This window comes from Procambarus clarkii, chromosome 32 (genome assembly GCF_040958095.1).
Source record: "Procambarus clarkii isolate CNS0578487 chromosome 32, FALCON_Pclarkii_2.0, whole genome shotgun sequence".
NCBI lineage: Eukaryota > Metazoa > Arthropoda > Malacostraca > Decapoda > Cambaridae > Procambarus > Procambarus clarkii.
This window is the reverse complement of record NC_091181.1, coordinates 9948840-10093018: the sequence shown is the minus strand read 5'-3', so window position 1 is coordinate 10093018 and position 144179 is coordinate 9948840. Positions and strand designations below refer to the sequence as shown.

The 144179-nt window shown below is 42.9% G+C and overlaps 1 protein-coding gene across 1 annotated transcript; it reads left to right on the top strand.

The window, feature by feature from the left end:
* The first annotated feature begins 77076 nt into the window (after window positions 1–77076).
* Window positions 77077–139792, top strand: LOC138349629 (uncharacterized). The gene is made up of 6 exons (XM_069334777.1): window positions 77077–77107; window positions 125875–126162; window positions 126470–126748; window positions 136649–136851; window positions 138009–138174; window positions 139678–139792. Exons 2-6 carry the CDS (start codon window positions 125876–125878, stop codon window positions 139790–139792), a joined length of 1050 nt encoding a protein of 349 aa, XP_069190878.1. The 5' UTR covers window positions 77077–77107; window position 125875.
* Window positions 139793–144179: the final 4387 nt, after the last annotated feature.

Sequence of the window (144179 nt, the reverse complement as noted above, 5' to 3'; positions counted from 1 at the left end):
AGTGGATAGGGAGTGCCAAGGATTTGGACTCCTGCAGTTGCTCTATGTGTCCCTGTGCAGTCTTAAAGTAATCAGCTGTCATTACGGCATTTGTTTTGATGCTAGTGTTGTCCTTTCTGACTGGTGTCACTTATATTAATATTGGGATAACATCACATCTGGTGCCTTACGTGGTGATCGGAAATTATCAATGATAGTACCACGAAGTGTCCATCTGGCCAATAAATACTTGTAACCTATTCACCTCATTGGGGATAATCTCACATACCCATTCCACACTATTTGGGGGGTTTAATTTTGAAATTATACCACCTGTGGTAGATAGCAAAACTACTAGGTTAGTTATCTACAAATTAGTAGGAGAACAACAGAAGCTTAGCTCTAAAGTCGTAATGGCCTGATGAGAAGCCCTGGATGTCCATTAATCATGATCAGAAGATCTTACAGGTAGACTCTGTTATGGCGACTTTAGAATCCTCATGGTGCTACAGGTCAATAGGGCATCCTCTCTTCTTCTCTTGAACTGCACCTGCCGGGGAATTTACTATGAATAAACTGATTCCATGAGATGTGGTATATTGAAGGAGAGTAATTTGGAATTGAAATTGAGCTTACTCGTTCTGGGTTGTTCGCTCGTGTCATAACCGAAACAACAAACTAGTTATATTTTATTGGAGGGGTGGACGTCGTGGACTGCAATTCCCAGGCATTGTTTGTTATGCCGGCGCCATAATTACCTCCCTTCTCCCTGTTTGCCACTCTGAGACCGTGGGTCTGGTATTTTCTGGACGTGCATCTTACCTTGCCGTTGAGGTTGTCCTGTTGGATATGCTACGTGTTCGGGTGGCTGATGTGTATGGGCCTCCAACTGTTAACTACCCATGGAGAACTTGTGAAGTTTCACTCTGCAGCAGTGTATCGGGACTTCGTGCACCGGTATGATGGACGCGCTTTTACACTCCCAGGGGACGGTGGTACTCTCACTGTATCTGACTGCTGCTGCTCTATGACATATGTGGCACTGCATAGTATGCCCATCAAGTTCTCTGAGGCCCTGCTTTTGAGGTACTTTGGCCAGTATGGGACAGTTGTTTCTCTCTGTATGAACTCCATCTCTTCCGGCAGGTGGTGTAGAGTCTCCTGTGTTACCCGGATTCTCGCCTTGAGGATCAAATCCCCTGCTCTATCTACAGTTATCTTGATTGGGTACACTATGTGGGCATTTTCTGCAGGGCAGCCAAGAAAATGTTTTCGTTATGGCCTTGAAGGGCATCAGGCAGGTGTTGTCCATGTTGTGGGGTTTTCGGGAGCGGACTCACAGATGGCGTTGTCGTCACTGCTCCGTGCTCCAACGATGGACTCTGGTCTGTAACAACAGAGCTTACACAAAATACACAATTTGCACACAAAAATACAGTTGCACCAGTTCCACTTCAACAAATTAAAAACACAACTTGCATAAATGCACCATTAGCACAAAAATTATTATAAAACATGGACAATTATTACACAATTTGTGTAATTATTATACATCTTTGCACAATTAATACAAGAAAACTTGCTATATAATTATTCAACTTGCACAATGACAATCAATACACAAAGGTATAAATAAACAATTCGTCCATATGCAATTACACAACATGCGCAAATAAAACACAACTTTCACAAATATTACACATCTTTCTTAATTATTACACAACTTGCACAAATACATATCTAGCACAAAAACGTACAATACATAACTGCCCCAAATATAAAAATACACAACTAGCATAAATACACGATTTACACAAATACAATTGCGACATTTACACAACTTGCTCAAAAATATAATCAATACACAACTTACCAAAATATGAGCAATACATAACTAGCACATATTCATTAAATACACAACTACACAATTTCCACAAATACACATACAAAAACATATACAATTAATATATTCAACTTGCACAAAACATTACACAATTTATAGAAATATAATCAATACATAATTGCAATAATGATACAACTTATGCAAAATACATAATCTGCACAATGTGCACAATTAATATACAAGTATTATAATTGTGCTATATATGTACAAATACAAATACAACCAACTAGGTCAAACAATACACAATTTGCATGATATTTTTCTAGATATATTTAGGACATTAATTATAATATGCTGAGTTTAACCAACTCCCCAAAGTCAGAATTTCACATATAAAAATGGTACATATGACTTCCGATGAGCTCAATATAAAACACATTAATTTTTTACCATTAATATTTCAACATTATTAGTGCTAAACATATGTGCATTTAACATATGTCCATTGTTTTTAATGTCTTATTAATACCTTCCTTGTTACATCCTCTCCAATCAGGCCACCCATATTTATTTATGCAAACCATCTAACAGAATTATTTGTTCAAGCCTTAGTTATGTTAGGGCAGGTGGGGTTAGGTGAAGTCTGTATTTTCTATGATAATTTTAAGAAAATTTGCTATATTTTATCAAAATGCATCCTATTAAAACCTAAATTCATCTAAATCTATCAAAAAAATATACTTATAATACACAAATTTGACTAAATTCAACCTAGCAAAAGCTAAACAAACTAAATATGAGCATCCCATATCCCCACACACACGCCTATCTCGTCTCTGTCCATACACTACATGAGTTGGCCATATAGCTCGAATCCCAAATAGGAAAATTTACACTATTTCATATATATGCTAGTTTATTACTCCTAAGATATTATATATATCCTTCCCAACACGACCTCACCTAACCTGACCTAGCATATCCAAACCTAGATTTAGTTAAAGTTGGTGAAATTTAAGCTATACCATTTAAATTCGACATTATTTAAGGCAATTTCTACCAAATATACCCAAATGTTGTGTATCATAGCTCTGCCAAAGCCCATTTTTACCCACATTTTTCCTATTCCATACTACCCTACACAACCTTAACTAATTTAACCTAGCATATCCAAACCTGGATTTGGTTAAAGTCTGCGAAATTTCAGCTATGCCACCTAAATTCGACCTAATTTAAGACAATTTCCACCAAATATATCCAAATGTTGTGTATCATTGCATCGCCAAAGCCAATTTTTGCCAACATTTTCTCTTATTCCATCCTACCCTTACACCACCTCACCTAGCATATCCAAACCTGGATTTGGTTAAAGTTGGCGAAATTTGAGCTATGCCTCCTAAATTCGACCTAATTTAAAACAATTCCCACCAAATATATCCAAATGTTGCGTATCATATCATCGCCAAAGCCCATTTTTACCTTCATTTTCTTCTACTCCATCCTACCCTACGTAACCTTACCTAACCTAACCTAGCATATCCAAACCTAGATTTGGTTAAAGTCGGTGAAATTTAAGTTATCCCACATAAATTTTACCTAATTTAAGACAATTTCCACCAAATATACCCAAAAATGTTTTGTAACATAGCACAGCCAAAGCTCATTTTAGCCAAGTTTTCACCCATTCCAACCTGCCCTAGACAACCCTACCCAACCTCACCTGTCATATCCAAAGTTGGATTTGATTAAAGTTGGCAAAATTTAAGCCTTTCCCACCTAAACTCAACCTAATTTAAGCCAATTTCCACCGAATATACCCAAATGTTTTGTAACTTAGCATAGCTAAAGTTCATTTTACCCAAGTTTTCACCTATTTTATCTTACCCTACACAACCTTACCTAACCTGACCTAGCATATACCAAGCTAGATTTGATTAAAGTTCGTGAAATTTATGCTTACTCACCTAAATTTAACCTAATTTAAGACAATTTCTACCAAATATACGGAAAATGTTTTGTTACATAGCACAGCTAAAGACCATTTAAGCCAAGTTTTCTCTTATTCCAACCTACCCTACACAGCCTTACCTAAACCTGACCTAGCAGATTTGATTAAAGTTGGGGAAATTTAAGCTATCGCCACCAAATTGGAGACAATTTCCACCAAATATGCCTAAATGTTGTGTATCATAGCACAGCCAAAGCCCATTTTACCCACATTTTCACCCATTCCATCTAAAGCTAGGCCTAACCTCTGATATGACATATACTCAGAGAAGGGATGTTTTTGGATATGAACCTATATGCCCGTGCCTAATCTGCAAGAGTCTTGGAGCTTTGTTGAATATTTTATCTATATTCTTCGAAAAGTGAAGTTTTGGATATGAACCTATCCGCACTGTGCCTAACCTACTAGGTTCTTTGTTGAACATTGTAACCATTTTCATAGAAAAGTGATGTTTTGGATATGGACCTAACAGTCCCTCTCCTTTAAAACTTGGAATTGTGTTCATTATTGTAGCTATATTGTTGGGTAGGTGTTTTGTTTTTATACATGAACCCAACCGTCCAGGACCTAACCTCCCTTTATCCAACTTCAAATTTATCGTAAATATGGGAGGAACGTGTTGTTTGTGTATCAACCCAACCGTCCTGGACCTAACCTCCCTTTACCCAACTTCAAATTTATCGTAAATATGGGAGGAACATGTTGTTTGTGCATCAACCCAACCGTCCTGGACCTAACCTCCCTTTATCTAACTTCAATTTTATCGTATATATGGGAGGAACGTGTTGTTTCTGCATCAACCCATCCGCCCTGGACCTAACCTCCCTTTATCTAACTTAAAATTTATTGTATTTATGGGAAGAAAGTGTTGTTTATGGTTCAACCCACCCACCCTGGGACCTAACCTCTGATACACGGATCTTGGTTCAATATTGCCTCATATTTGTAGCATTTTTTTTCACATCAATACAACCATCCTCAACCTAACCTCTATTACCTGGCGAAGTGGGGGGGGGTTAATGGAAAATATGATAATAATGGGAATTTTCTCTACATCAGTTCAACTTAACCATCCTTAACCTAACCTAAGTTAGAAAGGGATATAACTCACTAAAATTATTCAATTACCATTAACCCAATATTCCTTATCCTAACCCATAACCAGAGGGTTTAGATCCCCCCCTTACCTCGGAGTTATACTATATATTTAAGGTAGGAATATATTTTCCACATATAAACCTAACATTCCCTAATTCGAGGTAATGGGCTTTGGCTGTGCTATGATACACAACATTTAGGCATATTTGGTGGAAATTGTCTCCAATTTGGTGGCGATAGCTTAAATTTCCCCAACTTTAATCAAATCTGCTAGGTCAGGGTTAGGTAAGGCTGTGTAGAGTAGGTTGGAATATGAGAAAACTTGGCTAAAATGGTCTTTAGCTATGCTATGTAACAAAACATTTTGGGTATATTTGGTAGAAATTGTCTTAAATTAGGTTAAATTTAGGTAAGCATAAATTTCACAAACTTTAATCAAATCTAGCTTGGGATATGCTAGGTCAGGTTAGGTAAGGTTGTGTAGCGTAAGATGGAATAGGTGAAAACTTGGCTAAAATGAGCTTTGGCTGTGATATGTTACAAAACATTTTTGGGTATATTTGGTGGAAATTGTCTTAAATTAGGTAAAATTTATGTAGGATAACTTAAATTTCACGGACTTTAACCAAATTTAAGTTTGGATATACTAGGTTAGGTTAGGTAAGGTTACGTAGGGTAGGATGGAGTAGGTAAAAATGGGCTCTGGCGATGATATGATACACAACATTTGGATATATTTGGTGGAATTGTTTTAAATTAGGTCGAATTTAGGAGGCATAGCTCAAATTTCGCCAACTTTAACCAAATCCAGGTTTGGGTATGCTAGGTCAGGTTAGGTGAGGTTGTGTAGGGTAGGATGGAAATAGGAGAAAATGTTGGTAAAAACAAATGGGCTTTCACAGTGCTTTGATACACAACATTTGAGCACATTTGGTGGAAATTGTCTTAAATTAGGTCAAATTTGTGTGGGAATAGCTTAAATTTCGTCAACTTTAACCAAATCTAGGTTTGAACATGCTAGGTAAGGTTGCGTAGGGTAGGATGGAATAGGAGAAAATATAGGTAAAAATGGGCTTTGGCGATGCTATGATACACAACATTTGGGTATATTTGGTTGGAATTGTCTTAAATTAGGTCGAATTTTTGTGGGATAGCTTAAACTTCGCCGACTTTAACCAAATTCAGGTTTGGATATGCTAGGTTAGATTAGGTAAGGTTGTGTAGGGTAGTATGGAATAGGAGAAAATGTGGGTTAAATGGGCTTTGGCAGTGCTATGATACTCAACATTTGGGTATATTTGGTAGAAATTGCCTTAAATAAGGTCGAATATAAGTGGCTTAGCTTAAATTTCATCAACTTTAACTAAATCTAGGTTTGGATATGCTAGGTCAGGTTAGGTGAGGTCGTGTTGGGAAGGATATATATAATATCTTAGGAGTAATAAACTAGCATATATATGAAATAGTGTAAATTTTATTATTTGGGATTCGAGCTATTTGGCCAACTCATGTAGTGTATGGACAGAGACGACATAGGCGTGTGTGTGGGGATATGGGATGCTCATATTTAGTCAGTTTAGCTTTTGCTAGGTTGAATTTAGTCAAATTTGTGTATTATAAGTATATTTTTTGGATAGATTTAGATGAATTTAGGTTTTAATAGGATGCATTTTGATAAAATATAGCAAATTTTCTTAAAATTATCATAGAAAATACAGACTTCACCTAACCCCACCTGCCCTAACATAACTAAGGCTTGAACAAATAATTCTGTTAGATGGTTTGCATAAATAAATATGGGTGGCCTGATTGGAGAGGATGTAACAAGGAAGGTATTAATAAGACATTAAAAACAATAGACATATGTTAAATGCACATATGTTTAGCACTAATAATGTTGAAATATTAATGGAAAATGAATGTGTTTTATATTGAGCTCATCGGAAGTCATATGTACCATTTTTATATGTGAAATTCTGACTTTGGGGAGTTGGTTAAACTCAGCATATTATAATTACTGTCCTAAATATACCTAGAAAAATATCATGCAAATTGTGTATTGTTTGACCTAGTTGGTTGTATTTTTATTTGTACATATATAGCACAATTATAATACTTGTATATTAATTGTGCACATTGTGCAGATTATGTATTTTGCATAAGTTGTATGATTATTGCAATTATGTATTGATTATATTTCTATAAATTGTGTATTGTTTTGTGCAAGTTGTATATATATTAATTGTATATGTTTTTGTATGTGTATTTGTGGAAATTGTGTAGTTGTGTATTTAATGAATATGTGCTAGTTATGTATTGCTCATATTTTGGTAAGTTGTGTATTGATTATATTTTTGAGCAAGTTGTGTAAATGTTGCAATTTTATTTGTGTAAATCGTGTATTTTTATATTTGGGGCAGTTATGTATTGTACGTATTTGTGCTAGATATGTATTTGTGCAAGTTGTGTAATAATTATGAAAGATGTGTAATATTTGTGAAAGTTGTGTTTTATTTGCGCATGTTGTGTAATTGCATATGGACGAATTGTTTATTTCTACCTTTGTGTATTGATTGTCATTGTGCAAGTTGAGTAATTATTTAACAAGTTTTCTTGTATTAATTGTGCAAAGATTTATAATAATTACACAAATTGTGTAATAATTGTCCATGTTTTATAATAATTTTTGTGCTAATAGTGCATTTATGCAAGTTGTGTTTCCACTACTTGTAGATTATAGTACGATATCTAGCTATTGGGTATCATAATTGCTATTGTGTATAAAACTAGAATGAGAGCTATTTGTTAAAACTATTATTGTAAACTAATACTTTAAGTGCGAACCCTTGGTTGTTTTAAGCATAGGGGGGACATGAATATGAATGAGATTGGGTGGAAATATATAGGAGCTGCCTCGTATGGGCCAATAGGTCTTCTGCAGTTACCTTTATTTTTATGTTCAGCTCACCTGCTATGCTGCCAGATGTATGATTCTGCAAAAATAGCGGTAGGACATTTGGGTTGCCGTTATACTTTTGCACTTATCACCGAATAATAATTACAGTTGTGGATAATTAAAATGTATATATTTATACCTCTGATTAGGTTAGGTGGGAGATGCTTAGTCTAGCCATTTTTGTATAATAACATCAAATACAGTACATATGCTAGTAGGACGTTAAAGGCCGCATTGGTCATCTGGTGATGTTGTAAATAGCTGAACAGTCAGGTGCTGTGATACCTTGACACTTATATGCTAATGACCAACAATACCCTATCCAAATACTGAGGTCGCTTTTTTCCACGTCGTTAAACAACAACAACTAGTCTGTAGAATGTATTTGTTTGTTATATAATAACTTAGGTTAGGATGGTTTGATAGGGTTTATGAAATGAATAACAGAAAATATGAGCAATGAGCGAAAATACGAGCCAATGTAGCTGAATATCGACTCTGATGAAGCACAGAGTACAGTTGAGGTATTAAGCCTGATTAAGAGTTCACACTAATGTGTGAACCTCCTGGGATCCGCATTTAGCACGTTGGCGCTGTGCGCCGCATTAGGGATGATGACGTCAGAAAAGAAGGCAACTGCAGAAGGCCTTATTTCAAAAACATGAGAGGCTTGCTTTTACTCAATGTAGTCCATATATATGTACACTGAATGAGCATTTTGATTTGTTATATACTACAGCAAGGTGTGGGGAGGCATGTTTTTGAGTGAATGTGAGATGTGCATATATATTTATGTACGTGCATATATATTTATGCGTTATGCAGCAATAATTGATTACTACTGAACTTGCATTGAAGTCACCACGCCTGGGAGGGGTCTGTTTTCATACAAATGGATGATAGTGGGTTTTCATTTTTATTTGCCCTATGCTCAATAAACGATCCTTGAAGAGAAAGATTGACAAAGCTTAAATTACATTATCTAGAAAGGCGAAGAAATAGGGGCGACATGATAGAGGTGTGACTGAATGGACATGTCAAAGGGGGATATTAATGGGATATTAATACAATAAACACGAAACAAATTGTATAAATTGGATAAGTTTTAAATTTATGAAATAGAACTGGGTAAATAATGGTTCGGTAACAGGGCTGAACACCACGCTACATGATAATTCCCGCTCTGTGTTGCACTGGTTTTCATTCATTCATTCCTATGCTCTATAAACGATCCTTGACCGGACACAATAAATATAAAGCTTCCAGACAAATAAGAAGAATAAATAGAACCTTCTGAATATTAATGGAGTTACATTATTGATGTGTATAAATGGAGAAGTAATGGGGTATTAATAGGGAAATAATAGACCTACTGAAGTTCATCATCTAATAGCATTAGTTGATGTTCTGGTTAACATAGATTGGAAGTAAATGGGAGATTTAAAGGACAGGGTACTATGTTCGACTTGGTGTAAAAATTCGAGAAAACCTCGGGGACTATGACCGGCTATTTAATCCCCTTTAACGTGCTTGTGCAGGGTCACTGAGCTCACAAAATTTTGGGATGACTGGAGGTGGCCCTTTAATCTCCTTGAGCGAAAATGGCAGGGGCCTACGACCGGCCATGAAAAAAAAAATCGAGAAAACCCTGGGGCCTACGGCCGGCCATGAAAAAAAAATCGAGAAAACCCTGGGGCCTACGGCCGGCCATGAAAAAAAAATCGAGAAAACCCTGGGGCCTATGGCCGGCTTGGTGAGAAAGTTCGAGAAAACCCTGGGACCTACGACCGGCCATGAAAAAATATTCGAGAAAACCCAGGGGCTTACGACCGGCCATGAAAAAAATATCCGAGAAAACCCAGGGGCCTACGGCCGGCTTGGTGAAAAAGTTTGAGAAAACCCTGGGGCCTACGACCGGCTTGGTGAAAAAGTTTGAGAAAACCCTGGGACCTACGACCGGCTTGGTGAAAAAGTTTGAGAAAACCCTGGGGCCTACAACCGGCCATGAAAAAAATTTCGAGAAATCCCTGGGGCCTATTACCGGCCATGAAAAAAAAATCGAGAAAACCCAGGGGCCTACGACCGGCTTGGGAAAAAGTTCATAAAACCCAGGGGCCTACAACCGGCTTGGGAAAAAAGTTCGTAAAACCCAGGGGCCTACAACCGGCTTGGGAAAAAATCAAAATAGCCGGTACTAGTCCCGGTTTCCACTACTGTGATGATGGTGGTGGTGCTCAGCGATAGTGGTGATTGGAGATGGTGTTGCTGTTGGTGGTGGTGGTAGGTTACGGTGCTGCTTCTGGTGGTGGTGGACGATAATGTTACTGCTGGTGGTGGTGGTGGTGGTGGTGGTGGTCGGCGATAGTGCTGCTGCTGCTGGTGTTGGTGAACGGTGGTGATGCTGGTAGTGGTGGTGCTCGGTGATGGTGCTGCTGCTGGTGGTGGTGGTGGTCACCGATGGTGGTGGTGGTCACCGATGGTAGTGGTGGTCACCGATGGTGGTGGTGGTCACCGATGGTGGTGGTGGTCGGTGATGATGTTATTCCTGGTGGTGCTGGAGGTCGTAGATGGTGCAGGTTGCTTGAGGGAGGAGCAAGGACGTCACGTGTCGTGTGCAAAGGCTCTGTGCTTGGTGAAGACGACCCCACACTTGCACGTGTGGAGTCGGAGAGGTTACATGCAATTCGTGGCCGGGTACAGTTCTAGTGTCTTGGTGAAGAAAGTTCCAGGAAATGTGACAGAGACAGGTTCTGTCAGTTCCTGGATAGAGACAGGTGAGGGTGCTTGCCGTGTGAACCTCAAGTCATTAAAGCCATGAGCGACAATTAAAAGGCAGGGAGCGCAAATGGGCCTGGTACCCACTGTGAAAAACCTAGAAGAGGTTTGTTCGACTTGTGTGAGGACCCGGCAACAAGTGAGCAAGATTGGTGCCTGTGTCTCACCCCCACACGCAAGTCGAGGACAGAAAATTCCACAGTGGAGGTCGAGAGAAAATTTGAGGACGACCTGGAGGAAGGTAGATCCCAGGCGCCATCTTGTTTTGTGGAGACAAGCGTCGTCGCATCGTAAATGTTGTGGTAAGAGCGTTTGTTCTGTCACAGTGTGCCATGTACAGTGAGAAGGAGTGCTCAGTGAAGTATAGTGATGCTAGGTGACCTTAATTAATCATAATTGTGAATATGAAATAATATTCTTCCAACAATTGTATGGGGAGATAACATTTGTTCACCTGGAGAGAACATTTGTTCACCTGGATAATGGAGCGACTCTGGTATTCTTTAACATCCCGGCCACCAGTGGAAATACTGTCGGCGAAAACAAATGTACTTGCGTTCAATACCAGATTTTCTAGTGACGGTAACTGGCAGCTCAGCAAGGTGCAAGAGAGCGGCCAGATGGCCACAGTTCCTGAGACGTGACATGTTGCGTGTCATTGACTTGACTGACTATCTGGATTAGAAGGTAACATTACACCTAATGGGGTGAATACTAGGAAAAATTAATGCATGTTCATAATTAAAATTAAGATTCAAATACTTGGAATAAGTAAGTTGACCAAATATAATCGACGCCGATGTTACCCTGGAGTAATGATGTTGAATGTTAGTATAAACGCTATGCATGTTAGTTGTTTCTTCTTGAGGTTATCTTGAGATGATTTCGGGGCTTTTAGTGTCCCCGCGGCCCGGTCCTCGACCAGGCCTCCACCCCCAGGAAGCAGCCCGTGACAGCTGACTAACACCCAGGTACCTATTTTACTGCTAGGTAACAGGAGCATAGGGTGAAAGAAACTCTGCCCATTGTTTCTCGCCGGCGCCGGCGATCGAACCCAGGACCACAGGATCACAAGTCCCGCGTGCTGTCCGCTCGGCCGACCGGCCCCCCTAAAAGCATAAAAAAGCTTTTGCTTTGCAAAAGTGTAAAAATACCAATGCTATTTACTCTCATAAACCCAATGTACCTTCTTGTATATATACAAATAAATAAATACTACACCGACATAACAATCACCGAAGAACCCATCAGCACGTACGAGCTCATTACTCCTGGTGAGGTGGTGATCAGGTCAGGAATCAGGTCATCACGGCATGTGGGACGGACAGACGTGGGGAGTCTGGGGAGAGGGAAGTAATAGGGTTAACAAGTATCCGAGGCTTTCTCCTGGGAGAGGTGAGGAGAGACCAGGGACCAGATTCACGAAAGCACTTACGCAAGCAGTTACGAATGTGTACATCTTTCCTCAATCTTTGGCGGCTTTGTTTACAATTATTAAACAGTTAATGAGCTCCGAAGCACCAGGAGACTGTTTATAACAATAACAACAGTTGATTGGCAAGTTTTCATGCTTGTAAACTGTTTAATAAATGTAACCAAAGCCGTCAAAGATTGAGGAAAGATGTACACATTCGTAACTGCTCGCGTAAGTGCTTTCGTGAATCTGGCCCCAGGTCTTCCTCCTGGGAGAGGTGAGGAGAGACCAGGTCTTCCTCCTGGGAGAGGTGAGGAGAGACCAGGTCTTCCTCCTGGGAGAGGTGAGGAGAGACCAGGTCTTCCTCCTGGGAGAGGTGAGGAGAGACCAGGTCTTCCTCCTGGGAGAGGTGAGGAGAGACCAGGTCTTCCTCCTGGGAGAGGTGAGGAGAGACCAGGTCTTCCTCCTGGGAGAGGTGAGGAGAGACCAGGTCTTCCTCCTGGGAGAGGTGAGGAGAGACCAGGTCTTCCTCCTGGGAGAGGTGAGGAGAGACCAGGTCTTCCTCCTGGGAGAGGTGAGGAGAGACCAGGTCTTCCTCCTGGGAGAGGTGAGGAGAGACCAGGTCTTCCTCCTGGGAGAGGTGAGGAGAGACCAGGTCTTCCTCCTGGGAGAGGTGAGGAGAGACCAGGTCTTCCTCCTGGGAGAGATGAGAGACCAGGTCTTCCTCCTGGGAGAGGTGAGGAGAGACCAGGTCTTCCTCCTGGGAGAGGTGAGGAGAGACCAGGTCTTCCTCCTGGGAGAGGTGAGAGACCAGGTTTTCCTCCTGGGAGAGGTGAGGAGAGACCAGGTCTTCCTCCTGGGAGAGGTGAGGAGAGACCAGGTCTTCCTCCTGGGAGAGGAGAAACCAGGACCTAGATTCACGAAGCTCCATGTATTTCTTCGTAAGTACGTTTACTACGAAGGTTCCTAAATGCCGGTTCCTAAGTGCTAAGAACGAGCCAAAGGACGATTCAGAGAAGTAAACTTACGAAGATTTCTAAGTAGTTCACTTAGGTCTCGCTAGATGTCACCTGGCTTTTAGTTTGACCAATCAAAGAGAAGGTAACATTATTCATCTTACAGCATTAGTCAATCACGACGCAGCCATATCGGAGCTTATCCGTGACCACTTGAAACATATTTATGTCGAATTTTCTTATGAAATTAGTATATTTCGAAGTAAAACATTTTTTTTTTCAACTTGTACAGTCAGCACCGACATTGTAGTATACAAATATTTTACATTTTTGTTTACCTACGTAATTATAAGAGATAGTGTATAGCTCCCCTTGTCGCTCCCAAGACTTGAGAAGCGATGGTATCTATTTAGATATATATTTACCTAAATTTACCCAAGGGCCACTAACTATTTAGTGGCCTCGACGAGGACAAAAAGCCGGGGGCTTGTTAAGTCCTGCCAATTATCATAATGATATTTTCTAGCTGGATTTTGGCAGGTATAGCTTCAGCGGGTAGGCGGTTCCATGGGTTTTAACCATCTGGTTAAAAAAACATCTGTTTTCAGTCTTACTTGAGAGGACATACTCTCCAACACTATATCTGTGATTGCCCTGTTATCAGCGACGTCATACCAAATGGTATGAGGCACTTTGAGCTCTGTAACTACTTCATACACTCAGGAATATTGAAAGATATTCTTGTGCTGCACCCGGATTTTGCCAGTGGAGGCTAATAGATCAGCCTTAAGTATTTTGTTTTCTCCTGATTCCATGTATGACTAGCCATTCTGTGAGTTGGGGATGTTGGATGAGCTTGTAGCTGGTTTTTTATCTAGACTATTTATGTATTATTATTATTTATTATTTATTAATATATATACAAGAAGGTACATTGGGATTGTGAGGATACATAACATAGTGATTACATTCTTGTAAAGCCACTAGTACGCCCAGTATTTCGGGCAGGTTCTTAATCTAACAGGAAATTTTAAGTAGTAAATACTAGCAAAATTTATAAAAATGATAACAGGTAAGGTACATGGTAAGAAAACAAAGAAAAAAAGATGAGAGATATTAGAAGGTATATTAAAGCACATAGGTATCTCAAATTGATTGAACTGATAGCTTGAATGATAGTTTAACAAAAATTACAAGGCACAATACAGCATATTGCTAGCACTGAAAAGAAGACAGCATTGATCACAATGGTAAAGTTGTTTGGATTAAGTACATAAAGATTGGGAGATTGGGTAACACTAGACACAGACCAAATTTAAAGCACAGTGTAGGAAACTATGAAGATGAAATTAGGTACTTTTTGGTTTTGTTTTTGAATGAGGCAAAAGTTTGACAGCTTTTCAATTCATTAGGGAGTGAGTTCCATAGACTAGGTCCCTTTATTTGCATAGAGTGTTTACACAGATTAAGTTTGACTCTGGGGATATCAAAGAGATATTTTTTTCTGGTGTGGTGATAATGGGTCCTATTACATCTGTCCAGGGAGAGTTTCAGAGCATGGACTATATTGTCCTTCATACAGAATAGGGAAGCAGCACATTGCTGTGTATACCTAAGCATGTTAAAAAAATACATAGTTTGAGAGGAGTCTTGTAGAAACTAGTAAGACTAGTTATAATATAATGTTTCCATGATTCAGTTCTTACCTCTTGTGAAAATCGTGAAGTTATTTTTTTTGAGATATATACAAGAATTGTTACATTCTTGTACAGCCACCAGTACGCATAGAGTTTCGGGCAGGACCCTGGAATACGATCCCCACCGCGAAGAATCGTTGTTACAACCAAGTATCCATTTTACTGATGAGTTAAACAGAGGCTACAGTTAATGATTTGCGCCCAGTAAATCATCCCCGCCATGATACGAACCCATGACAAAGCGCTCGCGGAACGCCAGGTGAGTGTCTTACCACTACACCACGGAGACTGGTGATAGAGTTGGTGACTGGTTTAGTCAGAGTTGATTTGTTTTTTGTATTGAGGCAGGTATTTTCTCCCCTGATTCCATGTATGACTTACTATTCTGTGAGATGGTAGTAGTAGATGAACTTATAGCTAGCTTTTTATCTACACTGTGTAATCTTCCATAGTGAATAGGGTAGCAGCACATTGTTATGTATACCTAAGCTTCTTAATACAAAAATATCAGTAATAAAGATTTTAAATTATAGTTTGTGTTATTACCAATATTATCCTTATTAAATCATGTTAAGCATGGATCATTAAGATTTCATGTAGATATGTAATACAGTAGTCATATTTCTTTTGATTCATTCATTAAATTGTGTATTATGTCTCAATTTTTCACTTCTTTGATATACTGTACTGTATAGTACAAAAAGATAGGATAAAAATAAACCAGTAATATTTCTTTCATTATATTTTTTATTTAAATAAATGCATCAATATTTTTAAACCTGACAGGATTTGTTTCTCACAGGTGCTTTATTTGTTAAAAAAATTACGTTTATTGTTACACACAATGGTGCTACATAGCCTTCCTGGCATGGTACCTTCTTTTGATAGTTACTTGTTCCACACACCTAAACTATGTAACAGGAAGAGGTCTTTAACCCCTACTTCCCTCTCTTTTTTTTAATAGTCCATATAGTCATCATTATAGGTTTAAGTATTCAATGAGAAAAGTTTTTGAAGTTTTTACCTAATATCATTTGTGCAAGATATTTTTCTTTTATGTCTCACCCAGATTTAATTTCAAAATAAAACCAAACAAAATAAATTAAAACTGTTTGTATAGCTAAGGTACATCCTTACTGATTAATAGGTGAACAAGGGCATTGGTGATTGTAAATGCTCCCATCAGGCAGGGCTCATAACCTTCTCTCATATTTCATGTTCACCAGTGTTTATTTACTGGTATAATATCTTGCTATTATAAAACTAATTCTACTATCATAAAAGACATATTTACTTCAAGTTTCAAGCAGAGAATGCATATATAACTAACACGAAGGACTCCTCTTCACGAGATTCACCAACTAATAAACTTTTGTTTACATTAAAATCGATCCCAGTGTTATGTAGTAGAGAAAAATTGAGTTATATTCAGTTTACGTAAAGCTATGAATGGTCGACAGGACAATTAGATGACGGACCAACCTTACGAAGGTTTTTTCTTCTTAGTGTAGCTACCTGAATACCGAGGTAGCCTCCACGAAGGTGCTAAGACGAAAAACATTCGTAGCTAAGAAGAAAAACATTCGTAAGTACCTTCGTGAATCTGGCCCTAGGTCTTCCTCCCGGGAGAGGAGAGACCAGGTCTTCCTTCCGGGAGAGGTGAGACCAGGTCTTCCTCCCGGGAGAAGAGAGACCAGGTCTTCCTCCCGGGAGAGGTGAGACCAGGTCTTCCTCCTGGGAGAGGTGAGACCAGGTCTTCCTCCTGGGAGAGGTGAGACCATGTCTTCCTCCCGGGTGAGGTGAGACCAGGTCTTCCTCCTGGGAGAGGTGAGACCAGGTCTTCCTCCCGGGTGAGGTGAGACCAGGTCTTCCTCCTGGGAGAGGTGAGACCAGGTCTTCCTCCCGGGTGAGGTGAGACCAGGTCTTCCTCCCGGGAGAGGAGAGACCAGGTCTTCCTCTTGGGAGAAGAGAGACCAGGTCTTCCTCCCGGGTGAGGTGAGACCAGGTCTTCCTCCCGGGTGAGGTGAGCCCAGGTCTTCCTCCCGGGAGAGGTGAGACCAGGTCGTCCTTCCGGGAGAGGTGAGACCAGGTCTTCCTCCCGGGTGAGGTGAGACCAGGTCTTCCTCCCGGGAGAGGTGAGACCAGGTCCTCCTTCCGGGACAGGTGAGACCAGGTCTTCCTCCCGGGTGAGGTGAGACCAGGTCTTCCTCCCGGGAGAGGTGAGACCAGGTCGTCCTTCCGGGAGAGGTGAGACCAGGTCTTCCTCCCGGGAGAGGTGAGACCAGGTCTTCCTCTTGGGAGAAGAGAGACCAGGTCTTCCTCCCGGGTGAGGTGAGACCAGGTCTTCCTCCCGGGTGAGGTGAGCCCAGGTCTTCCTCCCGGGAGAGGTGAGACCAGGTCGTCCTTCCGGGAGAGGTGAGACCAGGTCTTCCTCCCGGGTGAGGTGAGACCAGGTCGTCCTCCCGGGAGAGGTGAGACCAGGTCTTCCTCCCGGGTGAGGTGAGACCAGGTCTTCCTCCCGGGTGAGGTGAGACCAGGTCGTCCTTCCGGGAGAGGTGAGACCAGGTCTTCCTCCCGGGTGAGGTGAGACCAGGTCTTCCTCCCGGGTGAGGTGAGACCAGATCTTCCTCCCGGGAGAGGTAAGACCAGGTCTTCCTCCCGGGAGAGGTGAGACCAGGTCGTCCTTCCGGGAGAGGTGAGACCAGGTCTTCCTCCCGGGTGAAGGTGAGATCAGGTCTTCCTCCCGGGAGAGGTGAGACCAGGTCGTCCTCCCGGGAGAGGTGAGACCAGGTCTTCCTCCTGGGAGAGGTGAGACCAGGTCTTCCTCCTGGGAGAGGTGAGACCAGGTCTTCCTCCCGGGTGAGGTGAGACCAGGTCTTCCTCCTGGGAGAGGTGAGACCAGGTCTTCCTCCCGGGTGAGGTGAGACCAGGTCTTCCTCCCGGGAGAGGAGAGACCAGGTCTTCCTCTTGGGAGAAGAGAGACCAGGTCTTCCTCCCGGGTGAGGTGAGACCAGGTCTTCCTCCCGGGTGAGGTGAGCCCAGGTCTTCCTCCCGGGAGAGGTGAGACCAGGTCGTCCTTCCGGGAGAGGTGAGACCAGGTCTTCCTCCCGGGTGAGGTGAGACCAGGTCTTCCTCCCGGGAGAGGTGAGACCAGGTCGTCCTTCCGGGACAGGTGAGACCAGGTCTTCCTCCCGGGTGAGGTGAGACCAGGTCTTCCTCCCGGGAGAGGTGAGACCAGGTCGTCCTTCCGGGAGAGGTGAGACCAGGTCTTCCTCCCGGGAGAGGTGAGACCAGGTCTTCCTCTTGGGAGAAGAGAGACCAGGTCTTCCTCCCGGGTGAGGTGAGACCAGGTCTTCCTCCCGGGTGAGGTGAGCCCAGGTCTTCCTCCCGGGAGAGGTGAGACCAGGTCGTCCTTCCGGGAGAGGTGAGACCAGGTCTTCCTCCCGGGTGAGGTGAGACCAGGTCGTCCTCCCGGGAGAGGTGAGACCAGGTCTTCCTCCCGGGTGAGGTGAGACCAGGTCTTCCTCCCGGGTGAGGTGAGACCAGGTCGTCCTTCCGGGAGAGGTGAGACCAGGTCTTCCTCCCGGGTGAGGTGAGACCAGGTCTTCCTCCCGGGTGAGGTGAGACCAGATCTTCCTCCCGGGAGAGGTAAGACCAGGTCTTCCTCCCGGGAGAGGTGAGACCAGGTCGTCCTTCCGGGAGAGGTGAGACCAGGTCTTCCTCCCGGGTGAGGTGAGATCAGGTCTTCCTCCCGGGAGAGGTGAGACCAGGTCGTCCTCCCGGGAGAGGTGAGACCAGGTCTTCCTCCTGGGAGAGGTGAGACCAGGTCTTCCTCCCGGGTGAGGTGAGACCAGGTCTTCCTCCTGGGAGAGGTGAGACCAGGTCTTCCTCCCGGGTGAGGTGAGACCAGGTCTTCCTCCCGGGAGAGGAGAGACCAGGTCTTCCTCTTGGGAGAAGAGAGACCAGGTCTTCCTCCCGGGTGAGGTGAGACCAGGTCTTCCTCCCGGGTGAGGTGAGCCCAGGTCTTCCTCCCGGGAGAGGTGAGACCAGGTCGTCCTTCCGGGAGAGGTGAGACCAGGTCTTCCTCCCGGGTGAGGTGAGACCAGGTCTTCCTCCCGGGAGAGGTGAGACCAGGTCGTCCTTCCGGGACAGGTGAGACCAGGTCTTCCTCCCGGGTGAGGTGAGACCAGGTCTTCCTCCCGGGAGAGGTGAGACCAGGTCGTCCTTCCGGGAGAGGTGAGACCAGGTCTTCCTCCCGGGAGAGGTGAGACCAGGTCTTCCTCTTGGGAGAAGAGAGACCAGGTCTTCCTCCCGGGTGAGGTGAGACCAGGTCTTCCTCCCGGGTGAGGTGAGCCCAGGTCTTCCTCCCGGGAGAGGTGAGACCAGGTCGTCCTTCCCGGAGAGGTGAGACCAGGTCTTCCTCCCGGGTGAGGTGAGACCAGGTCGTCCTCCCGGGAGAGGTGAGACCAGGTCTTCCTCCCGGGTGAGGTGAGACCAGGTCTTCCTCCCGGGTGAGGTGAGACCAGGTCGTCCTTCCGGGAGAGGTGAGACCAGGTCTTCCTCCCGGGTGAGGTGAGACCAGGTCTTCCTCCCGGGTGAGGTGAGACCAGATCTTCCTCCCGGGAGAGGTAAGACCAGGTCTTCCTCCCGGGAGAGGTGAGACCAGGTCGTCCTTCCGGGAGAGGTGAGACCAGGTCTTCCTCCCGGGTGAGGTGAGATCAGGTCTTCCTCCCGGGAGAGGTGAGACCAGGTCGTCCTCCCGGGAGAGGTGAGACCAGGTCTTCCTCCCGGGTGAGGTGAGACCAGGTCGTCCTTCCGGGAGAGGTGAGACCAGGTCTTCCTCCCGGGTGAGGTGAGACCAGGTCTTCCTCCCGGGAGAGGTGAGACCAGGTCGTCCTCCCGGGAGAGGTGAGACCAGGTCGTCCTCCCGGGAGAGGTGAGACCATGCCTTCCAAAAATGCGCGACTCGACGGCCTAGTCGCCCACCACACAAATTTGACGAAAGCATATGCTTAAAAAATATAAGGTTGACTTCACTTTCCTTTGCCGCCATCTATCATGAAGCCCAATACGTGAACCACGAGAACCCAATACATACTCCATCGGTAACAGGAGAGTATATACAGATAACCAATGAAGTCTGAATGACAGGGGCCGAAAGAGATAACGATCCTTCAATGTACACCTGATTCAAGTCTAATTAGGTATCTTAGCCCCACTCACCTATTGATTAATTAATATGGGTTTTGCTGAACATCCAGTAAAACCACTGTCTCTCTAACAGTGTAGATTGTGGAGAAATTGACTACAATGCCGTAGTACTTAAATATAAATTTCTGTCCTTCACCTTCATTTAAGTATATTAAAAACATATTTTGGAATGTAACGTAAATCCTTTCACAAGGTATTATATACAATGTTTAGAATGTTGTATATAACCCAATGAGAGAGGATGTGGGTTACATTCAAAAATTTTGTTTTAATATATTTAAACAAATTGGATATTTCACTCACCTTCAAAAAATTATCGTTTTCCTCAGCAAACACAACCACTGGATAGGTTCAACTACCAAATGAAGTAAAAGAGGGAATATATGAGTCTCCATTGTTGCATATTCCGAGTGTGTCATTGTTATGAATCCATCTTGAGGTTAGCTTGAGATGATTTCGGGGCTTTTAGTGTCCCCGCGGCCCGGTCCTCGACCAGGCCTCCACCCCCAGGAAGCACCCCGTGACAGCTGACTAACACCCAGGTACCTATTTTACTGCTAGGTAACAGGGGCATAGGGTGAAAGAAACTTTACCCATTGTTTCTCGCCGGAGCCTGGGATCGAACCCAGGACCACAGGATATAGTCCATATCCATATAGTTGGTTCTAACATTTATCACGATAAACATTTATGTTCATTATTCTTTCCTCAGTTATTTGAAATTAACCATTATATCCATTTGTTTTCTAGTATATATGTTTGAGTTAAATGTAGCATGCTGTAGTGTGCCTATATGAGATATTTTGCAAGTTTATTCATGTTGGGGAGACTGTGGCGTCTCACGGGGGGACGACCATATTTGGGATGTTCCAGTAATGCGTGCAGTGTATCAATTCAGCGTAACCGGGACTGATTCACCCCCTGTAAATATTCCAGCTTCTTGTATATACATATTTCTTTTATTACACCTTAGCAGTGTTATATGCATATTACTATAGCTATAATTATATTCATAACTATTACTGTCAGATAGCAGAGTATCTAGAGATTTCATGTGATTCTTAGTTGGTAACCTGTAGACACCCTGACGTGCATACTCCAGCACGCCAGTCGCTTGGGTGAAGCTGGCTGGCGTGGACATGTTATTAAGTATGTCTGTGGTACCTGTTGATTGTTTAGTAACATAGCTAATTGCCTGGTTAGACCATTATTTGCATACCCACCTATTCATTTAAGTTTTAACATAGTGATCAGTGCTTATATATAATTATATTGTGTTATTTCATTCTGGTGCAATAATATTTCTGGCTGTCTGTATTTCATTGATATGTTTGTATGTTTCTTTGTTACCCTTACTTAAAGTATATTGCTTTGCTGGTTAAGCAGTTGATTTATTTACCCTAAACGTTTGTAGTAGGCAATGCCACATTATTATATATTTTACTACTGCAAGAGCAGAGAAACCATAACCAGAGGTCAAGGGTCATAACGAAATGAGGGCCCATGTCCGGGAGAATTATTTCCCATAATTCAATGTACTAAATTGTGTAACATGTCATTAATTGGTAATGCCTTCCTAGGTATTGTGTGTTTATATTTTTTTTTTATTTTTTTTTTACATGCGAACATGCGAATAAATACAATAAAATAATAAACCAATAACAAACAATCAGACAACAAAAAAATACAAAAGCACAAAGCAAATTAATACAAAGTAACACAAATACACTAAATACCGGCCTGAAGGGCCGACAACAAAAACACAACAATGAGCATAAACACAATGAAACACAACAACACCGGACAGAAGGGTAACAGAAATATAATAAATACAACAAAAAAACAACACCGGCCTGAAGGGCGCACAATAGGTACACCACATTGCAACAAACCACAGGTCACAGCAAGCACACAGACTACTCAAAGTGTTCATACTTATCCGGCCACTCCGCCGCTGGGAACCGAACACAATACGCCTCCCACAGTAACATGACGTCATCCGGAACAGGTGCAGTATTAACAGTACGAGGATCAGGCATTAACTCCGGCACACCCACAACAAAACACCGAGCCCGCTGTACCCAGATGGAAGAAGGGCACCACGGAACAGGATGCACGCGGTCAATAATGTCAAACTGCAAAGGATGCTGCGCATCATGCGCCACTCCGGAGGCCAAAACGAGAGGGAGAGGCTCCTTCCCACGGGCAATGGGCAGCACACTGGGAGCCTCCTAGGCTGCCTCACAGGGCCCCGCGTCAACCACCGGACGTTGCATCTGCAGGGACCCCCCCCCCCCCCCCCGCTTGGCATCCTTCTTCAGTACCAGCTTGAGGCCTCGGCGCGCACCAGAATCCTCACCATCCACGTCTGTAGGAGCGACCACCCCCCACTGCGGAGAACCTTCTGCAGGAGAAAGAACAGGAGATAAATCATAGGTACAAACATTGTCAACAGCAGACACATGGATGTAAGCCACCACCAGCGACGTAGAGCGCGAAGCACCCGGAACCGCGACATCATCGCCCAAAGCTCCAACTGTGCCGATGTCCCCCACATCAGCCCAAGCAGTTGAACGCCTGGAACGCTTGGGCACCGGCCGCACATCCTCACCGCCGGAGGCGGACCCAGAACCACGGGCCTCACAAACCGTGTGAACCGACCCCCGTCGCAGTACGGCAGCAGCCTCGACCACAGGGGGAACTGGGCAGCACACTACAGGATGCTCTGCAGCCTCCCCAACACCCAGCACAGCCGTAACACCTGGCGAGGGCTCAGGGCCAGGCACAGCAGCAGGAGACGAGGAAGATGTAGACAACTCGCAGATACCATCCGGAAGACCCTCGGGAGCAACTGGCACAGCGAATTGACCCGCGACAGGAGCCACCGGAGCACCCGGAGGAGGGACAACAACCACCGGGGGCACGTCGGGTGACGCAGGGAGGGCCGCATCAGTAGCGAACGGGACCCGCCCCTCTTCATCTCCAGAATCAACACCCTGAGGGAGCGGCGGGAAATCCTCTTCTCGGAACTAGTTAACAGGTGCAGCAGGGGCCTCAGAGCACCCGGCAGCCTGATGCCCTAACTGGCCACAACGGAAACAGGTACGGGGCTGCCGGGCATAATACACCCAAACGTAGTAACCCAGCAGCCGGATAGAAGATGGGATATCCGACTGCAGGCACATACCTAAGGTACGGACGTTCGTCCGTTTCCCAGCATACTTCCCCGATGAAAGAGAGTTCACCCGCACACTGATGACAGCACCATACCTCCCAAAGAAGCGCCGGAGAAGGTCTTCAGGGAACTCCACGGGCGCACCGTGCACACTGACATAAGTCAGGGCACCACTGCGGTCCGAGACCACAACAGAGCCGGCGCCATTCGGCAACTGCAACGAACGCCCTTCATACCTACCGAGTAAGTCCCGATACTACTCCTCCCTCACGAACTTGACAATCACCCGGTGGGCCGTAACAAGCTTAAGTCCGTAGACAGCCTCCACTGGGACACGAAGCATGTCGCACATCACCAACTCAACGGCTGGATAACCAGCCTTACACGAGAACTCCAGTCCCACGGAATTCACACGTAGAACAGGAGGAATTGGAAGGCCCCCCCATGTCAGAACTGCCACGTCAGCACACAGCCAGGCAGGCAACAACACTGGGAGGGCAGAAACGCCCCCACCACCTGGTGACCAAATTGGCAAACAACCCCAGCAGTCACAGTGGACTGGACACATCCGCACGCCACGGCTGCTCAGGGCGAACTCCTGTGTGTTTATATGGTGTTACCTAATCAAGCCTGTGTTCATTCTGAGCTGCTTGTGAAAGTTTTCTCAACACTTCAGGATTGAGGTAAGTGTACAGCTTGTGCCAGGGGCCAAGCAAACCTTCAGTGTTGTTGCAATTGCTAGTTCTGCTAATTAAGCTGACAATGGAGGAACAAGTTGCTATGTTGGTGGAGCAGCCAAATTTTGGTGAAATTAAAGACTTGAAGAAGTCTGGGTTGTTGTGCATGGCTGAAAAATTAAATCTGACAGTTCCGAAGAGAATGTTAAAGGCTCAGTTTTTTTTTTTTTTTTTTTTTTTTTTTTTTTTAGATATATACAAGAGTTGTTACATTCTTGTACAGCCACTAGTACGCATAGCGTTTCGGGCAGGTCCTTAATCCTATGGTCCCTGGAATACGATCCCCTGCCGCGAAGAATCGGTTTTTCATCCAAGTACACATTTTACTGTTGCGTTAAACAGAGGCTACAGTTAAGGAATTGCGCCCAGTAAATCCTCCCCGGCCAGGATACGAACCCATGACATAGCGCTCGCGGAACGCCAGGCGAGTGTCTTACCACTACACCACGGAGACTGCTAAAGTTAGTAAGAATCATTGTCACCCACTTGGTGGAGGAGGAGAAACTTGACGAGGAGTGGTTAGAGGACTTAGAAGACGTCAAGTGACCTGGTGGCAATTCTAAAGTTAGAGATGGAATCTAAGCTAGAGATGGCTAAGTTAGAAGCAGAGAAACAGAGGTTGGAGATGTACAACCACTAAAAACAGCTAGAGTTGGAGAATCAGCAGCAGATGCTGGAGACTCAATGCCAACAAAAACAATTGTAGCTTGAAGCTCATAGTAAACAACAACAAGTCAACAAGTGGAATTAGAAGCACAGAACAGAAGGATTGAGGCTCAGTTGTAACTAAAGGAAGTTAGGAAGCAACAAGCAGAGCAGCAAACAATTAGGAGCAGCAATTAGAAATTCAACAGAGTATAGCAATAAATAATAACAGACTAGAGGAACAGAGAATTGCAGCAGGGCATGGTGACACTAGTAATCATACAGATAGTACTGATAACTCTTTAAAGTTTAGGAAAAATGTAGATTTACCTCAATTCAATGAGAAGAATCTAGAAATATTCTTTTTCTAATTCCAGAAGTTAGCAGTAAGTATGAATTGGCCTGTGGATCAATGGGTTGCCATCATGCAAGGACAATTTAAGGGGAAAGCCCAGGACGTTTTTGCATCTCTTCCTGCTGATAATTCTTTTGACTTTAACTTTGTTCAACAGAGCATCTTAAATGCATACCAGCATATCCCAGAGGCCCATAGGTAGAAATTTAGAGGTATAAAGAGAGCACATGATCAGACCATTTCTGATTTTGCGGGAATTAAAATGAATCATTTTGACAGTTGGGTAAAAGCACTTTCAATTACAGATTTTGAGACTTTGAGAAACCTCACAGTGACAGAGGAGATTTTAGGTTGTCTACCAGAGAAATTAGCATTGTTTATAGCTGAACATAAGCAGACCAATGACATTATGGAACTAGCCAAGCTAGCAGACGAACACGAATTACTCACTAAGGGTCCTTTTCGACCCCAATCTAATACTAATAACTCTAAGAGTAATTATCATGTTCCTAAATCTCATGTTTTCTAAACCAGACCAGCTAACCCACCTACTCCCCTGAACTCTTCTCCTGTAAAGCCAAAGTTTGAGACAAATCAGACGGGACTGTCACCCTCAAATAATGTAGTGTTTAAGCCTGCAGTTGGTTTGGTTGTTTTGTAACACGGGGGTGGGGTTCTGAAATGATCTCTTCCCCCATTTTACTCCCTTCTGCCCGTATTCTTACTTTTGTTCACTACCAAGGAACCCCAAAACTTTCACTTGAGCCGACCCCACGCCACGTGGTCTCAAGACGATTTACCGACTTGAGATTCTACAACCCGTATGACATGGACTAGGCTTCTAGCAAAACCCTAGGGTCGTCTCTCCGCCGCCACCACCAGACCTACAACACTGAGCAATGATCGAGGTCTGGATCGATCATGCTAATCAATAACCTTGGGGCTTGATTCCCACTAGTAACATATACCCTTGGATCTTAAGTGTGGAATTAATTACAAATCCGGGAATGATAATCCTGATTCGATGTTAGAATCGGCGCCCAATTCAACTCAGCCTCGTGGGGACCACGTGACAAGGACAAATTCACATAAATATAACACACACATGGAAAATAAGGAAAATGCAAATTAATAACTAATTAATTTATTCAAAACTAAAAACAAAATCTAAGAAATGGTAATCCCTGACTTGAACACTCCCTGACTGGCAATGAATGGACTATCCCTATAATTACTCGTAAAGCAACTCTACCTTGGGCGACCAGCCAGATGTTCGTGCTGTCTGGAGGCCGATGATGGGAAGGCCACCTGCCCAAGCTGCTACTCAAACCACACAGTTCCCTGCTCGGCTAGTCCTACCCAGACCAGAGCAGTGTATCCTTCTGCATAGACTAAGTTTTACCAAGTTACTAGCCAGGCTTAAGTTTAACAATTAACCTCTGTTTGCACTGAATGATCCAGATTGGTTGAATTATTTTAACTGAAGTTAAATTACACAAGCATCTTAAGGAAGAGCTATTCCCGATCCCAAAATGGTTATTTGACCTTTGAGAATTACTGAATGTGAAAACTGTTGATCTATGACCGCCAGGTCACTCCGCGCTGCATACTAGTCCTGGCTCGTGACGTCACTGATGGTGACTTAACTCAAAATCCTAATAATTAGAATACTCTTGATATTATAAACAGTAATACTATAAAGTACAATTTGAATGCAAAATGAATGAAGGCTAATTTCTCTAAATAAGTGAATACTATAGGATGATTCATTATACGAAACTTGTGAACAAAGGCGTCAATTATTTTCACCGCGAATTCCCTGGGGTCAGGTCCCGGGTCAACCCACGTGTGGGTCCAGCTTCCCATTCTCCCTTGTGTAGATAACCATTCTGGATAATTCTTACAACAAACCTAGTTTGTTACAACTTCCCCCCCCCCTACACAAGCACTTAGTAAACCTTGTTAATTTGTTAAAAATAACGAGGTTTAGTATCCAAATCCACAATTCAACTCATGCCACAAACAAAAGCTAACCTAAGTAAGAAAATTTGACAATTATTAGAGTGTCCAACATCATCATAATAAACATGTTCAAATTCATAAATTTCCCAGCTGTCAACTGACAGCAAACCTCCGACATCAGGAAACATACACCCTATCCTTACTGACATAGCTAAATAACATGTCCCTACTCTAACATCAAAGACTAGCTATTAAAATCTCTTGGCTCTTCACTAGCCAAGTTCATGTGTCCTCTAGAGCCGGCCACACCGTGCTCCGCCATAAAACATGAAAGTTACATCTTCAGACTGAACTTTCAGTCATCCGGGAGCGTACTACTGAACTATCAAGTTCACATCCGTGTACTATCTACTCCCCCATCAATGTCATCCTTGACATGCTAAGGAACACACCTAACGTTTATTACATGTATCTAAAAATATAAAAAAAATCCTTATACTATACCACAGGTTTCAGCTGACTGTACAGCCAAGTGTTCGCACTCGCTGTAAGAGTGTCAATGTTTATATTGGTCCGCCTCTCCTGTGTTCCAACATTCTGAAAAAGTAGCACACAACATAATTTTCCGTAACCGTTTGTTCTGGGCTTAGACAATTACACAGGGGCTTCGATTTTAATCAATGACCAATATATAGAGTAAAATTTTCGTATATCATTATACCAGAATAATTATTTTAAATCTGTTTTTCAACATTTATAAAGTATTGTGATTCTAAATCTGTTTTTCAACATTTAAACCAAAGTGTCCAGATATTCTTTACACAGATGTTCAGAGCCAACTTTGTTTCTTGTATCAATTGTTCATATTGAGTAATCAATAAATAAAATCGAAGCTGCTGGACGCTGAATGTAGTCGCTGACGATGTCAATTGATGTCGATCTTGCTTCTTCCCATGTGTAGACATCAATACCTGGTCCTCTTTTACTCCCATCCGGTAGTCTTGAATGACGACAGAGTGTAGTAGAGCTGAGTGCCAAGTGACAGCTGTAGAATACTGTTACTTCGGCCATTGATCTTGCTCCCGACAGTCCACGCCTTCATATCAAACACAGTTCACACGGCAGACTTGATGTTAAACTTGACGTCGTAGATGACCACAGCAGAGCAGGACTGGGTGTACCAACAGTGTCTCGTAACAGGAGTGGTGTCAGAAGGTCGTAGAGGCGGGTTGCTTGTTTGCAGAACAGGTGAATATCGTCTTCCATCATTGCTCACGTCATCTCAGGCGTTTCTTGATGTCACCAGGTTACTAGGCCGTAAACACCAACTGTGTATACCCTCGTACCGCCGACTTTAGGCCAAAGGAGACAATTTTGCGACCTTCTATTGGCGAGTCCTGGTACTCTGTAGGGAAACCGTACCTTCCACCTGTGACCGCCTTAGTTCCGCTTTCTTGTTGCTTCAGATGACGTAATCATTAATCTTCCGGCGAAATTTTTGAGTACTGCTACTTGCTTTCCATTTCTTGCCCTCTCCTCCAACACTGCTGGAATGGCTGCAGTCTTGATGATGCAGCAGGTGGGTAGTGGTGACCTCGAGACAGCTACCCCGGCGTTGCATGGCACCTACGGTGACTGCTATATGTGGACAGCTCGCTGGCCCTGACAACCTCGTTAGTGACGTGAGGCGTCGGCCGGGTGACTCTTGGATAGTCACTCATCCCCAAAGTTTCTGATGTATGGGTTACTGGGTCTGGTGGGGGGAGGGCTTTGTGTAACGTGCCTCCCCCCCTCGGTCTTTACAGACAAGGGTTCACGTGTGGCTGGAACAACTGGGTCAGTGTACCAATCAGACCTGGGAACAGACAGACACAACACAGCGGAAGCATAGATATACTCTGGGATTGGTGGAGGTGGAACCCCAGAGCACGGTAAAAGCTGCTACCTGAGTCAAGTATAGAGATAGTTCACCTCATTACCTTTACAAGAAAATCTAATGAATACTAAATTATACTAACTGTGGGAACCGACCTGTGAGATTTATATTTATTTAATTTATATGAATTTATATTTACGTTAATTTATATACTTCGATAGCAATTTGTATAATGATAAGTGGACTGTATTTCTGCAATAATCTCATAATCTCACAAATCGATCCTCTACACATTAGGGGGGTTTATTAAATTAATATATATGCAGCCAATCAAACTACAGTATTAACTACATACATTGAAAAGGTTCCTTATCTTATAGTACAGCAGGTTAGTCCACCAGGTATAACTAGGGTGTAGACACCAAATTATCCTCTTTGAGGTAGCTTCCATCACCCAGTAACTGGTGCACAAAATCTTGCTTCCTCGTCTTGACCTGTCAAAAGTGCGCTAGCTGTGAAGCCAGAATCCTATATATGACAAGCTATATCAGAGAAAACACTATACATGGAACAATAAAGACCTGGCTTAATTACCTTTAGTTTGAGGCTTCCACGTGCTCTAACTGGGTCACCCTATATAATGACATTAATGGCCATAAATGAAAGATACTGGGTTTCGGAAAGAACACTTAACTTGATTTGTTGACAGCGTGTTGAAAATGGTACACCCTTGGTTTCCATAACACTACGTCCAAGTAAAATTAACAGGAGCCGCATTTGCTCCCGTGAGCCTCTGGTCTGGTATAAACAATGGCTCCCTCCTTCCTCACTCTGACGCCTGGCTTACATTGTCCACATGTCAGAAAGTGATAGAAGGGTCACATTTACTCTACTTTAATATTGATAATTAAGTTAATTTATATGAGATGTTTTATGATGGTAAAGTCCAAAGACTAATGTATTTAAGAATAATTCCCAGCAGAATAGCTGGTGAATTATAATAGTATGTGGTGATGATATCCCGTTTTCTATAGACGGTAATTCCACTACAAGTTACGTTTTCTATGGGTAATTTGTTTATACAACACAGCTATTATCTGTATGATATATTAAATGGTGTCGGATTTTCCGACATAATTCCCCAGGGGGCTGCTCACGGGTCGAAGTCCTCTTTAGAACAGACGAACACCGATACTCCTCCTTCGAATTATTAGATTAATTTGATGTTAGTAGTTAGTAATCACACATTTGTGTGTCTGTTCGTACAGGACGGATGTCCCGTACTAGAGTTGCAGGGGTTAGAAGTCTAATGCGATTTCATTTCCCTGTCAACTCTTGAAAGGCTAATATTCAAGCCTTATACATATTATTTAACCCAGAAGACTAGATGTGATCAAGTACTACAGTCAAGTATGATTCAGGGACTGCAGTGAGATCAGTGACATAGATATAACTTGAAGTTTGTTCAGGTAACTGGTCACTGATATATAAACACTGAGGCCCAAGGAATACATCTTGATTAAATAATAAATGTATCAAATCAGTCATCAGATTTATTGGGGTTTAATTTAGTTAATTGATTCAGAAGATTGAATAGCTCATCATTAAAGTAAAGTATGGTTCTGAGACTGCAGTGGGTTCAGTGACATTGGTCGCAGTGACTTGTAGCTGTTTTAGGCTACTGTTCACTGATTTGCCACTGAGGCCTCATGAACTCATCTTCAGCTTTAAATGATGATACTAACATCAACTTCTGTTGGTATAGTCAGCTGTAATCTCCTTAGTATAATGCTACTGGAGCAATATAATCAGCTGACAAATTTAGATTTCTACTGGTATTGTTTATCTGCAGGCATAGGTCTCCTCAGGCTTGATACTGGGCCTGAGAGTAATTTACCCCCTGCAGAGTTTAACATGGTTATGCCCTGATATTTAGTAGGGCTACCGATGAATCGATGACAATAGTCTGTCCCTACAAGGAGACCGAAGTCGGTGAGGTGATCAGACTTAATATTATCTGCCAATTTTATTCCTCTATTTCTCAGGAATTTGGCTGTTGCTCTCAGACCTTGAACTTGTAGGTGTGCTGGTATTTTGTCCATCACAATGGCTTGTACTCGACAGACGTACCTGCCTAAGCGTACTGATGGTTGTACCACCTGGTAGACTTGAGGTCCTGCATCTGTTACAAACCCTGAGATGTTGAATGACATCTGGGCTACAGGCCTTAATTGTAGTTCATCTGCCAACTTTTTAGTGATATATGTTCTCTGGGATCCTTGGTCAAACAACCCACGGGTATGGACCTTGGCCCTCTTATTCAGGATGGTAATTTGGGCAGTAGGCAAAGTCGTATTACCTTTAGACTTTGCCGATTGGACACTCTTTGTTGGTTGCACCTTGCAGTACTGTACTGTGGTGGGAATGCTATCTTCCACCTTGGGGTTTGGAGACGTTGTTTTGGTGTCTCTGCATAATGCTGCATGGTGCTGACCTTTGTTACACCTATTACAGGTGTGTAATTGGGTCTCACAGTCGTTGATGTTATGTTTCCTGAGGCACCTCGTGCAATGTTGCAAATCTTTGAGTCGCTCAACACGGGCGTCACTATCAGGAAAATTAGAGCAGTGGTACATTGAATGTTTCTCATTGCAGAACAAACATGTTCCATAGCTTCCAGTACCCTTTGGTGTCACGTTCTTGGGTGACACAGTAACTATAGGCTTGGAGGGTCCAACTGCATATACGCCCACACTGCCACTGTTCCACTTTGGTGTTGAATTATATTGTCTAGATTGATTTGGAGTACCTTTGGTACTCTGTGGTTTACTATTATTAGTTTCTGAGGGTTTACTTGGTGGTTTTAATTTGTCATGTGTTCGTAATTGATGAACTACTGACTTTAAACCTTCAGATATTTCATTCATAGATAAGATGCTTTTATTGTAATGAGCACTCATTTGTCTCAATATGTCCCTAGGTATTTTCTCCTGGACAATTATTTTCAAGACCCACTCAGCCCCGTTTGTATCTGCTGTCAGGCTGAGGGCATTGATCAATGATTCTACCTCCAGCTTGAATACTTGGAGTGAATCAGCTGAAGCCTCCGGTGGGGGTAAATGCAACAGTTCATGAACTAAATGTGATGTTCTTACTTCTGGATCAGCATAATTATCCTTGAGGAGTTTTACTGCCAGATCATAGCCGTCATTAGTTAATCTCAGATGGGATACTACTGTTTTAGCCTCACCTGATAATTGACCTTGCAAATAAGAGAATTTACTACTCTTTGGTAAAGATTGTTTTGAGTCTACAAGGTCAACAAATTTGTTCCAAAATTCGTCCCAATCTTCCTCATCTTTTCCTGAGAAAGTGGGTAAATTAATTGGAGGGAGTCGAGCTTCTGCTTGACTCGTATTAGATGCAACTGTTGTTGTTGTTGCTGTTGCCTTGTTCTGGGCAATTAATTTGACATAAGGCTGTAACGTGGCCTGAGTGTGATCTTCATAATTCGCAAGATCAACCATAATGTCGTTTATTTCTGTTTCTGATAAATTGGTATTGGCAAGTTCAGCCACATATGTTGCTATTTGACATTTGATTTGCTCAAATTTACCTGCAGCTGCTTGATAATAGCTTTCCAGGTCAGCATAATCAACTGTTGATTGTTGTGACAAATCTTCACATTTCTTGATCTGTCTTGTTAAGTGGCCTTTAAGACCTGCAAGGGTTCTTTTCATTCTCCCTGCATTATCCATACTGGCTCGTTGGTGAAGCCTTGTGGGACTTGTACTTGGGCTGCTCATAATACTGAACAAGTACTGATGGTAGCCTAGGGTAAATTCTGCACTCACTAGGCTGTAATCCTACCTCTACTAGAGGTTAGCACTTAAAATTAATACACATTATATATATACAATCATACACACTAATGATTTGAGTGATAAACCAGTGTCACTGGTAGTACCTTTAGGTTAGCTCTTCTATATCACCCTAGGATGGTAGAGACACTAATTAATCACTCAAAGGTGTAATGATCATAAGTAAATTATTATATATACACAACTCAACTCGAGTTGATAAAAATTACAACCAAAATAGGGTCTGGACCATTCATTAATGGTGTTAGGTTGTTGAATATAGTACAACTGACTATGGTAATAATGGGACTAGGATGAACGATAATAGTTCAACTAGTCAATGGTTTTATCCTACCCTGTTGTGGGTTGGCAATTAGTAAATATTATACTGTGAACACTAGTGCAATATATATTAAATAATTCTCTATTTTGGAGAAATAATATACACAATTATTGATAATAGCCTCTATAAAACTTCTAATATTATCTAGAAGTATTAAATATTATTAGTGATCTCGCGAAATAAAGTCCACAAAATTCGTAGATAATCTCTCGCGAAATGTAACACCACGAAATCCGTGAACAATCACGCGACACCACAGCCACTACTTTGGCTGGCTTCAATATTAGCGCTGTCATTTCATGAAATAACACGCCACCAAATATCTGTGGGTGTGCATGAAACCGCTGATGAGGCTGAACTCAGTTGAGGGGGGCTCCTGAGCTCCCTCGAGGCTTCGCCGCTGTCTTTGACTGGCTGGCCTTGTTTAAATAACACTGCACTAGTATATTTAATGAATCCACTGGTTAACTGGTTCATCCGGTACTAAGATGACCAAATGTGGGTTCAAAGGACCGAATATTCCGGTTCTGAAGGTCCAAATAATTCGGTTTCGAAGGACCAAATAATGTGGGAACCGACCTGTGAAAATTATATTTATTTAATTTATATGAATTTATATTTAGGTTAATTTATATACTTCGATAGCAATTTGTATAATGATAAGTGGACTGTATTTCTGCAATAATCTCATAATCTCACAAATCGATCCTCTACACATTAGGGGGGTTTATTAAATTAATATATATGCAGCCAATCAAACTACAGTATTAACTACATACATTGAAAAGGTTCCTTATCTTATAGTACAGCAGGTTAGTCCACCAGGTATAACTAGGGTGTAGACACCAAATTATCCTCTTTGAGGTAGCTTCCATCACCCAGTAACTGGTGCACAAAATCTTGCTTCCTCGTCTTGACCTGTCAAAAGTGCGCTAGCTGTGAAGCCAGAATCCTATATATGACAAGCTATATCAGAGAAAACACTATACATGGAACAATAAAGACCTGGCTTAATTACCTTTAGTTTGAGGCTTCCACGTGCTCTAACTGGGTCACCCTATATAATGACATTAATGACCATAAATGAAAGATACTGGGTTTCGGAAAGAACACTTAACTTGATTTGATGACAGCGTGTTAAAAATGGTACACCCTTGGTTTCCATAACACTACGTCCAAGTAAAATTAACAGGAGCCGCATTTGCTCCCGTGAGCCTCTGGTCTGGTATAAACAATGGCTCCCTCCTTCCTCACTCTGACGCCTGGCTTACATTGTCCACATGTCAGAAAGTGATAGAAGGGTCACATTTACTCTACTTTAATATTGATAATTAAGTTAATTTATATGAGATGTTTTATGATGGTAAAGTCCAAAGACTAATGTATTTAAGAATAATTCCCAGCAGAATAGCTGGTGAATTATAATAGTATGTGGTGATGATATCCCGTTTTCTATAGACGGTAATTCCACTACAAGTTACGTTTTCTATGGGTAACTTGTTTATACAACACAGCTATTATCTGTATGATATATTAAATGGTGTCGGATTTTCCGACACTAACCAAGGAAGTTACTTTACTGTATAGCGCGAGATCTCGTCACCATAGGGTGGCGGGACTGCACCTGACTACTGATGAGCGATGACAGAGGGTCATCCTCATCCCCTGACTCGTCGGTGAAGCCCTGAGTCAGGAACTAGACCCGCTGAAGGCAGTTCTAATTCCTCTCTAGCATGATAATGTTTCAATTTATTTACATGAATTGTCCTTTCCACCTGGTCCTCGAACACTCCTTTTATAACAAGATTAACCGGCCCCGCCCTTTTAATTACTCTATATGGCCCTCGCCACCTCGGAGCTAGTTTCCTGCTCTGATTGGCGGGCGCAGCCTCATTCACTCTCAATACGAGGCTTCCTTCCTTCAACTCAAGAGGGCGCACTTTCTTGTCATAAAAATGAGATAAATGAGGTTGAGGTTGAAATGAAAATAAGGTTTCGTTCTTCCTTCTCGTGAACAAAACTTGTGAACAAAGGCGTCAATTATTTTCACCGCGAATTCCCTGGGGTCAGGTCCTGGGTCAACCCACGTGTGGGTCCAGTTTCCCATTCTCCCTTGTGTAGATAACCATTCTGGATAATTCTTACAACAAACCTAGTTTGTTACAGTTTTGACCACTGTCAGATATTGCACTCATTGCAAGATATGAGGTCATGTAGTTAATTCCTGTTTTACCGTGCATCCTGAGTTGAGACCTACCGGTCTAATTGAGACAGGGGTTGCAAGCAGTTCATTCTAATGTTGTTCCAGTCATGCCCAATTGGATGATTAACTTTAAACCATACCTATATTTAGGTAAATTATTTTGTACTGGTGGAGGCTGGAAGCCAGTTCAATTATTGAGGAACAATGGTACTTCCCAATCTCAAATTTATCAGTGCTCTTGCTGATGTTTACACAGAAGACTCCGATGAAGTACTATTATTGCAGGATATTGGAGGTCATGTCCAGTGAGTACCATTAGTTAAAATTCACCTGAAGTCCATTATTACACTGTAGCAGTTACTGAGCAGTTGCCCATCCCTGGGGTTGATGTTATTGTGGGTAATGATTTCGACAAGTGTCAATTTATTGGCACAGAGTATCCTATCATGTTTACCAACCCTAGTTGTGTGCTGGCACAGACAGATGCAGAGGATGGTGTTATCTACCCTGCCCGTGCTGAGCTCAGTTTTGAGAGGAAACAGCCAAATATAGAAAATGATGTTATCTACCCTACCTCTGCTGAATCCAGTTCTCTTAGTGTTCCAGTTGTCAGTTCTTTTACTACCAAGGTAAATGTTCCAGAGTCCAGGACCCCTTCAGAGGTGAAGTGAGAGGTGGATTTTCAGGATACATTTGTGGCCTGTGGGGGAAAACCTGACTCCAATAACTAATAATTAAATATATACTTCGATAGCTATGAAGGACCACCACTTTTTGAGAAAAAGTGGAAAACAAAATAAAGCAATGGAAAAACTGATCCCAAGAACTAGTGTCCTATGGATCTTAGTGAAATTGTATTTCTGATATAAATGGAGTCAAATTAACTTACACAAAATTGGGGGGTTACATGCTAAGAGATTAATACATCCCTAGCATTATTCTGGTGCTGGTTCTTCACCAGAGTAAATAAAATATGAAAGTAAATAAGGTTGAATATATAATATTAATTGGAGGTAAATGCTCCTCAATATACTACTGAAATGTTGAACAGTAGCAGTAAATCAATGGGTTAGTGTAATTGATCTCTTTGAGAGATCACTACTGTAATTACAGAGTTATTGCTACAGATAAATAGGGATCAGCTTAGCTGTAAATCTAGTGAGGTGTAATCAGTTGCCACGCTCCACCGACGACGTGTTGCATAGGGTAAATTGTTGCACAGAACGGTGGGAAGCCTAGCTCCTCGGTTGTCGTCGCCTTGGTACCGAAAGGCAATTACATTGTAGAAATCTTCTACATAATAAGTAACTACAAATAAATCCTAAATCATGAGGATAACTGTAGGAAATTTCAGCCAATATCTGTGCAATTTATATTCAAGCACTGTAAATTTCTTCAAGAGAGAAATAATGCAAATAATCATCTATTTAGATTGTAAAATTACTCAAGACATGTACGGGATTTGTTTGTTTGTTCTACGGCCTAACGACAACTAGCCTAAATGTTAATTGTGGCCACATAATAACAAAAAGGTGAACCTAGCTGCCGAGCCGCGTGTCCGTTGATGTGGAGACTTGAGCAATTCTTCGTCCTCCAGCTGCTGCTTGAAAGGCGTTGACTTTGGAATTGCTGATATGCTAGTCGGGGACACGGCTAGTGTGCCAGATAACGTGGCACCGCTCTACTGGTCGTGGGAGCGAAATAAATGGGATCAAACGGTAGCTCTGCTACACGCTGTCAATGGCGTCTGCGTCGTGCTCTCTCGTGTCTAGTGACGCTCTCCCGTCTTCCTCCTCTTCCTTATTGCGCATGCGCGGCTCTCGATAGACATCTCGAGCGTAAATGGATATGTATATATCGCAATTGACTAAGGAAGGAAGAGGTAATGACGAGTATTAATATTACATTAAATTCTTCTGTGATAAAATAGAATTTCTCATAACATAAATTAACTTATTAAAGTTGTGCAGCCAATCGAGAAAATTAAAGTAAAATCATTTACATCAAAGTAATTTCCTCTAGAATGTTTGATATCAACTAAATAAGGGAGTTCCAGTAATTAGTAGTATACTACGAAATTAAACTTATCAGTAAGTAACTGTTTTTAGTAAAGGCAATGATAAACTGGATTCTTGTTATAAATCCAACTAAATGTGGAGAGAATTCATGTTACTGCCTGTCGTTCCTCACGTCGTCACTCTGACTAGGAAGAATCTGGCAATATGTCTAAATAAATCATGATAATGATTAAATCTACAAGTTAGTGATTTTGGTAACTACTTATGGTTAATACAAAGGTTGCATAAAATACAAAGATGTATAAAACTGTTGGTTATTTCCAACATGGCCAACCTGGATGTTGAGAGTCAGTCTGGTACAATGACCCAGATTTATTCTAACCAAATAGATACTTTGGAACAGGAAGTCCGTGTATCAGTTACTTGCCCGCTCGCTCCAGAGGTTGAGTCAGGTGTCGAGAGTAAGTCAGTTGTAGCCTTGACACCGATTTATTCTAACCAAGATGTTTTGGAAAAGGATGTCAGGTTGCCAATTACTTGCCCGCTCGCTCCAGTTTTAGTCATTGCCTTTGTGTACGTTAAGTAGGACTAACCCCAAGATATCTGCGACTAGTAAGGAGACAGTCTGTGATGTAGATCCATTGTTGGGGAGTGTGGGAGATCATCCAGACGATTAGCTTCTATCGAGCAGATGGAGACTTATTGAGCACCCTCTTCAGTTGACTGTGAGGGTGTGACCCAGCTTAGTAGGTTTAGTGATTGTAAAGAGACGGTAATTCAAAACATCTCAAGTTTATGTCATGGGAGAACAATTTGGCAAATTTTGTGTCATACTAGTGATAATAATTTTTCTAAGCTTAAATTGCAGCGTAGAGTGTCCAGTTATTCTGGTTCCAGGTGGATCAACTGTTTAACATTGTGTAATGCGAGTCAGTGTTCTGAGGGCTTTAATGCAAACTGTTGTTGCTGTTGTTCCACAGGACCTATACTTCCTTGTAGAAATGAACTGTGAATCATCTATCTCCAAAGCTTGTGTTAAGTTCAAGTGTTGTACTGATTCTCAGAGTCAGAGTTGTGTGAAAGGATTTTGCCAGAGCTTGAAGCAGAGGTTCAAGGAAAAAGATGTGAGTTCCAAATTGGAGGGGAATGTGGATATCCTACTTGTTTTGTTTGATAAGTGTGTAGGGTTACAGGTTGTCCTTGGGTAGTTCCCAGGTAATCTGGTTTTCATCTAACAGGTGATAAGACTCCTAACACTGTCGTTGAATTGCTTGATGTTACCAGGAGGAAAACACTTACTGAGTGAAGTTCATAATAAGTGTGGTCTAAGCTTCAGAGTGGTTCTGATACTTTCATGGGAGGTCAAGATGGATTTATTGGATTAAGCGAACTGTATGATTAAATGGACTGTATTAAATTTATCTCCTACTTGGTTTACCCTCTTCACATATTTGGTGGGATATTTATATATGTATATAATCTATATCAAAATAAAGTGAGTAACGAGAGACTACTACTACTTCTATTGGTTAATCTAGTTAATAGTATGAAGAATTTAAGGCCTTAGCTTAATGTAGGAATGGCTTGATCCAGGCTCAAGAATTCCCTCTGTTATGGATGAAGCATCAGGCTATTCATACACCAGTCCTGATCAAGAGTTGCCACATCGAAGACTCTATACAATTATGACATCAGGACACTAGGATCGAAATGCTCATAGGTAGTCTCTTCTTCCTCCCAAATTTTACCTGCGAAATAGTTAGATTATAATACCAGGAGTAAACTAAGGCGTTATTAACAGAAAGAACTGTCTCTAGTGAGAAATGAGCTCACCCTTGATGGGTACCTGCTTGCTTCATAACTGAAACCACAAAAACTATCTATTACAATTACCGAAGCAATATCAGGCACTAGTGGCCCAGGTACAATACTCCCCAAGTAGCGAATTCGTGGATTACACGGATTCTGAAGATTCTGTGGTACGAATCGCGGGAAATACTAGGCATGCATGTGTTAATAAGGAGCGCGTACTGACACGTCTGCTCGGCTTGAAGGTCTGTGTAGCAGGTGTGCCGCGGCATCACCCGCCTCTGCTCCCTCCAGAGTCAGGTAGTGTCTAATTTTTAGCTAAATTTATTATTTGGAGGGGAAGGAAGATATTTATTTATTCTCAGATTTCAATTGAATCTGATTTTAATAAAAAGTTTTCAATTAAATTTAACTTGTATACAGGAAGTTACGCTCACTAACGAGTTAATTAGATTCATCGACATTGGCTGACACAATAATCCTCCATTATTTCCGAGAAGTCTCTAGGAACATTTTCTTCGCAAAGTTATTAATGTTAGAAATTGCCGACATAACTACTCTAATCTGATATGTTAGGAGTTAGTAATTTGGTGGTGGAAATTTCCGACACAGGGCGTCGTACTCAGTACTGCAGATAGAGGTCAGAGATTGCATACCCTCTGCACACTGTATAACTCTACACTCTGCACTCTGTATGTGGTGCACTTGTCGAACAACTAGGGAGGCTGGATACCTTGTATACCAATAAACTTTCAGCCATAGGCACGTCAGTAGCACCATTATTGGTATTTAGCTCCCTGGAATCATAGCGTAGTCTAAATAAGGCTGCTTATTGAAGATTAATTACACAAGATTTTTTAAATAAGGTCGTTTAATGAAGGTTGTCTACATATGGATGGCAATAAATAGTTGTTTATATGAGGTTGTCTTTAAAGTGTTGTTTACATAAGATTGTCTCTCAAATGTGACCTGCATAACTTTGACTAAATAGATTGTCTGCATATCCAGCACCTAATATAGGCCTTATAACTAATACTTCTGGACTGTGGAGCAGGAAGGGTGCGCCGTTCTACTCTCGATTCAGTCAGCTAATGCTGCAGATGGAAGCAGCTGGCATCACAAGCTTCTGGATTGATAATGTCGTAGAGCAGCGCATCCGGGAGAACAGGGAGGCTGCACCTCTCATCTCCCCGCCGCTCCTCCAACACTCTACGGTGAGCGCTGTAGTAAAGTCTCCATAGTTAATACTTATTGAGGTGTTGTGTATATGTCTCTAGAATACCTCTCCATATGTTGTGTATGTCTTACTAGAATACTTCTCGAGATGTCGTGTATGTCTTGCTAAAATACTTCTCGAGGTGTTGTGTATGTCGTGCTAAAATACTTCTCGAGGTGTTGTGTATGTCTCTAGAAAACTTCTCGAGGAATACACAGAAAACATAATATACATAGAGAAAATATATCATTGACACAATAAAGCACCTAAAGTTTTTGGATTGTCTCAAAGATCTCAAAATGTACTATTTGGATGGGAGACGAGAGAGGTATCAAATTATATATACGTGGGGAAATACTAGAGGGTCAGGTCTCAAATTTTCACAGTAAAATAACAACATACTGGAGAGAACGATATGGAAGCAAATGCAGAACAGACCCAGTGAAGAGTTGCAGTGCCATAGGTACAATCAAAGAACACTGAACATCAGAGGTCCACGGTTGTTGACTATCCTTCCAGCAAGTATAGAAAACAGTGCTGTAACAAAAGTGGAAGTCTTTAAGGATAACTGTCCAGTTTTCTGCAAGAAGTGCTGGACCAACCAGGCTCTGGTAGATTTGCGGGCCTGCAGTCTGCGGCCGGTTCCAAGCAACAGCCTGTTGGACAAAGCTCTCACATGCCAAGTGACCATGGCCCCGGGTCATTCAAGCCTGACTTGTGACTCCCATGGTGAGTCGAAGAACTCCCAGAACCCCATCAAGGTACAATCCAGGTATCTCCATAGATTATGTATAAAGGTGATGTGTATTAATCTCTAGAATAATGTTTGTGGTGTTGTAATTATTGTAAATCAAATGCAATATCGTTCATTAATAGCTGGGAACACTTCTGTGGTAGGTTGGTAGGTATGAAATGTATGCTCGGGATGATGTGCATTTATGCAGGGCGGGGGTTGTTGCTGTTGCCAACTCGTTGGACTCTGTAATTGGAGAGGTTTATTTTGGTTTAAACTGTAAGTAAATATTGGTATGGGAATGTATATGGGAAAAGGAGGCATTAAAGGTATGAGATCGGGGGGGGGGGAAGAATTGGTAAAAGAAACTTGGAAGGAGAAGGGCCTCAAAATAGTAATACACCTAAGCTATATTACACAAACAGTAGGAGTCCTACAAACAAAATAAACGATTTAAATGCTCTTGTCTGCACAGAAACAATTTATATTATTGCACTGACAGAAACATGGATGAATGTAGAAAACAGAGAACTATTAGCTGAAAATAAAATAAACGGTTTTAAACTATTTTATACAAACAGATATATTAGACGAGGAGGGGGAGTAGCCATATATGTTATGGAAAATTTGAAATGTTGTCTCAAAGAGGGAATCGAAACTGAGCCACACAAAGAAATTAATTTGTTAGAATTATACATAAAAGTATACTTAAAAGAGGAGTTATATACATGACACCACACAAAGAATGAAAGCAAATTATCTATGGGATGAAATATCTAGAGCATCTAGGTCTAACAGTATTTGCATCATGAGTGCTTTAATTTTAGTGTAATAAACTGGTTTAACAGAACAAGGAATAACGAAGCAAAAGAATTTCTAGAATTAATTGATGATTACTTCCTTAAGCAACACATTAAGGAACCAACATGGGAAAATACTATTATAGACTTAGTGTTAACTAACAGAGAAGTGCAAAATAATGACATCAAAATATTGAGTGAGCTTGGGAACAGTGATCACAAAGAAATCATATTTGGCATAGAATGGAATAGATTTATTGGGGAAAATGCTGTTATGTTGGCAGATTTCAGAAATACTTATTTTTAATCCAATAAGAGTTTTTTGGAGTGTAATAGATTGGAATGTCCTGGGAATAAGGGGTCGGCCAGTCGTGAACCCAGCAATGGGTGATGTAAAAAGGGCTTTCGATGTGGACTCAAAATATAACTTTTTATAAAATTATTCTAAGCAAGGCATATTAACGTAGTGTATGTGGGGAAAATCTTCCAACATTTAAACTACTATAATCAAATTAATTAATAAGTTAAATGAATATTAGAGATATGGACTGTATGAATTTTGTGATTGGTTGGATTATTTCCTTCACACATTTTTGGGGGGTAGAACTAATACTGCTAGGTCTACCGAATAAGGACGATATGTTGAATAGTATCAATAATAAATTGTTTTAATAATCCAGAGTTATAGTTTGTAGACTAATAGAATATTATAATTGAATAAACTAATGTTTAGCTGTCAAGCAGTTAATGGGAAGTGCATCTGACAGCCTTCCGTTATCAGTTTAATCCTGTCTGGACGTGATGGCATCGGAGACATGTGATTCACCGTTCCAGTTCGATCTTCTCCCATAGATATAACTCCACGGTGTAAACAGTATAAACTGTAATCTCTACATAACTACGGGTATATCCACTAATTTTCATTGAGAGGGGCTGACTGATTTATGGGGATACACACACTAGGTTTTTTTTTTATAATCGTGCGTCCTAACGATCAGAGTCTTTCTCTATAATCTATGGCAATAAATACAGATAAGAAAACTCAGCTGACCGGACGTGGCATCCTCAAAGGTAGATGAAACTTGCAGCAACGTTTGGGGACTTGTTAATGCACGGATGATCCCTGTAATCTACGATGCTAATGGCGAGCTTCAGGACACTGATCAAAAATAGCATCTCTCTGCCAGGTCTCAGCAAGAAGTGATGCGCCCGCCACCTAGCTCCCTCGGTGCTTAAACTCGGCATACAAGTCACGATATTTTTATTGTTTTACAGTCTAATAAGGCGTTACCGACGTTAATTTACGTTATATTAATGTACTTCAGATATTAGCAGACGGGTTTTCACTGTATGTATTATAGAACCGAAGTGTCATTAAATAATCTATATATATATATATATATATATATATATATATATTTATATATATATATATATATATATATATATATATATATATATATATATATATATATATATATAAATAATATATATATATATATATATATATATATATATATATATATATATATATATATAAATAATCTATATATATATATATATATATATATATATATATATATATATATATATATATATATATATATATATATATATATAACTTTTTAGACACTCAACCCACCAGGAGACTCGAACACTGGCCAACAAGGTGGCAGTTGCATGCTGTATCAACTACGCTATACTTCAAAGCAATAAGAGAGGTAGGAATTCTGGGGTATTTAACTGAATACAGCATGCTACAGCATGCAATACATCAACAATACAGCAGCAATACTATATAGAACAATATAGAACCTAAGTAGGAGGTTAATGCTAATTGTGACAATTTACCATTTTTTCATCAGTGTCACTCTAGCTAAATTGTGAGCAGTTGAGCCTGCTTGTTTATGAATGTGTTAGGCTACAGTGCTATAACCCTCTTGAGGCTTAACAGAGCACATAGCTTAAAATGTTTCCTTGTAAGCCACGTTACGATGACTATCTGTGAGCAGTGAAGTCTGCTGGGTTTATATATGTTAAGTTACAGTGCTATAACAATTCTTGAGGCATAACTGAGCACATAGTAACTTAAAAGTTTTTTTGTGAGCAGTGGGAACTGCTTGGTTTATGCATGTTAAGTTACAGTACTATAATCCACTTGAGGCATAACTGTACACATAGTAACAAAAAAATTGTTTTTTTTTCAGCTTATTATCTTGTGAGAAACTTAAGGATGTTAAAATTAATTTGATTCGTGGATTCTACAAACAATCTTTCCTGAAAGATATTTAGTAATGAATTATCCCAACCAATATGTTTCACTATTCATCGTTCTCAGGTAAGAGTTCACTTACAGGCTATTGCAAGTTTTCAATTTTGCTTGTGCTAAGATGTTTCTTCAAAAACTTTTTTAGGGTTGTTTAAGGACAAAAACGGGAAAGAAGTGGCCCCAAACAAACTGATGCAACCCCACACGTGAAATTTCATCAAATGGTTTACTAAGATCCTAGTTCCGAGAAAATTAATATATATATATATATCTATATATATATATATATATATATATATATATATATATATATATATATATATATATATATATATATATATATATATATATATATATATGTCGTACCTAGTAGCCAGAACGCACTTCTCGGCCTACTATGCAAGGCCCGATTTGCCTAATAAGCCAAGTTTTCCTCAAATAATATATTTTCTCTAATTTTTTTCTTATGAAATGATAAAGCTACCCATTTCATTATGTATGATGTCAATTTTTTTAATGGAGTTAAAATTAACGTAGATATATGACCGAACCTAACCAACCCTACCTAACCTAACCTAACCTATCTTTATAGGTTAGGTTAGATTAGGTAGCCGAAAAAGTTAGGTTAGGTAGACGAAAAACAATTAATTCATGAAAACTTGGCTTATTAGGCAAATTGGGCCTTGCATAGTAGGCTGAGAAGTGCGTTCTGGCTACTAGGTACGACATATATATATATATATTATATATATATATATATATATATATATATATATATATATATATATATATATATATATATATATTAGTATATTTTGGTAGCAGTCTTTCCTGTAGACATATGTCTACATATGTCGACCGTGCTCTCAGCCACAGCTCAGAATGGAAGCAAGTCGACGAAGAACTCTGTAGGGTAAGGCAGGTCCTAGTCAATAACGGCTTCTCCAATGGTTTCGTCGAAGACATCATAAGAAGGAAAGTGAAAAGCCATGCAACCTCTGAGGAGACAACTAACACAACACCTATACCCCCTATTAGACTATTTTACAGGAACTTCTTTTCCACAGCTCATAAAACGGAGGAAAGGGTCCTGAAAGATATTGTTAATAGAAACGTTATCCCTGCAGACAAAAATCAGAGTATACAACTGACGATTTACTATAAAACCAGAAAAACGGCCAGCCTACTCATGAGAAACTCTCCAGACACAAAACAGAACGCTTTAAAAGAGACTAACGTCGTCTATGCCTTCAAATGCCCTCTTGGGGACTGTAAGCTCCAAAAAAACCAGTATATAGGCAAGACAACAACATCTCTTTCTAGGCGTTTAACGATGCATAAGCAACAGGGCTCCATTAAGGAACATATAATCTCTTCCCACAACCAAACCATCGCCAGAGAAATCCTAGTAAACAACACAAAAATCATCGATAGATACAGCGATAGCAGGCGGCTTGACGTTTGCGAGGCACTACACATCAAGAAGTCAACACCAGCAATCAACAGCCAATTATTGCACAACTATATTCTACCCACCTCAAGACTCCGCTCCAATATAGAAGCATCAAGAAATATGGACCAATAGGCTTTCTACAAACACTTCTATTCAATATCCATTGTTTCGTGTTCTGTCTTGTGTTGATGAAATTAATACCCTATTAATATCACCTCTTGTTCTGTCTTGTGTTGATGAAATTAATACCCTATTAATGCCACATCTTGTTCTGTCTTGTGTTAATGCCACATCACCCCTTCCACCTCACTCAAATGTAGATATAAAATCGGAGATGCGTAAGTTCTATTCAGTTGTGTATTTGTGAACTAAAGTCTTTGAAAATGTAATAAGTTTTACGAAACGCGCTCGTGTCGCGTCAGACTAGAAATAAAAATGAATTTTGGAGAATCGATTTTTGATTTACCTCCAAAAGTGAAAAGAAATATATATATATATATATATATATATATATATATATATATATATATATATATATATATATATATATATATATATATATATATATATATATATATCGTACCTAGTAGCCAGAACGCACTTCTCAGCCTACTATGCAAGGCCCGATTTGCCTAATAAGCCAAGTTTTCATGAATTAATTGTTTTTCGACTACCTAACCTACCTAACGTAACCTAACTTAACTTTTTCGGCTACCTAACCTAACCTAACCTATAAAGATAGGTTAGGTTATGTTAGGTAGGGTTGGTTAGGTTCGGTCATATATCTATGTTAATTTTAACTCCAATAAAAAAAGTTGACCTCATACATAATGAAATGGGTAGCTTTATCATTTCAAAAGAAAAAAATTAGAGAAAATATATTAATTCAGGAAAACTTGGCGTATTAGGCAAATCTGGCCTTGCATAGTAGGCTGAGAAGTGCGTTCTGGCTATTAGGTACGACATATATATATATATATATATATATATATATATATATATATGTCGTACCTAGTAGCCAGAACGCACTTCTCAGCCTACTATGCAAGGCCCAATTTGCCTAATAAGCCAAGTTTTCATGAATTAATTGTTTTTCGACAACCTAACCTACCTAACCTAACCTAACCTAACTTTTTCGGCTACCTAACCTAACCTAACCTATAAAGATAGGTTAGGTTAGGTTAGGTAGGGTTGGTTAGGTTCGGTCATATATCTACGTTAATTTTAACTCCAATAAAAAACAATTGACCTCATACATAATGAAATGGGTAGCTTTATCATTTCATAAGTAAAAAATTAGAGAAAATATGTTAATTCAGGAAAACTTGGCTTATTAGGCAAATCGGGCCTTGTATAGTAGGCTGAGAAGTGCGTTCTGGCTACTAGGTACGACATATATATATATATATATATATATATATATATATATATATATATATATATATATATATATATATGTCGTACCTAGTAGCCAGAACTCACTTCTCAGCCTACTATTCAAGGCCCGATTTGCCTAATAAGCCAAGTTTTCCTGAATTAATATATTTACTATAATTTTTGTCTTATGAAATGATAAAGCAACCCTTTTCTCTATGTATGAGGTCAATTTTTTTTTATTGGAGTTAAAATTAACGTAGATATATGACCGAACCTAACCAACCCTACCTAACCTAACCTAACCTATATTTATAGGTAAGGTTAGGTTAGGTAGCCAAAAAAAACTAGGTTAGGTTAGGTTAGGTAGGTTAGGTAGACGAAAAAACATTAATTCATGAAAACTTGGCTTATTAGGCAAATCGGGCCTTGAATAGTAGGCTGAGAATTGCGTTCTGGCTATTAGGTACGACATATATATATATATATATATATATATATATATATATATATATATATATATATATATATATATATATATATATATATATGTCGTACCTAGTAGCCAGAACTCACTTCTCAGCCTACTATTCAAGGCCCGATTTGCCTAATAAGCCAAGTTTTCCTGAATTAATATATTTACTATAATTTTTTTCTTATGAAATGATAAAGCAACCCTTTTCTCTATGTAAGAGGTCAATTTTTTTTTATTGGAGTTAAAATTAACGTAGATATATGACCGAACCTAACCAACCCTACCTAACCTAACCTAACCTATATATATAGGTAAGGTTAGGTTAGGTAGCCAAAAAAAGCTAGGTTAGGTTAGGTTAGGTAGGTTAGGTAGACGAAAAAACATTAATTCATGAAAACTTGGCTTATTAGGCAAATCGGGCCTTGAATAGTAGGCTGAGAAGTGCGTTCTGGCTATTAGGTACGACATATATATATATATATATATATATATATATATATATATATATATATATATATATATGTCGTACCTAATAGCCAGAACGCACTTCTCAGCCTACTATACATGGCCCGATTTGCCTAATAAGCCAAGTTTTCCTGAATTAATATATTTTTTCTAATTTTTTTCTTATGAAATGATAAAGCTACCCATTTCATTATGTATGAGGTCAATTTTTTTTTATTGGAGTTAAAATTAACGTAGATATATGACCGAACCTAACCAACCCTACCTAACCTAACCTAACCTATCTTTATAGGCTAGGTTAGGTTAGGTAGCCGAAAAAGTTAGGTTAGGTTAGGTTAGGTAGGTTAGGTAGTCGAAAAACAATTATTTCATGAAAACTTGGCTCATTAGGCAAATTGGGCCTTGCATAGTAGGCTGAGAAGTGCGTTCTGGCTACTAGGTACGACATATATATATATATATATATATATATATATATATATATATATATATATATATATATATATATATATATATTTATATATATATATATATATATATTTATATATAATTATTGAACGTGTGCTAACATCTATTTGTGTTTAATTTTCCAGGATGAAGGAAGTGAGGTGGTGCTTGGCCTGAGCCACCTGCAGGGAGCCTTTTATTTACTGGGAGTGGGCGCTGTTGTGGCCTTCCTCGCCCTGCTGGGGGAGAACCTCGCCCTGCTGGGAGGGAACCTCGCCCACTGCTGCTCCTCGCCCAAGTAACACCTTCCTCACCCTGCTGGGGGAGAACCTCGCCCACTGCTGATCCTCGCCCCAGTAACACCTTCCTCACCCAACTGGGGGAGAACCTCGCCCACTGCTGATCCTCGCCCCAGTAACACCTTCCTCACCCAACTGGGGAAGAACCTCGCCCACTGCTGATCCTCGCCCCAGTAACACCTTCCTCACCCTGCTGGGGGGAGAACTTCACCGTTCTGGGGGAGAACCTCACCCTGCTGGGGGAGAACCTCACCCTCTGCTACTCCTCGCCCCAGTAACACCTTCCTCACCCTGCTGGGGGGAGAACTTCACCCTTCTGGGGGAGAACCTCACCCTGCAGGGGGAGAACCTCACCCTGCTGTGGGAGAACCTCACCCTCTGCTGCTCCTCGCCCCAGTAACACTTTCCTCACCCTGCTGGGGGAGAACCTCGCGCTGCTGGGGGAGAACTTCGACCACTGCTGCTCCTTGACTCAGTGACACCTTCCTCACCCTGCTGGGAGAGACCCAGCAGGGTTCATGTCAGCAATAACGTATTCAATATCTCATAACAAATTGATTTCCCGATTTGTGTCAGATAAATTTACATACAATTCCTCTTTTTTGAGTTTGTAACGCCATTCCCTCCACTACAAGATCATACGCATGTTCAAGAGGACATTCACAAGTACACTGGTCTGTCAGTAACTGCTGAGTTCAAGTGTATGAAGTTTTCAATACATTTTACTAATATTAAGTAAAATTTTCCAACTTCCAAGATTTCCAACTTTTGTTGGTTGATTCAATTTGGTTTGAGTTTATATTTAACAGTTTATAATAGCAGTGTCGTAGTGTGTCTTAGTAATGTTGGACATTTACCAGCTACTGTGCACTACAATTCTTCCACAAACTGTAATAGTGATAAAACTTGCAGCACTGTTCGTCCAGTCAGTTCAATCTTCACGATATATATATATATATATATATATATATATATATATATATATATATATATATATATGTCGTACCTAATAGCCAGAACTCACTTCTCAGCCTACTATTCAAGGCCCGATTTGCCTAATAAGCCAAGTTTTCATGAATTAATGTTTTTTCGTCTACCTAACCTACCTAACCTAACCTATCCTAGCTTTTTTTGGCTACCTAACCTAACCTTACCTATAAATATAGGTTAGGTTAGGTTAGGTAGGGTTGGTTAGGTTCGGTCATATATCTACGTTAATTTTAACTCCAATAAAAAAAATTGACCTCATACAAACGAGAAAAGTTTTGCTTTATCATTTCATAAGAAAAAAATTATAGTAAATATATTAATTCAGGAAAACTTGGCTTATTAGGCAAATCGGGCCTTGAATAGTAGGCTGAGAAGTGAGTTCTGGCTACTAGGTACGACATATATATATATATATATATATATATATATATATATATATATATATATATATATATATATATATATATATATATATATTATAGTATTTTTATTTAACATTATTTTGCGACACAGCAAGTGATATATTGTTGAGACTTCGCATATTTGGGGTAAGCTGAAATCAGTCATACGAAAGTGACAAAACTGTATTTCAAAAGTCACCATAATATGGTAGCGAGCTACTTCCAGTTCACGTTCTGTATCTGAAAGAAACTTGTTTATTTGTATAGCTGGAATATACACATCATTCAACATCAGATATTCACGGTGCTATTGAATGTACTGTGTTGACATTTAAAACCAGCACGAGAATTTGACAGTCAGCTACTACCAATAGTTTGTTTAGTGTTAGTCAATATTCACAATGTGTAATACAGAATTTTTTGTCGCCAGAGCAATATAAATTTAAATAGGTTTTAGCTTATTTATTTAAATACTTCTAACATTTCTAACATAACGTGAGTAACATTTTCAATATATTTTAATTTATCTTAAAAAGCTCATTCAACAGAGCTTACACGGAAAAGTTATGTTATGAGTTCAAACACACTTATATGGCAGTATTTCAAATCTCTGTGATGGAGATAAATTTACATCGAAGATTAATTCCAATAAATATTCCACAACACGATCATATTTGGAATATTCCACAGTAAAACTAAAATAGAGTACTATTCCATTGCACAATAATGCCTAGTTTAATAATATATTCTAAATTTGTATACGATCGTTTAATGCGGAACTTTGTTTTCAACAGTCAGGAAAAAAGGGTCAGCAAACAATTTCCTCTCCTGTTTCATTATTTTATTTTCATAACAAAATTGATTTTGATTCACAAGGTTTGATTTGCCTTTTCTGAACCCAAGTCGCTGGTTGTTTAAACCAAAGATCACTTTCAATATACGTTTTCAAGCCTCTCTGGAAACATTTTGGGAATGTTCGTCAAGGACACCAGTCAGTAGTTCAGTGCCGCCTATCTTGTGTATTGGAACAACACTGGCTGCCTTCGATACCTCTGGTACTTCTCTTGTAGTGATGACTTGAAGAATATTGCAGAGATATGGCTCAGAGCTCCATTTTTCTCTTTCTGTTTCCACGTGTGGAGTCCGTCTGGACCTTATTCTACTTCTGTTATTTTCTATTTTATTTTTATTTCATGACCGAAGGGGTTGTTAAGCATCGGGGAGGAAAAAGGATGAGAAGTTGAAATCTTGAAATAAAGGATGAAGACGGAGAAGGATGAGGATAGAACGTTCGGTGGCGTGTCCACCTTGGATTGGACTCTGTTGGTGTAGTGGATGGTGAGTAGCTCGGGTGGTGGTGGGCAGCGGTGCGGTCTCTAGGAGAGCAAGGGTAACTCCTCGCTTCTTTCAGCTCTACTAATACTCTTGTTTCCTTTTCTTTCGTCTTCTTCGCCTTCGTATTCGTTGCATACTGTACTTGACTTCTCGTCGTCATTTTATGGTCACTGGCGTGATCAGGGTACTTGTCATACATAGTACTCCGGGTCGATGAGCATCGGGTTGAGTAGAGTGAGGTCGCAGCAATGACCGACTGGCCGGCTTCCAAGTACAAAGATCGGGTCGCTCAAATTTCTTAAATTTAATTTCTTCCTCATATTTCTTGCTTCATTCCAGGGTATCAAAACATTTTCTTTCTGGGTGACGTTGCGGTCACATTCGTCGGTAAGGAATGAGAGTCGTATCTGTGAAAGTCTTTCGATCGCTCCGGAAGCTGCAGAAAAATCAGCGACATTAAGTGAAGATTCTTCCTCCGATGATGTAGAGCTCTCGTCGTTATTAGAGATGACCGGTGTTGAAGATGAAGGTGATTGATTGATGAAGATTAAGCCACCCAAGAGATGGCACGGGCATGAATAGCCCGCAATAGATGAAGGTGTTTCTCTGGACTGTGATGCAGAAGTTGGTGTCATAGGGACGAAGAGTTCTTCATCTATTGCAGGGTCTTGTATGATTGCAAGGGCTCGGTGTTCAGGGATGGATGTTTGTTCTGAGCCCCCATGTAGCCTCATCATGTAGGTCCGCTCCCACACTGAGAGTTATTCTCATCCCGGCCATAATGAGGATTCAGGAAAATGAAACATCTAACATGGAAGTCAGATGTCCACAGTATGCGACGAGCCGTGTGCTAAAATGATGTTATCGCGGGAGCATGTGTGCAAAAGTTTTACGACAACACTTGTCATGTGAGGGTGTGAAGAGAAAAACGTACGTCGACGCTTCAGAAGAAGTATATTTTTGACTTGTGGATAAAAAGCTGTGTGGAGTTTCCTGAGTAAAGAGTGAGGAAGCTGTGGGAGAGAGATTAGTGATGTATCTCATGAATAGTGGCAGCGAAGAGTGGCGATCAGAAGCCAGTTGGGTGATCGTGGTCTGAGGGGGCCACGGTGTGTGAATCCTTCATGAGGATCGTTGGTGGAGGTGGACCGGATTGGCGCCAGTGCCGTGACCCTTCAAACTCAAGTCAAGACTGAAAGGAGCCGATTAGTGGCATTCAAACAGGAGTTTTGTGGGCGACTTGATAAAGCTTGCAAATTTGGACGTCGTGAGACAAGGATCGTTGCTCCAATATTTTTGCGGAAAGATCCTGGTAAACTGTCCTTTGTCGCTTGGTGCAACACGATGACGTGCCCAGTCATCTTGTATGATATTTGGGAATGTATATTAGAATGACTGTGGAAATAAAGCAATGATGTAAGGAATTTAAAGTGAATTGACATTATGAAGGCGGGAGTGACACATACTCATATTGCAGGAGACAATGGTTGACTCATTCGCTGCCGGCGCCATTACTAGCAGGCTGTACACGGCTTTGTTCCCAAGAAATCGTTTTTCCCTGGAAAAAGATTCTGATCATCCATCAGCTGAAATCACCGCGGTTTTGCGAGGAAGAATACATCAATACTCCAAGACCGAGAGAATATTTTGTCTGGAAGGAAACTATACCGATTTCGTCTACAATTAATGGACAAACAACGCTGCTGATTATCTGCTATCCAGCTGACTGGTATTCAGGTCAACCCAGTATGCAGGCAACCCAAACTCTCGGACTCCACTCGTCGCCCATGACCGATTTTTTTGGTGAGGACCGTATCACTGACCAGGTCACTTAGTCCTACCCTGAAGGGCGAGGCGATACCCTGCGGAAATCGCCACACGGGGGAACCTTAGAAGATGTACTGAGTCTTTTTCAGGGAAAGGTAGACCAAACAGCTATATTAGATGTTAGGTTTCCCTGATTCCACCTGGGGAAATAATTTTTCAAACTCCGTTGGAGGGGAATGAATTTCTATAGGCCTAGGAGTATCTCAGGAATTAGGTAAGGCAGTGAGTCGGTCTCCACTACATGGAGACGTCATGGGAAAGTAAAAAGGACAGCATCAGTCACACAGCAGCAGTGTCAGACAATACTTCTCTGTCCGCAGACCAGCCACAGGACAACAGTATGAGACAGGAGAGGAACGGCAATGGAAAAGAAACACCCAGAGCTCAAACTTTCCATCACAGTCAACATGAAAGGAATAATAATAATGACACCACAAGATCAACATACTGCAAATTACTTAGAAAAAGTAAAATTCCTGTAAGGGAAACCTGTTTGCTTGGAAAATTTGGACCATTCAAAACGACGCACACGAGTCGTGCTTTTGGGATACCCAACCAACTTTCCCCTGGATCCAGTACTACAACACAAGCAAATCCTGAATACGAAACGATGCCACAGAAAAGTAGACAAAGCAGCTAAACGTCAGGATCTGGTGACCGTCTTTGGACATGTGCCAGAAACATTCAATTTTGGAAATTGGGAATATACCGACAGAGACCATACGTCCCGGAACCCCTGCGCTGCTTCAGGTGTCAGAAATACGGCCACCATCAATCACGCTGCACCGGACAGGAGAGATACGGAGTGTGCAGCCAGAGGCATCCAACCAAAGACTGTATAGCCAAGCACAAGGCAAACCAGGCCATAACAGCCAAATGTCCAAATTTTGGAGGCAAACATCATGCCTGGAGCACAACCTGCTCTGCACGGAAAGAAAAAGTGCAGACAGCTCAGGCCAGGATAAACACAGACCAGCACTACATACACCAACACTAACGTCTGGAAACTCGTGCACAGCTACATTAGAAACACACTCTCACAGAACAAAACTTCCCGAATCTATCAACTCCAAATCAGAAAATACACAAAAATTATCAATGATGATCAATCAGTGGAGTCCGATTTGCAGCGACACGACTTGCGAGGTGGAGAGTATAGACGTCGATTACGACGAGGAGTGCTACTAGAACAGGCAATACCAACCGAAACTGTCGTCTGGACATTACGAATACTGCAGTGGAACATACAAGGTCTTGGAAATAAAAACCACACACTTCAGGAGGCTGCAATCAGTACGAAAGCAGATATAATCGTTTTGTAAGACACTCTTTTCCCAGCCATGAAGTCCTTCAGATTAGCTGAATATCAGCTCTATATTATATCATATGAACAGGGGAGACAAAGAGAGTTAATGACCCCTTAGTCAGGAAACACCATACCCAACAAGAAAACAGACCCAGTTTCATGTGGGGATGGAGTAGAGGTGTTAGCAGTAACAGTGAATATGGCTAATATTGAGCTCCTCATATACAACGTCTACAAGCCCCCTAGACGTAAACTAGAAGCAGAGGCTGTGCTTGCCTTGGCCACGCAGGAAAATGTAATTATTTCTGGAGATTTAAATACTCATCATCAAGAGTTAGGTGCGACTGGGCCAGCCAATGCAGATGGGCGCCATTTAGCTGCAGCTCGAGAGGAGTACCTGAAATTACACTTCTTAACACTGGGGAACCCACTCACATACAAGGTGGTCTTACATTAATCTTACCCTTGATCTTAGATTAATCTCAACAGCACTCAAACCTCAGGCGAAGTGGGAGGTAGACCCGGAGATCACCAGTGACCACTATGCTACTATCACAATACTAAACATAGAACGACCTCCTACACCACCTGCACAGCCTAGGTGGAATATAAAAAATCCAACTGGAATATATACCAAGAGGACCTTGAAAAATGGTATGCAACACACACGCCACCTGTGGATTTCAACATACACGACACCAATCTCCAGGAAGCCATTGCAGCAGTTACAAACATTATTCCAATCATTATCCCAGGAAACACAAAACGAAGGAACTATTGGTTCTATAGCAATGACGTTAAATAACAAAATCACATAGTCAACATCTTCAGAAAACATCTACAGAGAAACCCCACACCAGAAGGAAGAACTCTGATAAGAGCGGTGATATATGAAAGTAAGATGAGTTTCTAGAGAGGTAAAGGAGGCAAGATGGTTTGAGTGGTGTCAAACTAAATGAACATAGTAGTCTTGGCAAAATATGGGGTCAGATTAAAACCATAACAGGTTGACCAGCCCAACCACAGACATTTATTCAACCATTGCAGGAGGCTGAGAGATTTGCTCTCCAATTTGTGGAAAGAACAGCTTCATATCAGCTTTCTGCAATTGTCAGAAAGAAGCAAGAATAATTAAAACAAGAGAGGTTGACAGCCATTCATGAGAGGATAGCTACAAATGACAATTGTGACTGTCCCTTCACCAAACAATAAATAATCAGAGATAAAAAAGGTGGTAAGGTCACTGCACCAGGTGCTGATAACATTACATACGCAATAATCGTACACACAGGTCCTGCTGGAGAACAAGGAACATTGGACGTCATCAATGCATCTTGGCAGCAAGGCAAACTACCGACCTCTTGGAAGAAAGCAGACATCATTCCAATTCCTAAGCTGAAAGAACCTGGCAATTACAGACCCATTTCATTAACATCATGCATTAGTAAAACTGCAGAACGGATGGTCTTAAATAGGCTACTGTGGAAGACTGGAGACCTGCATAAACACATATTTGGCTTCACTAGGTAGGTACCGCCAACTGTATAGCAACATTACTACGATCAGTGAACTCAGGTCCGGCTATAGAGATCTTCCTTGATCTAGAAAAGGCATTCGAACTTGCAAGCCAGCAAGCAATTTTACACACCTTACTTTAAAAAGGTGTACAGGGAAATATGCTAGCATGAATTCAAGATTACCTAAGTCACAGGTATGTCAGAGTAAAGTTGCAAGGAAAATTGTCGGACTCCCACTTTGATAAGAACGGGACCATGAATACAGCCATGGAGATCATAACACGTCACATTACAAACATTACGCTCATAACACGTCACATTACAACCATATTCATGATAACAAGTCATATTACAACCATGTCGATGATAACATGTAACATTACAATCATAAAGATTATAACACGTGACATTACAACCATCACGCTCATAACCTGTCACATTACAACAAGTTGATGATCGAAGGCCGACTGAAGGGGGTCCGGCTGGGTTCACGCACGCTTGTCATGCGGCTCACTAGCCCTATACCATCCAGGGTCTCATATCGTGGGCTGTCTCTGAGGACCTTCTATCAGGGGCAGACCCGGACGTGTTTCCGGTGTGGTGCTGAGGGCCACGTCGCGGCCGGTTGTGATGCTCCTCATACAGATGCCCCTTCAGTTTTCCTAGAGGATGATTTTCCTCGCTTATCTGTGCGTGTGGACTCCCCGGCGGATTCTCGCTCTGTGCTCGTGCCTGGTGTGGATCCTGCGGCGGTTCCGGATGTCGATACGTCTGGACCGGGTGTGTCTGCCCCGCCGGTGAGCTCGGGGGACCTGGGGGCGCCTGTTTGGGACCTTCATCGTTCGATGCCTGTGGAAGTGCACCTGCATCCGGTGACCTTGGGGGATGCTGTAGGGGCGGTGCCCGAGTCTCCTGCTGGAGGCAGTGTGCTTCCCGGGGCTGATGGTGCGGTGGTATGTGTGTCTCCGCCCACGTCTTCTGCCTCGTCGACTCTGGGAGTTTCCTCGTTGACGAGTACCTCTTCTATTGAGCAGGTTCCGTCGCCATCCCTGGATACCTCACGTGTGCTGACGTCTTTCCCTCCGCCTGTTGTGTCTCTTCTTTCTCCGACTCCGGTCTCCGTTCCTGTCGATGGTTCTTCTGGGACACCGCTTGTTGGGGGTGACAGCTCCGACGATCAGCAGCCTCTGTTTAAGCGCCGTCGCTCGGCTCGGGGTGCGTCACCTCACCGGTCGTGGGCAGAGGAGCGGGATGACATGGAGGATGATGATGTGGCCGACGCTGTGTTGCCTTCTGAGTTGGATGCTGTGCCTCCTGCTGGTGGCTCCCCTCAGTGGGCTGTTGCCCCTGGTAAGAGCGACCTTGTGGTGGTGTTGACGAAGGATGTGAAGCGGGGAGCCTCTGCTCCTGTTCCAGTTGGTGGGGGCTCTAGGGCCCTTGCGAAGACACCCTCCGCGGGTCTCGGTGCGGTTCCTGACACCCAACGGTGTGCATGCCCTCGTTGGCGGGCCAGTGTGCGGCCTGCAGTGCAGTCAGATGTGCTTCCCAGTGTGCGCCCGTGTGCCCAGCGTCCTCGGGGGAAACCTGTCCCTTTTGTCCTCTCGACCGGAGAGGTGCTCGACGGATCTACGGCAACTGTGACTTTTCAGTGTACTGACTCAGTGCATCCTGTTCCCTGGTGCCCTTCTACCATCTGGGTTCCAAGTGCGCAGTGTTTTGTCTCGGGAGTGCCGAATTCGATGCCTCGGCCTACTGCGACTCCTGGGTGTCCGATTTCTGACGGTCTCCAACTTGTTTGGGAGGCTTATTGTTTACGGTTTCCTGCTCGGGAGTACGCGGAGAAGTATGAGTGATTGGTTTATTGGTGTGTTTGGTTTCTGTCTGTATTGTGCGTAATGTTTCCCCGGTGCCTGCATGCACAGGTGGGTGACCTTGTCTGTGCGTGTGGGTGGTGTGGGTATTGTTCTTGCCCCTGCATGGCTTGTTTTCTTGTCTGTTTTGTGCTATGCACTTGGTGTGTGTGTTTTATGTTATTTATGTCGTGATAATTATTTGTAACATTCTGTTTGTTGGTGTGTGTGGGTGTGTAACCATCCAGTGCCCGTTTCGGGGTTTTCTTATTGTGCCTTATTTTGTGTGTTTTCTTTCTTGGTTTTTGTTGTGTATGTTTCGTTTGCATCCGTGTTTTCGCACTTTGCTATGTTTGTCCTGTATGTATGTATGTATGATTTGTTTTCTATTGTCTGGTTTGTGTAATGTGTATTTCTTTTATAAAAAATCTAATTTTGTATATGTATGCGTGTCTGGTGTATTCTGTGTATGGTTGTTGTCTTTCCATGACCGTATGCGTCCGTTTGTTGTATGTCCATTATTATGTTTAATTTTGTATTCGGTCTTATGTCCCTGGAGTTTCTAGGGTCTTGTACTGCAATGTTCTTTTATGCCTGTGTTTCTACGTATGTTTTGTTATGTTCTTGTTCTCCTGTTCATGTCTTGTATCTTGTGCTATACTTTGTATATTTCTTTTATAAAAATAAAAAATAAAAAAAAATAAAAAAGTTGATGATCGAACGTCACATTACAACCATCGAAAGGTAAGTTAGGTAAGTCTGGCGCCTTAGACCACTCGGCCATCCTGACGAGGTTACCTTGCTGGGAGGATGACTCATGCAGGATTTTCATCATTGATATGGCAACGATAAAATACAGCATGATACCACAATAAATGAGGCACAAGTATATCGAGGAAATTTATAAAGAAGCCGTAAATGAACTAGTTTAAATCTACACTGATAGGTCATCTAATCCTGCCAATGGCTGAGCTGGTGCAGCAAACACTCTAATTAAGGATAATGTTTTTTAACGCAGAAATAAAAGCGCGTATTGAGAACTATGCCACTTCAATGCAAGTAGAGCTAACTGCCATTATTATGGCGTTTAGATTCCTTGAACGAAACACTAATGGTGCATTGATCTACACTGATTCAAAAGCAGCACTGCAAAGTTTAAGTAAAAATCAGGTAGAAAATCTTGCGATAGTCGCTGAAATTAAGAGAGCTGGTAGGTACTAACCAACCAGGGATGAGTCGTCAAGCTTATGTAGGTCTTTCCCATGTTGGAATATGTGGGAATGAACGTGCAGATGTGCTGACTGCTGTATGCGTTGAAGGAGACCATATTGAATACTTCATACCCAAGACTCTACTACAAATTAAAGGTATTGTCAGGTAACATCACCGTGACAAGGTAACTGAGGAAAGGAGGATAGAAGCACAAACCAGTGAATCTTTACGATATTCCAACATGATTGCAGCTGGCAATACCAATCATTATGGACGAAGAGGAGGAGGACGCGGGAGAGAACCAGTAATAGCAAGAATCCGTCTTAGAAACAAATATCCATAGAGATTCGGAATGGAAACAACATCATAGAATCTGTGATGAGAATTACAGACACCGCATTGACAACTATCTACGTGAATGTAAACACCTGAGGAACATTACAAATATGTGTAGAATAATGGACCGCACATTGTTTGAGTTAGGAAAACACTATTTGCCAAATAATGATACTGTTCTTAAAAGATTCCCCCATTAGGCACCCGCAAGATAACGTAAGATTTTAAGAGTTGACAGATGATAATCTTCTAGTTTGAGAAGCTGTTCACTTGAGACAGTTAAGCAAGTCCCAGCTATGTCTGGGTGCAAGTGACATGATGAACAACCGAGCAGTTTTCATACTATTGGAGAGTGTTGTACATGCTGCTGTGGCGGTGTGTCCACACACAGGATGAGTGGCGCTGCCTAATAAACTCGCCCCTCGGGCCTAAATTAAAAAAAAAAATCAACCATGTTGATGATAACACATCACATTACAACCATGACGCTCATAACACGTCACATTAAAATCATATTGATCATAACACTTTTCATTACAACCATGATGCTCGTAATACCTCACATTACAACCATGTTGATCATAACATGTCACTTACAACTATGGTGATCATATCAAGTCAAATTACAACCTTAAAGCTCATAACACGTCATATGACAACCATGAAGGTCATTACACGTCACACTTCAGCCAAGGAAGATCATAACACGTCATATGACAACCATGAAGCTCATAACACGTTACACTACAACACTGAAGATTATAGCACGTCACCGTACATCCGTGAAGGTCATAACACGCACATTACAACCATTAAGATTATAACACGTCAAATTACAAACATGAAGCTCATAACACGTCTCATTACAACCCATGTTGATGATACAACCCGTTCTCGCAAATTTAATAAGTCAATATTGACTTATTAGTTGCGTGCATATTTGACATACTAAACATAATAGTTTCCCTTGAAAAGCTTCATAGAAAACACCGACCTTACCTAACCTACTTAGTATGTTTAAATAAGCATCTTATAGCTTCGTAATTACAATTGTTACTTAACCTATTATAGGTATAGGTTAGGTAATAATTGTAATTACGAAGCAGTAAGATGCTTATCTTAACATACTAAGTAGGTTAGGTAAGGTCGGTGTTTTCTGTGAAGCTTTTCAAAGGAAACTATTATGTTAAGTATGTCACCTATGCACATATTTAATAAGTCAATATTGACTTATTAAATTTGCGAGAACGGGTTGGATGATATCACATCACATGACAACCATGGAGATCATAACAAGTCATATTTAAACCATGCAACTCATAACACGTCACATTACAACCATGTTGATGATAACACATAACATTACAACCATGTTGATGATTACACATAACATTACAACATTTAAGATCATAACACGTAACATTACAACCATGAAGACCATAAAGCGTTACATTACAACCATGCAGCTCATAACACGTCATATTAAAACCAGTATGATAATAACACATCATGTTACAGCTATGTTGATGATAGCACGTAACCTTACAACCATAAAGATTATAACACGTCACATTACAGTCATGACGTTCATAACATGTCACATTACAACCTGACACTCATAACACGTCATATTACAATCATGTTGATTATAACACTTCACATTACTACCATGAAACTCATAACACGTCATATTACAACCATGAAAATCATAACACATGACAACGATGAAAATCAGTACAAGTCACATTACGACTATGAAGATCATAATACGTCAAATTACAACAATGGAGATCATAACACTTCACATTACTACCACGAAGACGATAACACGCACATTACAACCATGTAGATAATAACCTGTGTTATGACCCCAGGTAGCCTGAGAAATGAGACTACCCATATTAGAGTTGTTCGTCAAACTAGACCCAATTGGAAGGTCAAAGGAAATATCGATATGTGAATATGTATTAAACAATGACATGATATGAGATGTCGATATTTTGGCTGACAAGGTATGAGGCTCGCTGTGGATGTCTTGACCTCACTCGAGCAGCAGAGGTCGTGAGAGGAGGTTGTACTGTGTTTGTGCTCCTGGCAGTAAAGGAGGAACTCCTAGTTGTGTGGCTCTTCAAGAGGAGAGAACCAGTCAGGTGTCAATGTATGAAGCCTGAGGACGACTTAGTGCTTGAGTCAGGACTCGAAGAAGCCTGGTGAGGCAGTTCTTATGCGCGACCGATGAGCGCCAATGTCGAAGACTGGGACCAAAATGCCCCCGCATCAGATAAATTCTGTGGAAAGCCTATTTAACCAGTTGTTAGTGATTGTCAGTGATTGATCGTGTGCCCAGCGATCATGGTAAGTATTTATAAATATAGTGTATGCGTTGTATTAGGGCAGTAAGCTTAAATAGATTAAAGATTAGGGACCCAGCTGGAGAAGGCGGTGGCGCGTAAACCCTCGCCAAGTGTCAGAGGGGTGACTGTGGGTGGCAGGGGTGGCGCCCAGCGAGGTGGAGCATGGACTCCAAAAAGCATGGACATAAAAATAAATGCCAATGTTTTATTGTTCTTATTTTATGTATTGTAAATGTTCTTTTGTCTATTAAATGTGTATTGCTAACTGGCTTTTGTACTTGTCCTGGTGAGGCTTCCCAGAAAGCAGAAGGTAGAGCGAGAGAGAGAGAGAAAAAAAGAAAGGATCACAGCTGCAGACAGGGGGACAGAAAATACTAATTTACAAAAGGGGATCGAGGAGATCATTCTAAATAAGGGGATAGTGGGGAGTCATGGCGGCTCAAGTTTGGTGTGTGCACAGGACAACGAGGCCAGTGTTGAAGCCATACCCCTAAACATGTGATTCTGAACCCCTCTCCAAGATCAAGAGGCGTACAGGGTGATCTCCTGAGAAAACTTCAAGCACTCCAGAGTTAATTGTTGGTCGACCGACGGTAGTGGGAGTGTGGCTGCCGAGGTCGGTTGTCTGTTCCGGCAGAGAGTGGTTGGGGACGTTGTCCTCCTGTACGCAAGTAACAGTCTGGTGCAGCAACAAGAGCTCTCTTTGGAGGTTTAAGTTCCATAAGCCCCAACCCCCCTCAGGTCAGGACACACGTCACATTACAACCATGATGATCATAACACATTCATTACATCCATGAAGATCATAACACTTCACATTAATACTATGTTGATCATAACACTTCACATTAATACTATGTTGATCATAACACTTCACATTAAGACTATGTTATTCATAACACGTAGCATTACAACCATGACGATCATTACACTTCACATTACTACCATGAAGATCATAACACGTCACATTACAACCATGAAGGTCATAACACGTCAAATTACAACCATGGAGATCATAACACGTCACATTACAACCATGAAGGTCATAACACGTCAAATTACAACCATGGAGATCATAACACGTCACATTACAACGCTGAAGATCTTAACAAGCTCATTACAACCATGAAAATGACAATACCTCACATTACAACCATGGTGATCATAACACGTCAAATTACAACCATGAAGCTCATAACACGTCACATTACAACCATGGAGATCATAACACGTCAAATTACAACCATGAAGCTCATAAAACATAACATTACAACTATGTTGATCATTACACGTCACATTACAACCATGTTGATCGTAAAACGTCACATTACAACCATGAAGTTCATAACACGCACATTACAACCATGTAGATCATAAAACTCCACATTACAACCATGAAGATGATAACACGTCATATTACAACCTTTGACATCAAAACATCACATTACAACCTTGGTGATCTTAATACGGCAGGGAGAGATACTGGAGGACCAGGAATGAGTACCTCAGAATGAGGAGAGAAGCAGAGAGACAGTATGAAAAGGACTTTGCAAGTAATGCCAAGACCCAACCTAAACTACTCCACACCCACATCAGGAATTTAGGTTCAAGGGCAAAGAATAAGAACAATTATATTAATTAATTTAACACAATAAACTACAGTACATCTGAAAGGATAAGTTATTAGGCAAAGAATAAGAACAATTATGTTAAACACAATAAATACACACGAAGAGGATAGGTTAATGGGCAAAGAATAAGAACAAATTATATCAAACAAAATAAATGCAACTTATGAAAGACTTGATGAACTTTAAGTAAATATGTAATATGTGCTTATAACATACATCTCTAAAAAAAAATCCTTTGTGATCTGTATAGTACATGGATGGATATGGATGTTTGACTAAGTTGCAATAATTTGTGTAAGTTTGAGAGAGTTTGTAAATACAAGAGAACTATGAAAGGTTTTAGAAAATGAGTAAGTTAATGAGCTAAGTGTATGTGTGCATTTATAAGTCTGTGTTTGTTTGTGTAAGTAAACTGAGTATTTATGTTTTATAAAAGAGTGTAAGTTGGTATAAGTTTCGTATATAAGGAGGAGTCTGTATGTGTAGTGAAATGAACTTTTTATTTTTAGTGAACACGTCATTTAGTTAAACACCACATTTCTAACAAATGCACTAAGAAAATGCTTGAATACCCTGTCTATAACAAATATTCCTTGAAATGAGTAAGTACCCATCTTTAAGAAAAAACATAAAAAACAAAAAAAAAATCCTTTTTAGGGATGGGATAGGATTTTGTGTTATATAAAAAATGTTTTGTACCCAAGTCTGTGTTTTGTTTGTTTTTAAACGTCGGTTTGGTGGGCAAAGAAAAATCTCTGCCAATGAAGACCAAGGAATTCTTGAATGCGGCTGTTAGTCTCCCTTCATTAATGCAGTTGCCATCAGGGATGAACTGCAGTTAAAGGTATCTGGCTGCACAGTGTGAAACAAAGGAATGTTAGGGGCAAATAGAGGACTGCTCGGCTATACGTATATTTGGGAATATTCATTACCTTCTATAATAAATAATAATAAATAAATGTTTATTTAGGTAAGGTACATACATACAAGAAATTTTTACAAAGATTGGTTGACTTATAGGTAGAGCTAGTACATACAATGCCTAAAGCCACTATTACGCAAAGCGTTTCGGGCAGTTGTTGTTGATGCAGAGACGACGTGACGTCACACACAAAGCGCTACCTCTATTGTTGTTGGCCGCCAGTCAACAACAACACAGTTTATTTCATTTCTTATGCACCTCACTATTCTGATGTAGACCTGACCAAATGTAAACTCTCTGCTAAAATATTTGCACACCCTCCGTCATTATGTGATGGAGTGTGGAAAAGATACGGGAATTCAGAGACAATTCTATAACAAATGTTCAAGAAATGTATAAATGTTTAATTCAAAATGATCTGCTACAAGAACTTTTAGGCAAATATCCCCAGTTTGCTAACTGTAGGTAGTAACTATGGGTGATTCTAACCTTTCTACCCTTGCCCACTGTTTAAGGGAAGGTGTGCAGGATAAACATATCAACTGTGACACCAGCTCTCCACATATGTCAGTTGCTTAATTTAGAGACTGCTTGTGGTTGGTTTCGAGCCCATATATGATTTCACGATGTACAATGAATTTTGTAACTAGGTCATAATGATTGTAACTTGCTACGCTAAATGAATTTTGGGGTTCAGTCCCTGAGCCCATTATGTGCCTCTGTAATCCTTTCCACTAGCGCCCACAGGATGGGTATGGGGTGCATAAGAAATGAAATAAACTGTGTTGTTGTTGACTGGCGGCCAACAACAATAGAGGTAGCGCTTTGTGTGTGACGTCACGTCGTCTCTGCATCAACAACAAAATGCCAAAATGGAAAGTTATCATACGTTATATCGTTTACATAGAAGATGAATAACATGTAAGCACATAAGTAGAGCCATCTCCAATTTTCACTAATCTACATATATTAATTTTTATTAACAGCTCTACACTATTTTTCTTTCTATAAGTGTAAATTATATAAACCAGTGTGTGATGGTTTGACCTATGAGACTGGTCGTTACAAAGCGCCTAGTCGTTCATAATGTAACCAAATACTATGACAACAACAAATGCGGCCTTTTCATTTTCTACTTTCCAAGAACCAAGGAAGTACAGGAATACTTCTAATTTCATTAATTTTGGTGCTGATGGTGAGACCGAAGTTGTCGCAGGCTTGTGAGAAGCAGTCCATTTCATGCTACATGGGAGTCCAACCTGAGCTGCCGTAGGGTGAGGACGTGTCGTCTGACCGCTCCGGCAGTTTGGGGAGGTTGCCGTTTTCGCTAGCAGGGGGTGTGCGTGTCTCTACCCTCCCTGCTGTCCCTGACTGGTGTTGACGTGGCGCTTTTGCGATGAGCGGCCATCTTCCCGCTGTCGAGAGGGTAAACTCCGTGGGGTTGGAGTTTACCTGCCGTGCAGGGTATCCTCTCGTTGTGTGACGTGCTACATGTCCCGGTCGTGGAGGTCTACGGGGTTGAGGTGGTGACTGCTCGCCGGGTGATCATCAAGTTTGTGGGTGAGGAGGCGTACCGTGGATTTCTCCGGCGGTACGAGGGCCGTACCTTGAAGTTATTGGATGGCACTGGTTCTGTGGCCATTTCTGATCGGAGTGGTGCCGTGACGTATGTGAGCGTCCACGGGGCACCCATGGAATTCCCTGAGTCCCTTCTCCGGCGTTTCTTCCAGAGATTTGATTCTGTCGTCAGTGTGAGGATGCACAAGCTATCTTCTGGAAAATATGCGGGAGTAAAAACGAACATTTGTACCCTCGGGATGCGACTCAGGTCGGACATTCCATCCTCTGTCCGACTTTTAGGGTACTACGTGCGGGTGTATTATGGCCGGCAACCCCGTACTTGTTTCCGGTGTGGCATGTTGGGGCATCAGGCTGCCGAATGCACTGCGGATCCGGTTGCTCTGGTCAACTTGTTCCGTGAAGAGGATTTCCCGCTGCTCCCTCTGGAGGAGGTTTCCGAGGATGAGGAGGTGAGCGTTCAGTTAGCGGATGCGGCTCCCCATACATCGCCGGACGTTCCTCCGGTTGTTGCAGACTCTCCTTCGGGTCTTGCAGTACCATCAGATGGTCTACGTGCTCCTGTCGCTGTCTCCGCTGGTCCTGAAGTCCTTCCTGGTGATCATTGTGACGCGCCGCCGTCTTCTCCCTCGTCTTCAGCTGCTGCGCCTGGCCCTGTGTTCTCGCCTCGGGTCCCGGATGTGCTGGGTGCTGGGGTGGCTGGGAGCCTCCTGCTGTGTGTGGGCCGGTTCCCCCTGTGGTAGAGGCTGCTGCCGTTCTGCATCGGGCGTCGGTTCGTCCGGCTGGTGGGACCCGTGTTTCTGGGTCCGCTTCCGGCTCTGACGATCTCCGGCCGGAGCCCAAGCGTTCCAGGCGTTCGTCGTCTGCCTGGGCCGATGTTGGAGAATTCGGTGACTGTGGGTCCATGGGAGTTGACGGTGTGGAACCGTATGTGTCGCTGTCTCCACAGTTGGTGGTGGCAGAGGTTCATGTGCCTGCTGATGCTGGTGCCCGGGTCTCAGAGGTGCCTTCCGTTCCTTCTCCGCCTGGGGACTCTCCGCAGTGGGAGGTGGTGGCTCCCACTCCCAGGGATGGTGTGGTTGCTGGTGCTGGGCGTGGCCTGGTTGTGACATTACGGAAGGATGCGCGCTGCCCTGGTTCCCTGCAGTCATCTGGTGGTGTGCCCATGGCCTCTGGTGCCCCTGCGGTGGTGTCCTATGTCCGGCCCCCCTCCTGTGAGGGTATGTGTTGGAGACCTGGGGGACGTGTTGCCGGCGTCGGTGATGCCGCCGGGTCACTGGTCGGCGATTGCTGAGTTACTGCTGAATGACGATCCGGGGGAATTACATGGTGGGGGTGTTCCCATGATGAGGGGGATTGTGGCAGTTACTCGCGTCAGAAGTGATACCATTTGGGTCCCCTGCTTACGGGTGTTTGTTGCTAGGGTTCCGGATGACATGGCGTCCCTGGTGGGTGAACGAGACCCTTGGGGGTGGTTACGTTGGGAGGCGTTCAATGTGCGATTCCCACGGGTCTTGTTTCCGGGCAAGTATGTCCGCTGATTCCCTGTTTTTTTTTTTTTTTGGCTATTTGTAGTGTTGTGTGCCCCTCTGGCGTTTTGTTTGCCCTACTGTCTTCTGTGCCCGTGCCTCTTCCTTTGTTTGTGGAGAGGCCGGTGTTTTGCAGAGTGTGTATTCTCTTCATGTATTACCATGTTGTATTGTGTTTTCTTTTTATTTTTCCTTTTGTTTATATTTATGATTTGTTGGTGTGTGCATTGTCTTGTGTTATGTTTCAGTTTGTACATTATGATGTGTTTTGTTGTCGGTCCTTCCGGCCGGTGCTTGTTTGTTTTGTTTTATATTGTTCCTAAGTTGTGTTTATTTGCTTACATTATTTACTTGTTTGTTATTGTTATTGTTTTATAATTTGTCTTGATGTATGCTGTGTTTCTCATGCGTTCCTCCATTTTTGCTAATTATTGTCCTGTGCTGTCGGTCCTTCTGGCTGGTGGCTTCTATATTTGTTTTTGTTTTCTGTGATACTTTATTGTATTTCTTGTCTTTACCTTGCATGCTTGCATGTAAAAAAAAAAAAAAAAAAAATTCATGCTACATCATTTGCTCTGAGCTGGCGTTGAGGGCGCAGTCATCAGCGAACAGGAAGTCTCTTATGACTGTTTCCTTCACCTTTGTAACGGCCTGTCGGCGACTGAGATTGAACAGCCCACCGTTAGTCCTGCATCTGGTAGATATCCCACCCTGGGAATCACAGAAGGCATCAGTAAATACCCTGGAAACACAAACCGAAACTGTCTCTATTTTCCGCTTGTTGCAACTTGTAAAAAAGTTGTTACATCTTGGCTTAACGTGTTTATGATGTATTAGAACGTTGTTACAACTTGCTATATTGGTTGTTATAACTGGTTAGGTGTTAAAACTTGTTCGAACGTTGTACCAAAGTCGTAGTTTTGGTGTGTGTTTGACGGGACATGACCGAGAATACCGTGCTGAAGAGTGTTGGGGCGAAAATGCAGCAGCCCTATTGCTAAGTTGGTCCTGGCATTTTTCCTGGAGCTAGTAGTAGGCATCCTTCAGTCTCGGGAGACTATGGAGTTGCGCCCTAGTTATCAATCCTGGTGCAGCGTCTGGTGTGACTGATGAGGCCAATCCGAGAGTGGCAGTCCATCCCACACCGAGCACAAACGAAGTCCGATTCTGGTCTGTCTTCCTGGCTACCGGCTTTCCTTCTTTGTCTCTTTGCCTCCGATTCCTTGGCAAGTGACTCTTCGAACTTGGAGAGACCTCTTTGAACAGGCTGAACGGTCTGCAGCCAGTGTCTCCCATATAGCAAGATCGACGTCCATGGCATTCAGGTCCCTCTTGTATACGTCTTTGTACTGTAGCTGGGGCTTGCCTGTTGGACGCTTTCCCTGCATCAGCTCTCCGTACAGGAGATCCTTGGGGATCCTGCTGTCGCTCATTCGCACAACGTGCCCGAGCCAGCGCATTCGTCTCTGTTTCAGCATTGTATACATGTTGGTGAATCTTGCTCTCCCCAAGACGTTGTTGTTTGTCACCTTGTCCTGCCAGGTGATGTCTAAGATGTGGCAGCACATGTGGTAGGCATTCAGCTGTCTTTCCTGACGGGCGCGGAGTGTCCAAGACTCACTGCCATAAAGGAGAGTGCTCAGGACACAGGCTCTGTAAACCCGAATCTTAGTATACTCAGTTAGCCTATTGTTGGCCCACACTCTCTTTGTCAGTCTGGTCATGGTAGTAGATGCCTTACCGATGCATTTGTTTAGCTCCGTATCAAGAGAGAGGGAGTCAGAGATTGTGGAGCCCAGGTACACGAAGTCGTGAACGACTTCCAGTTTGGAATTGGAGATGTCGATGTCAGGTGGGGAGTCCACTCCTTGTCCCATGACTTGTGTTTTCTTCAGACTGATGGTGAGTCCGAAAGCCTGAGAGGCCTCGCTGAAGCGGGTTATGAGCCATTGGAGGTCTTCGGCTGAGTGGGCAGTGACTGCTGCGTCGTCGGCAAAAAGGAAGTCGCGCAGACACCTCAGCCGAACCTTCGTGTTGGCTCTCAGCCTGGCGAGGTTAAAGAGCTTTCCATCCGACCTGGTCTGGAGGTAAATGCCTTCCGTGACAGATCCGAAGGCGTGCCGCAGCATAACTGCGAAGAAAATCTCGAATAAGGTTGGAGCCAGTACGCAGCCCTGCTTTACTCCACTTCGGATGTCAAAGGCGTCTGATGTTAGGCCATCAAAGACCACGGTGCCCCTCATGTTCTCATGGAAAGATCTGATGATGCTAAGGAGCCTGGATGGGCATCCGATCTTGGGGAGGCTCTTGAACAGGCCATCCCTGCTGACGAGGTCAAAGGCCTTCATCAGATCTATGAACGCTATGAAGAGTGGCTGCTTCTGTTCCCTGCATTTCTCCTGCAGTTGTCTGAGGGAAAAGACCATGTCGATGGTGAACCTGTCAGCTCTGAATCCGCATTGTGATTCTGGATAGACTGGGGCTATCCTGGAGCTAGTGTGCAGGAAATATCATATTGACAGTTCTGTGTTCTGCGTGAAAGCCGCATTGGCTTTCTGGGAGGAGACCCTGCTCAAGTAAAATAACAACGTACTGGAGTGAACGACATGAAAGAAAATGTAGAATAGAACCAATGAAGAGCAGAGGTGCCATAGGCACAATCAGAGAACACTGTATAAACATCAGAGGTCCGCGGTTGTTCAACGTCCTCCCAGCAAGCATAAGAAATATTGCCGGAACAACCGTGGACATTTTCAAGAGGAAACTAGATTTATTCCTCCAAGGAGTGCCGGACCAACCGGGCTGTGGTGGGTATGTGGGCCTGCGGGCCGCTCCAAGCAACAGCCTGGTGGACCAAACTCTCACAAGTCGAGCCTGGCCTCGGGCCGGGCTTGGGGAGTAGAAGAACTCCCAGAACCCCATCAACCAGGTATCAACCAGGTAAGTTGTTAAAGGAGGCGGCTGAGCAGGATAAAAGCCAGGATCTTCTAGGTGATGGCGATATGACCCCAGGAAGTCTGGTGAAGCGAGTCTACCAGGTGAAAGTTATTCTGCACACCTGACCAGTGATTAAAATGTCAGAGGACGGAAATATATTAAGTAAACATCAGTGAGTGACTTAAAAGCATACAAGCAGAGGATGAATATCTTATGAAAGTTAAAGGGAATAAGATGTCGACATTTTGTGATGTGACGTGACGCTGGCGGACATCATAACGGTTCATTTGAGTTGCCACAGTCGTCAGGAATGGACGTGCATCACTGTGTCCTGGGAAGATAGAAGACTATGGTTCTGGATAAAGTGTTCGAGTGAAGGCTACAGTGTACAACTGGTGAGGAAGCTGCCGAGGATGCGACGTACGTCATTTCTCAGTGATTATGAAGATATTTGAGATGACCTGAAGTCTAGTGGGTGGTCTTGCCAATGTGGGACTCTAATGTGTTATTTCCTCGAGCAGAGGAGAATAAGAAGGTATTTGTGTGTGGAGCCTGCCAGGCAACTTTGTGTGCTCAAAGTTAGGAGGAAAGAAGCTATGAAGGGCAGTCCTAAAGTGACTTTGTTTGATGGCCGAGAGTGACGCCCTCATGGAGCGCCAGAGGACAAACGCCCACACGTCCTGAATTCTGCGGTCTTTATGAGAGAAGTTAGCGGAGGAACTTTGCGTCTGAAGAAGTTTATATGCTGAACTACAAGTACATGCTGAACTGCCAGTGTGGAGCAGAACTTCAAATTGTGGATTGGAACTCCACTGATATAGTGGAACTTCGAGTTTAGTGGAGCTACACGTTTCATTTGTGCAGCAGATTAGAAGAACTGCAGGAGTGCCTTCCTGATTTTGAGGACCCAGATAGATGTTCTGAGTAGTTGGTCTCGAGGAATGGAACAGAGAATCATATGCACACATTGATGTATGATGGAGTGCTTGATTGCATATTGGCATGAAAGGCCAAGTGTAATGTGAGAGACTGATTTCTTTTCCTGTTGGAGATATTTATAGTTGTACTAGGTATTACAGTCCCAAGCAGTGAGGGGCAGTAGGTTTTGAGCTGAGGACTGAGCAGCAGCCTAATACGGTTATTGGATGAGCAACCGCCTAATAAAGTTATTGGATGGAGACCTGAGGGAATATTGGAGTGTTATCGGTTGATAGCAGCCTAGGGTGCTGCACTGTAATATTACTTTTATATATTTCTTGTCTATGTTTTTATGTAATAAATGTTTGTTAACAGCTGGTTTTTGCTCTTGTCCTGGTGAAGCTTTCTGGATAGTGAGAGAGAGGCGGGTGCAAATTGGGTTACAGTGGTCAGCGGCATCACAAACGGGATTTAGGAGAGCATCCCTCTTGAAACAGAACATTCTCTGTAACTATAAGGTGTGAAGGATAGATGAAATTTTTTATGTAATAATCTAAGATGAGGTCTGATAAAGACCTTTTTTGCCCTCTGTACTGCTTTTTGCGCTACCGCTCACAGGTTGAGTATGGAGTGCACAATAAATTAGCTGCCTCCGGCGGCAACAAACAATCCCATGGTAAGGAGAGTGTGGGGGGAAGCACGGCGGCTCGAGTGGTTGTCTACTCATGACTACTAGGCCAGTTTGTAGCCGCACCCCTCAATAAAGGTCACGCTGTACCTCTTTCTGAGAACAGGATGATTACAGGGTGATCTCCCAACTAATTGCAAGCACTTCAGTGTCCATTGCTGGTCGACTGACGGTAGCAGGAGTGTGGTTGCCGTGGTTGGTCATATTTTCACCAGGGGTGGTTTGGGTTTCTGTTCGTCGGTAAGCAAGTATCATATGTATCAAATACAAATCATATTTGTATGTGTATCAACAAATATTTTTTTTTATTTGTTAAAAACAAATAATCAGTTTTTTTGTAAAATCTCCAACCCCCTGATAACGGACAGGAGTGAAATACCCGTGATTATCGCACGAGTGTTGGTTGCCTTTCCTCTTGTAGATGTGAACTATGCTGGCTTCTTTTAACTGTTGTGGGACCTCACCTTCCTTTCACATGAACTAGAAAAGCTTTGTCAGTTTCTGCATCATGGCTGGGCCACCTGTTTTGTACACTTCAGCTTAGATTACATCTGATCCTGGCGCTTTACCACAGGAAAGCTGCTTGATGGCCTTCATGACTTCTTCTGTGGGGTTTTTATCAAGGTTCTGGTTGATCTCCACTTGAGGTAGGCGAGCAACGGCCTCATCGTTGATTGCGGCAGGGCGGTTAAAGTACTGATCAAAATGTTCAACCCATCTGTCTAAGATCTACTTCTCATCTGAACTGAGGAGGGAAGCAAAGCCAGATGACTCTGACACATCTTGACGTCATGACACTTAAGTAATGCTCGTGGTGTAGACGTTCCCAACTCAATAGCTGGCACTCTTGGCCTCAAGTAAATCACAACTATATAATGTTTATGGATATAGTAAAATCTTTAATTACCTTCACCAGTTTACTCAGGTGAACTTATCATACGTAACAACAGCTATTTACAATATTTACAACACATTAAAGATAGTAACACTGGTACTTGTTACTGAAGCTAGACGCTTCTAAGTTAAAGAGGTTAAGCTTCATGTACACCAAATTAATAACATGAATACACTAGATTTACTACATGTTGAAAAGTTAAAACTAGTCACCAGATTAGTTTCCATAAAACTTAGCAGCATTGGTACACTAGATGGCAGTTAAAGTGCATCCAACCAGTGGCAAAGTGATACAAAATGTGACGTTATTAAATATTAAAGTCTCTAAGGACAATCCAAAATCAAAGTCTAAAGAGTCAATAACATTAAAGCATCCAGTGCTGGGCCACTTAAAGTCGCTAAACATTATCAACTACAGGTATCGAGACTCCATTAAAAAACGAGATCCCTCAAAACTGGCAAAGTCAGCACTCATTGCAAGAGAGTCCCAAGTGGCATGATAAAATAGTCCCCACATGGAAAAATATATATCGTCACCTTAAACCACGAAACTTACAAGTCAATGTAAATAAAATACACTGATAACAAAATAACACAAACCGCAATAAACCACTATCTTACCTTACCTTACAATGAAAAATATAATGTTATACTAGCTCCTCAGAGCTTAGTACTCTCCAATTCTCCCATGTACCTGAAACCAGTGCCGGCAAGCAACTCCTCTGCCGCCACAGGTCACCTAGGCCATTATCAACGGTTAATATTATTTTCTACTCTCTCTCTGGATACTCTAAAGAATAACATAAATATCCCCAGTCTGAAGTACTCACGGTACTAGAACATATGCAGATATTTCTTACATATAATAATAAAGAACCATAATTATAATTAATTAAACATTTGCGGAACACACTCAGCTGGACTGGCTGCCCTGAGTAGTGACTGTCACAAAGACACTGTGTAGCTGGCCAGCGCTCATATGCATCACTCAACAAGCAGTTAGCACACACACAGAAACAGAAGGTCATGTGGAGGAGTGCGTGTAATGGTGTTGTGTGGTGGAGAGTGTGTAGTGGTGTTGTGTGGTGGAGAGTGTGTAGTGGTGGTGTGTGGTGGAGAGTGTGTAGTGGTGGTGTGTGGTGGAGAGTGTGTAGTGGTGTTGTGTGGTGGAGAGTGTGTAGTGGTGTTGTGTGGTGGAGAGTGTGTAGTATTGTTGTGTGGTGGAGAGTGTGTAGTGGTGTTGTGTGGTGGAGAGTGTGTAGTGGTGGAGAGTGTGTAATGGTGTTGTGTGGTGGAGAGTGTGTAGTGGTGGTGTGTGGTGGAGAGTGTGTAGTGGTGGTGTGTGGTGGAGAGTGTGTAGTGGTGTTGTGTGGTGGAGAGTGTGTAGTGGTGTTGTGTGGTGGAGAGTGTGTGGTATTGTTGTGTGGTGGAGAGTGTGTAGTGGTGTTGTGTGGTGGAGAGTGTGTAGTGGTGGAGAGTGTGTAATGGTGTTGTGTGGTGGAGAGTGTGTAGTGGTGTTGTGTGGTGGAGAGTGTGTAGTGGTGATGTGTGGTGGAGAGTGTGTAGTGGTGTTGTGTGGTGGAGAGTGTGTAGTGGTGTTGTGTGGTGGAGAGTGTGTAGTGGTGTTGTGTGGTGGAGAGTGTGTAGTGGTGTTGTGTGGTGGAGAGTGTGTAGTGGTGTTGTGTGGTGGAGAGTGTGTAGTGGTGGTGTGTGGTGGAGAGTGTGTAACGGTGTTGTGTGGTGGAGAGTGTGTAGTGGTGTTGTGTGGTGGAGAGTGTGTAGGGGTGTTGTGTGGTGGAGAGTGTGTAGTAGTGTTGTGTGGTGGAGAGAGTGTAGTGGTGGTGTGTGGTGGAGAATGTGTAGTGGTGTTGTGTGGTGGAGAGTGTGTAGTGGTGTTGTGTGGTGGAGAGTGTGTAGTGGTGTTGTGTGGTGGAGAATGTGTAGTGGTGTTGTGTGGTGGAGAGTGTGTAGTGGTGTTGTGTGGTGGAGAGTGTGTAGTGGTGTTGTGTGGTGGAGAGTGTGTAGTGGTGGTGTGTGGTGGAGAGTGTGTAATGGTGTTGTGTGGTGGAGAGTGTGTAGTGGTGTTGTGTGGTGGAGAGTGTGTAGTGGTGGTGTGTGGTGGAGAGTGTGTAATGGTGTTGTGTGGTGGAGAGTGTGTAGTGGTGTTGTGTGGTGGAGAGTGTGTAGTGGTGGTGTGTGGTGGAGAGTGTGTAGTGGTGTTGTGTGGTGGAGAGTGTGTAGTGGTGTTGTGTGGTGGAGAGTGTGTAGTGGTGTTGTGTGGTGGAGAGTGTGTAGTGGTGTTGTGTGGTGGAGAGTGTGTAGTGGTGGTGTGTGGTGGAGAGTGTGTAATGGTGTTGTGTGGTGGAGAGTGTGTAGTGGTGTTGTGTGGTGGAGAGTGTGTAGGGGTGTTGTGTGGTGGAGAGTGTGTAGTGGTGTTGTGTGGTGGAGAGAGTGTAGTGGTGGTGTGTGGTGGAGAGTGTGTAATGGTGTTGTGTGGTGGAGAGTGTGTAGTGGTGTTGTGTGGTGGAGAGTGTGTAGTGGTGGTGTGTGGTGGAGAGTGTGTAGTGGTGTTGTGTGGTGGAGAGTGTGTAGTGGTGTTGTGTGGTGGAGAGTGTGTAGTGGTGTTGTGTGGTGGAGAGTGTGTAGTGGTGTTTTGTGGTGGAGAGTGTGTAGTGGTGGTGTGTGGTGGAGAGTGTGTAATGGTGTTGTGTGGTGGAGAGTGAGTAGTGGTGTTGTGTGGTGGAGAGTGTGTAGGGGTGTTGTGTGGTGGAGAGTGTGTAGTGGTGTTGTGTGGTGGAGAGAGTGTAGTGGTGGTGTGTGGTGGAGAATGTGTAGTGGTGTTGTGTGGTGGAGAGTGTGTAGTGGTGTTGTGTGGTGGAGAGTGTGTAGTGGTGTTGTGTGGTGGAGAATGTGTAGTGGTGTTGTGTGGTGGAGAGTGTGTAGTGGTGTTGTGTGGTGGAGAGTGTGTAGTGGTGTTGTGTGGTGGAGAATGTGTAGTGGTGTTGTGTGGTGGAGAGTGTGTAGTGGTGGTGTGTGGTGGAGAATGTGTAGTGGTGGTGTGAGGAGGAGAATGTGTAGTGGTGTTGAATGGTGGAGAATGTGTAGTGGTGGTGTGTGGTGGAGAATGTGTAGTTGTGGTGTGTGGTGGAGAATGTGTAGTGGTGGTGTGTGGTGAAGAATGTGTAGTGGTGGTGTGTGGTGGAGAATGTGTAGTGGTGGTGTGAGGAGGAGAATGTGTAGTGGTGTTGAATGGTGGAGAATGTGTAGTGGTGGTGTGTGGTGGAGAATGTGTAGTTGTGGTGTGTGGTGGAGAATGTGTAGTGGTGGTGTGTGGTGAAGAATGTGTAGTGGTGGTGTGTGGTGAAGAATGTGTAGTGGTGGTGTGTGGTGGAGTGTGTGTAGTGGTGGTGTGTGCGTAGTGGTGTTGTGTGGAGGAGAATGTGTAGTGGTGGAGAGTGTGTAGTAGTGGTATGTGTTGAAGAGTGTGTAGTGGTGGTGTGTGGAGGAGAGTGTGTGGTGGTGTGTGTGGAGGAGAGTGTGTGGTGGTGTGTGGAGGAGAGTGTGTGTAGTGGTGTTGTGTGGTGGAGCGTGTGTGGTGGTGTTGTGTGGTGGTGAGTTTGTGTGGTGGTGGTGAGTGTTTGTAGTTTTGGTGAGTGTGTAGTGGTGGTGTGTGGTGAGTGTGTGTATTGGTGTTGTGTGGTGGAGAGTGTGTAGCGATGGTGTGTGGTGGAGAGTGTGTAGTGGTGGTGTGTGGTGGAGAGTGTGTAGTGGTGGTGTGTGGTGGAGAGTGTGTAGTGGTGGTGTGTGGTGGAGAGTGTGTAGTGGTGGTGTGTGGTGGAGAGTGTGTAGTGGTGTTGTGTGGTGGTGAGTGTGTAGTGGTGGTGTGTGGTAGAGAGTGTAGAGTGTGGTTGTGTGTGGACAAGGATGTAGTAGGGTTGTGTAGTAGAGAGTGTGTAGTGGCGATGTGTTATAGCGTATAGTGAGGTTTTATTATTGAGAGTAGTTTTGTATAACTGTCTTGTAAATACTTTGTAAAAAGGTAGTGTAGTGGAGTGTTCGTCTGGAGTGGTGTTGTAGCGAATGTGTTGTGAGGCTGTGTGGTGGAAAGATGTTTATGTAGCAGTGTGTTGTAGAGTTTAGTGAAGGTGTGTGGTTAAGAGGAATGTGTGATGACGTTCAGTGGAAGATAATAATTGGTGGTGAAGCATGAGTTGAATCATTGCTTTGGTCGTTCATATTTACAAAGAAGGGACGCAAACAACGCTGTATCCAAGCTGCTAATGACAGCCCACCATCACGGTGACGTCATGAATCACCATCTGGGGTGTGCGCATGCGTGGTGGCCGGCGCCTATATAAAGGCTGGGCTTCAGCGTTGCGGAGCATTTAGCGCTGGAGCGCCAGGAAGGTCATCTCACTCTTGTCTCAGTGCGTAAGTAATCCTTAATGTTTATCTTTCCTTCTTTAATTGTTTATTAGTGCTTGAAAACTGTGTTAATGCGACAGTACAGTGAGCCGGAGATGTAATGAACTGCAAGAAGAGTTAACTTTTACTTAAGATAAACGTGAGATTCCTTGCCATTGTCTCTTTATAATACATTTGTTGACCTTGTTTTCTGAAAAGTGGTTTTCAGATGTAGTGGATTGTAAATTGTAAATCAATACAAATGTATATTCCTTATAAGCTGTGGTAGTGTGTGTAAAGCTTTAATTTACATTGTAATGTTGCACCCGAACTAAACTTATAATGTTTGCCACAGATTGTTTAGAAGGTTTAAGAAGCGTAAGCTTATTAGCAAGTTATTCCAAAACCTGAGACACATATTCATCTGTGTTGAAAACTTTAGTGTTATTTACTTACATAAAGTTAGGCTAAGCTTAAATTGTTCACACTTGGTGCAAGCTTATCAAAAGTTTGATTAACTATTACTTGCGATTAGTTGCTGGCCATTTACAATACCAACAGATTTCAAGCAGACCTTAACAACTCCGTAAATTAACGAAACAAATTAAAGTAATACGTGTAGGAAAACAAACCCTGAAAGCAAACAACACAATGAACAACATTGACTTAGCGAAATTGAATGAAGAAATTATGATGATATCCTCAAGAGTGGATAAAGTAATTGTCGAGCTCCAGGTACTTAATTAAATGTTTATAATTAATTAATTAAGTTTATTACCAACAGGATATGAAAACCTTTGTAATAAGCTACGGGAACTGTACATCAATGTTTAACATGAATATGGAGGTAACAATGCAATTGATTCCACCCATCAGTAGGGAGGCACTAACAGCAGGCACGGCAAACAGCAGCCATAAGGTACAGCATATGCCATCTAGTGACATAAAATTACACTATCAACAACTGGCCGACCTGCAAGATACAGCATACATACGCCTTGCGTCTGTCTGTTTGCCTCTGTCTCTAGCTATGTCTGTCAGTCTATTGGTTTCTGAACCTCTGACACTATCTATATTTGTCTTTTTTTCTCTCTCTTGTAAAAATTATAATTATCAGATGTGTGGGTGGTCAGCAAGGAGAGGAGCTCAGGAGCGTGAAACACTGAAAAAGAATAGTTACCTTTTACTCAGGTAAAGGGCCGTTTGCTTGAGAAAACTTTGACGCTGTGTAAGATCGCCTGTGTTATGCGAGCCTGAGCAAATTATTGACAGCAGAGAATTTCTGTTAAATTTCCCAAGATCAGTGAATTATGGCGCATATTACAATAATATAAAAAAAAATTAAAGTCTGTTTTGAAAATATTTAGCCTGTGTATTTTTGTCAGGCATTGACGAAAATCGCCGTGGGGAAAGGGTGGGTTTAAAATATGACTATGACACGCTATTGGCTCTTGAATTCTGGCGACCCCGACAAGCCTATGTTCATCCCATACCAAACATCCTGTACCCTTTGCCAATTGTGGTGAGGCCATCCCAAACAGAGTGGCGTTCAACTTTGAACAGTCAGTCATTCTCTCTTGTAGTAGAAATATGTATATCTATACTAAATTGCCATCCATACTTCCGTGGAAATAAACATTCCATTCATCTGGAATGTATGGTTCTCGAACCGTGGACACCCCGCGTGTGAGGCCGAAGCTCTATCGACTGGGCTATGAGTAGTCTTAAGAAGGAAAGCTTTCAGGAACAGCATCCTGCGGCCAAACTGGAATTTTCAACTTTCCCTGACTACTACTGAAGGCCAGAGGAATTACTGACCCGCGTTCTTGTCATATATGACGATTTTCGTCATATTTGACGAGAACGCGGATATATATCATCATATATCAAACGTGTTGTACTGACTCCCGACATATTTTTCCTGTCATATCTACTATATATATTTCTCTAACACACACACACACACACACACACACACACACACACACACACACACACACACACACACACACACACACACACACACACACACACACACACACACACACACATACACACAAGCCAAGACCGAACCAAAGCTATTCCACAGTCACATCAGAAGGAAAACAACAGTGAAAGAACAGGTAGTGAAACTTAGAACAGGCGAGGACAGGTATACAGAGAATGACAAAGAGGTGTGTGATGAACTCAACAAGAGGTTCCAAGAGGTCTTCACAACAGAACAAGGTGAGGTCACTGTGCTAGGAGAAAGGGATGTAAACCAGGCGGCCTTGGAAGAGTTTGAAATTACGAGAGAGGAGGTCAAGAGACACCTGCTGGATCTGGATGTTAGAAAGGCTGTTGGTCCAGACGGGATCTCGCCATGGGTACTGAAAGAGTGTGCAGAGGCACTTTGCTTGCCACTCTCCATAGTGTATAGTAGGTCACTGGTGACGGGAGACCTACCAGAAATATGGAAGACGGCGAATGTGGTCCCAATATACAAAAAGGGCGACAGGCAAGAGGCACTGAACTACAGGCCAGTATTCTTGACTTGTATACCATGCAAGGTGATGAAGAAGATCGTGAGAAAAAACCTAGTAACACATCTGGAGAGAAGGGACTTCGTGACAAATCAACAACACTGGTTCAGGGAGGGTAAATCTTGCCTGACTGGCTTAATAGAATTCTATGACCAGGTGACACAGATTAAGCAAGAAAGAAAGGGCTGGGCGGACTGCATTTTCTTGGATTGTCGGAAAGCCTTTGACACAGTACCGCATAAGAGGCTGGTACATAAGCTGGAGAGACAGGCAGGTGTAGCTGGTAAGGTGCTCCAGTAGATAAGAGAGTACCTAAGCAATAGGAAGTAGAGAGTTACGGTGAAGGGTGAGACCTCTGATTGGCGTGAAGTCACCAGTGGAGTCCCACAGGGCTCTGTACTCGGTCCTATCTTGTTTCTGATATATGTAAATGATCTCCCGGAGGGTATAGATTCATTTCTCTCAATGTTTGCGGATGATGCCAAAATTATGAGAAGGATTAAGACAGAAGAGGACTGTTTGAGGCTTCAAGAAGACCTAGACAAACTGAAGGAATGGTCGAACAAGTGGTTGTTAGAGTTCAACCCAACCAAATGTAATGTAATGAAGATAGGTGTAGGGAGCAGGAGGCCAAATACAAGGTATCATCTGGGAGAGGAAATCCTTCAGGAGTCAGAGAAAGAAAAAGACTTGGGAGTTGATATCACGCCAGACCTGTCTCCTGCAGCACATATCAAGAGGATAACATCAGCGGCATATGCCAGGCTGGCCAACATACGAACGGCATACAGAAATTTGTGTAAAGAATCATTCAGAACTTTGTATACCACATATGTCAGGCCAATTCTGGAGTATGCAGCCCCAGCATGGTGTCCATATCTAGTCAAGGATAAGACTAAACTGGAAAAGGTTCAAAGATTTGCCACCAGACTAGTACCCGAGCTGAGAGGTATGAGCTACGAGGAGAGACTTCGGGAATTGAACCTCACTTCGCTGGAAGACAGAAGAGTTAGGGGGGACATGATCACTACATTCAAGATTCTGAATGGAATTGATAGGGTAGATAAAGACAGGCTATTTAACACAAGGGGCACACGCACAAAGGGACACAGGTGGAAACAAAGCGCCCAAATGAGCCACAGAGATATTAGAAAGAACTTTTTTAGTGTCAGAGTGGTTGACAAATGGAATGCATTAGGAAGTGATGTGGTGGAGGCTGACTCCATACACAGTTTCAAGTGTAGATATGATAGAGCCCAATAGACTCAGGAATCTGTACACCTGTTGATTGACGGTTGAGAGGCGGGACCAAAGAGCCAGAGCTCAACCCCCGCAAACACAACTAGGTGAGTACAACTGGGTGAGTACATACACAGCGAGACTCGACCTAGTCTTCACTCTGAACGACTCCGGCAAGAGAGAAATCGGTTTTGAGGACCCAGTAGGAATGAGCGACCACAGTGTACTGGTGTTTGAGTACCTGATTGAAGAAGGTTTATTGAACTCGAGGAGGGATACCAAAACCAAAACGTTAGCATACCGAAAGGGAAACTATGAGGGGGATAAGAAAATTCCTAGCAGATATAGCATGGGAAACAGAGCTCAGGGGAAAGACGGCCCAAGATATGATGGATTACATTACACAGAAGTGCAAGGACGTAGCAAACAAGTTTGTCCCAGTCCAAAAGGAAAACAGAGAAATGAAGATGAGAAACCCATGGTTTAATCAGAGATGTAGGCTAGATAAGCAGCAAATTAAAAAGGCATGGAGAAGCTATAGGAATAACAGGACACTGGAGAGCAGAGAAAGATACCAGAATGCTGGGAATGAATATATCAGGATGAGAAGAGAGGCAGAAAGACAATACGAAAACGCCATCGCAAGCAAGGCAAAGACTCGGCCTAAATTGTTGTATAGCCACATCAGGAGAAAAACAACAGTAAAGGAACAGGGTATGAAATTAAGGATAGGGGCAGAAGGATTCACTACAAACGACAAGGAAGTGTGTGAGGAACTAAATAAGAAATTCCAGGAGGTCTTCGCCATAGAGCAAGGAGAAATTCCAGAGATAAGAGAGGGAATAGCTAACCAGGAACCACTGGAAGAGTTTGAGATTACCAGCGGGGAAGTAAGGAAGTGTTTACTAGAGTTGGATGTGACAAAGGCTATAGGCCCAGATGGAATCTTCCCTTGGATACTAAAGAAAGGAGCAAATGAACTGTGCCTAACACTCTCCATAGCGTATAACAAATCACTGGCAACAGGGGAACTGCCAGATATTTGGAAAGCAGCTAACGTAGTCCCGATATACAAGAAAGGGGAGAGACAGGAGGCACTGAACTACAGGCCAGTGTCCATAACCTGCATACCATGCAAGTTGATGGAGAAGATTGTGCGAAGAAAGCTAGTGGAGCATCTGGAGCGAAGGAACTTTGTAACACAGCATCAACATGGGTTCAGGGTTGGCAGGTCCTGCCTCACAGGGTTACTTGAATTCTACGACCAGGCAACAAAAATAAGGCAAGAAAGAGAAGGGTGGGCAGACTACATATTTTTGGATTGTCAGAAAGCCTTTGATACAGTACCACACAAGAGGCTAGTGAAAAACCTGGAGATGCAGGCTGGAGTGAAAAGGAAGGTACTCCATTCGATAAAGCAACAGGAGACAACGAGTCTGTAGGAGGGGTGAGGTCTCAGATTGGCGAGACGTTACAAGTGGAGTCCCGCAGGGTTCAGTCCTTGGACCTATACTGTTTCTGGTATATGTAAATGATCTCCCAGAGGGAGATCATTTACAATGTTTTGCGGATGATGTTTGCCGATGATGCAAAAGTTATGAGGAGGATTGAAACAGAGGATGATAGTAGGAGGCTGCAAGATGACCTAGAGAGACTGAGTGAATGGTCCAACAAATGGCTGTTGAAGTTCAACCCGAGTAAATGCAAAGTAATGAAACTAGGTAGTGGAAACAGGAGGCCAGATACAGGATACAGAATAGGAGATGAAGTACTTAATGAAACTGACAGAGAGAAAGATCTAGGAGTTGATATCACACCAAATCTGTCTCCTGAAGCCCACATAAAAAGAATAACGTCTGCGGCAAATGCGAGGCTGGCTAACATCAGAACAGCGTTCAGGAACTTGTGTAAGGAATCACTCAGAATCTTGTACACCACATATGTAAGACCAATGCTGAAGTATGCGACCCCAGCATGGAGCCCGTTCCTTGTCAAGCACAAGACGAAGCTGGAAAAAGTCCAAAGGTATGCTACTAGACTAGTCCCAGAACAAAGAGGCATGAGTTATGAGGAAAGGCTGCGGGAAATGCACCCTACGACACTGAAAGACAGAAGAGTAGGAGGGGACATGATCACAACCTACAAAATCCTCAGGGGGAATCGACCGGGTAAACTAGGATAAACTATTCAACACTGGCGGGACACGAACAAGGGGACACAGGTGGAAATTGAGTACGCACATGAGCCACAGGGACGTAAGAAGGAACTTACAGTGTCAGAGTAATTAACGGATGGAATGCATTATACAGTGATGTGGTGGAGGCTGACTCCATACACAGTTTTAAATGTAGATATGATAGAGCCCAGTAGGCTCAGGAACCTGTACACCAGTTGATTGACAGTTGAGAGGCGAGACCAAAGAGCCAAAGCTCAACCCCCCGCAAGCACAAATAGGTGAGCACACATCCATAGAATTTTATAGACATAGACGCACACATCCAATGACATTATAAATATTTTTTTCAGTGCCAAAGTAGTTAAATGGAATGCATTGAGAAGTGATGGCGAAGGCAAACTCCATACAGAGTTTCAAATGTAGATTTGATACGCCCAGTAGGCTCAAGAATGAGTACACCAGTTGCTTGACGGTTGAGAGGCGCGACCAAAAAGCCAAAGCTTAACCCTTGCAAGCACAACTAGGTGAGTACATTTCCCGGAGGCACCTCGTAGCATCTTTCTAACTCGTAGGTACTGCTAGGTGAACAAGTGCACCAGGGCTAAAGAAATTCTCCCCATTTGTTTCCGCCTCCGACGGGAGTCGAACCCAGGCCATTAGAACTACGACCCCGAGCGCTGTCCACTCAGCCACAAGGCCGTGTGTATTTACTATTTGTGTCTGCATAATCGAGCTATTAGCTCATGGACCCCGCCTTCCTAGCCAATATATTTTCCTTTATTATATCTATGTTATATATTTATCTCTAACACACGCACACAGTGGTAGGTAGCTTGAGGTCTGGTAGCTGAGCAGACAGCGTACAGAACTCGTAATTCTGTGGCCCGGGTTCGATTCCCGGACCAGGCAGAAAAAAGTGGGCAAAGTTTCTTTCACCCTGATGCCCCTGTTACCTAGCAGTAAACAGGTACCTGGGAGTCAGAAAGCTGTTACTGACCTGGTGTGAGTGTGTGTGTGTGTGCGTGTGTGGAAAAAATAAATAAATTAGTTAGTAGTTAGTTACAGTTGAGAGGCGGGCCGAAACAGCAGAGCTCAACCCTCGCAAGAACAACTAGGAACAAGCATACATTCATTGGAAGGAGCCCGTAGCAGCCGTTTAACTCCTAGGTACCTATTAATGCTAGGCGATCAGGCGCATCAGGGTGAAAGAAACTCTGCACATTTTGTTTCCGGCTAGGCGGGGAATCGAACCTGGCCCTTAGGACTACGAATCCCCGAGTGCTGTCCACTCAGCCGAGAGGCCCCTCTGAGAGTGTGTGTGTACTCACCTATTTGTGCTTTCGGGGGTTGAGCTCTGGCTCTTTGGTCCCGCTTCTCAACCGTCAACCAACTGGTGTACAGGTTCCTGAGTCTATTGGGCTCTATCATATTTACACTTCAAACTGTGTATGGAGTCAGCCTCCACCATATCACTTCCTAATGCATTCCATTTGTCTACTACTCTGACACTGAACAAATTCTTTCTAACGTCTCTATGACTCATTTGGGCACTCAATTTCCACCTGTGTCCCCTAGTGCATGTGCCCCTTGCGTTAAATAGTCTGTCTTTATCTACCCTATCATTTCCTCTATGTGTGTGTGTGTGTATGTGCGTGCGTGTGTGTGCACGCAACTGTAATAATTAATTGTTTTCCCGTAAACGTATTTTATTTAAAGTGACCTCATGCTCAAGTGAATTAAAACAAAATCTAGGTATGCTAATTATTTAGCTAATTCAAACGAATTTTGATTAATCAACTGATTAAGCTACCTTTGTGGGGGTGGGGGGGGAGTCCAGGCACAGTTTATCACGCATCCTAGCGAGGCCAGTCACACGTTATCACGCATCCTAGCGAGGCCAGTCACACGTTATCACGCATCCTAGCGAGGCCAGTCACACGTTATCACGCATCCTAGCGAGGCCAGTCACACGTTATCACGCTTCCTAGCGAGGCCAGTCATACGTTATCAAGCATCTTAGCGAGGCCAGTCATACGTTATCAAGCATCCTAGCGAGGCCAGTCATACGTTATCAAGCATCCTAGCGAGGCCAGCCACACGTTATTACGCTTCCTAGCGAGGCCAGACATACGTTATCACGCATCCTAGCGAGGCCAGTCACACGTTATCAAGCATCCTAGCGAGGCCAGTCACACGTTATTACGCTTCCTAGCGAGGCCAGTCATACGTTATCAAGCATCCTAGCGAGGCCAGTCATACGTTATCAAGCATCTTAGCGAGGCCAGTCATACGTTATCAAGCATCCTAGCGAGGCCAGTCATACGTTATCAAGCATCCTAGCGAGGCCAGTCATACGCTATCAAGCATCCTAGCCAGGTCAGTCACACTGTGGCTGAAGTGGCTTCCCTATGGTGTAGTGATAAGACATTCGCCTGGGGTTTTGCGAGCGCTTGGTACTGGGTTCGTATCCTGGTCGGGGATGATTTACTGGGCGTCAATCCTTAACTGTAGCCTCAGTTTACTCAACGGTAAAATGGGTACCTGGTTGTTAAACGATTTGGCGGGTCCTATCCGGGAAACATAGGATTAAGGAATTGCTCGAAACGCTATGTGTGCTAGTTGCTGCACAAGAATGTAAGAATTCTTGTATATATAAATAAATAAGACAATAATAAACAGGTTATCAAGCATCCTATCGAGGCCAACTACAAGGTTTCATATAGTATTACAATATTTTTTGTTTAATTGTTATAAACAGTTTGGGTTCTGGTGTAGCCAGTATTAATATCTGAGGATCACACTCCTGTCTGTCCAGTGTGCGACCGAGGGACGCTGTCTATATTTTATACGAGACTCTAAAGTGAATACATAAGACTCGACATTTATAGATTAGAGGCTCAACATCTATAACATATAAGGCTCGACACAGAAGAGAATAGGCTCAATATACAAAAGATATGAAGCTCAATATACAAAACATAAAGTTCAATATACAAAACATAAGAGGCTTAATATTATATATAAGTTGTTATGTAACATATATATATGAGGCTCATTTTATATAACATAACAGGGTCTTCATTTATAATATAAAATGTTTATTAATATATATAATAAAAAAAGCTTTACCTATAATACAATAGGATCAACAAATATAACATAAGGGGCTCAACATATAGATAAGAGGCTCAGTATTTACAGCATAAGTGGCTCAATATTTATAGCATAAGAGGCTTATCATATACAACATAAGAGGCTTTTCAATTATAGCATAAGAGATTTATCTTTAGTGTATATATTGATTGTCTCAATGTCTTCAAATTGTTTTCTACACTGACATACTGCTAGTTGCATAATATTCTTGCAAAAGATGTAAAATTGTCATGTAATCTCATTTCTCTTAAATCTGTAAGTGGTCTTGTTTCACAACCTGACCATCGCCATTTGATCCCCGACGATCCGAGTGAATGAGCGCTCTTTATTCAATAGTTCCCATGCCCATTTCAAGAGCTATATACACATAATGACTTAGCACTATTTCCTGATACCTTGTGTGGGAAAGTCTAGCTCAGAATATCAATAAAATAATCATTAACTTCGATAACTGTGAAGGACCCCCTTTTTTCATTTAAAAAAGGGAAAATAATATTAATTGAATATATTGAAAAAATCCAAGAGCTAGGGCCTATGGATCTGTTAATAAATAATAATATAATACAAGAACATTAAGAGGACTGTATATTATAATTAAATTATTGAGCAGACTCACACACACTCTTTGGGGGTTATAATAGTGCAAGGAAATTAATATATATTTGTGCACAATGAAATAGATGTAAATTCACATCAAAACGCCATTGAGATATGTAGATAATGTATGTAAATATTAAATGGGAAATACATGGTTAGTAAATGAAAATGATCTTATTTGGAGGATCAATAATAAACTAATGGTTAAATGTTATTACAAAAACTTAAAAAGCTTAGCTGAATGGTAGAAATGGGAGCAAGCGTTAGAAGAGGCGCATCAACAAATCTTGTCAAAACATGCTGTCCTGAGTCACGTGTGGAGGGGAAGCTTATCTCTCTCCTCTTGTTGCTCTGGCACAAGCTGAAATTATAATGGATTTGTAAAGGCTGCCTACACCATGATTAATATTCACCTATTTCTGAATGAATGGGAGGGCTCAGTCCAGAATGGGACTTACTTTTTGTTATGAGGAGGGCCTACGTCATAACGACGAGCAAATCAACACATATGAAGTCTCGAGATCTCAATAAACCTACAAAAATGGGACTTAACAAGATTGTGCTTGCCGAGACGACCGTTTGGCCGATGTTGGAGTCACTGGGGTACCCAGACACTCACTGCTGCAAGAATGTACTCTGTATGGTCCGTTGAAATACGTGAGCTCCGAACACCACTTGTGGTCGGTAAGATGGCCGCCCTAGCTCTCCTCTTCCTTTCTCATTCACGCATGTGCAAAGTCACGTAGCAGTAAATCGGAAAATTCTTCTCCTAATAATTACTTAACTTCATGAGACATGAGGCTTGGTTTGATAATACAGGGAGGTGATGTTATTTATATTCTCATCATATAATTATTGATATGAATAGAGTTCATATAGGCGAGAAGTGGAGGGAGAATTTCGTTCCTCCATGTCAAAACTGTGATCTTCAGCTAATAACATGTTATTATTTGATCGCTAGTTGACATAGTGTCAGTTAATGATTCTATGAAGAGAATACTGATAAGGAGTGAGAATAGAATTTAATTCTCTGAAATGTAGATGTTATCATACCCTGATAAATGGGTGATACCTTTCCACATAAGGTATCAGGAACTCTTACCTTCGTTATCTCCTGGAAACAAAATTATAATAGTTGGATCACAGGACATTGAAGCCTTTAGAACTCTTGTAATGCCCTAAAAATTCTGTATTTTGTATTCTTTCTTAAAATATGAATTTTCTGTTGTGAATACAGTTTGTACATAGATAATGCAGAAGAATTTCTAATAACATTCTAGACGCAGCACGTAACTGCCTGGTTCTTCTTGTCTGTATGCACCATATTTGATCAGCTATTGTTCGATACTACATGGTAATGTGAAGAATGTAACATGGATTTTAATCTCATTGGTAAGTCCCCTGATGACGGAAGTTATAAGTCACACTGTGGGGGAATGATTAACCAGTGTGCAAAAATAATTAAGATCTGCATATATTTATTCATGAAGACTTTAAAATATAAAGCAGCACCCATTCGTTGGTCTTAAACATGCCTGCTCACCGACGATATGCTGCACCATATACACTCCACGGCCAGGAGACACGTTGTAACTCTCTCATAATCCCGTTTGACAGAGTCAGCGTCATGGACAAGAGAACCACACACATCCGAACGATGAAAGTCGACCGTCTAAGGATCGTGTGGATGTGGCTGGGAGGCATGTCAGCGAGGAAAATATCCTATGAGACCGGAACTAGTATATGCACTGTGTACAGGTGGATCAGACGGTGGCAGGAGGAAGGCAACGTGGACACCCGTCCTTACCGCGGGAGGCCGCGGGTCTCCTGGAACCTGCACGACCCACTGGTTGCCCCATTACACCCGCAACCACTGGCTGCAACCTTTACTGTTGGGGACATGCCCCACTCTCTACCACTCTACCGTTACTTCACAACCATTGATCACTATTTCCCAGGGCGTGCATATCATTAGTGCAAAATATTGGAAAATAAGGAAGCCACCATTTAATTTCGATATAATATTATGAAAAAAATGTTCATAAGACACTTATGTGGTGTGATTCACTCAAGTAATAACAGATTCATTTTGAATCTGCTATAACACTTGTCTGCGGAATATGAAATTAAAAACCCGTGTAATCTGATAGTTACCGCCTGTAAAATCTGACTAATTCTGTATTTGTAGAATCTGATACTAACAATGTCTGCGGAATCTGATTTTAAGTGGTCAATGAAATTTTATCAACTGGCTTTTGAAATATGATATTAGGTTGCCTGTGATATTTTGTATTAACCTCGTTTGTAGAATGTGATATTAACAACACATGTGGAATCTGATGTTTACTGTGCAGGTGGAATCTGCTATTAACTGTGTAGGCTGAATTTGATATTACCTGTGCAGGTGGAACCTGATATTAACTGACCAGTGAAGCATGACGTTAGACATGTTTACGGAATATACTTCACATCTTTACAAGATGCAAAATATAGACCCCACTCGTCAATAAAACACAAAATATATTTTCATAATTAACACTTACATGAATATTCGGCTTGTGGTTTATGTAAGTTTGTCTTTACAATTGAGGCTCGAGTTCTCTATAGTAAATTGATGTGATGAAAACTAATTTTGATCTGTGGCCACGGAGTGCTATCAGGCAGTTGGGAAAATAGTCATGGCTGCCAATGAATAAACTGGTGGTCATGTGGTCAGGATATTCTACTTGATAGTGTGTTATAAGCTCCTGGTTAGCAGTCTAAGGTTTGAACCATTCACAGGGAGGAGTCTTTCCGATATATTCCACTTGTGGTTTATGCAAGTTATATAATATATATATATATATATATATATATATATATATATATATATGTCGTACCTAGTAGCCAGAACTCACTTCTCAGCCTACTATTCAAGGCCCGATTTGCCTAATAAGCCAAGTTTTTTCTGAATTAATATATTTACTATAATTTTTTTCTTATGAAATGATAAAGCAACCCTTTTCTCTATGTATGAGGTCAATTTTTTTTTATTGGAGTTAAAATTAACGTAGATATATGACCGAACCTAACCAACCCTACCTAACCTAACCTAACCTATATTTATAGGTAAGGTTAGGTTAGGTAGCCAAAAAAAGCTAGGTTAGGTTAGGTTAGGTAGGTTAGGTAGACGAAAAAACATTAATTCATGGAAACTTGGCTTATTAGGCAAATCGGGCCTTGAATAGTAGGCTGAGAAGTGCGTTCTGGCTATTAGGTACGACATATATATATATATATATATATATATATATATATATATATATATATATATATATATATATATATATATATATATATATACATGTATGTATATATATATATATATATATATATATATATATATATATATATATATATATATATATATATATATATATATATATATATATATATGTATGTATATATATATATATATATATATATATATATATATATAAATATATATATATATATATATATATATATATATATATATATATATATATATATATATATATATATATATATATATTATTAAATATGACCGAAAAAGTAAGATTAATAATTCTAACACGAATTTTCTCAATCTTTCGTACATTACGCTTCACTGTTGGAGGTAAATCAAAAATCACTTCTCCAAAATTCATTTTTATTTCTAGTCTGACGCGACACGGGCGCGTTTCGTAAAACTTATTACATTTTCAAAGACTTCACAAATACACAACTGATTAGAACTTACGTCTCTCTGATATTATATCTACATTTGAGTGAGGTGGGAAGGGTGATGTGGCATTAACACAAGACAGAAAAGGAGGGGATATTAATAGGGTATTAAAAGTATCAACACAAGACAGAACAGAAACAATGGGTATTGAATAGAAGTGTTTGTAGAAAGCCTATTGGTCCATATTTCTTGATGCTTCTATATTGGAGCGGAGTCTTGAGGTGGGTAGAATATAGTTGTGCAATAATTGGCCGTTGATGGCTGGTGTTGACTTCTTGATGTGTAGTGCCTCGCAAACGTCAAGCCGCCTGCTATCGCTGTATCTATCGATGATTTCTGTGTTGTTTACTAGGATTTCTCTGGCGATGGTTTGGTTATGGGAAGAGATTATATGTTCCTTAATGGAACATTAAGGAACATATAATTTAATTATAATCTCTTCCCATAACCAAACCATCGCCAGAGAAATCCTAGTAAACAACACAGAAATCATCGATAGATACAGCGATAGCAGGCGGCTTGACGTTTGCGAGGCACTACACATCAAGAAGTCAACACCAGCAATCAACAGCCAATTATTGCACAACTATATTCTACCCACCTCAAGACTCCGCTCCAATATAGAAGCATCAAGAAATATGGACCAATAGGCTTTCTACAAACACTTCTATTCAATACCCATTGTTTCTGTTCTGTCTTGTGTTAATGCCACATCACCCTTCCCACCTCACTCAAATGTAGATATAATATCAGAGAGACGTAAGTTCTAATCAGTTGTGTATTTGTGAAGTCTTTGAAAATGTAATAAGTTTTACGAAACGCGCCCGTGTCGCGTCAGACTAGAAATAAAAATGAATTTTGGAGAAGTGATTTTTGATTTACCTCCAACAGTGAAGCGTAATGTACGAAAGATTGAGAAAATTCGTGTTAGAATTATTAATCTTACTTTTTCGGTCATATTTAATAATATATGTCTACAGGAAAGACTGCTACCAAAATATACTAATATATATATATATATATATATATATATATATATATATATATATATATATATTGTGACGGTAAAGCGTTGGTGTTCGGCTGTTTCAAAAGCTGGGGGCAGGGCCTCGTCACATCACAAAAAAAAGAGAAAAGTTTGTCCTTTCGTCTGTGGCAAGGTAATGGGAAGACACACAAAACACAAGTCTATAAACAATGAAATTTTAATTACTCTAGAAAACAAGACATGAATAAAGGCAATCTCATAAAATGTAGGACAAGTCAAGAAACAAAATAACATGAATAATCACTGGCAAATGAAAAGTTACGCTAAGACAAGTAAGTTACAGTGATAGCAAAATAAAATAATAATGGGTGCTGGAATACTGGCTTCAAGTTGCCACCTCCCTTAGTACATGAAAGCCAAGGCTTAGTCTACTAGCGAGAGATGTCAACTGCATGGAGCACTGAGATATTCTGACGAGTCTGGCATGCTGCTGCCCAGACATCGACTCGCGGTGGTGGTGGAGTGCAGGTGCGACGAGACACCAGCCAATCAGCAACAGGCAGGCAGAGGATGAGCAGTTTGCTGGTTACGGCGGCTGTAGCAGGTGTCGGGGTACGTTTTGCTTCCTGGGCAAAACGTTTGGAAATACTGGTGGACGTATCTTCTATATAGTATCTTGTATGTACGACGTAATGATGAAGGGAAGAGCAGGCTTCCCTAGTACCTAGTAGCCAGAACGCACTTCTCAGCCTACTACGCAAGGCCCGATTTGCCTAATAAGCCAATTTTTCATGAATTAATTGTTTTTCGACTACCTAACCTAACCTAACCTAACTTTTTCAGCTACCTAACCTAACCTAACCTATAAAGATAGGTTAGGTTAGGTTAGGTAGGGTTGGTTAGGTTCGGTCATATATCTACGTTAATTTTAACTCCAATAAAAAAAATTTGACCTCATACATAATAAAATGGGTAGATCTATCATTTCATAAGAAAAAAATTAGAGAATATATATTAATTCAGGAAAACTTGGCTTATTAGGCAAATCGGGCCTTGCATAATAGGCTGAGAAGTGCCTTCTGGCTATTAGGTACGACACATATATATATATATACATATATATATATATATATATATATATATATATATATATATATATATATATATATATATATATATATATAAATATATATATATATATATATATATATATATATATATGTCGTACCTAATAGCCAGAACGCACTTCTCAGCCTACTATGCAAGGCCCGATTTGCCTAATAAGCCAAGTTTTCATGAATTAATGTTTTTTCGACTACCTAACCTACCTAACCTAACCTAACCTACCTTTTTCGGCAACCTAACCCAACCTAACGTATGAAGATAGGTTAGGTTAGGTTAGGTAGGGTTGGTTAGGTTCGGTCATATATCTACGTTAATTTTAACTACAATAAAAAAAAATTGACCTCATACATAATGAAATGGGTAGCTTTATCATTTCATAAGAAAAAAATTAGAAAAAATATATTAATTCAGGAAAACTTGGCTTATTAGGCAAATCGGGCCTTGAATAGTAGGCCAAAAAGTGAGTTCTGGCTACTAGGTACGACATATATATATATATATATATATATATATATATATATATATATATACATATATATATAAATATATATATATATATATATATATAGATATATATTTTATATATATATATATATATATATATATATATATATATATATAGATATATATTTTATATATATATATATATATATATATATATATATATATATATATATATATATATTCTATATATATATATATATATATATATATATATATATATATATATATATATATATATATATATATATATATATATATATATATATATATATATATAACTTTAGAACACTTTCCCACCAGGAGACTCGAACCCTAGCCAGCACAGAAGCCTTCCAGCAACTGGCATAACAGGTACGCCTTAACCCACTCCACCACCTGCTCAGACCCTTAAAAGAGATGGTAATTTTGGAGTATTTAAATACACCAAAGATCACCACCTCCCAAGAGCACTAGAGCAAGTGAGGGGTCATTTATACGTTTATTTCATCAAGTCCCTGTTAATATGGGAAGACACAGTGTCTATGCTTAAGGCACAACTCTCCTAAACACGAGAGTGAAGTATACAACTTTAGAACACTTTCCCACCAGGAGACTCGAACCCTAGCCAGCACAGAAGCCTTCCAGCAACTGGCATAACAGGTACGCCTTAACCCGCTCCACCACCTGCTCAGACCCTTAAAAGAGATGGTAATTTCGGAGTATTTAAATACACCAAAGATGTAGTGCTCTTGGGAGGTGGTGATCTTTGGTGTATTTAAATACTCCGAAATTACCATCTCTTTTAAGGGTCTGAGCAGGTGGTGGAGCGGGTTAAGGCGTACCTGTTATGCCAGTTGCTGGAAGGCTTCTGGGCTGGCTAGGGTTCGAGTCTCCTGGTGGGAAAGTGTTCTAAAGTTGTATACTTCACTCTCGTGTTTAGGAGAGTTGTGCCTTATATATATATATATATATATATATATATATATATATATATATATATATATATATATATATATATATATATATATATATATATATATATATATATAATATATATATATATATATATATATATATATTATTAGTATATTTTGGTAGCAGTCTTTCCTGTAGACATATATTATTAAATATGAACGAAAAAGTAGGATTAATAATTATAACACGAATTTTCTCGATCTTTCTTATATTTCTTTTCACTGTTGATGGTAATTAAAAAAATCAATTCTCCAAAATTCATTTTTATTTCTAGTCTGACGCGACACTTGAGCGCGTTTCGTAAAACTTATTACATTTTCAAAGACTTTAGTTTACACACACACTCACAACTTTAACTGAATAGAGCTTAAACATCTTCGAGTTTTTATACCTACATTTGGGTGAGGTGACATGTTACAACAGTTTTGGATGAGGTGAAAATAAACTTTTAACACAAGACAGGACAAAAAACAATAGGTATTAAAGGTAGGTAACTGCAGAAGGCCTATTTTTATTGGCCCATATTTCTTGATGCTTCTATATTGGAGCGGAGTCTTGAAGTGGGTAGAATATAGTTGTGCATTAATTGGCTGTTAATTGCTGGTGTTGACTTCTTGATGTGTAATGCCTCGCAGATGTCAAGCCACCTGCTATCGCTGTATCTATCGATGATTTCTGTGTTGTTTGCTAAGATTTCTCTGGTGATGGTTTGGTTGTGGGAAGAGACTTTATGTTCCTTAATGGAGCCCTGTTGCTTATGCATCGTTAAACGCCTGGAAAGAGATGTTGTTGTCTTGCCTATATACTGAGTTTTTTGAGGCTTACAGTCCCCAAGAGGGCTTTTGAAGGCATAGACGACGTTGGTTTCTTTTAAAGCGTTCTGCTTTGTGTCTGGAGAGTTTCTCATGAGTAGGCTGGCCGTTTTTCTAGTTTTATAGTAAATTGTCAGTTGTATCTTCTGATTTTTGTCTGTAGGGATAACGTTTCTACTAACAATATCTTTCAGGACCCTTTCCTCCGTTTTATGGGCTGTGGAAAAGAAGTTCCTGTAAAATAGTCTAATAGGGGGTATAGGTGTTGTGTTAGTTGTCTCTTCAGAGGTTGCATGGCGTTTCACTTTCCTTCTTATGATGTCTTCCACGTAACCATTGGAGAAGCCGTTGTTGACTAGGACCTGCCTTACCCTACAGAGTTCTTCGTCGACTTGCTTCCATTCTGAGCTGTGGCTGAGAGCACGGTCGACATTAGCGTTAACAACACTCTTGTACCTGTCTGGGCACTCACTGATGGCATTCAGGCACATTCCTATGTTTGTTTCCTTAGTGTAGACTGCAGTGTGGAAAACTCCGCTCCTTTCCATGACTGTTACATCTAGAAAGGGCAGCTTCCCATCCGTCTCCATCTCGTAAGTGAAACGCAACACAGAATTCTGCTCAAATGCCTCCTTCAGCTCCTGCAGATGTCTGACATCAGGTACCTGTGTAAAAATGTAGTCACCATACCTGCAGTATATGGCCGGTTTCAAGTTCATGTCGACTAAGATTTTTTGCTCGATCGTACCCATTTAGAAGTTTGCAAACAGGACACCTAGGGGAGAACCTATGGCGACCCCATCTACTTGCTTATACATGTGTCCATTCGGGCTCAAGAAGGGTGCAACTTTAGTAAAAGCTTGGAGTAGTTTCCTTAGAATGTTTTCTGGTATGTCAAGAGGAGTACAGGCTGGATCACGATACACTCTGTCGGCTATCATCCCGATTGTTTTCATCCACAGGTACGTTGGTAAACAGTGATTCTACGTCCAACGAGGCTCTTATCCCTGTGGCCCGTGTTCCCCACAGCAAGTCAACAAATTCCTTTGGAGACTTCAGGCTGAAGGCGCAAGGGACATAAGGAGTCAGCAAGCCGTTGAGTCGTTTCGCCAGTCTGTACGTGGGTGTGGGTATCTGGCTGATGATTGGCTGAAGTGGGTTTCCAGCCTTGTGTGTCTTGACATTTCCATACGCATATCCATGTTTATATTCCCCAATAATCTATGACGTCGTCTATGCCATCAAATGTCCTCTTGGGGACTGTAAGCCTAAAAAAAACAGTATATAGGCAAGATAACAACATCTCTTTCCAGGCGCTTAACAATGCATAAGCAACAGGGCTCCATTAAGGAACATATAATCTCTTCCCACAAACAAACCATAACCAGAGAAATCTTAGCAAACAACACAGAAATCATCGATAGATACAGCGATAGCAGGCGGCTTGACGTCTGCGAGGCACTATATATCAAGAAGTCAACACCAGCAATCAACAGCCACTTAATGCACAACTATATTTTACCCACTTCAAGACTCCGCTCCAATATAGAAGCATCAAGAAATATGGACCAATAGGTTTTCTACAATTACTTCCATTCAATACCCATTGTTTCGTGTTCTGTCTTGTGTTTGAATTTAATACCCATTCAATACCCATTGTTTCGTGTTCTGTCTTGTGTTGGAATTTAATACCCATTGAATACCCATTGTTGAAAATTCGTTTTTCACCTCATCCACCTCACCCAAATGTAGATATAAACCTCGAAGATGTGTAAAGCTCTATTCAGTTTCAGTTGTGTGTTTGTAAAAACTAAAGACTTTGATAATGTAATAAGTTTTACGAAACGCGCTCAAGTGTCGCGTCAGACTAGAAATAAAAATTAATTTTGGAGAATTGATCTTTGAATTACCATCAACAGTGAAAAGAAACATAAGAAAGATAGAGAAAATTCGTGTTAGAATTATTAATCTTACTTTTTCGGTCATATTTAATAATATATGTCTACAGGAAAGACTGCTACCAATATATACTAATATATATATATATATATATATATATATATATATATATATATATATATATATATATATATATATATATATATATATATATATATATATATAATATATATATATATATATATATATATAATATATATATATATATATATATACCTCCACTACCTCCACTACAGCACACGTGAAAGCGGTGGTGCTGCTTCTTTCAGGGAATCGCAGAAAATTATTAAATACAGAGGTCTAGCACACTGCTACAGCTTTGTTCCGATCGGCTCGGAGACCCTCGGTTCGTGGGGAAAATGTGCATTGAAGTTCCTGAAGGAATTGGGGGACAAATTGATCAGCGCTACAAAAGACCAGAGAGCAAAAAGTTTCTTGTTCCAGCGCCTCAGTGTTGCGATTCAGAGGGGAAATGCCTGTTGCGTCTAGGGCACTAGTCCAACTTCAGAGGAATTCGAAGAAGTGTTTGATTTGCAACAATGATCGAACCCGTCTGTGACATTCATCAATGTTTCCCATTGTTGTGTTTTTCAAGAGATCCATAACCTTTAAGCACCTTTTTGCATTATTATTTTTGTATCAACCCATGTATATCTTGTAACCATCAAATGCATAATAAAGCACAAAAAATAAAAAAGGAAGGGGGTGGTAGGAGAAAAGCACACAGAAACTGTATTGGAGGGGATCTAAACATTCCCTCTAATGCGTTATGCGTGGTTTCCTCCGAGGCTATGGGTCCCCCTTCTTCCAGCTAGAGGTGGTGCTCATTTATTTAAAATTTATATATATATATATATATATATATATATATATATATATATATATATATATATATATATATATATATATATATATATATATATATATATTTATATATATATATATATATATATATATATATATATATATATATATATATATTTATATATATATATACAAGCCTGAATGGTCAACAACTCCAACTGAACAACAACTTTCAACAACTGAAAACTCCACACTCCAGAAGTGAATCGAACCCATACTGCCGAGAGCACTATGCAACTGGTGTACAGGAGACCTTAACTGCTCGACCATTGCGACAGGACAAAAGATTATGGTAGAAGAGACTATTTCCCCATCATCCTGCCGGTGCTCAGATGGTAATCTTGGGCATGGTATTTTATCCAATCACCTCATTTTTTTGGGGGGGTCATGAAAATCACCTCATTTCATTCACCCAACAAGCAACACAGAAATCATTGATAAATACAGCGATAGCAGGAGACTCGACATCAGCAAAGCACTACACATCAAAAAGTCAACACCAGCAATCAACAGCCAATTAATGCACAACTATATTCTACCCCACTTCAAGACCCCGAACCAACAGAGAAGCAGCAAGAGGAAGCATGGGCCAATAGGCATTCTGCAGTTACTTCCATTCTTATGTTCTTTATACCCATTGATTTCGTGTTTTGTCATAGCTTTGGCATGTCACCCAAAACTTTTGTGCCATATCACTTCACCCAAAACGAGTATAGGTATGGATGTATTTTATATGTAAACTAAGTCATTGAAAAATGTAATAAGCATTACGAAACGCGTTTAGGCGTCAGAACAGAAATAAAGAATGATTTTTGGAGTTAATTTATCAATTACCCTCGGCAGTGAAGAAGAACGTAAGAAATATTGAGAAGATTCGTGTTATAATTATTAATCTTACCCTTTCGGTCATATTCAACAACATATGTTGACAAGAGAGACTTATATATATTGTGATGGAAAAAAGAAGTGTAGGTGTTCAGCAGTCCTCCAATGGCTGGTGTCAATGCCTATCGCAATTAAGAAAAAAAAGATGACTGCGTAGCTGTTGTGTCCTGTGGCAAAGTAAGGCCAAACAAGCAAAACAAATAGTATGAACAACGAAACTTTAATTAAATCTAAAACAAATTATAAATAAGACAATTCCTTGGCTATTGTCAGGGATCGACGTTAAGCGAGTAACGGTGTACAGGAACTTAATCCCGAGATCCTGGCAGGATTGCCAATGTCGGGGTTTACCTTAGTTGTAAGTATAAGTATGAATGATCATACATTATATCCTGTTAACGGTCGCCAACGTCGGGGTGTCTCTTCTCTCTTCAGACACCACCAAGAAGTGTTAGCGATAACTGTTACTCACTGCAGCCCTGCGGGTCTTCACACAATCCTCTCAGCGCCACTGTTCGCCAGGAGAGTATCCCAGTCGATCTCCAGCTGACCTTATAGCCAAAGATGAGTGAGAACACAGTTTGCTCTCTCCCAACCGTGTTCCCACCCCGACAAGGGCTCTACTACTAACTGCAAGGTCGCCAACTGGTGTTTCCCATGTCCAGTTACACGTCAGTGGTATTGTGGGATTGTGGTACTAGTGGCAGAGAGCTCACTCGCTAAAACTGGTCACAGGCAGGTATGTATCTCTATCACTCTCACTCTTTCCAACTGTTCTATAGCAACAAGATATGGAGGGATAATACAAACGCGAAGGTAGTTTTGTATTTTACTTAAAACACACAAGGTAGTATATCAATAACGAAGCAACAAGTACACGGCAGTAAGTCACTCTCTCTTCATAAAACTGGAACTCATCAAGAGGGCAACACTCACCCTCCTGACAATATCAGCTGAGCGGCCTCCCCCCCCCCCCACACTGTGTGAATGCTTCTGTACTTGTTTCCTGGCGTTATACGCCTGTTTCTTTAAATCACAGTAATCACTATATTTGCAATCAACACAATATTTGCCATAATGACAATAGAACGCAATGAGTCACTGCACTGTTCTTAAGCTCAATAAATCGTTTCTACAGTAATAAACACAATATCTCACTGTAAAGGCATTATACACGGCAGATTATAATAATGACAATGAATGCAATTAACCACGGTACTGGCCTTAGACTCAGTAATTCCTTTTGGAGTCGATAACACAGAATATCACTGTACACATGAAAATGTTACCCAACACTCCAGCGCATATATATATATATCGATCAATTCATCAATATCAATAATATTAAGATAATACTGGGCACACAGTCTAACACCAATAACTGGTACACTTTATATATATATATATATATATCTTCTCTGGCATAAGTTATAATATTAATGTCACATGAAAGAAATCATCCACGACACAGCAAACTCTTCAATAAACACAGGTGCCTACACACACCACATATATAAATATCGTGAGAGCTCTGTACAGCCTGTGGTAACCGACCTGTGAGATTTATATTTATTTAATTTATATACTTCGATAGCAATTTGTATAATGATAAGTGGACTGTATTTCTGCAATAATGTCATAATCTCACAAATCGATCCTCTACACATTAGGGGGGTTTATATTTATATATATGCAGCCAATCAAACTACAGAATTAACTACATACATTGAAGAGGTTCCTTATCTTATAGTACAGCAGGCTAGTCCACCAGGTATAACTAGGGTGTAGACACCAAATTATCCTCTTTGAGGTAGCTTCCACCACCCAGTAACTGGTGCACAAAGTCTCCCTCGTCTTGACCTGTCAAAAGTGCGCTAGCTGTGAAGCCAGAATCCTATATATGACAAGCTATATCAGAGAAAATACTGTACATGGAACATTGAAGACCTGGCTTAATTACCTTTAGTTTGAGGCGATTTCGTGATCTAACCGGGTCACCCTATATCCTGACATTAATGGCCATAAATGAATGATAAACGGGTTTCGGATAGACACTTAACTTGAATTTGTAGACAGCGTGTTGATAATGGTACACTTTTAGTTTCCATAACACTTCGTCCAAGTAAAATTAACAGGAGCCTAATTTGCTCCTGTGTGAGCCTCTGGTCTAGTATCAACAATGGCTGCATCTAACACTCCATACTATTGACGTTACTGGCCGACATTGTCCAGATATGATAGGAGCCGAATTTGCTCCACACGTCTCGGAGGTGACACAACAATGGCTCCCTCCTTCCTCACTCTGACGCCTGGCTTACATTGTCCACATGTCAGAAAGTGATAGAAGGGTCACATTTACTCTACTTTAATATTGATAATTAAGTTAATTTATATAAGATGTTTTTATGATGGTAAAGTCCAAAGACTAATGTATTTAAGAATAATTCCCACCATAATAGGTGGTGAATTATAATAGTATGTGGTGATGATATCCCGTTTTCTTTAGACGGTAATTCCACTACAAGTTACGTTTTCTATGGGTTACTTGTTGGTAATACAGCAATTATCTGTATGATTATTAAATGGTGTCGGATTTTCCGACATAATTCCCCAGGGGCTGCTCACGGGTCGAAGTCCTATTTAGAACAGACGAACACCGATACTCCTCCTTCGAATTACTAGATTAATTTGATGTTAGTAGTTAGTAATCACACATTTGTGTGTCTGTTCGTACAGGACGGATGTCCCGTACTAGAGTTTCAGGGGTTAGAAGTCTAATGCAATTTCATTTCCCTGTCAACTCTTGAAAGGCTAATATTCAAGCCTAATTACATATTATTTAACCCAGAAGACTGGATGTGATCAAGTATTACAGTCAAGTATGATTCAGGGACTGCAGTGAGATCAGTGACATTAGATATAACTTGAAGTTTGTTCAGGTAACTGGTCACTGATATAAACACTGAGGCCCATGGAATACATCTTGATTAAATAATAAATGTATCAAATCAGTCATCAGATTTATTGGGGTTTAATTTAGTCAATTGATTCAGAAGATTGAATAGCTCATCATTAAAGTAAAGTATGGTTCTGAGACTGCAGTGGGTTCAGTGACATTGGTCGCAGTGACTTGTAGCTGTTTTAGGCTACTGTTCACTGATTTGCCACTGAGGCCTCATGAACTCATCTTCAGCTTCAAATGATGATACTAACATCAACCTCTGTTGGTATAGTCAGCTGTAATCTCCTTAGTATAATGCTACTGGAGAAATATAATCAGCTGACAAATTTAGATTTCTACTGGTATTGTTTATCTGCAGGCATAGGTCTCCTCAGGCTTGATACTGGGCCTGAGAGTAATTTACCTCCTGCAGAGTTTAACATGGTTATACCCTGATATTTAGTAGGGCTACCGATGAATCGATGGCAATAGTCTGTCCCTACAAGGAGACCAAAGTCGGTGAGGTGATCAGACTTAATATTATCTGCCAATTTTATTCCTCTATTTCTCAGGAATTTGGCTGTTGCTCTCAGACCTTGAACTTGTAGGTCTACTGGTATTTTGTCCACCACAATGGCTTGTACTCGACAGACGTACCTGCCTAAACGTACTGATGGTTGTACCACCTGGTAGACTTGAGGTCCTGCATCTGTTACAAACCCTGAGATGTTGAATGACATCTGGGCTATAGGCCTTAATTGTAGTTCATCTGCCAACTTTTTAGTGATATATGTTCTCTGGGATCCTTGGTCAAACAACCCACGGGTATGGACCTTGGCCCTCTTATTCAGGATGGTAATTTGGGCAGTAGGCAAAGTCGTATTACCTTTAGACTTTGCCGAATGGACACTCTTTGTTTGTTGCACCTTGCAGTACTGTACTGTGGTGGGAATGCTATCTTCCACCTTGGGGTTTGGAGACGTTGTTTTGGTGTCTCTGCACAATGCTGCATGGTGCTGACCTTTGTTACACCTATTACAGGTGTGTAATTGGGTATCACAATCCTTGATGTTATGTTTCCTGAGGCACCTCGTGCAATGTTGCAAATCTTTGAGTCGCTCAACACGGGCGTCACTATCAGGAAAATTAGGGCAGTGGTACATTGAATGTTTCTCATTGCAGAACAAACATGTTCCATAGCTTCCAGTACCCTTTGGTGTCACGTTCTTGGATGACACAGTAACTATAGGCTTGGAGGGTCCCACTGCATATACGCCCACACTGCTACTGTTCCACTTTGGTGTTGAATTATATTGTCTAGATTGATTTGGAGTACCTTTGGTACTCTGTGGTTTACTATTATTGGTTTCTGAGGGTTTACTTGGTGGTTTTAATTTGTCATGTGTTCGTAATTGATGAACTACTGACTTTAAACCTTCAGATATTTCATTCATGGATAAGATACTTTTATTGTAATGAGCACTCATTTGTCTCAATATGTCCCTAGGTATTTTCTCCTGGACAATTATTTTCAAGACCCACTCAGCCCCGTTTGTATCTGCTGTCAGGCTGAGGGCATTGATCAATGATTCTACCTCCAGCTTGAAGACTTGGAGTGAATCAGCTGAAGCCTCCGGTGGGGGTAAATGCAACAGCTCATGAACTAAATGTGATGTGCTTACTTCTGGATCAGCATAATTATCCTTGAGGAGTTTTACTGCCAGATCATAGCCGTCATTAGTTAATCTCAGATGGGATACTACTGTTTTAGCCTCACCTGATAATTGGCCTTGCAAATAAGAGAATTTACTACTCTTTGGTAAAGATTGTTTTGAGTCTACAAGGTCAACGAATTTGTTCCAAAATTCGTCCCAATCTTCCTCATCTTTTCCTGAGAAAGTGGGTAAATTAATTGGAGGGAGTCGAGCTTCTGCTTGACTCGTATTAGATGCAACTGTTGTTGTTGTTGCTGTTGCCTTGTTCTGGGCAATTAATTTGACATAAGGCTGTAACGTGGCCTGAGTGTGATCTTCATAATTCACAAGATCAACCATAATGTCGTCTATTTCTGTTTCTGATAAATTAGTGTTGGCAAGTTCAGCCACATATGTTGCTATTTGGCATTTGATTTGCTCAAATTTACCTGCAGCTGCTTGATAATAGCTTTCCAGGTCAGCATAATCAACTTGAGATTGTTGTGACAAATCTTCACATTTCTTGATCTGTCTTGTTAAATGGCCTTTAAGACCTGCAAGGGTTCTTCTCATTCTCCCTGCATTATCCATACTGGCTCGTTGGTGAAGCCTTGTGGGACTTGTACTTGGGCTGCTCATAATACTGAACAAGCTCTAATGGTAGCCTAGGGTAAATTCTGCACTCACTAGGCAATAATCCTACCTCTACTAGAGGTTAGCACTTAAAATTAATACACATTATATATATACAATCATACACACTAATGATTTGAGTGATAACCCAGTGTCACTGGAAGTACCTTTAGGTTAGCTCTTCTATATCACCCTAGGATGGTAGAGACACTAATTAATCACTCAAAGGTGTAATGATCATAAGTAAATTATTATATATACAACTCAACTCGAGTTGATAAAAATTACACCCAAAATAGGGTCTGGACCATTCAATAATGGTGATAGGTTATTCAATATAGTACAACTGACTATGGTAATAATGGGACTAAGATGAACGATAATAGTTCAACTAGTCAATGGTTTTATCCTACCCTGTTGTGGGTTGGCAATTAGTAAATATTATACTGTGAACACTAGTGCAATTTATATTAAATAATTCTTTATTTTGGAGAAATAATATACACAATTATTGATAATAGCCTATTAATTAGCCTCTATGAAACTTCTAATATTATCTAGAAGTATTAAATATTATTAGTGACCTCGCGAAATAAAGTCCACAAAATTCGTAGATAATCTCTCGCGAAATGTAACACAACGAAATCCGTGAACAATCTTGCGAGGACACAGCCACTAATTTGGCTGGCTTCTATATTAGCGCTGTCATTTCACGAAATAACACGCCACCAAATATGTGTGGGTGTGCATGAAACCGCTGACGAAGCTGAACTGGGCTGAGGGAGGCTCCTGAGCTCCCTCGAGGCTACGCTGCCGTCTTGACTGCTGGCTTTGTTTAAATAACACTGCACTAGTATATTTAATGAATCCACTGGATAACTGGTTCATCCGGTACTAAGATGACCAAATGTGGGTTCAAAGGACCGAATAATCCGGTTCGAAGGACCAAATAATGTGGTAACCGACCTGTGAGATTTATATTTATTTAATTTATATACTTCGATAGCAATTTGTATAATGATAAGTGGACTGTATTTCTGCAATAATGTCATAATCTCACAAATCGATCCTCTACACATTAGGGGGGTTTATATTTATATATATGCAGCCAATCAAACTACAGAATTAACTACATACATTGAAGAGGTTCCTTATCTTATAGTACAGCAGGCTAGTCCACCAGGTATAACTAGGGTGTAGACACCAAATTATCCTCTTTGAGGTAGCTTCCACCACCCAGTAACTGGTGCACAAAGTCTCCCTCGTCTTGACCTGTCAAAAGTGCGCTAGCTGTGAAGCCAGAATCCTATATATGACAAGCTATATCAGAGAAAATACTGTACATGGAACATTGAAGACCTGGCTTAATTACCTTTAGTTTGAGGCGATTTCGTGATCTAACCGGTTCACCCTATATCCTGACATTAATGGCCATAAATGAATGATAAACGGGTTTCGGATAGACACTTAACTTGAATTTGTAGACAGCGTGTTGATAATGGTACACTTTTAGTTTCCATAACACTTCGTCCAAGTAAAATTAACAGGAGCCGAATTTGCTCCTGTGTGAGCCTCTGGTCTAGTATCAACAATGGCTGCATCTAACACTCCATACTATTGACGTTACTGGCCGACATTGTCCAGATATGATAGGAGCCGAATTTGCTCCACACGTCTCGGAGGTGACACAACAATGGCTCCCTCCTTCCTCACTCTGACGCCTGGCTTACATTGTCCACATGTCAGAAAGTGATAGAAGGGTCACATTTACTCTACTTTAATATTGATAATTAAGTTAATTTATATAAGATGTTTTTATGATGGTAAAGTCCAAAGACTAATGTATTTAAGAATAATTCCCACCATAATAGGTGGTGAATTATAATAGTATGTGGTGATGATATCCCGTTTTCTTTAGACGGTAATTCCACTACAAGTTACGTTTTCTATGGGTTACTTGTTGGTAATACAGCAATTATCTGTATGATTATTAAATGGTGTCGGATTTTCCGACACAGCCTCACTCTTCACAACTGTGCATTACTGTGACATAGACATCGGTGAGCCTTGCTCACGACATATAAGATACTCTGGCTAAATATAACTGACTAAAGGGGAATTGGGAGGGAAACTAGAATCACCTACTTCCACCTCACAGATGTGGACTCGCCCTCCAGTGAGAGTTGAATTGCAGCTCCTGGTCTCGGCTCTCGACTCGTTGTAGGGAACGCCCCCCCACACACACACACTGATGCTCCCTCCAGGAACCCAATCAACATCCCAAATAAATGCGTCGTCACCGTGCTCTGTTCTCCGCAGGTCCGTGCTCCTTCACAACTTCTCGCAGGGTTGGAGTCGGTCTCCTGGCCGTCGACTTCTCCTCGCAACTACGTCTGCAGTCCTACTTCTCGGCTGCAGTCTTTCTGATTCCCAATTAGTTTTCTCCTTTCACTGCTTCCCGGTGGTTTGGCCCAGCCGCTACGTCGTCACTAGATGGGTGAACTGCCTCAGACGTCACATACGTCACTGCACAGACTTCACTTCTTCTTCTTGCAAAGCACCTGTTCCTGGAGCACTTGTTACTCAATATTCCATCGATTCCCTCTTCGGTCCAACACATGAACGAAGGAAGACCGCGCAGCGTACTTGCAGACTACGGGTGATGCGTAAAATCCACGGGAGTGGGGTACAACTGTCAAACTGACAGGACCAACTTTCGCACGTCCGATTTCGTCAACATGTCGTGTCAAACTGGTGGCGCCACAGAGGGGCGATCTCCAGACCCCCTTGCTCTCGTGACGTCATACTTGCCAGAGGCGGTTTTCATTAGCTCCCTGTGCCACGTCACTGTCTGTGACCAATTTGGTGCCACTGACGTAATACAGTTTTGGCGGGAGAACGGAGGGACCGGCGCCATATTGGCGTCCTAAAGGGCCTAAACCACAGGCCAAAATACTCTTCTTTTACGAATTTCTCGCCAACGCGAGAACACTACATGCTCCCAAATATGTCAAATTATTGACCGCAACGTAGAGAACGCTCGGGTAAAGTGGATATGACTTACAGCAGGCGTGGGAGAAATATAAGGGGGAAACACCGTCACATACCCCTCCCTTTAAAATAAGAGTCATATCTGATTAGTGTATTCGGGACAGGGCATCTGCTACCACGTTGTCCTTCCCTCTGATGTGTTTGATGTCCAGCCAGTACTCCTGCAGCAGTAATACCCACCTCGTTAGCCGCTGGTTGGAGTTCCTCATCTTGTACAAAAAGATCAGAGGGTTGTGAACTGTAAACACAAGAACAGGTCTCGCCCCTCCTCCCATGTACACGTCGAAGTGCTTCAGGGCCATTACTAAAGCCAAAGCCTCCTTCTCGACTGTACTATAGGCGCGCTGGTACTTCACAAATTTCTTGGAGTAGAAAGCTACCGGCCTATGTACCTCACTCCTTTCTTGGGCCAACATGGCCCCTATCCCAACGTCACTGGCATCCACATACAGGATGAATCTGGCTGAAAAATCTGGGGATATTAATACTGGGGCCTCCATCAACAGTTTCTTTGTCTTCTGAAAAGACTCCTGGCAGGCCTCTCCCCTAATGGCTGACACTTCTCCTTGGCCGATGACGAAGCCTAGGTACTCTAAGTGGTCCTTCCCAAACTCACTCTTGGCTAGGTTCACGGTTAAGTTAGCATCCTCTAGCCTCCTGAACAATTCTCTGAGTCTCTCCAGGTGTGTCTCCCAATCATCGGCGTACACTACTATGTCATCGATGTATACCGTGCAGCCTTCGGCCCCCCTCAACAGCTCATTCATCATGCGTTGGAAACAACTACCGCTGTTTTTCATTCCGAAGGGCAACACCTTGTACAGCCCGTCCGGTGTTACGAAAGCTGATATCTTCTTGGCATCGGGAGTGTTGGGATTGAGTACTACAGATGTTGGAGGTAGCATGTTTGGAGCAGATGCTCTTTTGTTTATAATCTTGTTAATAATATTTCATGTACCGGATAATTGTTTTTGTTGTTGTTACTGGCGGAGAATAAAAACCATGTGGACGAAGATTGTTTGTCTGACCAAAACCATAACAGTGGCGACGAGAATTAAACATCGCTGGCAGAGAGCCTGGGTACGAGACGTGGTGTGAGGATCAAGACAGTGCAGGGTACGTCGTGTGGACGAGTGGACGCTTCGCATATAACAGTGGAGTGTGTTATACCATGTCAATCGAGCCGTTAAACACTGCCAAGATCTCGTTGGACCTGTGGTTCAGCCTGCTGGAAGCAAACTTTCAGTACCGGGAGATTTAGGAGGACGCCACCAAGAGAGCGGTACTCTTAGTTTCACTGGGTTCTGAAGCATATAGTGTTCTCGGAAATTTGTGTGCACCTGAGCTACCGCACACGAAGACCTATGTAGACTTGATTGCTTTGCTTAAACGTCAGTATGTGGTGAAACCATCATATCACAGGTGTTTGATGGATTTCCAGAGGAGGACGAAAAAGCAGCAGGAGTCCGTATAGGATTTATTTGCGGAATTGAAGGCTTTGGCTAACCACTGCAACTTCGGAGCACAGTTGGACGGCAGGTTTAGGGACCAGTTGTTCATGGCAGTGGAAAAGGAGAATTATTTCCCTAACCTGGTGGCAGAAAATTTGGATCTACAATCGATGACTTCATGGACAGTGCTCGAGAAGATATTAAACCTGGAAAGGGCTTTTGGAAGTAAGACTTCTACTCAGGAAATTATGGTCGTACAAGGCCAGATCAGATGTACACACTGTGGATACAAGCACATAAGTAGCAAGTGCAAGTTTCGTGCATATATATGCAACTTTTGTAACAAGGAGGGACACTTGCAGAGAGTGTGTAGGGAATATCTGAACAGGAACAACAAGGCCTGGGAGAGGAGACGACCAGGGAATGCAGGAAGAAGAGGTAGTGGTACTGTGGTCAAGGCAGTAGAGGAAGGTAACCAGTCTGAAGAAGCTGCAGGTGAGGAAAACCGACTATATTCGGTGAAAGAAAAGGTATGTTCAGTGAAGTCACAAGTGGTGAATTTTGTAATTAATGGGAAGTTAGTTCCCTTGGAACTGGACACTGGTGCTGCAGTGTCAACATTATCTAGAGATTGGGCAGATACCTTGCAATTGAATGTAAAACCAGGTAAAAAATCTTTAAGTGCTTATGATAATGTACCAATTAAGGTCTATGGCAAGGTGTCGGCAAAAGTAGGTTATAATGGAAAAGAAATTGTCCAGGATTTTTATGTAGTGGATTCACATAATCCTAGCCTATGTGGTAAGGATCTCATGGAAAAAGTGGGATTTTTTTTGGCGGGCCTAGATGAATTGCCGATAGTTAAAACAATTTAAAGTGCCGAACAAATGTTTGACAAATATTCAGTGGAGGCAGATAAGCCAATTAATAGCATGGTGGCAAAAATTCACCTGAAAAGTGGGGCTTCACCTAAATTTTCCAAGGCAAGAACAGTGCCGTTTCATTACAAGCAATTGGTAGAATCAGCCCTGGAAAAGCATGTGGCAGAAGGCATCTTAGAGCCAATTACACATAGTGAGTGGGCAGCCCCAATTGTACCAGTGTTGAAGGCAGATCGGAAATCCTTGAGAATCTGTGCAGACTTCAAGGAACTGAACAACCGCATACACTGTGAGAAGTACCCTTTACCTAAGATAGATGAGTTGTTGTCAGTGGTCTGCAAGGGAGCAATTTTTTCTAAGATTGACCTGAAAGATGCTTACTTGCAAATTCCTGTAGAAGAGGAGAGCCAGAAATTGTTAGTGATTAATACCCACAAGGGGTTATTTAAGTATAAAAGACTTCCTTTTGGACTCTCCTCATCTCCAGCAATTTTTCAGAGATTCATGTCCCAGTTGTTAGTTAACATTGAAGGTGTGGCTAGTTTTTTAGATGACATTATTGTATGTGGGGAGAATGAGGAAGTGCATGATGCTAGATTAGAACACATTTTGAATCTTTTGCAAAAGCACAATGTGAAGATTAATAAGGGAAAAACAACGTTGAAGACCAAGGCCATTGAATACCTGGGGTACCATATTTCAGGTAAGGGCTTTACTCCTTCTCACAAAAATGTAGCTGCTATAATAGAAGCCCCAGCCCCAACATCAGTTGGGGAAGTGCAGTCTTTTGTTGGGATGGTTACATATTTTTGTAAGTTCGTGAAGAACTTTTCAACAAAATTAGCACCCTTATATGAATTGTTGAAAAAAGGGGCTAGATTTAAGTGGGCAGCAAGAGAGGAAAATGCATTCAGGAATATTAAGCAGGAATTGATCAATTCTCCAGTGCGCACTAATTTTACCGGTAGACTCCCATTAAAACTGGAGGTATATGCTTCCCCAGTAGGAGTGGGTTGTGTATTATTACATGAAGTAGATGGTCAGGATAAAGTAGTATATTTTGCTAGCAAGAAATTATCTCCTGCGGAACAGAATTATTCTCAGTTAGATAAAGAAGCCTTAGCTTTGGTATATGCTGTAAAAAAACTGAGGTATTTTCTGCTAGGGAGGAAATTTCTTGCTAGAACAGATCATAAACCCCTGCTAGGATTGTTTGGCAGAGGTAAGCAGATTCCAGTTAATGCCAATGCTAGAATTCAAAGATGGGCATTACTACTCTGTCAGTTTGAGTATGATTTAGAGTTTAAGCCAGGCAAGGATAATGTAGTAGCTGATGCATTAAGTAGATTGCCTGTGACAGAAGAATTAAATTCCAGTATTCCAGTGGAGAATGTTAACCTGGAGGAATCTATGTCTTTATGTCTATATGGTTGGAATGATAATTTGTTATTGTCAGAGTATGCTGCAGTAAAGGCTGACCTTAGTATTCACCAGGATGTACTCTTGTATAGGAATAGAGTGGTGGTGCCTGGGGAACTGAGATGTAAGATTTTGGAACAGCTGCATGTAGGCCATAATGGCATAAATGCTATGAAAGCAGAAGCTAGAAGTTGGATTTGGTGGCCAAAAATAGACCAGGATATTGTTGAGGTAACAAAAAATTGTAATATTTGCTTTAAGAATTATCAGAGACCCCAGGCCCCAGTACTTTCTTGGCCATGCACTGGAAAACCCTGGTCTAGACTTCATGTAGATTATGCGGGACCTATGGATAATAAATATTACCTAGTGGTGGTGGATTCATACACCAAATTTCTGGATGTGCATGTGTGTAATTCCACCACATCATCTGTAACTTGTGAATTGATAAGGAAAACATTTTGTAATTTTGGATTGCCAGACATAATTGTCTCAGACAATGCTCCTTATTTTGTTTCTGTGGAAATGGTGGATTTTTTTAGGAAAAATGGTATTAAACATGTACTACCTGCCCCCTATAATCCTTCTTCAAATGGTCTAGCAGAGAGAGCAGTGAGATCCTTGAAAGAAGGGTTAAAGCGGTTTACGGAAGGTACTATTAATACAAGGCTTTGTAGATTTTTATATAATCAAAGGAAAACTGTTCATTCTACTACTGGTAAATCTCCTTCTGAATTACTGTTTAATAGACACTTTAAAGTGCACATTGAAGCAGTAAAGACAGATCCCAATAAAGAGAAATCGGTAACTAGCTTGGCCAGTCAGTTGGCTCAGGGAGAGGAATTGTTGTTTAATGAGGGGGATGCAGTATATGCAAGGAATTTTAGAAGTGGAATGCCCTGGGTGGAAGGGAAAATTAGGGAGGTCCTGGGCCGCAGGAACTTCACTGTGCAAGTGCAGAGTTTTGGGAACATTAATTGGAAAAGGCATGCCGATCAGCTCATGCCAAGGTTCACAGGGAATTTTGAAGACCCTTCAGGTGGGGGTGGGGCAACTAGTGATATCCATCCTAATAATGAAGGGATAGCAGCACCTGCAGGAGACCGGGAGGCAGAGCAAAGGGCAGTAGAGGGTAATGGGGATACAGTTAACCTATGGACTCTACAAGGAGTAATTCAGAAGAATGTTTCCCAGAAGTAACAGGTCAGGACTCCCAGTTGAAAAAATCAGGAAGAGTCATACGACCGCCTGATAGACTTAACCTGTAGGGATATAGTTTATTTAAAAGGGGAGGAATGTTGGGATTGAGTACTACAGATGTTGGAGGTAGCATGTTTGGAGCAGATGCTCTTTTGTTTATGATCTTGTTAATAATATTTCATACACCGGATAATTGATTTTGTTGTTGTTACTGGCGGAGAATAAAAACCATGTGGACGAAGATTGTTTGTCTGACCAAAACCATAACAGGGAGTCAATGAGATCTAGTAGTACCCCTTGAGCAGATCGACCTTGGATACATATCTTGCACTGCCCACCTGGTCGATGCAATCGCTCACCCTTGGCATGGGGTGAGAGTCTGCCACAGTGATGGAGTTCACCTTTCTGTAGTCTGTACAAAAGCGGAATGTACCATCGCTTTTCTTCACTAACAAGCATGGGGAACTCCACTCACTGTTGCTAGGCTCTGCAAGGTCGTTCTCAAGGAGATACTCCACAGCCTTCCTCATCAACTCTCGCTTCTCTGGGCTGACCCTATAAGCTCTCTGTTTGATGGGCCTGGCGTCCCTCACCTCTACCTCGTGCGTTACATTCTTGTGTCGTCGGGGCACGTCGGTGAAGAGAGAGGCGTTTCCTCTCAACAGGTTCGTCAGGTCCGCGCTCTGTTGTCCTTCCAGGTGTTGTAGCTTGTCCTCGATCTTCGCCAAACTCTCCGAATTGGTGAGATGGATGCCGTCCGCCCTGGACCACTTTCCGTCCTTCTCTGGAAGTTCTTGATCCACTTGCATGCACAAAAGCATCTTCTGCTGGGGGTCTCGAGTCATCGTTCCGTCCTGCTTAGCGGCTCCTTCTTCCTTGGGGAAGAAAAGCTTTAGGCGGTCAACATGACACACCTGTGTCTTGCGGGGTCTATCCAGCTTACCGATTTCATAAGTTACAGGACCCAACCGCCGTAGCACTCTGTACAGTCCCTCGAATCATGACTCGGTTACACGGCTCTTCCCTGGCAGCAATACCATAACCTGGGACCCAACCTGGAACTCTCTTGGCGTAGCTTTCTTGTCATACCATTCTGACATCTTATGCTGCGCCTCCTTCAGATGTTTTCCTGCTAGTTCCTTTGCCAAAGTGAGACGCTCCTTGAACTTCTGAACTTACTCGTTGACCGTTCCCACGGTCACTCCTGGTGTCTATTGTTCTTTCAGCATGGACAGAGGACTTCGTACCTCATGTCCATACACCAGCTGGAATGGTGAGAAACCTAACGACTCTACCACTGTGTACGTATGGCAAACAATGCAGGGTACACTGCCTCGTCCCACTCGGCTCCCTGCTCTGCACAGAACACTCTCAGAACGGTCTTCAGGGTGGAGTGAAACCTTTCGATCGCCCCGTTGCGACTGCGGTCGGTAGGGCGACGACCGAATCTGAGTCACTCCCCAATTTGTCACGGTCTGTCTGAACCATTTGGACTGGAATATACTTCCACAGTCCGTCTGAATTTCCCTGGGCATTCCCACCCAAGAGAAAAATCGTTGCAGCTGCCCGGTTACTCCTCTCGATGTCAAACGCCGCATCAGGACAGCTTCCGGAAATCTGGTCGACGCACACATGATTGTCATCAGGTAGGTATTTCCTCGTTTCGTCTGTGGCAACAGTCCCACCACATCGACCAACGGACGCTCAAATGCAGGCCCAAACGCAGGAACAGGGACTTTTTTTTTTTATTATTATTATTTTCTACCACAGACGTGGCCACACATTTACAATGCTAACCAGCATATATACATTTTCTTCTGTCCTCCATGGACAGGGTTAGAGAAGTGTTAAACATATAGTTCAAGGGTTTATTGAACACTGAACCACAGAAGGTGATTCGGTGCTTTTAAATTGCTAAGCTAACCTACATACGTAAATACATAGATACACAGATTTACGTATGCCCTACATAAAGTGTTAGATGTGTCTTTTACATAGTGTCATTAATGTAAATTCACAAAGGTGAAATGTAATTCTGATCAGCTTCCATATATACTTTATACCCATATATAAACATACACACACACATATATACATACATATATACACACACACACATGCATTCACATTCATTTGTCTCATTTACTCTGACAGGGTGAGGTAGCTGATAAAGAAACTAGTTTGCAATTAAGCACTTAATCACTGAAGGTGATGAAGGTGCTTTTACAAGCTCAGGTTATATAGTTACATAGTTATATAGTTACATAGTTATATAGTTACATAGTTATATAGTTACATACATAGTAGTATAGTAGGTTATAGGAACAGGGACTAACAGGGCCTTTGGTATCGCGGGTTGGCTCTTCCCTGCCCTCTGGCAAAGTACGCACGTCTTACAGTAACGCCTCACATCAGCGTCCATACCTGGCCAGTAGAAATGATCCCTGATCTTATGCAACGTCTTGGTCACCCCCAGGGGACCTGCAGAGTCCACAGAGTGCGACAGATCCAACACTGCCGCTCTGTACTGGGCCGGCAACACTACCTGGCGTCTCGTACCTAGAGATTCTTCTCCAGCCTCCATCCTCACAGGCCTCCACTGTCTCATCAGCATTCCGTCCTGTATATAAAAATGGGTGGCCCTCTCAGGACCAACACGTCCTCCTTTGGCCTCATGAATCCATTCGGGGAACTCTATCTGCTGCAACTCCCCCAGACGAGTGCGGTCTACTCCAAGAGAACTAGCGAGTGTCACCTGTAACTCACCATCCGGGCTGCCTTCGCCCTCCACTCGTTCTCCGGGTTCCACAAAGAGGTGATTGACTCCCAGGCTGTTGGAAGTCTCCTCTTCAGCCCTATCAGATCCACTCCCACCGTGTCCGTCGCACCGCCTTGGGATCACAGCGCATACAGGGAACGCCACCGCGGCGATTCCCTTCTCGTCCCCACAGGCGTCTAACACTTCGCCTTTCTCCTTATAGTGCTCCAAGCACTCCTCGCCCTTCACGAGGTTAGGGAGGACACATCCTCCAAATGCGTCATTTCTAAGGGTGACTTGTGCCTCCATCTTGGGCATTGATGCGCAGACCCCTACCACTAGGGTCTGGCAGCCATAATCAGAATTCAGAGTCACCTGGTGTAGGGGCATCCTCACTGGGCCTCCCACATTTGTCACACTTGCCACCCCCACACTGGTACTCTCGTAACCCTCGGGGAACAGGGTCCTACTCACCAGGGTAAAATCAACCCCGGTGTCTCTCAATATCTTCACCGGAATGGGGTCTGCGTCCCCCATCCTTACGGTTCCCTCACACACGAATGGGTGAACTCTTTTCTCCCCACTCAGTACGGGTTCATCCCGCACCCTCTCGGCCATCTGGTCCTCTACCCTCACGAAAGCAACGTTTCCCCGCTGCTTAGGGCGTCTGCATTCCTGCGAGAAGTGTCCAAGTCCCCCACAATTGTAGCAGCGGGACTTCCTTGGCGGTGACCTTCCACCACCGCCTGCCCTGGCAATGCCTCCAGAGGCCGTCGCTCCGTGGGTCTTCCTCGCGCCTTCCGTCGTCTCCTTCGTCGCAGCAACACCTCCTGAACTCTAAGCTAGGGACTTCTTTACCGGCTCCACAGCACTCTTTGATCCTCTACTGTCTCCACTCGAGAGGTGGGACTTGGGAGAACTCGCTCCTGTCCTCCATCCGTCCGTCCTTCTATAACTTCTACCATATCCGGAGTATACTGGTGGTCGGTGCTGTCCCTCTCGGCGTGGTCGTAAAGCTTCTTCCAGCATGTCAGCTCTGTCTGCTGCGGCCCTCAGGTCCTTTATGTCCGCCTCCTTTACTCTAACCCTGATCTCAGAAGAGAGCACGGACATAAACTTCTCCATGACCATCAGCCTCTTGACATCTTCAGCCGACTTCGCTCCTTCGGATTCCAGCCACTTCAGGAACTTTCTCTCCATGTTCCTCGCCGTCTCTGCATAAGATTTTCCTGGTGAACGGGTACATTTCCTGAACCTTTTCCTGTAACATTCCGGCATTAGCTTGAAAGAGTGGAGCACAGCTCGCTTCACAGCATCGTAGTTGGTACACTCCCTGAGGTCGAGCAAGTTGTAGGCTTCACGAGCTTCACCGGTGAGCCTACTCTGAACCAGCTCCACCCACTCCGCTCTCGGCCACTTCTTCAAGGTAGCGACCCTCTCGAAGTGGTCAAAGAAACCTTCAGCTTCGTTTGGTACAAAGACCGGCAAATCTCGCTCTCTCACTCGGCGGTCTTCCTGCTGTGGCGGGGCAGGTGGGGCTAGCCCTAGATCAGCTCGCTTCAGCTCCACATCCTTGTTAGCTTCAACCTCTTGCTGTTTCAGCTTAGCTTCTAGCTCGCGCTCCTCTCGTCTTAGCTGTACCTCTCGCTCTTCCCGTTTCAGCTGTGCTTCTCCTTCCTGCTCTTCACGTCTCAGCTGTGCCTCTCGCTCTTCCTTGCGCAGCTGTGCCTCTTGTTCACGCTCTTCCTTGCGCAGCTGTGCCTCTCGCTCTTCTCGTTTCAGCTGTGCTTCTGCTTCTCGCTCTTCTCGTTTCAGCTGTGCTTCTGCTTCTCGCTCTTCCCTGCGCAGCTTTGCCTCTTGCTCACGCTCTTCCTTGTGCAGCTGCGCCTCCAGCTGCAGCTTCAATATCTGCAGCTTGACGCTGCGCCTGCTACCGCTGGATCCCCTACTGCTTCCACCAATGTTCAAATGTTCTCCCACATTGGCAGGTGTTTGTGGCCGTTCCTCTCCCAAAGCCTCATCTCGGGCCCTGAGCTGTGCCATGATCTCCAGTCTTCTCTCTCCCACTTTGGAAGATCTCAACTTTATCCCAAAGTGGTCAGCTACCAGCTGCAGTTGTGTCTTGGTGCAATTCTCCAGCACCTGCTCATCTCTAGTGTCAATGAACCTTGCTACCTTATCATCCTCCATCTTGTGCTATGAGTGATAACCTGTACCTGACACCTAATACCACTGTAAATACCACAATTGCAACCGTAATCGTTATCCTGATCGTTATCCTAAGTACTTGATCCTGGCAAGGTCGCCAATGTCGGGGATCTTCGTTAAGCGAGTAACGGTGTTCAAGAACTTAATCCCAAAATCCTGGCAGGATTGCCAATGTCGGGGTTTACCTTAGTTGTAAGTATAAGTATGAATGATCATACATAATATCCTGTCAATGGTCGCCAACGTCAGGGTGTCTCTTCTCCCTTCAGACACCACCAAATAGTGTTAGCGATAACTGTTACTCACTGTAGCCTTGCAGGTCTTCACTCAATCCTCGTGGCGCCACTGTTCGCCAGGAGAGTATCCCAGTCGATCTCCAGCTGGCCTTATAGCCAAAGCTGAGTGAGAACACAGTTTGCTCTCTCCCAAATGTGTGCCCACCCCGACAAGGGCTCTACTAATAACTGCTAGGTCGCCAACTGGTGTTTCCCATGTCCAGTTACACGTCAGTGGTATTGTGGGATTGTGGTACTAGTGGCAGAGAGCTCACTCATTAAAACTGGTCACAGGCAGGTATGTATCTCTATCACTCTCACTCTTTCCAACTGTTCTATAGCAACAAGATATGGAGGGATAATACAAACGCGAAGGTAGTTTTGTATTTTACTTAAAACACACAAGGTAGTATATCAACAACGAAGCAACAAGTACATGGCAGTAAGTCACTCTCTCTTCATAAAACTAGAACTCATCAAGAGGGCAACACTCCTCTCCTGTCAATATCAGCTGAGCGGCCTCCCCCCCCCTGCACTGTGTGAATGCTTCTGTACTTGTTTCCTGGCGTTATACACCTGTTTCTTTAAATTCACAGTAATCACTATATTTGCAGTCAACACAATATTTGCTATAATGACAATAGAACGCAATGAGTCACTGCACTGGTCTTAAGCTCAATAAATCGTTTCTACAGTAATAAACACAATATCTCACTGTAAAGGCGTTATACACGGCAGATTATAATAATGACAATGAATGCAATTAACCACGGTACTGGCCTTAGACTCAGTAATTCCTTTTGGAGTCGATAACACAGAATATCACTGTACACATGAAAATGTTACCCAACACTCCAGCGCATATATATATCGATCAATTCATCAATATCAATAATATTAAGATAATACTGGGCACACAGTCTAACACCAATAACTGGTACACTTTATATATATATATTCTCTGGCATAAGTTATAATATTAATGTCACATGAAAGAAATCATCCACGACACAGCAAACTCTTCAATAAACACAGGTGCCTACACACACCACATATATAAATATCGTGAGAGCTCTGTAAAGCCTCACTCTTCACAACTGTGCATTACTGTGACATAGACATCAGTGAGCCTTGCTCACAACATATAAGATACTCTGGCTATATATAATTGACTAAAGGGGAATTGGGAGGGAAACTAGAATCACCTACTTCCACCTCACAGATGTGGACTCGCCCTCCGGTGAGAGTTGAATTGCAGCTCCTGGTCTCGACTCTCGACTCTTTGTAGGGAACCCCCCCCCCCCCCCACACACACACACACTGATGCTCTCTCCAGGAACAGAATCAACATCCCAAATAAATGCGTCGTCACCGTGCTCTGTTCTCCGCAGGTCCGTGCTCCTCCACAACTTCTCGCAGGGTTGGAGTCGGTCTCCTGGCCATCGACTTCTCCTCACAACTACGTCTGCAGTCCTACTTCTCGGCTGCAGTCGTCCTGATTCCCAATTAGTTTTCTCCTTTCACTGCTTCCTGGTGGATTGGCCCTGCCGCATCGTCGTCACTAGATGGGTGAACTGCCTCAGATGTCACATACTTCACGGCACAGACTTCACTTCTTCTTCTTGCAAAGCACCTGTCCCTGGAGCACTTTTTGCTCAATATTCCATCCAATATTCCAGTTGGTCCAACACATGAACGAAGGAAGACCTCACAGCGTACTTGCAGACTACGGGTGACGCGTAAAATCCACGGGAGGGGGGTACAACTGTCAAACTGACAGGACCAACTTCCGCACGTCCAACCTTGTCAACGTGTCGTGTCAAACTGGTGGCGCCACAGAGGCGCGATCTCCAGACCCCCTTGCTCTCGTGACGTCATACTTGCCAGGGACGGTTTTCATTGGCTCCCTGTGCCACATCACTGTCCGTGACCAATCTGGTGCCACCGACGTCATACAGTTTTGGCGGGAGAACGGAGGGACCGGCGCCATATTGGCGTCCTAAAGGGCCTAAACCACAGGCCAAAATACTCTTCTTTTACGAATTTCTCGCCAACGCGAGAACACTACACGCTCCCACACATGTCAAATTATTGTCCGCAACGTAGAGAACGCTCGGGTAAAGTGGATATGACTCTTACAGCAGGCGTGGGAGAAATATAAGGGAGGGGGGGACACCGTCACACTATGTACAGTGCAAACTCACAAGATTAAAAAAAACATAAAACAATATAATGGTGACGTTACTCTAAAATGGATAAAGACAAAATGAAATTAACAGGTGCTTAGAATAAAGCGCTGGCTGAGAACATCCACTAATAGACAGAGCGTATATCAGATGGTTCTTTCAGCTTGAGAGCACAGAATATTCTAACTCCAATGGCTGGTACAGGCCCAGACATCGGCTAGGTAGATGGCGCTGAGGTGCGGAAGTGCAGTGGTGTAGACGTCGATTCACCAATCAGAAGCGGGCAGGCTGGAAATGCTAGTTTGGTGATCGGCGACGAGGAAGGGGGGAGGTGGAGAGCGAGTGGTATACGTTTGCGCCTGGCAAAACGTATTTGACTAAATACGTATTACACTTGCTTGTAGTATCTAGATGTTGTAGATGTTCTGAAGTAACATGACGATAAGAAAGAGTAGGCCAAATCTCTCTTAAAGGAGATTATCGTAACAGCTTTTCCCCAAAGTCTGCTCTTACGGGTTAAGTACTTCAGTAGCTGGTGAAGAGGTAGGAGTAGCTGTCTCTACCTCGTAGACTCTGGAGAGGGCGTCAGCTTTGATGTTGTCCGAACCTTTGTTGTAGAAGATCTCCAGATTAAAATTCTGCAAGAATAGGCCCCAGCGTAGAAGACGTTGATTGCTGAATTAGGCCTGTTGTAGGAACCACAGGGGATTGTGGTCCGAGTAGATGGTAATAGACCGATTTCCCTGTAGGTAAGGTTCGAAATGTTGCAGATTCAGGACGATGGAGAGGAGTTCCTTTTCGATAGTGCTGTAGTTCTTCTGGTGAGGCTTCAACTTGTAGCCATTGTAGCTGACAGGAAGAACCTCCTCGCCTCGTTGTTGTAGTAGGACGCCCCCGATGCTGGTACTACTGGCGTCGACCTTGATGAGGAAGGGCTTCGTGATATCTGGAGAGGCGAGAATGGGATCAGAACATAGCAAAGGAGCATTATTATAGTCCTGTAAATTTTTAAGAAGATCATTACGTATTTCCGAGTTGGAAGGCACTGACTCAGAGTCAGTGCCTTCTGGAGGAGAAGCAGGGAAGGTCTCACTGTGGAGGTATGGATCTTTGAAAGTAGAGAGTGATATTAGCACAGTGGGGGGAATACCTTTATATTCCTTGAGTAGATTGACGTGGCACAACTGGGTCCTCCGCCGCCTATCTGGAGTCTCAAGTACGTAGTTGAGGTTGTTTCTGCACTCCTTGATGCGGTATGGTCCTGAAAACTTATTTTGCAATGGAGAACCTGGGATAGGAAAATATGACAATACGAAGTCTCCTGGTTTAAATTTCCTGATTTTGCTGTGTTGGTCAAAATGAGTCTTCATCCTCTCTTGAGCTTTCAATAGATTGTCATTAGCAAATTTATGTACTCTCTCTAGAATGTGCTTTAAATTTTGAAGAAACTGGGGCACATTCTGAGGGTCACTGAAGGTGGCGTTACGTAGAGAGTCTTTAAAAGCTTTGAGAGGAGTACGGCACTTACGTCCGTAGAGCATCTCATAAGGAGACACTCCTAGAGACTCATTTGGGAGACTTCTGAAAATAAACATGATGATGTCAAGTTGTTTATCCCAGTCTTTCATGGTTTCATTGCAAAATTTCTTTAGGAGTGATTTAATCGTTTGGTGACTACGTTCAAGAGAACCCTGTGAAGCAGGATGATAGGGGCTGGACAATACCTGAGTGATGTTAAACTCTTCCAGCGTCTTCTTGAAGAGATCACTGGTGAAGTTGGTGCCACAGTCACTTTGAACCTCCCGTGGAAATCCGTATTGGGTAAAGATCTTCAATAGTTGTTTTACCACCGTAGCAGCCGTAATGTTCTTTACAGGAACTGCTATGGGGAATCTGGTGGTTGGACACAGGATGGTTAGTACATAAGTGCTGCCAGAACTGGTCCCGGGTAAAGGACCAACACAGTCTATGATGAGTCTGTGGAAAGGTTCCGTAGGCACTAGGATGGGAATTAATGGAGCCTTGGGAATCGGGATGTTAGGTTTCCCTGCCATCTGACATATATGACACTGTTGCACGTAATGTTTGACGTCTTTAACCATACCTGGCCAGTAGTAGTCTTGTCTGATTCCGTGATAGGTTTTGTTAAAACCATAGTGAGAAAGTGGTCCGTGGGCCAGGTGTAGAATATTGGGCCGTAGGCTGGTGGGAACCACAAGTTGTTCGACATTTGCCCAATCGGCCTCCTCCGTCAGCTTACTGGGTCTATACCTGCGGTAGAGCAATTGATTCTCTAGGAAGAACCCAGGGATACTGTCAGGTTGAGTCTCAGCCTGGAAGAATAATGGTGTTAATGAAGGATCCTCCCTCTGTAACTTACAGAACTCCAACATAGTAAGATTCTGTGGTAGGTTCTGATGGTCTTGAGGGACAGCGGTTGCAGTAGAGTCAGCTGGTTGCGGGCGTGCAGCTTGTGCACGGGTGGTCACCAAAACCAGAGGAGAAACTTCATCACTTTCTTGAACCTCTGCTGGAACATACTTTAAGATGGGATTGTCCACTACAGAGTCACATACCTGGGGTTTGTCCATGATGATCAGGTTGGAAGGTTGTAGATCTTCGGCCAAGCCATTGCCCAGGAGAAGTTGCACTCCAGACATGGGAAAAGGCTTTTCTCTGATGGCGACTTGGACTTCACCGGTCACGAAAGGACAATCCAGGTGGGCTCTGGCGAGTGGATACGGAGTGGTAGCAGTGAGGTCAGTGATAAGGACGGTTGCCCCGGTGTAGGTGATGTTAGGCACAGCCGATTTCAATATTATTGATTGAAGAGCCGCTGTGTCCCCTCAAGATCTTCAGTTTGAAACGTCCCTCCGAATCTGTACTTTTGGCAGAGACAGTTCCAGGATACAGGTGTTTGCTGAAGAGAGAAAGATCATTAACAGGAACACCAACATTCATCACAGGCTTACCGGACTTAGGAGGAGTCGGTTTGGGTTTAGGATTTTCACTATTGCCTTTGTATTGGGCTTTTCCACATTTATCTATGGTATGTCCATAGAGCTTGCAATGCTTACAATACAATTGGGAGCTTGCTTGATCGGTACTCACTTTGTCATAACTATATGAAGACTTCTTACTGGAAGGTGGGTCTGGTGTTAGCTGGTGTATGAGGCTGTAGATGTCAGCCGACTTCGCACATCTGATGTAGTCGGTTTCTTCTTTGTCTTCTAACTATAAACGGATGGAAGGGGGAGAACGTCTAAAGAATTCCTCAACTAGAATGAGGTTGACGAGTTCTGAAAATGTAGAGACATGTGCTGCTTCCAGCCATTTCATGAAATATCTTTTCTTTGTATTGGCAAATTCTAAAAAGGTGGTGGTACTTGCCTTTAGATAATCACGGAATTTTCGTCTGTAGCTTTCGGCGGAGAGAAGGTAGGCGTCCAAAACTGCTTGCTTCAGGGTCTGGAAGTCATTCTCAGACGCTAAGGTACTGAGAGTAACCGCAGCTCTACCTGTGAGATGCTCTCTGAGAAGGGTAGACCATTGATCTTCAGGCCAGCTACGTTTTTTAGCTAGGGTCTCAAAAGTGGTGAAAAACACGTCTTTCTCTGTCTTAACGAATGGTGGCATTAACTTACTTGCATGGGAGACATTGAAACTTACGGGAAGACTAGCGGTAGCTTGTTGGTGCTGAGTGTGGTGTGTAGTTTCCAAGGTGAGTCCTTGTCGACGATATGCTAGAACACTCTCAGCTTGCTGTTTATCGTGCTCACGTTGCATCTCCAGGTGAAGTTTTTTGCTTCAAGCTGTTCTTTCTCCCGCTCACGCTGTAGAGCAGCCTCACGTTCCTTTCGTTGTAGAGCTTCTTTCGCCAGCGCCGCCTCGCGTTCTTTTAGGGCGCCTCGCGTTCCTGTTCTTCTTTCTTTAGGGCAGCTTCTTCTTTCCTTTGTTCTCACTCGATTTTCGCTAGTTCGAGCTTTAGCTTCATAGCTGCCAGAGCATGTTTATCTGCAATAGAATAGTTTTCGTGAGTATCGGAGTCTATAACTCCTTCATCCAAGAGGTGATCCAAGATAATATTATGCAAGTCATTTTTATTGGCTCCATGGGGAAAATCTAGGTGATACTCGTGTGCAAGAGTTTGTAATTTGGTCCTCTTGGCATGAATTAAGTTCCCTACTTCACTTGCTGGAGCGTTACGAAATGCTGGGAGACGAAACTTGTTGAAAATAGCAAATAAATGTACAACGAATATACTGGTGATATTATAAGTGTCAGTAACAGGATGACGTGGCAACTGGTAACTATACTGTGGTAATTTAATCGTTAACAATTAACGTTAATATTAGTAGGGTAAATGATTAGTCAATCAAAATCGCAGGAAATCTTGTACCCGGTACTCAATATAAGAGAATAAGGGCAAGAAAATCCTACTAAATAAATGAAACCGATAGTTTCTAAAACAAATGAAACATTTAATTGTTTCAAAAGTGCAAGGTAGTCCAAGAATGTAGGGATACCTTGCCGAACTCTATAGGACAGAAGCAAGGGTTTTCCTACTTTAATTATATGATACTTACAGAATTAGCGTTCCTTGTGCTCTGAAAAAGAAAGCTAATTCCCTAGCTGAGTAAATATCATCATCTCTGACCGACGTGTAGGGGTGCGAGTGTCAACTGATGACGAGAACTGCTGTTGAGGTCCTAACTCAACAGCGTAGTCCGTGCTAGAGGAACTATGGCCCTCTGTATCCTCCTGTGGTCGGATTGCAGAAGATAGGGTGCTTTGGCCCGATGACAAATCAAAGTACCAGGGTACCAAAATGATGATCTGCCGTAATTTGAGAAATATCCAAGGGACAAAAAAGGTGGAATACACGAGTAATAACACTGAGGGAGGGAGGGATGACCAATTAAGAGAATGACTGAGGCCTACAGTCACCACGTAATCCAAAGTTATCCAACACTCACAATATGCTACCCTCGGAAAGCACAAAATTCACAGCACCATATAAATATTAAAAGTAATGAAAATATTGAAAAACAACTGTATCAAAGCCAAGTACTCCCTTTTTTTTTAGGGGGGGGGGGGAGATATTCCTACGTGGGCCCTGAGCCTCTGGCTGACCTGCTAAGTTTTACTAGTTTCTTGTTTCTGTTTTACTTAGGCGGAGTATAAGTATTTACGACTCGTATATGCTCTTCATTAAAATTATGCCCCATGTGTTTAACAACTTCTTTTGCTCTGTTGAATCTTAGTTGAAATCTTAAAGTGTTTGTAACTCTGCAGTGTGTTAGATAATGTTCCAGTTGTGGTCTAGTTGTAGACCCCATTTTCTCTGTAAGTCTAGCAGAGAACGTCCTGTAATTGTTAAGACTTTCTGATGACACCAGCCACTTGGGAGAAACTGGCTGAGAACACCTGCCACTTGGGGGACACTGGCTGAGAACATCTCCACTTGGGGGAAACTGGCTGAGAACACAAGACACTTGGGGGACACTGGCTGAGAACACCAGCCACTTGGGGGGACACTGGCTGAGAACATCAGCCACTTGGGGGACACTGGCTGAGAACACCAGCCACTTGTGGGATACTGGCTGAGAACGTCAGACACTTGGGGGACACTGGCTGAGAACACCAGCCACTTGGGGGACACTGGCTGAGAACACCAGCCACTTGGGGAGACTGGCTGAGAACACCTGCCACTTGAGGACACTGGCTGAGAACACTAGCCACTTGGGGGACACTGGCTGAGAACATCAGCCACTTGGGGGACACTGGCTGAGAACACCTGCCACTTGGGGGACACTGGCTGAGAACACCAGCCACTTGGGGGACACTGGCTGAGAACACCAGCCACTTGGGGGACACTGGCTGAGAACACCTGCCACTTGGGGGACACTGGCTGAGAACACCTGCCACTTGGGGACACTGGCTGAGAACACCAGCCACTTGGAGGACACTGGCTGAGAACACCTGCCACTTGGGGACACTGGCTGAGAACACCAGCCTCAAGGTAGGTCTTTAATGATTAAATTAACTTCAAATAAGAATGCAGGAAAACAAACTATTTAAATCATGCCTTCAGATGAATAACGAAGACAGCAAGTAACGTTCGTGAATGAACAAAGAAGTGAATAACTAGATCATCTAAAGAAACGGAAGCAAAGAAGAAAAAGTAATTCAGTATATCAAGACAGGAGTGAACACAGTGGAAAATGAGATCATGTTTTCAATACTATAATTAAAATTTCCTGGGGTCCCTTGGCAGTGATAACAGTGTCTGGGGTGGAGGACTGTTCAGCGGGTTCTTGTCTTTACGACTCTTTACTGTACCACATGGACTCCCACTCCACAATGGTAATAGCTTTAGAAGAAGTGAAATATTATGAAATGTACGCATTTTTTACTAGTTACCAATCTCCTCGAAGCGTTAAATGGATCAGTGCAGATTCGAGTCCTTATAGGACGTTTATAACATACAACTTGAACGCTAGTTAGCACACTAGAACAGACTGACCCGATAAGTTTTATCCCATGTGATGTCAACTATCATTCCATGTTCCAGGATGGTGTGGCTCAGGCATCATACAGAGGTGATGGTGGTAGTGATGCTGGTGAGCAGTACTCCCGCTGTCAGTGAGGAAGTGGGCGGACCCGTGGAGCAGGTGGGCGTGATGGTGGAGCAGGTGGGCGTGATGGTGGAGCAGGTGGGCGTGATGGTGGAGCAGGTGGGCGTGATGGTGGAGCAGGTGGGCGTGATGGTGGGGCAGGTGGTAGAGCACCACCTCCCCGGCTGCCACCTGGTGATCATCACCACTACACGTCACTCTCACGTCACCTCCGCCATACTCAGGTGAGATATAATACATTCACCCTTGAGTTAGTGTGATGGTAGTGGGGGCGGGAGTGGGTTTTCTACCCCAGACGTGACCACATGTTTACTATGCTAACAGTATATAAATATTTTATTCTGTCTTCCACGGACAAGGTTAGAGATCTATGAAACTTTTAAATCAATTATATATTGAACCTTGACAAGGTAAGATAGCTGCTGTAGAAATTAGTATGTAATGTGGACTTAACCACATAAAGTGATTATTAAGATGTTTTTACAAGCTCGAGGCCGCTAGAGCAGTAGTAATGTAAGGCAATATCTGCAGACACCTGAGTGTTGGAGGGGTGGCTGGTGTGGTAGTGGAGGTGGGGTCAGTGGTCTCCCACGACCACCTGGCCCAGGACTACCTGGCCCAGGACCACCTGGCCCGGGACCAGCTGGCCCAGGACCACCTGGCCCAGGACCACCTGGCCCAGGACCACCTGGCCCGGGACCACCTGGCCCGGGACCACCTTCTCCAGCACCTGTGGGGAGACGCCACGACCACCTGCCGGGGACTCGTCCTCGACCTCACCTCCACCAACGATACCGAGGTCGTCCTCAGGTAATATTTATGTTATTATGAAATGGATGACCAAAAACATATCAATATTATCGCAACAGAGTCAGTCATTACTTCTCACACAAAGTAAACAGAGTCGGGACTGTCACACAATGTTACCAGTGATTGACCTGTCATACAGTGTTACCGCCGACAGTTGTGTCATAGTTACCCCAGGAGCCAGGTCTGTCATGGTTACCCCAGGAGCCAGGTCTGTCATGGTTACCCCAGGAGCCAGGTCTGTCATGGTTACCCCAGGAGCCAGGTCTGTCATGGTTACCCCAGGAACCAGGTCTGATATAGTTACCCCAGGAGCCAGGTCCTGTCCTGGTTACCCCAGGAGCCAGGTCTGTCATAGTTACCCCAGGAGCCAGGTCTGTCATAGTTACCCAGGAGCCAGGTCTCTCATGGTTACCCCAGGAGCCAGGTCTGTCATAGTTACCCCAGGAGCCAGGTCTGTCATTGTTACCCCAGGAGCCAGGTCTCTCATGGTTACCCCAGGAGCCAGGTCTCTCATGGTTACCCCAGGAGCCAGGTCTCTCATGGTTACCCCAGGAGCCAGGTCTCTCAGGGTCACCCCAGGAGCCAAGTCTCTCAGGGTCACCCCAGGAGCCAGGTCTCTCATGGTCACCCCAGGAGCCAGGTCTCTCAGGGTCACCCCAGGAGCCAGGTCTCTCATGGTTACCCCAGGAGCCAGGTCTGTCCTGGTTACCCCAGGAGCCAGGTCTGCAGGGTCACCCCAGGAGCCAGGTCTGTCATGGTTACCCCAGGAGCCAGGTCTGTCCTGGTTACCCCAGGAGCCAGGTCTATCTCGGTTACCCCAGGAGCCAGGTCTGTCAGGGTTACCCCAGGAGCCAGGTCTGTCATAGTTACCCCAGGAGCCAGGTCTGTCAGGGTTACCCTAGGAGCCAGGTCTGTCAGGGTTACCCCAGGAGCCAGGTCTGTCAGGGTTACCCTAGGAGCCAGGTCTGTCAGGGTTACCCCAGGAGCCAGGTCTGTCAGGGTTACCCCAGGAGCCAGGTCTGTCAGGGTTACCCTAGGAGCCAGGTCTGTCATGGTTACCCCAGGAGCCAGGTCTGTCAGGGTTACCCCAGGAGCCAGGTCTGTCAGGGTTACCCCAGGAGCCAGGTCTGTCAGGGTTACCCCAGGAGCCAGGTCTGTCATGGTTACCCCAGGAGCCAGGTCTGTCAGGGTTACCCCAGGAGCCAGGTCTGTCAGGGTTACCCCAGGAGCCAGGTCTGTCAGGGTTACCCCAGGAGCCAGGTCTGTCAGGGTTACCCTAGGAGCCAGGTCTGTCATGGTTACCCCAGGAGCCAGGTCTGTCAGGGTTACCCCAGGAGCCAGGTCTGTCAGGGTTACCCCAGGAGCCAGGTCTGTCAGGGTTACCCTAGGAGCCAGGTCTGTCAGGGTTACCCCAGGAGCCAGGTCTGTCAGGGTTACCCCAGGAGCCAGGTCTGTCAGGGTTACCCCAGGAGCCAGGTCTGTCAGGGTTACCCCAGGAGCCAGGTCTGTCAGGGTTACCCTAGGAGCCAGGTCTGTCAGGGTTACCCCAGGAGCCAGGTCTGTCAGGGTTACCCTAGGAGCTAGGTCTGTCAGGGTTACCCCAGGAGCCAGGTCTGTCAGGGTTACCCTAGGAGCCAGGTCTGTCAGGGTTACCCCAGGAGCCAGGTCTGTCAGGGTTACCCTAGGAGCCAGGTCTGTCAGGGTTACCCCAGGAGCCAGGTCTGTCAGGGTTACCCCAGGAGCCAGGTCTGTCAGGGTTACCCTAGGAGCCAGGTCTGTCAGGGTTACCCCAGGAGCCAGGTCTGTCAGGGTCACCCTACGAGCCAGGTCTGTCAGGGTTACCCCAGGAGCCAGGCCTGTCAGGGTTACCCTAGGAGCCAGGTCTGTCAGGGTTACCCTAGGAGCCAGGCCTGTCAGGGTTACCCTAGGAGCCAGGTCTGTCAGGGTTACCCCAGGAGCCAGGTCTGTCAGGGTTACCCCAGGAGCCAGGTCTGTCAGGGTTACCCTAGGAGCCAGGTCTGTCAGGGTTACCCCAGGAGCCAGGTCTGTCAGGGTCACCCTAGGAGCCAGGTCTGTCAGGGTTACCCCAGGAGCCAGGTCTGTCAGGGTCACCCTAGGAGCCAGGCCTGTCAGGGTTACCCTAGGAGCCAGGTCTGTCAGGGTTACCCCAGGAGCCAGGTCTGTCAGGGTTACCCTAGGAGCCAGGTCTGTCAGGGTTACCCCAGGAGCCAGGTCTGTCAGGGTCACCCTAGGAGCCAGGTCTGTCAGGGTTACCCCAGGAGCCAGGTCTGTCAGGGTCACCCTAGGAGCCAGGTCTGTCAGGGTTACCCCAGGAGCCAGGTCTGTCAGGGTTACCCCAGGAGCCAGGCCTGTCAGGGTCACCCTAGGAGCCAGGTCTGTCAGGGTTACCCCAGGAGCCAGGTCTGTCAGGGTCACCCTAGGAGCCAGGTCTGTCAGGGTTACCCCAGGAGCCAGGTCTGTCAGGGTTACCCTAGGAGCCAGGTCTGTCAGGGTTACCCCAGGAGCCAGGTCTGTCAGGGTTACCCCAGGAGCCAGGTCTGTCAGGGTCACCCTAGGAGCCAGGCCTGTCAGGGTTACCCCAGGAGCCAGGTCTGTCAGGGTCACCCTAGGAGCCAGGCCTGTCAGGGTTACCCTAGGAGCCAGGTCTGTCAGGGTTACCCCAGGAGCCAGGTCTGTCAGGGTCACCCTAGGAGCCAGGCCTGTCAGGGTTACCCTAGGAGCCAGGTCTGTCAGGGTTACCCCAGGAGCCAGGTCTGTCAGGGTCACCCTAGGAGCCAGGTCTGTCAGGGTCACCCTAGGAGCCAGGTCTGTCAGGGTTACCCCAGGAGCCAGGTCTGTCAGGGTCACCCTAGGAGCCAGGTCTGTCAGGGTTACCCCAGGAGCCAGGTCTGTCAGGGTCACCCTAGGAGCCAGGCCTGTCAGGGTTACCCTAGGAGCCAGGTCTGTCAGGGTTACCCCAGGAGCCAGGTCTGTCAGGGTCACCCTAGGAGCCAGGTCTGTCATGGTTACCCCAGGAGCCAGGTCTGTCAGGGTCACCCTAGGAGCCAGGTCTGTCAGGGTTACCCCAGGAGCCAGGTCTGTCAGGGTCACCCTAGGAGCCAGGTCTGTCAGGGTTACCCCAGGAGCCAGGTCTGTCAGGGTTACCCCAGGAGCCAGGCCTGTCAGGGTCACCCTAGGAGCCAGGTCTGTCAGGGTTACCCCAGGAGCCAGGTCTGTCAGGGTTACCCTAGGAGCCAGGTCTGTCAGGGTCACCCTAGGAGCCAGGCCTGTCAGGGTTACCCTAGGAGCCAGGTCTGTCAGGGTTACCCCAGGAGCCAGGCCTGTCAGGGTTACCCTAGGAGCCAGGTCTGTCATAGTTACCCCAGGAGCCAGGTCTGTCAGGGTCACCCTAGGAGCCAGGTCTGTCAGGGTTACCCCAGGAGCCAGGTCTGTCAGGGTCACCCTAGGAGCCAGGTCTGTCAGGGTTACCCTAGGAGCCAGGTCTGTCATAGTTACCCCAGGAGCCAGGTCTGTCAGGGTCACCCTAGGAGCCAGGTCTGTCAGGGTTACCCCAGGAGCCAGGTCTGTCAGGGTCACCCTAGGAGCCAGGTCTGTCAGGGTTACCCCAGGAGCCAGGTCTGTCAGGGTCACCCCAGGAGCCAGGTCTGTCAGGGTTACCCTAGGAGCCAGGTCTGTCATAGTTACCCCAGGAGCCAGGTCTGTCAGGGTCACCCTAGGAGCCAGGTCTGTCAGGGTTACCCCAGGAGCCAGGTCTGTCAGGGTCACCCTAGGAGCCAGGTCTGTCAGGGTTACCCCAGGAGCCAGGTCTGTCAGGGTCACCCCAGGAGCCAGGTCTGTCAGGGTCACCCCAGGAGCCAGGTCTGTCAGGGTCACCCCAGGAGCCAGGTCTGTCAGGGTCACCCCAGGAGCCAGGTCTGTCAGGGTCACCCTAGGAGCCAGGCCTGTCAGGGTTACCCTAGGAGCCAGGTCTGTCAGGGTTACCCTAGGAGCCAGGTCTGTCAGGGTTACCCCAGGAGCCAGGTCTGTCAGGGTCACCCTAGGAGCCAGGTCTGTCAGGGTCACCCTAGGAGCCAGGTCTGTCAGGGTCACCCTAGGAGCCAGGTCTGTCAGGGTTACCCTAGGAGCCAGGCCTGTCAGGGTTACCCTAGGAGCCAGGCCTGTCAGGGTCACCCTAGGAGCTAGGTCTGTCAGGGTCACCCCAGGAGCCAGGTCTGTCAGGGTTACCCTAGGAGCCAGGTCTGTCAGGGTCACCCCAGGAGCCAGGCCTGTCAGGGTCACCCCAGGAGCCAGGTCTGTCAGGGTTACCCTAGGAGCCAGGTCTGTCATCAAGTGCTTAAACCAGATGTTATGAGAAGTGTAAATTTTTAACATCTTAATAAACATTACTACTAATATAACAAATCAGTGAATATAATAATAACGAGGAAATAAATAGAAAATTAGGTTATCTGACAGTTCAAGAACAGTTTTACATGAAAGAAGTACAAAAATTGGCTATTAATAGGTGGCACAGGGATTTAAAAACCAAACAAGCTGGTCGATCTGTGGGCGGTAATCTTGGTGGCGTATAATAAAAGAACATGATGTATAAACATCAGAGGTCCGCGGTTGTTCAACGTCCTCCCAGCAAGCATAAGAAATATTGTCGGAACAACCGTGGACATTTTCAAGAGGAAACTAGATTGATTCCTCCAAGGAGTGCCGGACCAACCGGGCTGTGGTGGGTATGTGGGCCTGCGGGCCGCTCCAAGCAACAGCCTGGTGGACCAAACTCTCACAAGTCAAGCCTGGCCTCGGGCCGGGCTTGGGGAGTAGAAGAACTCTCAGAACCCCATCAACCAGGTATCAACCAGGTATCAACCAGGTAACAACAAGGATTGTCATTGTATGACTTCATACAACCACTAAACAAACCTAATGGATTTTGTAATATATTTGCAAATGAGAAGGCTCATAGCAGCTAGACGCAAGTTACTGGGATGACTGTCTCCCGCATCTACCGTCCCCTACTAGTCCCCTTTTATCTTCTTGTAATATTGCAACAGAAAAGTAAACAAACTTTTACTAGACACGATTGTTAGCAAGACCGTAGAACAAGACTGTATAAGTCGTCACACCCTGAAAGGATGTTCACTTCCACTTGCTGCTTCTTCAACCTTACATTGACCAGCGAACTTGGCCACTAAGCTGGGAGGTCAGCGTCATACCTATCCACAAAACTTTCGAAAAGCATGACTTTACTAAGAACTATGACCCAATAATATTATTTTAAGTCCTTGGAAAAATACCAGAAAATATATATTTTTTTTAAACTAGGAAATCACCTTGATAAAAATGATACCAACAATTTGGTTTAAAGAAACAAGATCAGATCGGCTGCCACAGTTGACCACAAAATGCAAGGAGAGTGTCGTCTGTGAGATGTTACATGTGTCACAGTCTCTGATATTACTGAGAGCATTTGATGAGGTCTGGTATAAAGGACTGGTGTGTAGGCTGAAGGAACTTAAAGATGAAGAGTATATTCTGAGCCTCATTGAATGCTATTAATGTAATCGAACATCCCAGGATGTTGTAAATAATCATCCCTTGCAGTGTGCTCGGACCACTCCTGTGGAACGTATATTCCTTGACATCCTGAAGCAAATACCAGATGAGTGTAGACTTACTTTTTCCAGGGGACAAGATAGAAGGTGTAAATCACACCAAAGACATCCTTAAAAGTATAATATCAGTGTCACGACGGTGACACGATTGCTGCACATAAAACCCAATTGATGGCTATTTCACAGGAGCACAAAATGTATCGTCTAGTTTTTTGTTGTATGCAGGGATATTCCTGCTCGGGCCCTAAGCCTCTGGCTGGCCCACTAAGTGTTACTTGTTTATGTCTTTATAAGGAGGAGTATAAATATTTATGACATGTTTGCTATAGAAAGATTATGCCCCATGTATTTAACAACTTCTTCTGTTCAGTTGAATCTTAGTTGAAATCGTATTTGGTTTGTAACTCTGCACTATGTTAAATAATGTTCCAGTGGTGTGTTGAGCATGTTTCCACAGTGCTAACATTTTTCCTCATCTTCTGGAACTATTGTTTAGTCATAACTCAAGACAAAACACTAGTTTACAACTATCAATTACCATTTTAGGATTGAAAAATTATAAAATAATGGTCCTCCACAAAATGAGTCAAAATTATTTTAGCCAAAAATGCACTAGGAAATAAGTTTCTTTATTGAGGAAAGCGAATCACCTACATGCGAAGTGATCACGTACAAGCAACGTTAACATATTTGACCCTGCACTGTGCACGAAGACTCTCCAACAACACAAGTGGCTTGTCTGTATGTTATCTACAAAGTTAAACAACTGCTTCCCCTTATAAAGCTCTAAAGGTCTGTCCCTCTAAACCAAACTACCAAGCAAGAGTTGTGATGTTTGACTACTAGACAGATGATGGATGCACTCTGGTGGCCGTGGGGTACGGTTGTTTCGCCTGCCCCTCCATTTATTGACACCCCAGCGTGGAGTATAGTCCTATTGTGGCTGCTGACGAGGCCTGAGTGAAGTGCTTTACTGAGGGGCCCCCAGGGCTGTGTTGGTCTGCAGTATGGGGTTGCCTGTGCCCTCTGTCGTCAGGCAGGACTGTAATGACCTGGAATTTTCCAGCAACGCTTCCTACCCGGCGGTGGAAGTGGTGATTCTGGACATGTTACATGCTCCTGTGGAGGCCGTGTGTGGTGTGCAGCTCCTTGCTGGGAGGCGGGCGATTGTGAAGTTCAGCTCCTTGGTGGTTTAACGTGATATCGTTGAGCGCTATGATGGGTGCTCCTTCACTCTTCCTGATGACGGTGGATCCGTGACTGACTCCAATTGATGTGGTACGACGACGTATGTGGCGGTGCATGGGGTGCCATTCTAGTTCCCTGTCGACCTCCTGCGTCGGTACTTTGCCCGTTTTGGGCAGTTGCTTCATATGCGGATGAACGCCGTGTCCTCCGGGAGGTGGAAGGGTGTCCCGTGTGAGACCCGCACTCTTGCCATGCGCCTCCGGTCTCATATTCTGTCATAAATCGTGCTGATGGATTACCCTCTTCGTGTGTTTCATGTGGGCCAGCCCTGGATGTGTTTCCGGTGCGGCCTATCGGGCTACAAGGCTGGGGGTGTGAGGCGCACAGGGTCACCCCTGTTAACTTCTTCCTGGAGGAGGGTTTTCCCCCATTGGCGGCCCCGGACCTGTTTCCAGGTGCTGGTGTCATGTGTGTTGATTCCCAGCCATCTGGTGTCCCGTTGCCGGATTCTGCATCCAGGTTTCCCCGCCTCAGCCGTTTATGGCCCAGCCGCCCCGACTGAGCTGCCCCTGCCTGCTCTGTCCCGAGATACGATGTCTCCCGTCGCTCTGGCTGCATGCGAGGGGCTGTCTTCTGTGGTATGTGGTCCGGTGCCACCGGTTGTGGAAGCTGCGGTTCTCAGGGATCGTGCTTTGAGGCTTTGAGAGGTGCGTCCGCAGGAGAGTTCTGTTGTGGTGCCGCATGGAGGGCGTGATAGCTTGGAGGACCAGCGGCCTATCTCAAAGCAATAGAGGCGGGTTAGGAGTGTGTCTCCTCTTCATGGTGTGCCTTGGGTGGAAGTGGGGGAGTATGGTGCTCCAGCGACCACCGCCGTTAGGGACGGGGCTGTGGGATCTCTGCGTTGCCTCCTATGTTCCCCTCATTCTCCCTGCGCCTCCTGCTGTTGGCTCCCCGCAGTGGGAGGTTGCCCCCTGATGCTCGGGACCTCGTCATGGTTCTGAGGAAGGATGTGTGCTGGGGGCCTCGGCTTCTGTGCCCGGTGGTGGGGACCATATCACGCCTGAGTCCATTGCGGCCCCTCCCCCACCCGTGGTGCCCTGTCCTGTCATGGGCCTTGTCACGGCGTCCGAGGACGTGGTCCGTGAGGGTCAGATGTTGGCCCTCTCTCGGGATGCCCGGGTGCGTCCGATCCCGTGGTGCTCTTCCACTATCTGGGTGCTGCAAGTGAGGGAGTTTATCTATGAGGTGGCGAATTTGATGCCTCGGCCTTGGGCGTCACCTGGTGGCCATGTAACCGATGATGTCATGGTGATTTAGGAAGTGTACTGCTTGCGCTTTCCAGCGTAGGAGTTCCCGGCTAAATATACGTAGTGCTTGTGCTTGCTTTGTGTACTGCATGTCTTTATGCAATTGATGCCTTCCCTTATTTGCTTGAATCATGTGTCCAGGTTGTCACACCCCGTCTGGGTGTTGTAGTTGTTTTGTATGTACTATGTTCTATTTTCTATATTATGATTCATGTGTTATATTTACTGTGTTATACTTATTGTGAAGGCAATTCTATGTCTAATTTAGCTTTCACATTTGGTGAGTGTTGTTTTGAATGCGGGGTTTGTGTGCTGTGTGTTCTGTTTTGTTTGTGCTCTGTTCCTGTGTGTGAAATGTGTTTCTGTTTCTGTGGTATGGTGTCTGTTGTTGTGTGGTGTGCAGAATGTTTTGTGTGATTTTACTTTTTTGTAATTTTATATTCACTGCCTTTCATTATTTGGGTACCTTGGTGTTTGGTGTTTTACTTTACGTATGTCATGTTGGCACGCCCCGTCTGGGTGGTGCAGGTTTTCTTCAAGCGTGTCCCTGTGTACCATTTTTCCTGTTCTATTTGGGTTTTCACATTGTTTTGTATTACTCATTGCACTATGTTTCTGTGTTCGTGTTCTTCGTTGTTTTCTATGTTTTCCATGCTGTGTTACTCTGTATGTTATATCTGTATGTTCTGTGTTATTTCTGTTTTATGGTGGTGATGTGTGGTGTGGAGCTTCGCTCGATTTCATTTGGTACTTCGGTGCCTTTATGTTGTTTCCTTTGTTTAAAAAAAATAGACGGATGTTCCCTTTGCCCCAACACAACAATTTATAAGCTCTTTCCTCCAGAAATACTCAGTATTGAGAAATGCACCCTGACAACATGCTGGTGATCAAACAGTACTGTCATCAGGATTGTGACCAAACAGTACTGTCATCAAGATGGTGACCAAACAGTACGGTCACCAGGATAGGACCAGACGGTACTGTCATTTCTACAATTCACAAAAACAAAAGTAGGAAGTATATGGCCAAGAACACACAATAGTGTTCAAGAAAATATAGAATTTAAGTATTGTTATAGATAATTGTACATAAAAAGTGCAGTTCTACCTTGTAAATATGTAAAAAAAATACCGGAATTTACCTGCGGGCCACTAACACGTTAGTGACCTCGACGAGGACAGGAAGCTGGCGGTGTATTAAAGGTCCCTCCCATTTGTCCTGATGTTTTATCTTGTTTTTTTTATTCAACATAGTTGTGACATTTACGTCTTCAGTAGGTAGGCCGTTTCATGCGCTCATAATTCTTTGAATCAAAAAGCATCTGTTTTCAGAGTTCTACATTGTAGCTTGTAGACCTTGAAATCATTGTTACCTGTTTGTGTTACATCTGACATTTTGAAGAAGTTGTCTGGACTAACAGACTCCAAATTGTTCAGTATTTTAAAAGTTTTCGATTAGATCAGCCCTGTCAAGCGTAGTTTGAAGTGTTGGTAGCCCTGTGGGTTTGTGGCCCTATGGCTTCCTAGAGACAATACTAAAATTATTATGATTATAATAAAAATACAAACAATAATTATCATTAAACATTTCGTTGACCATCAACTCCACTGAGAAACAAAGCGCAGTATTCTTGTTCATCATTAGCAATCTTGATTTCTCTGATCTTAATATTAATATTTTATTTATATATGTAATGTAAGTAAAATCACATATCAGACTCGCAATCTTGTACCTCATTGTTACCTTTGCTTATTTTGGGACATTCTGAATGTTTATAGGTTAGTGGAGGCGACAGGGTTGTCGACAATGCCGGAGACGGTGGTGGTGGCTGTGGGCAGGAGGACGGGGGTGAGGGAGGTGCTCCTCCACCACAGTCTCCGCAACACCCTCCACGCCCTCTACCTCGCCCTCCACCACCACACCTCCCTCACCCCTCCACCACACTCTGCCTCACGCCTTGGGAAGCCCCACATGCAGGAAGGTTAGTATATGGAAGTTTTATTTTACTTCATTGATTAGTCTTATTGATATTACAACGTTAATTATTTACTTGTATGTTTCATTGCATCCTGTATGACCCTTAACTATATGCTGCTGAGACAGTGGCTCCGGAATAAACCTCCCATGTGAGGATTGTTTTTACTAAATTCTACAAATAATTTGTTTGTGAAATTATATAGAAGATGATGTATATGTTTGGTTCTGCAATGTGAATATATCCCATTAGCCTTGAAAAAACAATTATGAATATATATTTTTAAAGATTTTATGTTTGTTGAATTAATATATAAATCTAAGTTCAGTTAAGTATTCGGGTTCCTTTGACAATAGTTCATACTTTTAATAATTTAAGAAGAATTTTAACGGTCCTCTTCACTAAAGTGGTAAGTGAACCAATTTTCATTGAACGTAGGATGAAACTAAAAAGCCATTATTGAGAGCTGGGGCCAGGAGCTGGAACCCCATATTGCTCATGGCTTTTTCTGATTAAATGGAATGTCATTTAAAGTTTGGTGACCCTCCTTCCAATGGTTCCTAAATACATAGTGGACAGACTTAAGAAAAATTCCTACTGTATTATTGAAGATAAATTTAGTTTACTATTTTGAACTTTAAACAAGAATCCCAAAAAATATTTGTACACGCTCGCAAAAAACACATAATCATACGTGTAATCATACGTGCTCGACCAATAAAGACAAAAAAAAAAATAATGCAGATTCTAAATAAAAAAAAACTTCAACCACGAGCGTAGGAAAAAACAAAAACTGGCAAAATGCACACAAGCACAAAAAAAAGATAATAATTATATATATATATATATATATACCATATCTCATAAGGAGAACCAGTGCCTGGAGAGGGCGTGTTGGTGTACCGGGGGTGTCTGTACTGCAGCAGTGGGGAGGCCGGCGTCCAGCTGGTCCACCAGGGGAAGGACGCCTCACACGCCCCACTTACTGACCACCTCTTCCCAGGTAAACAATATAACAGGTGCTATTTATTGCTCTAATCTTACGTTTCTTATGTATGTTAATAATTATAAATTTAATTACTCAATTAATAAATGAGTAGCAAATTTAGAGTTAAAAGATCATGAGAGATAAATTAAAACAGTTGTCGTTATTTTCACTACAGATCAGTTTAGTGACTTCATGGGGCACAAGTTCAGAGTTGCGGCAGTGACGTATTTTCCTTATATTGACTACCAAGTGGACGGCGAGGAGCCAGGCAGCACTGTGACGCTCAAGGACTCCGTTGACACCAGACTCATTAAGGCTTTCTCCTCAGCACTGAACTTCACGTGAGAGTCCTCCTTGCTACACTAGATTTTGTAGGAGTAGAAAATTAGAAAATATATAATATTTTATAGCCCTATAAAACTGTCATGCAATCTGCTCACTTCTGGCACGACGGCACAATAATGGCAATATGTCATTATGTAGCCTATACACTTGTGATGCAAGTGAACTATGTCATTACATATGAACAATAAAAATCAGCATTATGCATTACATATTCACATTGCCCAATGAGAAAAGTAGTAGGAGTCTTGAGAAGGATTCAAACGTGCTCACTTGGTTCTCCCAAGCACACGCACTAGTCCACTACACCATTGGTATTTTTTGGGGTTGCATTGGTTTTTACCATGTCGTGGTGCAGCGGTCTACTTTTTTTTTTTTTTTTTTTGCAGGAAAATTCCTGCGCGGGCCCTAAGCCTCTGGCTGGCGCACTAAGTGTTGCTTGTTTCTGCGGCGCTAGCTTGGGAGTACCAAGTGAGCAAGCTCAAATTATTCTAAAGGCACCTATTTTTTCATGTCATTGCATACCGTGAATACTTGTAACACAGGGCAACTGTGTCATTATGTAGCCTGTACACTTTTAACACAGGGTAACTGTGTCATGTAGCCTGTTCACTTGTAACTCAGGGCAACTGTGTCATTATGTAGCCTGTTTACTTGTAACTCAGGGCAACTGTGTCTTTATGTAGTCTGTACACTTGAAACACATGTAAACTGCAACATTCCATGACATATACAGTAACTAATCAATAGACTGAACTTCAATGTACAGAACAGCAGAACATTTAATTCATTCAGACGCTGGAGCCAGTACATCATATACGTCTCGAAAACACTTAGAACTAAATTCAATCTATTTATAGAAATTTTACTTGAGAAATAATTTTTCTTGCGTTATATAATTCAAGAAAAATATGTTTGTTTATCAGATGTTACCTATATTACCCTATAATTAGCCGAATATATATTTTGCAGCCCCTCTTCCTCCCCCCCCCCCCCTCAATGTCTAGGTCGTAGTGGGCGTGATGGAGCTTGGAGGCTCAGTTGGTAGTGTAATCCTCAGTTGGGTGGCATTTCTTCTGTCTTTTTATAGCCTTGTGGTCCTGCAGTCTTCTTTATTAAACTTGGTGGATCCCTTTTTTCTCTTCCTCGTGTCTCTTTATTTCTTCTCCACTTCTAAACTCTGGATGAAGCTTCCTGACAACTCGGTTCCAATCTCAAATATTCTTTCGTTTCACTTATGTTCTGATAGTGGCTGAGTTGAGAAGACACTCTCTCCTGCCCGTGGAACTGGAGGGGAAAGGACCAACAAGGGACAGCTCAACCCGATCTCGATGGACTGACGGTTCCTAAGGTAACCGTCAGGGTGTATATCCAGGATGGACTCCTAGGAAACACTTTTTTGTGGGATTCCTTGTCCTCTAACTGTAGCCCTTGGTGGGTATTTGGGGTTCGTGAACAAATATTTTTAGAGTTCCTTTTATACATCACACTTTTTCTCGTAGCAAGACTCGAGGGGTGGACGACCAGGCTCCTGAGTCGCAGCGTGATGGAAGGATGGGCACCGTAACCCTGGCTGCATTGGACCCAAACCCGGCTGTCTCTGATTACCCCTACTGACTCTTCTCGTTTCACTCCCACTTTTGTTGCTGGAGTGAGTTCCAAACCCCCTGTGGTGACTACCTCATTCCCTGGTGTGGCTCCTTCCATTGTAACAACCGCATCGTTCATCCCGATCCTTCATGGGGGTCATCAGCGCCGTCACCACCCTCGCACACGTTAGCTTTCTGCTCTCCCTGTTATGTTCTTCGGCCCCACTACGTGGTCTAAGTATTACGATCTTTGTCCCGACGACCATACCCGCCCTGATGATGTGTGATGTCCATAGACACTTTGTTGACTCTGAACACTTCTAGGTTACTTTAAACCTACTCAGACCGGTGCATGTGTAGTTGCAGCCCTTTTCAGAAGGCGGCCACTCACCTTACTACTTTGTCCTGCCTTGGTGAGACCCCGGTTAGGGTGTCCAAAAGTACCCTGTTGAATGCCAGCATTGGCAATGTTGTTCTCCCACACCATGTTGAAACTGGTCATTATGACCTCAAAGAATGTCATGAGGATATATACATCCTCAAGGCCCAGGGCTTCTCTATCCACCAGACTGACTCCTTCACTCATCCATCTAGTGGGTATCGTCTTCGTCCTCTTCATATTGTTAAGATCAGGTTTGATGGACCCTTCCATCTCGTATATCCGGGGCCAACAACCCGTCCTCCTAACAGAACATCGCATTCTGAAGTATTCCTCTACCTCAGGCCAAAAATCGTCGTACTAGAAAATGGAAGCAGCTCGAAAAATTGGCATACTGTCTCGTTTTCTGTTTTAGGTCCTCAGGAATAGAATAAGGGCACTTTAGTACGACAGTTTCTTGACGTTGGGAACCTTAGGAGGACGGGCTGGGAACAGATGCTCCATTCAGGAATACATCTCCCCGTCAACGAGTTGATGTTGGAAATTTGGACATGGTCTCCATTAACTGTGGTGAGGCTTGTTACTTGCTGCCTATAATGGCTCGTGAATAGCTTTGTGTCCCTTGAAAGGCTCCCAAAATCTTCTGTGCATAAGGCTGTGCATAAGGATAATGACTGAAGGGGAATGAAACACTAATTCAACTATCTACCAGTGTAAATTATGGCACGACATAAATACACTCCTCAGTCATCTATATACACTTACTATAAAGGAAATGTGACCAGTCCAGTATTAAGGAACAACGTCAAGTAACACAAGTATATAAAGGAAAATGGCTAACTAACTCTCCACTAACACACACACATGAAACTCCTAATAAACTAAACACTGTTTCCCAACTTAACCATAATTAATTAACTTAAATGAGCTGCTGCACTCTAGGGAGGGGTTCGACCTTCTCCATTCGTTTCCCACCTGTTCCCCTGGTTGAATGCAGACTGTGTTCGGGCTGTCCGCGGTAAACGAGCAGCCTGGAAGAGACACCGCCACCGGAAGACGGCTGATTCTTTTGTTTTCTTTTGGAAGTCGAGCCCATAAGATTATTCGCACAGATAAACGTGAGTGTTGGAAGTCTTATGTTTCTACCATTACGTCCGAAACTCCTCTGCCGCAGATCAGGAAAGGTATCCGCAAGATAGTGGGTAAGTTCGTTCCCGATGTCTCGTTGGTCCTTTACCTCCATGGTACTTTTGTGGCAGACCCGTTGCAGGTTGCGATCGAACTAGGTTCCCAATTTTCGTCTGTTAGCTCTGCTTCTCATCTTCCTCAATCATTTCTTCTTCGTAAGCCTGTTCTTTAATCTCATCCTTTAGAATTCCGCACCCATCTCCGACTTCCATATAATGATCCTTTCTCTCTCTCTCTGAACTTCAGTCTGCCCTGGCCCCTCTGTGGTTCCACGGCAGCAGGCTCCAATGGCATTCATTATGAGATGCTTCGCCATCTCCCTCCGTGCATGTCTCGGTATTTACTGAGTCTGTATAATCGGGTTTGGGAGTCGTCGTCAGTCCCTGAGGACTGGCTCCAGGCCGTTGTCCTCCCTGTTCGGAAACCAGCGTCTATCGGTACATCCCGTCAGGACATCCGCCCTATTGTCCTCACGAGTTGTGTCTGCAAACTCTTTGAACGTATGGTTAACGTTCGTCTGATGCGGTTCTTAGAAAACGATCACCACCTCTCCCCTTCACAATTTGGGTTTCGCAAGTGCCGCAGCATAACAGATATCCTGGTGAACTTGGAGGTCTATATTCGTACTGCTTTTGCTGCGAAGACCTCCGTTGTTGCCGTCCTTTTGTACCTAGAAAAGGCTTACAACAATGCCTGGAGATATCCATATTCTGTCGCAACTTTGTTCTATTAGCCTTCGTGGTAATCTCCCTCTCTTCCTCCAAAACTTCCCCTCTCGTCGTTCCTTTCGAGTGAGGTTTGGTGCCACTCTCTCTGCCTTTTTTAGGCAGTACGAAAGTGTACTCCCAAGGTAGCGTTCTGGGGCCAGATTCACGAAGCAGTTACATACGTACTTACAAACGTTTTCCTTCTTAGCATCTTCGTAGCGGCTACGTCGGTATTCAGGTAGGCATCTAAGCATGAAAATCTTCGTAAGTATGCTCCGTCACATTAAGGACGGTCTCGACCACTCGTAGCTTTACGTAAACTGGATATAACTAAATTTTTCTCTACTGCACAACACGGAGGATCAATTTTATTATAAACTAACATTTTAGCTGGCGAGTGTCATTAGAGGAGTCCTTTGTGTTAGCTATATATGCATTCTCTGCTTTATAGCCAGAGAATGCATATATAGCATATAGGTGAAATTATCACCTGAGAGAAGGTGATGATTTCAGGCTGGTGGGAGCATTTACTATCACCAAATGCCCCTGTTCACCTAGCAATAAGTATAACAAGTAACTTTAGCTTTACATACCCATTTTAAATTTATTTTGTTTGGTTTTATTTTGAAATTAAATCTGGGTGATACATAAAAGAAAAATATGATGCACAAATGATGTTAGGTAAGGGTAAGGGTAAAAAAATTCCTAAATTTTTGTCATTGAATACTTAGGCCTATAATTATGACTATATGGACTATTATGGCCTGTTAAAAAAGAAAGGGGGGGGAGCAGGGGTCCAAGACCTCTTCCTGTTACACAATTTGGCTGTGTGTAACAATTAGTAAGTAATTATCAAAAGAAGGCACCATGCCGGAAAGGCTATGTAACAGTAAGGCAGTGAGGTGAGGCAGCTACTTATTTGAGGAATGCTTATTTTATTTACTTTATAAGCTGAGGCAGCCTATTTTATTTGAGGACTGCTCAGCTGGTTCCTCTACATTTAGCATGGAACATATTTGTGTCCAAGACCTCTTCCTGTTACACAATTTGGCTGTAACAATAAGTAAGTAATTATCAAATTACTTACTTACTAGCCGGGAAGGCTATGTAGCACCATTGTGTGTAACAATAAACCTAATTTTTTTAAAAGGTAATGCACCTGTGAGTAAAACAAATTCTGTCAGCTGTAAAAATATTGATCCAGTTATTTAAATAAAAAATATAATGAAAAATTTTTATGGGTTGTTTAAAATCTTTTCTACTGAATATCCAAAGAAGTGAAAAAATGAGACATACTGCACAATTTAACGAATGATCCAAGAGAAATATGCCTATTACATATAAACACGAGATCTTAATGATCATGATTTAATAAGTTAACATGATTTAATAAGGATATTTCTGCAAATAATACAAACTATAATTTAAAACCTTTATTACTGATGTTTTTTCTTAAGAAGCTTAGGTATACACATCAATGTGCTGCTACCCTATTCTATATGAAAGATTACACAGTGTAGATCAAAAACTAGCTATAAGTTCATCTAATACTGTACTCCCAACTCACAGGATGGTTAGTCATACATGGAATCAGGGAAGAAAATACCAGCCTTAATACAAAAAATAAATCAACTCTGACTAAACAACAAATTCACGATTTTCACGAGAGGTTAGCATTTACCCTTACCAGTTTCTACAAGACTCCTCTCAAACAATGTATTCTTTTTAACAAGCCTAGGTATACACAGCAATGTGCTGCTTCCTTATTCTGCATGAAGGATCACACAGTGTAGATCAAAAACCAGCTACAAGCTCATCCAACATCCCCACTTAACAGGACTGCCAGTCATACATGGAATCAGGAGAGAACAAGAAATGTAAGGCTAATCTATTAACCTCCACTAGCCAAATCTGGGAACAGCACAAGAATATCTTCCAATATTCCTGAGTGTATGAAATAATTACAGAGCTCAAAGTACCTCATACCATTTGGTCTAAAGTCACTGATAACAGGACAGTCACAGGTATAGCGTTGGAGAGAATGTCCATTCAAGTAGGACTGAAAAAATATGTTTTTTTCACCCAGAGGGTTATAAACCCATGGAAACGCCTACTCGTTGAAGTAGTAAATGCCAAAATTC

Excerpts from the sequence above, each read along its gene's own strand:
- LOC138349629 (XM_069334777.1), top strand. The coding sequence starts at position 125,876 with ATGGTGTGGCTCAGGCATCATACAGAGGTGATGGTGGTAGTGATGCTG. Across the intron at positions 126,163-126,469 it reads GTCACCTCCGCCATACTCAG|ACACCTGAGTGTTGGAGGGG; the intron begins GTGAGATATAAT and ends CAATATCTGCAG. Across the intron at positions 136,852-138,008 it reads GAAGCCCCACATGCAGGAAG|ATCAGTTTAGTGACTTCATG; the intron begins GTTAGTATATGG and ends TTTTCACTACAG.